Here is a 114,401-nt window from a genome sequence, read left to right as displayed (position 1 = left end):
AGGACTCGAAGAACTCGTGGAGACTCGAAGAACTCGTCGGGCGGGGGAAGGTGTGGTGGGTTGTGGGGGGAGGTGGGGGAGTAGAGGGGGGGAGGCCCACCACCCACCTCCCCGCCTACTCTCCGCCCTGACTCCACCCAGGACTCCGCCTTGGCTCCACCCATGTGGTGACATCAGAAACTACGATGTCAAAGGGACGACGAATTTATTTCTTTTTATCTGATCTGTAGCTCAGTGAGTTAAGGATTTGCCTATGGAGCTGCAGGTCGCTGGTTCAAGACCAGACCCTTCTTAAATTTTTATCAAAATCCTGACAAAAGACAAAGAAAGAAAAGTGCCGGTGGTGGGTCTTGAACCTGCGACCCTCCGCTCTGTAGTCTCTCCTCTTATCCCCCTGAGCTACTCGCTCAGATACTAATTCTTCTTTTTTTTACGCATTTATCATCTATTTTTTTTCGTTTTCGAGTTTTTTTTTTCCTCGAGTCTTGACTCGGACCGTTTTTTTCAGGAGGTTGGACTTCAGCCTTTGTGCTGGAGGGTTGAACCCTCAGTTCCAAGACTTTCCAAAGCCTCCACCCCCTCCCGAGTCCTCAGGACCTGTGCTTTCACACAGTCTGAGGGCTGAAATTTTCTAAGTCCCACAGTAGTTCTCTGTTAGATTGAACTTTCAGACAGTCCAAGGACTGATATCTTCTAAGTTCCTGAGTACTTCTCTGTTAGTTTGAACCTTCAGACAGTCTGAGGGCTGAAATTTTCTAAGTCCCACAGTAGTTCTCTGTTAGATTTAACTTTCAGACAGCCCAAGGGACTGATATCTTCTAAGTTCTTGAGTAGTTCTCTGTTAGTTTGAACCTTCAGACAGTCTGAGGACTGAAATTTTAAAAGTTTCTCAGTACTTCTCTGTTAGTTTGAACTTTCTGGTTAACAGAAGCCTTAAAACTTGTGACCATGAGTCTTGATTTCACATTTAGATCATCCATCTGAGTTCTTCTCAGACCTTCACCTGTAGGTTTTTTAGAAATCCTCAACAAACTTTGATTCTCTTCACTGAACAGTAAAGTTTGTGGAGATCAGAAGGTAACATTAGTTTGATCGATGCCTTCAACTACTAGTAGACTTTATCTGGAAAGTAGTTTTCTGAAATGAGTTCTTAGTAAATCTGTCCACAATCAAACCAAGAACATAGAAAGAGGAAATGTTTGAAGAAACAACTTGATGTTTTCGTTTCAGACTAGAAAACGCTTTAAGACTTCTTTATCTGTATTTGCTCTTTTTGATCGTTTTATTGTCTCTTCTGTTTAATTTGATCTTCTAAAGTCTAACTGGTGTCTTTTCAAATGTTTTGTCTTTAGTTTGATTCTTCTTAAACATTTAGTTTTGCTCTTTTCTCACCTTTTATTCTTTTCTAATGTCTGATTTGATTTCCAAATGTTTTGTCTTTTTAATGTTTAATTGTTTTTTCAAATGTTTTATCAGCTTGTTTGAGTTTTTTTTCCTTTCCCAATATTTAATGTTTTGATTAAATCTTTAAGGTTTTTCTTTTGAAATGTTTTACCACCTTTTAATGTTTAGTTTTCTTTTTAAATGCTTCATTGTATTTTCTGTTTAATTCCTATTTGAAGTTTTATTGTCTTTAAGATGTAATTTTCTAATTAAACATTAAATTTTTGAATTAAATGTTTTGTCTTTTTAAAGGTATGTATTGTATCTTGTTGAATTATCTAATTCAATATTTTGTCTGTTTAATATAATTTAATTGTATTTAATGTTTAACTCTATTAAACAGACAAAATATTGAATTAGATAATTCAACAAGATACAATACATGTCATTATGAAATTACACAAAATTTTTAAAATACAAATATTAAAAATTACAGATAAAATATTTTCCATAATTAAACATTTAAAAAATACAATTAAACAAGCAGACTATTAAACATTTTAAAAAATGCAAAGCATTTAATTAGATTATTAAACCTTTAAAAAGACAAAAAATGTAATTAAAAAATGTAATGTTTAATTATCTTTTTAATAAAACTTTTATTGTATTAAATTTTTTTCCTTTGATTTAATTGCTTTTTGTTATGTAGTTTATTTCTTTAATCTTCTTTTTCTGTCAAAATTTTAACCCCAACCTTAAAAATGAAATAAACCCTTAAATCACAATGAAAATACTTTTGTTGTCACAATCATGAGTTAGTCAATTATTCAGTTTATCAATTCAACTTTATTTGTTTAGCACCTTTTATACAGATGACAAAACTAAACAAGCAAAGAGGAAAAAAAACTATGCTAAAACTATGATTAAAACTCAAACATTTAAAAAAAAAAAAAAAAAAAGATTTAACATGGTAATAAAATATGTTGTGTCCAGGGGATGGAGGGAGTTTATTGAAGTCTTCTTGGGCTCACATGGGAAATCATTTAAAATATAAACTTGATATTCAGTCTAAGGAAACTGCAGAATGACAGAAGAACCAACAATATCTCCTGTTTTCTCCTTTAATGAGTCGATTCTTCTTGTGCTTTCAGACCAAAGAACTACAGACTCTTCACAACCTGCTCAAACTCTTGGTACAAGACCTCACCACACGGGTCAAGAAGGTTTCCGTCTCATTTCAACTCTGAAGCTCACCTTCTCCTGCTCAAACTGCTGACAAATGTTTCTGCTGCTCTAAAGTCTGCTCTCCAGAACTTCCTAAAAACTCTCAAAGTCTCTTCTGCTGCAGGTTGCTTTGTAGAACTGTTGCAGAAAACCTCACTAAACCACATGGAGGGGCCTCAAGATAGTCGTCCAAATGAAACCATACAAAAACCAAACTAGCACAACCCAAACGCTAAAGTCTCCTGCAGCCTACCAGAGAACCTCTGAGAACAGAGAACCAGGACAGGAACTCTTACCTTCTGGACAACCAGCGCTGGTTCTCAAACAAGAATACAGAATGTGTCTGACCAAAAACCTCTAAAGACTCACTACAGCCAAGATAAAGACACAACTCAGCTGCACCAAATCCACTAATCATTGCACACATTAGCACCATGTGCTAACTGTGGCTAAAGAACCACATTTACCAAGACAACTATCCAGTACAAAGCCCTAAAACACACCAAGAAACACATTAAAGACGATTTTACTGCAGGAAGCTGCAAGCTAATGCCTCAAGAACAAACTAAAGCAATGGAGCCAAACCCGGTTCAGTGGTGAAGGGAAGCAGAGGAAATGTTTGTCTGCAGTAAAATGAAGCAGGAAGACACTGAGCTGCTCAGGTGTTCCTGATAATACCAAGCAGCCACCTGGACAGCCAATAGGAACACAGCTTACTGGAAGTCCAGAGGGCGGGGTTAGTGAAGGAAATTTAATTTAAAGTTGAAGCAGAAAGTTAACAAAGAAAGTTGAAAACCACCTTCTGATACCTGAAATCTCAGTTTTCACACAAAGGACGCCTGAACATGTCAAACTGGTTCCATAGTAGAACCATCATTGTAAAAACGTCATAGTATGGTGTGTTGCTCAAAAAACATTACAACCCGGCTGTCTAGGGTCGCCGAGGAGCAACACAAAAACAGGACAAATGCTGGTTTCCAGGGGGTTAGGCGGCTATTTATTTGAAAGAGTAGGTTTACAACAACAAAACGTGAGCAGAAAAATCACAAAGTCTGTCTTTAGTTCAGCTGAAAATACTAGTTTTTGTCTTTTTTATTGACCAAACTTTTCAGGAAGTAGATGAAGAATAATTAAAGCTCTCATGTAGATGTCCAACTTATTTTGGATCCTTGTGGAGAATTTAATCTTAGAGTTTGTACAGCTGTTGAGTTTTTAGAGTCACATGGATTGTTTTGACATTTAATAACCGAGTCCTGAAATAAAATTACAGTTGTGGATTTCTGTCATTTAGTCTGGACTAAACAAATAACAGCAGCATAATTCTCAAACGTCATTATGAGGAGTCTGGATTGAGGTTTTTCACTTGATAATGATCAAAACATGAAATTTAGGTTGGTTTAAAGGAATATGCCACCTTAAATCTTTGAATGTTGACCTAAAAGGTTGGTTTCAGGAAGTATTCCACCTACAAGGTCCTCAAACATCCACCTTAAAGGAACATTCCACCAAAAATCCTTGGACATGCACCTAAAATGTTGGTTTAACCAAGTATTCCATCCAAAATCCTCAAAGAGACCTGAGGGGCTGGTTAAAAGGAATATTCCACCTAAAACCTCAAATATAGACCCGAAAGGGTGGTTTAGAAAAAATCCTTCAATGTAGACCAAAAAAGTTAGTATGGCGGAATATTCCACCTGAAATGTAGACCTGAGAAGTTGGTTTGGAAGAATATACATCCTAAACATCCTTAAATGTAGACTAAAAGATGGGTTGGAAGAAAATTCCACCTAAAATCCTCCAATGTAGACCTAAAAGATGAGTTTAATGGCATATTCCACCTAAAATTCACTACTGTAGACCTTGGAGGTTGGTCTGATGGTATATTCCACCCAACATCCTTTAACATAAACTTAGAAAGTTCGTTAAAAGGAATATTCCACCTAAAATCCTTCAATGTAGACCAAAAAAATCTTGGCGTAAAGGAGTATTCCACCTTAAATGTAGACCTAAAGGATGGTTTGGAGTAATATTCTACTCTAAAATCTTCCAATGTAGACCTAAAAGGTTTATCTGATGGTATATTCTACCCAACATCTTGGAACATTTACCTAAAAGGTTGGTTTAATGGTATATTCCCAGAAGAACCCTTGAACATTGGGCTTATTGGTATATTCCACCCAAAATACTTGTACATATACCAAGAAGTCAGTGTAAAGGAAATGTAGACCTAAAAGGATTGTTTAAAGGACTATTTAAACTATTATTTTCATTATTTAGTAATCTGTTATCAGCCAGAACCCTGGCAAACTTATTTTCATCAGTTTTTTAGTGGAAGTCACAGATAAAGGAGCTCTTGGTTTTTCCTGACGTTACTGAGTCAAAAGCTGCTGTTTCAACACAGACACATTCACATGCATCCACAAACCTCTCATGCATTCAAACACCCACAGACAGGAGGCCTGCTGGACCGAGGCTCGGCGGCGTCCTCAGACCCACGAGTCGGGGAGTCGCTGAACTTGTTGGTCCGGTTTAAAGGCCTCCATGTGGTCCAGTAGAAGTCCACGTAGTCGGTGTTGGCTTTGAACTGCAGCGACTGGCCGCCATCAGGTGGACCAGCTCCTCCTCATAGGGCTCCTCCTGTAGCCTTGAGGGAACCACAGGAACATTCAGTAGCTGTTGGAGTTCTTCCTGTCAGGCTCGTGGTAGAACGGCTCTGAAGAATCTTGTACTTGTCTTATCTGGAACAATCTAACAGCCTAAACTGTTAACAGTGGTGTAAAGAAGCAAACACACAGGAATAGATTAGGATTCAAACTGGATTTATTTTAGAAAACAAATCAGCTTAGAGGCATTTGTTCACACGTGGCTGAATAGGAGGCCGTCCAATCAGATTTGAGGTCTTCACTCTGTAGGTTGTTTGTTCGGTGAGACTCTTGGACCTCCATCAGCTGATGTGGATGTTTGATGGTCTTCCTCTCTAGCGCCAGATGATTCATCCATGAATTCAGCAGCTACAGACTGAAATGAAGCTCATGCTGCTGTTATTGAATTCCTGTTCCAGATCAAATGTTCAGAGCTCACCTTGAATGCAGCCGTCTGCTGTCTGATAGTTTTTCTCATTGTAGTCTTCAATAAAGTCTTTTTCCTCATGTCAGGATGTGGTGAGACTCTTTCTCAGTCTCTGCAGACGTCCCTCATTGTGCATCTCCAGAGAAGAAACAGAAAAACTGATCACTGCTTCAGCATCACAAACGCTCTCCAGCATTGAGAGTGTTTTAGGAATTCATTCATTGTGTTGTGAACTTTGAAGGAGCAGAAACTTTACAGCTGCCAAAGATATGAGCTCCAATTCTGGATGTTTTAGGAAATCAAGTTCATCAAATGAACACTTGATTATTGCTGATAACGCTCATTAAATTACTGAAGAAATCCAACATAAAAACCTGTAAACTCTCAGGCAGCTTTTGTTAAAGTTTGTCTATAATTCTATCATCATGTTCTGGAACCAGGACTCTACAGAAGTTCCTTCAATCAGATACTTGTGTGTTTCTATTTAAGGCCTCAGGTTTGAACGTACAGCAGAGGATTAGAAAGGAGTGATTTTAATATTTAAATCAGTCCAGTAAATGTTTGGAGTAAAAATGATTAAAATTTTGATTTAGATAGATTTGTGTCAAATAATATTGTAGAGTCTCACTTAAATATATCCAAATGAGTTCAGTGTATTTACATTTTATAGAATATTTGATTTCTTAATCTCAATACTGTAGGGTCTGACCCTAAATATTATAATAATGATGTCAATTTAAACAATATTTTAGTGCAGAGTCATAAACTTTAATCAGCTAAAATTGCATAATAAATATCACTGTACAATCTTAACCTGAACATTCATATCATTGAGGTAAATTTACATAAATCATGATATTCTAGAGTCTTAACTGGAATATTTCTAACATTAATCTTTTTGTATTGTGCTGATAAACAACAATAACCCGACTTTCAGATAATATTTGTTGTCTGTGATTGTGAGACTAAATTCCTCCACATTCTGGAACTGGACTGCATCCCAAAATGGAAACATGGACAGAATTTAACACTCATGTATCCATGGCAACGCTAACGTTTCTGCTTCTTACCAAAGTTCACAACACAAGTAAAGATTTTAATGTAAAACTTCAGGGATGACTGCTGACCATAAGTATTGTGATCAATACTTCATGATCAATATCAGGACAGATGTTACAATTCCAGCTGTTGCATTAGACTGCAGTTATTCACAGAGAAATTAAAACATCACATTCCTCATAAAAACTAGATGGGACTTTTATTAAATAAAGTGTTGGTGAATAAATAGTGTAAAAAGTGCAAAGCAGCTCCATTAAATCAGGAGATGTGAGACTTCCACAGCATGGATCACCATCTGCTGTGTTGATTCATAGCTGAATGTCAGAATGAACTGAGCTAGAAAAGCTGCTTTGAGCTGCAACATTACGGTCTGACAATCCAACACCATCACAGTTTTCATCTGGAAGGATTTACTTCTAAGTTCTAATTCAAGTTTCAGTTGGAGCACATTGCATTCACAAAGAAAAACAGCGATACCTTCACAGCAACATTTAATAAACCTAAAGCTTCCCTGTTGGCACATTAGTGGAGTTTGTTACTGAGCATCTGAACCTTAAATCCAGTGAGACGACCATCTTCAGTCGAGGCCAGTCAGAGAACTTCAAGACCTTCCATCAGCTGGACCAGATGTGGCATCATCTCCCTCTGAACATCTGGATGACAGGAGAAAAGACAGAAATCAAACACAGATCACAGAAATACAATTTATTCACTTTCATCATTTTATAAAAGTAGCATGAACTTTATTAAAACTTGACAACATCAGTAATGAAAGTAAATGTTTTTATCTCGTGTTGAAGCTAAATTTAAAGTCAATTTTAATGACAGTTTAACTGAGAGGAGTGAGAATGGAGCTTTTCTTTCCTTTTTAGAATATTCCCTCAAAATATTCTGTTTATTATTGGCTTTAGAAGCATTTTTCCTTATTTATTTTTAGATACCTCAGACTGATACACTTTGCTGGTTTGCAGATAATTTCATGTACAATGACAATAAAGATCTTCTATTATAACATATTTTGCTAAAACAAGAACTGCAAACCTTCTCAACCATCTCTCAGGCTACAAAATTCCAACTGTGACCAAGAATTATCTGATGTAGTTATTATTATAATCTTTACTGAACCAGGCCTGGAATTAATAAAAACCTGTATATGGATATGACAATTAATTAATAACAATTAACTATCCTTTGAAGGGAAAGATTAGGTCTTCTTCATGTGGATAAAAAAAATGCTCTCCCTTAAAAAAAAACTGCATACAATAAAGTAAATCTCTTCTGCACTGCACACATACTACACTTTTGTATAACTCTGGATGTCAGAGTAAAGGCAGACAGATCCACTGATCAGCCACAACATTCTGACCACTGACAGCTGAAAAGAACAACATCCATCATCTTGTTCTAATGCAACGTTCTGCTGGGAAACCTTGACATTCATGTGGATGTTTGACATGTACCACCACCTAAACACTGTAAGACAAACAACCCCCTAGTCTCCATAGCAACAGCAGTCCTTGATGCCAGCTGCCACCCTCAGCAGGACAAACTAAACAGCTCAGGAGTGGTCCGAGGAACACGACAGAGCTAAGCTGTTCACCTGGGTTCCACACTCCCCACATCCAGATCTGATGGAGCATCTGTGGGATGGTCCAGGATCAGCCTGGTCTAGGTAGGACCCACCCTGCAACCCACAGAATCCACAGAATCCACAGGACATCCCCAGAGGTTCTGATGAACCACTGGGTCAGAGGAGTTTTAGCAGCATAAAGGGACCAACACAGTATTAGTCAGGTGGTCAGAATGTTATACTGTTATATTGTCATGCTGATTATATGATCAGTAAATGTTACCATCAATTATAACGTCCACATTGATCAGGAAAAAAAACTAACTATCAGTTCATTCAGAAACTGTGGGGTTAAACCTAAAAACACAGACCTCAACAGCAGTTTGTTTCAAAGCAGAACACCAGCTGGTTTTCACTAAAGAAGCTTTCAGAGCAACAATTAAATGACAGTTTTGTTCTCATTAAGTTCAGAGTCAGCCAAAATAATGTATACACACATATCAGCAAAAGAAAAACTTTTATAAATATTTCATTTGTATAAGTTCTTCTATACATATAGATACCTCTAAGTTTGATCAAATCACGATAACTCTGTGTCCTGTTGTACGATGTTTTCCCAACAGATGGCGCTACCCTCATGAATGGAGCATCAACAAGTCATGTCTACAACACAACAGAAATGTCTGGAAGCCAGTGGCCACCACTTTGAGCACCTCTTGTAATTGTAGAGGCCAAAGATAACTTTTATTAATCTTGTGATGTCTGAATACATTTGGTATTGAAATATTTATGCAAGTTTTTCTTTTCCTTATGTGTGTAAACATTATTTTGGCTGACTCTGTATAATGGGTTTCTGACAGGTCACCAGGCAACATCTTTTTATAATAATGACAAACATACCTGCATTCTACAGGAGTGATTTTCCTCATGTGCAGGTAAAGATGTGTGAGGAGCTTAGAGATGACAGGAGCAGGAGTCATCCTCACTAATTCAGCTTCCACCTAGAAACAGAAAGACCACAAACAAACACACTGATATGCTCTCAAACGTTCAACCTCACAGCCTCAAAATATCTGTTTAGGAAGTGTTGTGTTTCTAAATTCTGCTGAAAGCATTGACAGACATTCTCTTACAAGGTTGTGTAAAAAGCAGCCTGTCCTCTGAGCTACTGAGAAATCTTCCTGAACAAAGTTTCTACATGTAAATCAGCTCAACAAAAACTAAAACCTCAGTCAGAGATAACAGGTATCGCAAATTATAAAGAACTTTCTTTGTTAACTCAGACTTTCTGCTTCAACCTCACATAAAAGGGGAGTTTAACTCGTCAGGTGACTGAAAATGAACGGCTTGTGCAGTTCTAGATCCAAAAATAGGATGTTTCAACTCATGTTTTACTACATATACATGCAGTAATAAATAAATACAATGGCTGGTTGTTAGTTTATTCAATATTAATGTCATTTTATATTCTGGATTGAACTTGAGCAGTGGAAGAGAGAAGGAATTTAATGAAATTATGGAGATTCAGAGAGGTAATGTTGCGCAATGTTAAGCGCAGTTTAATTCAAACCAGCTGAATGTTAAACTTCAGTGCAGCTGAACGGGTTTCAGTTAACCTTAAAGTAAAATAACTTTTTAAAAAGCTAAAATACACAGCAGAGAAATACAGGTTGAGAAGGTCATTCTAATAATGAGGACAGCTGCTGCAGCAACTAACACAGGTGTTCAGCGGTAAGTTAGCCACCTGTGTTAATTAGCCCGCTAGCTAACTTAGCCGCTTAGCTAGCTAACGCGTCCAGACCAACTGCTCAAACACGACAAAACACAACTCTTCACAAGTCGCTGACTTAACGTACAACAAAACAACGCTACTGGTTAGAAGTATTTATCTTCTTACCGTGTTTTACTCCAAAAACAAGGTCAACAGCAGTCAGAGATGCTACCAGACATGCCGACCATAGACAGACATAGACTACACACGTTAGCGCGCTGTCTTCTATATTATCTGTGGTCTGACCAATCGCTGCTCTCTGGCTCCGCCCTCTGAGAATCTTGTTGTCGTTTGGCTCCACACGTGCTGATGACCACTTCCGGTCTCAGAAAATGAAAAAAACGGACCTTTTTTCGTTTCTGTCTCTTGCTGATTTTACTTTCTTGTTATTCTAAATATAAAACGAAAATCAAAGCATTTTTTTAAAAAAATCGTATATCCCTTTTTGATCATGAAAAGGAAAAACGCCTTGTATTTCAATTTTAATTTTTGCATTTTAAAACGAAAATCAAATAATCACTCGTTTTTTGTTTTTCAATACCCGTTTCAGAAGGGAAAATCCAATTACCAGATCCGTACACGGACCCACCACACACACCTTTGACACACTTCCACACATTAGTTGAGGAGCCGCAAAAACCTAGTCGTGCCAAACTATTTTACATCTGGTGCGAAGCTCTCCAGCAAACTACAGCGTTGGATGAAGAGTCCAGCCACTCGTCTGGCCCGGATTCTGCCACCAGCGCGGATGAAGCCGATCTTATCGAAGGAATTGATCATTCCAGTGACATGTAAGTCTGTATTCATGAGAAGTTGTTTGTTTTGAGTTGGAGAAAGGTAAAGAAAGTATAATATACATGTAACGCCGCCGAAAGCATTCCGCGCAAAGTACGCATCATTTTTACAAGTCATGTGCTGCGCACAGCTAACGTACCACGTAACTTTTTCTGTGTGCAGCATTTACAATGTTGGGAAAGAGGAGGAGGAGGAAGAGGAGAGAATGGAGGTCTCCTGCTGTCCTGGTACCCAGCGAGATGTAGAGGGACAGACCGGCCTCCAGCCAGGAGACGCTGCAGCAGCCGCTCCACCAGCGAGCGCTCCGGGCCAGAGGCGCTCCCTACAGCTGGCTGGAAAACTGAGAAGGAACCTGACAGCTTACCTTCTCTGCCACATTTCCTGCCTGCCGAAAAGGAGGCCAGGTGTCCAGCCACCTCTGTCAGAATATGTGGACAGCCCTTCTCCATCAGACCTGTCCAAGTACTTGGACCAGGAGACCATCAAAATACTGTTTGATTCAACTCAGTAAAAACGATTTTCTTTTATTTTCAAATGCACTTTTTATGGTCTGACCATGGTTTTGTACATAAAATATGTGTGTTCATAAATATCTGGCACACTTAGAAATTTGATTGCACTATTGTAAATAATTTGTTTTGATGTTGTCTCTTTGCAAATTTTGCAGTTTTGTTTATTTTCTTTTTTTTTACAGGTTACAAAATTGAGCATATCTCAAAAAGCAAATTATGTACAGACTCCAAATAAATTTCCTGTGGTTCCAAAGGATATTGTGCAACTTTTTCACATTTACAAATTTGAGGGATACAGCTATGCAATTTCTGTATTTTGAAATATATGTGAAAAAAACAAAAACGATTTTCATTTTTTTAAGGTTTATTGCACTTTTAAGCAATTTTTTGTAGTAGTTAAGACATAAGTCAATACATATTATTAAAATTTGGGATATCAGGGTTATTTTGATGTAAAGCAAATAAAAATATTCCAAAAATGGCACTACAGCATGTAAAAATGTAAAAATATGTCCTGGCGGACTTGCACAATGGTGGGTCTTAAAGGGTTAACTGATAAGGCTTAAGACAAGACATATGCAGTTTCACTGTAAAAAAAATATAGATTGTAGACTTGCTGTAGTATCTGACTGGACCACCAGGTGGAACCTTGTGCTATTTCTTGAGAGGAGTTACAGGTGTGTTTGCTGAATATATACTAGCGCACCTCCCCACACTTCTGTTGCTAACTTTGGCAGTCGTGTTGAAGAACTCCGTGAAATGTGAAAAAGGTGTTATCTGTTCAGTTCAACTGCCTACCTGAGGCTCATGTTGTAGCTGTTGATGCTGTTTACATTCAGGAGAAATAGGACTCTGATTAGTGTATCAGCGACATTCTGCTCTAAGTATAAATGCATTTTGGAGGTGACAGTAAATACTGACAGATTTCATGGACCGATGAAGTTGGTGTGACAGTATTTATGGATATTAACTACTAACAAGTCACTCCATCATGTAGGTCAGGTATGAAAATTATTCTAATATTAAAATGCAGTGAAGAGATTAATAATGTTACAGCTTAGTTACTGTTGACATTTTATTTACTTGCTTATGTTATCTGGTGTTCACTTTATCTGTTCTTTAAATTCTTAATGTAACACAGCCAACTTTACTTCAAACCTTAAGTATCAGTGGTTAATGACAGTTTTACCACCATATGGTATAACATGCACTATATTAATTTTATTTAATGTGGCTGACTGCCATTTAAGAAAATTGTTTAAAATGTGTATCCCTAATCCTAGTCTTTATCAAACTTGGCTGGGGACAACAAGTATACTGTCTGTAGCTGATGTCTAGATAAAGTGCTCCAGGATGCTTTCACTTCAAGTGATCAAGCACAGTTGTACTGTTGTGATCAGCTATTTCCAGTCTACAGTCCTTACAGAGCACCACATTGTTGCTCTCTGTCTAAAATACTCCCACACTTAGTATGACTGTGGAAGAGTTGTTTTTGCTGCAGATTGTTCTCCGAGGAGTCTATGTTTTGATCAGACACTCGTTTTTGAAATAGGTTGTTTTCGTTATTAGTCCGCCAAGGACCACGGCGGAGTTATATGATGATCGCTGTTGGTTTATCTGTCTGTCTGTCTGTTAGCAACATTACTCAAAAATGGACTAACGGATTTGAATGAAATTTTCAGGGAGAACGGAAATGACACAAGGACCAAGTGATGGATTTGTTAAAGATTTCTGTGTCATTGCGAGATAGTGGCACGGCGTCACTGTAACTTTGACAACAAGTGGACACTGCGCCAGCTGCCTGTTGATGGTCACATGATTCCTACTACAAATCGACTGCTGCGAACCACAAATTTTTTAAAGATTTTATCTGTTGGAAATAATACAACGACCGAGCAGCCTTGGCGGAGTACTGCTCTCTCTGAGTGCTTTTCTTGTTGTTGATGTCACTGAGTTGCCCCAGCCCTACCTTAGTCAGCAGCTGTCGTTTAATGCTCATCTTTTCATGTTTCTTAAGAACCGCTCGTCCAAACAACTTCAAGCTCAACACTGCGCTTCCTTGGATCTCCAGCAGTAACATACGTGCCAAGTTTGAAGTAGATCAGATGGTTATTAGTGAAATATCTCCTCATGGTCTGCTAAAAAATCCTGTGTTCATACACTGCCCTGATTCTGTAAATGGGAAACAAACGAAGTGGCTCAGACTAATCCATGTAGCAATCTTCCACCGTGTCCTGTGCATGTTCAAGTATGTGTACAGGTCGACTTGAAAGCGAGGGAATGAAATGGTAAATCTGGTACATACTGAATATGTCAACTAGTTAAATATCATCAATCTTTCTCCAGAATCGCTGACTCCATTTCTAAGTTTAGGATTCTAACAGCTGTGGTAGGGACGCTACATGACAAGCCCTTCTTTCAACATGCTGGAGCCGACCAATAGGAACAGCTAAAACATTTCTGGGAAACTTATTTTCAGGAATTTCTGCTCTAGGAATGCAAGCATGTAGATAAAAAGACCATTTCTCAAAGTAAGTGCCTCATATGGTGTACCAAACAGAGGAAATTTCATATTGTACCTAACGGTTTTGGATGAATGCATGTCCCATTGCACCTCTAATAAGATCTGAGTGTGAAATTTCATCAGCACCTTTGCTCATGTGTTCACTAAGAAGCATGCTTCACTTCCACAGTCTTTTTTTATTTCCTCTCTCTCAATCGATGGCTCTGGCAAGCACCCAGCATAATCAGTGATCAATGGTGAACTGTCAGATCGAGGAAGGAAAGGCACATCACCGTTCCGCTCTTCATTCTGCATAGAGAAGTGAAGAAAACACCAGTTATAATGTTGCATAAAAAACAGTGCAAAAATAGAAGCAGTTGTTCTTTTTGTCAGCACACACAGTTCGGGGAATTGCTGAAAGGTGGATTTTCAGAGGAATGGAGGGAATTCTCTGGGGCCGCCAGCTGTGGGGAGTGCAGGAGTTTGATATACTGCTGTGAAAGTGAGGGTTTTCTTCCTGATGTTCACAAGCTTTAACAATAACCTGATTTCACAGTGAATGGAAATGGTCCCCAAAGAAAATGATCCTTCCGTTTTCTAAACTGCTGTTCTGGGAGGCAGGAGCCTATCCCAGCATGCATTGAACAAGAGGTTAGCGTACACCCTGGACAGACTGGCAGCAAGCCACAGGGATAACAAACATAGACAAACAAAATCACACTCATGCCGGTGCTTTAATGTTTCCCATTCACTTAAAATATCTAAAGTATTAACCTGAAGTACCTCAAGTATTAGTAATGTAGGAGAATGTCCATGGTTGTATGAGATTTACTGACTGCAAGACAGAGATAATTTAATATTAACTGACAAAGGTTTTTCTCCATCAGCCTTCAAACTTTATAAGCTTTACATTATTTAGTAACCCTTTTATTAGCTTCTCAGTTTCCTAAAACTAGTGATTGTCTAGTGATTATCCAATATGAACAAGTATAATTTTAATTTTTTACATTTTTTTATACATTATCCATCACTTTTCTGTTCACTTCTTGTGATATATCGCTGTAACTTATTTACTGATTTTGAATTATGAAGTTATCATTGTTACATATAGATGTGAAGTGCAGCCAAAACTGTCAATACATGCAGGTACTTAATGCAGAACTACAGGCCTTATTGTCACCAGTGATATTTTTAATTATTCATTTCATTAAGAATGCATTGTATTAGGGGCTGCACAGTGGCGTAGTGGTTAGCACTTTCGCCTTGCCATTAGTTTTAACCTAATAAAATGTTTCTGTTGTTGCCAAATTTTAAATAGGGATATTATTAAGAGCCGCATATTTGAGTGACAAGTCTGTCATATGCTCTACTTACATCATCAGCAGCTCTGTAATGAATTGAGAGGAAATTGCAGATAAGGTGATCCATTAAGGTGAAACTGTAAAATGTCTGGGGCCTGCAGATCTTCACGTCACTCCCTGTTGAATGATGGTTTGGAGGAGCACTGGAAATCAATGCCTCTGTCGATGCCTTGGTGCATTATGACTCGGTCGGATATGCACAGCAACTGTGGCATCAAACTGCCAGGTTAGCATACAGTAAAATCAGTAAGTTTGTCTTCCTCTGACACAAATGTCACCAGATAGGGGAAACTTGATAAAAATATCTATTGTCGTCAGTTGCAAAAATGATTCATACTCGGATTGTTGCTTGTAGAGCGGTATCTTAGATTGGACATACATGTATTATTGCTTGTCACAGAAATAATTTCACGGGTATTTATTCTGTTGACACATTTTTTCATGCATTCTTCCATTCCCCAGTGATTGTAAATAGGCTTATGAATGCAGTCCTACAGCTGCAGTCAGTATGGAACCTATAGCATAGCCATCTACAACATTAACAGAGCTAAAGGGTCACAGATTCCAAAGGCAACACTGCCATTTACAGTAGCATAGTTTTACAGAGCAGGGCTGATTCAAGCCCCATCTGTGTGTGAGTGAGAGAGGAAGAGACATAAAAAATTCATTAGAAGATGGAAGGAGATGTCACATCGAATATGTAACCAGCTGCACTGATGACCAGGGGTAGTGAGCTGTGTAAGGTTGGTGTGGTAACTGTGAACACAGCGCTGCACATCTGACCTGGGTGAATTCTAAATGATCACAGAGGTCTTGTCAGCAAGAAAATGTGAAAATAAAAGCATGGTGACCATAAACAGGTTTGATTATAGTGGTTAATTAGTAGTTTAGTATAAAATGGCTGAGAAACGCTTAGCATTTCCTGAACAAAAACAAAGAGTTTTGCTATTATTATCATTATCATATTGCTAACAAGCTGCTGCACTTTTGTTCAGAATTTTGGCAAGAGCTGAAGAATTATGTTTCCTTATTGCCACTGAGTCACATTTTCATCCAGAGGAGAAAAAAAAAGCATAAAAAATGCATTAAACCAAATGCACAGGCACAGATTGCATTAATTAAATAGCATGAACTCAGGAAAAAGCAGTCAGTAATAAAAAGTCAAGATTGGGCAGCATGGTAAGCCTTTTCACTTCTGTAGAAAAACACCCGGGCACTGAAGACTGTTTGATGGGCTTTACTTTGATGGCGAATCAGGCTTCCCAGTTACTTCTGAAATGTAAAAGTGACAAAAGGCATCAGAGCAACATACCTGGGTCAGTGCAAAAGAGAGCGCAGGTATGATGAAGTGGTCAAAGCATATCTTCACAATGCCAGGAATATCCACTCTAGATAACATCCTCCTCATCAAATATTTAAAGACAGGAGGGAAAAAAATAGACTTAAATGCCAGAAGATTCACAAGGGGGTTTAAAGACAGGGAGAGTGTTACTCATTATCTATCTAAATGTCAGTGAAATGTGAAAGCCTCGCATAAGGCCTTAAGTACTTCAGACACCACATAAATGTTGCTTTAGGACTCCTTATTACCCTTTAATTTAATGAGAAATAAGTTGATCTAGTCAGAGGCAGAATGCATTAAAATTTATACAATAAAAGTCACACTTGAATCCATTTACAAATGATTTATGGCGAGTAGTTTTTCTGTACTCACTTATTTTCCTGCATATGAGCTAATATTGGTGTCACGCTAAAGCAAGGCGCCTCTTCTCTCAGATACAAAACATTAGAAGATCGCAAAACACAGTGGCTGTGTAGCAACACTGGTAAGATATTGTTAGATTTGGGTTAAAGTGACTGTGAGTCACCACCAAATAAATAAACAGAGCCCAGAGATCTGACAACTGTGGCTGTTCGCTTCCGCCCCGAATGTAATTAAGTCCCCCAATATCTGGTTGTCACCTTGTTGTATCATTACTGTCGCTGGATCATTTCACTGTACTTAGTTATTACTTAGCACCCGCTAAATATAGCCATCCCCAGGCAGTTAGTGTGATAGCTCTTTGCAGCTGTGGGTTATCACATCCCAGCCACCACCACCCCCCACCCACTCCGACCTCACTCAGTCAAGAAGACTTAAATAGATAATATGCCACTCAGTGAGTTCTGTTTTTTCCTGACGATTTACGCCATCAAGGGCATTGAGGAATTGGTCAGGACTTATGATGTTAGTTTATTTTTCTTTCAATCAGGGACACTGCTGCTACGCTGAGCCCCCACCCCAGTCCATTAGTATAAGCTGCGTAGCTCTCGCAAGGCTGAGATGCTTAAGAGACAGATTTGATGAAATTGAGTGGGAAGCGACTGTATTTACTGATTATTTATAGGGTATCCCGCATTTTATTATTTGGTAGGCGAATGGATAAATTTAGGCCTTGATTCTTAAATGACATGCCACTAAAGATGATGCCTTCAGGCTCCAAGGATTTAATCCCAACTTCTGCATGAGTTTATTAAAATGTGAAACTTGAATGAAACTGACACCAAAGTTTTTACCCTGTACACCATCCTATGTATTAAAGTACTGGCTTATACACTAATACATAGAGTAAAAAAATACCAATAATAATGTGGAGACTGTGAGAACCTTATTGTAAATAATGTTTACTTTAGCGTTTTTGAAAAGTCGTCTTATGATAAATGGCAAATAATAAGCTGTACAGACAGAGCACCGAAAACATTGAAATGTTTGTTAAAATAGTTCTGTGAAGAGGATCTACAATTATACCGAGAGACACCTGTAGTAATGCAAAGAAATGTGTTTGATCAGGTGGTGTTTTTACAAGCGATGCTACTGTCAGTCTCTTGGTAGGCCCAGCGCTTCCAGACTGAAATAGCTAAACAACTGCAGGGTGGGTGGCAAGGACAAGTAAAACCATTCATAGTGTCCAGCAGAGGATCCCAGTGCTCCTGGTGATCCTCTGACTTTTCCTCTCATATGACTTAAATGAAACATTTTGAAAACTGGTGAAGGGTTTGTCCTGGTTCAATCTGGGCTATTGGTATCTAACTGCACACTACAGTAAGTATAATCGAGCAAAAAAAAAAAAAAAAAAAAAGCTGAGTCTGTTTTATCTTATTTTGACAGAAATCTGTGCAATCTCTGTAGTAGTTCTATGATATAATAAATATACCGTGGTCCCTTGCCATGTTGCAGTTCACTTTTTGCGATCTCACTGTACCGCAGATTTTTAAATTGCATTTGGTATCGTGGATTTTTCGCTGTATCGCAGGATTTTGAAGTATAGAGGAATTCTTATACATTTATTACTATGACAAGCTGTTGAAGAACAACACTCAATGGAGAGAACTTACTTTACATGCAATCTACAGCTAGCAGATGCTTTTATTTTGACACGCACAGAAGCCAGTAATATGGAAAATGTGGCAGGAAGTCATCAAACACTCTACACTTCACACTCACGGTCCTGACAATATAACACTTAACCAAACTAACTGGGCCGACTAAACCACAAAAACGCAATATAACACAAACACGAATAACACTGTAACACTAACATAAACCACAATAATGACATTCAAACCCCCAACACCCTGAACTCCCATGGTGCATTGCAGCACAACAGTTCAGTCATAGCGACCGGCTCTTGAAATTGCTACATTATTTTTTATTATTTTTGCGGTAAAATAAGCATTTTCTTGCCTACAAAACTGAAAGCAATATAAATATATAGAAAAAATAATAATTAAAAATATTAAAAGAATATTTAACCGAAATAAAATGCGAAACACAGCGCTGGGCGCCGATTCAGTTGTTATCTCACATACACTCTTAATAAGATGGTGATAACCATTGATAGATGTAATTTTTGATTGCGATTAGTAATTGAATTTAATTTTAAAAATATAGTATAATATAATAATTTGTGTTACAGTTTAAATAGGCCAGCACAACAGAGGCTGTGATGTGAAACCTCACACATTACATCCAATAAAGCTCTAAATAACACTTAATATAAATAACTGACAATCAGGTATACCTGCTGACTGTGTAGCTGAAAACTTCCTACTCTTTTCATTAGTTTATGGTACCCTAAAATATGTTTTCATTGTAATGAAATTATGCCATATTTTAGTTAGCATTTAGTGATTTCAGTCATTATTCATACACACAATAAAATCACTATTACAAATATCCTGCTGTGTGACTGAGAAACAGAAAAATCTGCCAAAAATATTTCAGCTCCGACTTTCACTGACAGAATAGAAATGTCCTGACAGCTGTGACGAAGTTCAGTCGAGGGCTGTGTACCAAACGATTTAACGGCAGCTGACAAACTGTGACTGTGTGTGACAGCTCACCTGTCTGAGGGGGACAAAAAGTCCACAGTGTCATTTACTGGTGGATGCTGATCGATGCTGTCTCCATGTCGGAGATAATTTATTTGAAGTAATTAATAAAGTTCGTGCTGGTGGCGCCAAGTGAGAAAATGTGTGCAACTGTTCGGCTTTAGATGAACTCGTATGGATCGTGCTGCTGTTCCATGCTGCAGGTTAGGTGGCAGCAGTGGTACTTCTGAGGCCTTTGTTACCATAGAAAATAAGCCCAGCCGTGCTTTTGGAATCATGTACTAAAGTATCCGTTCTTGTGACAACCATTAAAAGAAGAGGTGTGTGGTCATTTTAGACAGTTATTACAGGCAGTCAGCAAACACCCCTGTACCTCCATCTGATTAAACAGTAAACGCCTGGTGTCACAACCAGGTATTACAGCAAATGTACAATACGTTTTCTCACATGCATGTCGCTCGTCTTCTCCCTTCTCAGTTAATACATTTTCAATTTGTTAAGTTACTGATTAATTACTTCCATCTCTAGCGGAGACAAAAAGTAGACAGGATGTTGCTTCTCTTCCTGCAGTCTCGATGAAGTTCCCTACTGTCACCTCAAGAGCTTTTACAGCAGTGTGATCAGTTGCACTTTGTGCCCACAAACTCACTTGAAACTGATTTTCCTGTGCAGCAGCACAAGAGAACTATGCTGTGCAGCTGCTATAGCTCCTTTCTGTCAAAGCACACAAAATGAACACATTCTCCATATTCCCATAATGACCGTGCTGTAAGGAGAATGATTTAATTAACACACTAAATAATTGTTCTGTGGTTTTCTAGTTGCAAGCTGCTTCAATTTTCTCAATATATAAATGCAGGAACATTAGAACAAAATTGAATTACAGTATGAATATTGTTTGACCCACTGATAGCACGGCGTCTATTTCTTCCGTCAAGGAGGTCATGTTTTCATAACCAAACTACCAAGGCTGTTTATGAGAAACTTGCTAGAAAGGTAGAGCAGAAGAAAAAATGTTGCATTTTGTGTGCAGACCTGGTTTAGGTTTTCCACTGTAACTTATCATAAAAGAATGGATTACTGCTTTTGAAGGAGGCCTGCTCTCTTCTAGTGCCCTTCCAGTTATAAAAGCACTGCTGGTACAACATTGTGTTTTAATAATCTTCAGTATGTCTCATATAACAAGCCCCGCTAAGTTAATGTTACTGGTTGCAGGTGTACAGCAGTTTGGCTTCGACACCTCATTTTACGAGCCCCGGAAACAGTGCTCCGTTATTGGTTTCTAACATTACATGTAAATTTCACTGCACTGTTGTGAAGATGAGTGTTTAAACTCATAGATGTAAAGAAAGGGTGCATTTGATTGCTGTAGAAGCTGTTACTACATTTCAGATTATGCCTGTAAAGATGTAATTTATACCTAGATGTAGAAGAATGTGTTTCTTTTTATTGAAGCATGTCATTCTCCTGAATGCTGCAACTGTTCTTAATATTCAGTCATCTTTTGCTTTAGCTGTGTCACATGGTTCCAGCTCACCGGCATTACAGATAAGACACTGTCCACCATAACGACATCAAGGTAAGAAACTCTTTCATGGTAGGCTTATCATTTTAAAGTAACTACCAATTTAGGTCATCTTTGAGTAATTTGAATTAATCGTCTTAATCAAATATTATCTTGAACGCCTTCTAACTTTAAGGAAGAGATTTAAGGGGATTTTATAAGCCGCCATGAATGACTGGTGACCTAATTTAGTTCTCCTTTAAAATCCCCCTTACTTGTAGACCCACAGCCAATGTATCTATGATATCCTGGTAGTTTCATTTAGAAAAATGTCAATCTTTATGTGTTCAGGCAAGTTTGTACTAGTGTCATAAGTAGTTCTGAATAATCTGCTGATTTTCTATTGCACTCCTGGAACACTGTCAGAGTTACAGTGGACAAAGCTAATAGCACATCAGGCGTATTTTTTGTTTTTTACACACATTTTTCTTCCAATGCAGAACCTGGTGACTCAATTACCCACAATACAGCTTGACGACTGACAATCTGATCAGAGACACAAGCTGTTTGCCCTTATTTCTTAATGGAGGTTTTTAAGTTACTTAAATCCAGTATAGATGAGGGCGGGACAATATGAAGGAAAAATTATTGCTCCGAATAGTGATACCCTGTATATCTTGATGTTTTTTACAAACTGGGCTAAAGGTTACAAGTCAATTCCAAACATGACATGTCAGAATTACTTATTATATGATGAAAATAAAATCCAAAGAATGCATTTCATACAAAATATTTAAAAGTGGTTTCTCAGTCATCTTTAAGGTTCTATATACTGATGATTGTCTGAAGTGGGGCTGCAGAGTTTCCCGGTGGTAAGTGGTTTCGGGGTTCAGTATGTATGGCTGAATTTTTCCCACTGTGTCGTGTGAAGTAATTTTACATTGTTTGAGCAGCTTTGCATGTGTGCTGATGTCTTCAAGCTACACCGAGTGGGGAGGAGTGAGTGGACAGAAAGGCGAGGATTTTATAGCTCTGCACAGCTGTATGAGGGAATCATTTTTAATGGGAAGAACTTCTGAATATCCCTTTAACGTTCTGCTCAACCATTTGGTAGAGCACATTTTGACTCACTATATCTCACTGAAAAATATGTTTTACTTAATTCCACCTGTTTCAGCCATCTCTACCACTCAGTTGAGGTACATTATACTAAAAAAAGTCCAGTAGATGTCACTGTGTTTTGAAATAGCATGCAGAGCAAGTTAGTCTGCTCACAGGAAGTTAGTATGAGCAAAATCATTCCTCACATGAGGCCTCTGTTTGCTGTGGTTTTCAAAGATAAAGTAATACTTTTGGCATTTTATAGTGCCTGAGGAGTTGCTGAACACAACTGTGTCATTTGAAATGTTAAAAAAAAAGATTTAAAAGGGTCAAAAAAATTTTTCTCAACCATTGGTAGAGGTCAATATTTTAAAAACCGCTGAGTCTCTTCATAAAAAGAACATTGATTGTTGTTATAAGTTCCCCAAAGAGATAAGAAATATAAAGAAATAATTTTTTCATTGCCTTTTTCTTGGTGAGGATGTTAAAGGGATATGTAACTTTTGTACGCAAGTGAGTTTTTCAGGGTGCATATATCAACTAGAGGGACTTGAACAAGTTGATAAAGCACCCAATTCTAGTTTAAACCATGAAGGCTTCTTTAGAAATGGATATTGTTCTTCAAGACTGCCATTCATTTGATTTAAGTCATTAGTTATGAACGTTTTCTCTAGCTTCTGGTTTTGTATCCATGTTGTGTGGCACACTCGATATGTGCATTAGCATTGGGGCAGATCATGCTGTGGTAAGTTTGATTCTGTCCAAGTCATCATCTCCGATTTCTGTAGACAGACTCAACTTTTTTCACATATGTAGTCCTGAGTAAACAGACTGTGATGTGTTTAATCTGAGCACCCATCTAGCAATGTACCTCATCTCCCAGCAACATTTTAATTAACTCAAAATCAAGGCATACTGATGGATTCTGTAGTTGATGTTCCAATTTTTTTTAAACAATTCTCTTACAATAGAAGGCACCTCTATTGTGGTTGTTTTGTACAAGATTAACCAATTAACTCTCATGACCTTCAATATAATATATAACAAATATATTATCAATCCTATGATATGACCGTGATTTTATGTTGACTTACCTTACAGGGGACTGTGAAGGTCAGTAGATGATGTATGACCAAGGTGTCTTCAGCACCTCATTGCCACTGGAGAAACTGATTTGTGGTGGAGTCAATGCCACCAGCAACATGCCTTTGAATAGGCCATAAAACTGCTGGTCAGGGCTGCTGAGTGAAAGCTGTCAAGGTCACAGTGTCATCAGAAATCTTAATGGGATTGTTGATTTGGGCGAGTGATTAAGGATTTAACACACCGTACAGACCAGTTGTACAGTACTGGTTGAAAAAGACTTTAATTCAGTGCCTGGGAGAAACAGTACAATGCAATTTGTTATTTAAAAAATGGATTTCCACATGTTCAGTTAAGACATCAGTAGCACCAAGGCCAAGTTAGTCTCTGAAATTTCATGCAAGGCTACTGGAAAAACTTTCTCCTCAATATACTGGTCTTCCTGTCCCTAACAATCATGATAGCAATCACTGCGACAAAGATTAGCAGCAAACTAATCATCTCCAGCTTACTCACTGATAGCTTTTGATAATGTGGCAAAACGGGATGTAATCATTTTAGAATCATAAGTTTTAGCTAGAAAGGATCTTGCCCCCTGGATGTGGGATTATTCATAACAGGCACGTAACTACCGCAGCGTTTCTGTATCTGCAGAATAATGCATTTACAAGTAGTGTTTCACTATATGAGCTTATTGTGTAAAGCAGTCCATGTGTGATAAGGCACAGTTTCGGATCAGAGGGTCTTTTGATAAAAAAGGAGTAAATGTTCTGTGTGGTGTAAAATATAAATGAGGGTATTTAGCATTTTTTACATTTTCTATTTTTTTGTTCTTACATAACTTCATTTAAAAATAAATATCTATTATCTTTTTTTAACTTTAAAATAGTCCTCAAAAGTTTGCTGTACCCCATCATAACCCAAAATTCTACACTGAAATTGGAAAAAAATGTGGAAATGATCAATACCTAAAATAATTAAAAAAAAAAAAAACAATAACAGGATGGATATAACATTTTTAAAAACAGTTCAAAAGGTAAAACATTGATAACGTCAAAAAAAAGAACACAAATGACAAACATGTAATATACAGAATTTTTTTTTTTTTTTAAAAAGGGATACAATTTGAGAATGCTTTTAGCTTCTCTGCTGTTGTTCTGCCCCTTAAAGAAAATATGTGCCAATGCCCCCGAGAAAAAGGACCAACGCCCCTCTGTTTGAACCATCTCTTTGGCGTATATGGAGGGGAGGAGCTGGCGATGCAAAGCGTCCCTGCCAGGCAAAGTGCCACAGGGCCAGTTCACTGGACGCCGCATGTTCACAAGCTGCGTTGTCTGGGAATTAAAAAGACAAAAATCATGTCTGCTTGGACAAAAAAAAAAAAAAAAAAAAACAGAACACAAAAAAAGGACGGATGGGATTTATTTTTTGGAGGGTGATGTGAGTGCGTTCTCAATGCAGAGGACGATGTAGGAGCCGGAGCAGCTGCTGGAGCTTTGCTGCAGGAGGTGGCCGCTCTGTAGCGATGATGCCAGACCAGTTACAGCGCGGTCGCCTGCCCGCCATGTTTCACAGTAGCGGTCTGTTTGCCGGTGGCCTTTGTTGCTTGATCCATGCCAAACCATTTTCTCAGGCCTGGAGGTGAACAAAAACAGAGGTCACAATATACAGTATGTGCCCGCAAATACAAAAATAACCAAGGATACGAAATGTTAACTGTAAATCAGCAAAAGAAATGAAATATAGGATTTTCCTATTTAACAAACACTCACCATGCACTATCTCTGAGGATATCTCTGCCATCAAAGGAGTAGATAGGTGTATTCTCCCTCATTTTGCTGGCGTTGTCACCAAAGATAGACTCCCAACTGCTAAACAACACTTGGTCCTTGAAAGGAAAGAAAGAAAATGTTGTGGTATGTTTACTTTTTACTGTGTAATTGTTTTCTATACAGCAGCCAGACACATGGAATATATTAGTTGAGGGAACAGTGAAAACATACAAGAAACCACACCTCTAAAACGGAATTACATTATTCAGAACTTTCCAATAAAGTAGAGCTTGTCAGTCTCGAAACATGTATCTCCTAACCTGAGATTGTAAATTTTACCATATACTGTATTTTGAATATTCTTGCCTGAAAGAGACGTGTGTAACTTTATCAGACACCCCTAAAATGGACCATACCATTTCTTAACCTGGGCTTTAATCATTGCAGTAGCTTGCATCCCAACAGTCTATTCTTGCAACTAAGAAGTAAGAAACCAGTTTTTAGTATTAGTAAATCTTCCAGGCTTTGTGATGTCTGTGAGCAAAGTAATGCAATGTTTTGTTTTGTGCATCTGTATTGCCAATAGTCTGTGCCACAGTTGGAAATTTTGACTCCTGTTTTGTCACTATGAAAGCTGCGGTTTGCTTATGAGAAAAGGAAAAAAGTGGTCGTCACACTTTTCCGGCGGACAGTGGAAGCATAATGCTCCCTGAATATGAGAAGAGACCCAGGTTCCATTGAAACACTGCCATTCTTTACCAATACTAATAAAACGTGAAATATTGTTTTTAACAGCAAGGTACTGTGATATCTTTCTACTATCAGTATACCATTTCCTAGTGCTCTACAATACTTTATAGGTTGCTCCTGACTACAAAAGTTGTGTAGTATGTGCCTTATGGAACGGTATAATAGTGATGATTTATCATCATCTGTATAAAGTCTGCAATCACAATGCTGACTTCATGTTAAATCATCAAAATTCTATAGGGACTGAAAGAGTTCAGTTCACTGAAGCACACACCTGCACTGCACTTGGTTCCTTTATGTCTAGGACAAAAGGTTGACCCCTGATCGTGTCTGTATATTTCACACTCTGCTGGCAGTTCTGCAGGTGTACTTATTATACTTTGCCACTTCTCTAACAGCAGTATCTTACCTTGAGGTTCACGATGGGGAAGCTGTCCCTGTCCGACCTGCGGACAATGGTGTAGAGGTCTTGAAGCTTGGAGGACAGGAAGGCTCTGAAGGTTCCCTTCAGACCCACAGCACGAGCCTGCTGGAAGCACAGGAAGTCTGCACCACGAATTCCCCGCATGTTACCAGTTTGAGGGGCGTTCAAGGCGATGAGGTGTAGCTGATGAAGACAGTAAGATGACAGATTTCTGTTAAAATAGCAGCCTTATCTTTTATCTGGTTACAAGAAAACGTTGTTTTAGTTCACCTGTGGAAAAACATGGAGTTTACACCATGAATATGTTGAGAGAGCTTTTATCTATCAGAACTTTCATTCATTAAGTTCTGTTTGCTTCTTTACGGCAGCTACAGACTGATGTCTACCAATGTGTGATAAACCGGTGACTTGGTGGGTAAAAAAATTGCAGGCCAGCCTAAATTTGACAACATTAGCAAAACAACTGCAGTATCTCCTAGTTTTTTTTTTGCCTAAATTGTATCTTCCTTCTCACATTTTGAAGGAGGATTCAATTCAGTTCAATTTTATTTATATAATGCCAGTTCACAATATATATCATCTGATCGCGCTTCACATTTTTTAAACAAAGAACAGGGAACCTAACAAGCCCAAGTTGCCTTTGGATTCCCTATCTTGTGCTATTTTTTTGAAAACTTGATTAGAACCAGGGCTTCACATCTATTGTCATCTATTGTCTGTCTGTTGCCAGCATTACACCACATTCTGTGACTGTCATATTGAGTAACTTGTACCAGGAGAAGTTTTCCTTCTGGTATTGTCACACACATAGTGCATTGAAAGCATTAGTGTTTGACTTTATTGCAATTCATCCTATGAATAAGTGCAATTAATATTGTTTTCACTTATTTGCCTCCGTGGCTTCTGCAGCTGCAGCCTACAAGGAGGACCAAAGTGCTGTTTTTCTTTACAGCAACATGAATCAGGACAGGGCAAATGAATGTCACAGAGTAGTGATAAAATATCTGGTGAAAGCCCTAAAAACCCGCAGCTCAGTAGAATTACTGTGGTTTAGACAATTAGATAATTGATCCCTAGATCATTATTGAAACAACCATGTGTCATTAACATGATTAGATGAAGCTAAACTCTTAAATTTTTTTTTAACATAAAACATTCAAAATATTTTTGCTACTATACTGAGTGAATAAAATCATAAAAACAGCACTTTAAAAAAAAAAAAAGTGACGCAGTCTTCATTCACCCAGACCAAACAAAATATGTTAGGAGGAATTTGAAAGGATTCAAAATCCCATAAGCAAGACTGGAACTAAATTCAGAGGGCTGTTGAATCTCATTCCTAACATCAGTTTCTATAGTTTATAATGTCTTTGCGCTCAGCTGTTTGAGTGCATATGCCTATTTCCTGAACAATATGAAAACAAACTAGGAACGGAGAAAGCTATTACCATAGTTTATGTTTCAATTGAACTTCTTAGAAATCATTTAAAATTTATGCCAATTTGCACTACAACAAAGTGACACAATAACATTCACGATGAGGCAGGTTGACATTTATATTACTGAGCTATCCTGCTTCAATTCTACTCACTGCTGATCCTGATGCAGCAGGTCCTGGTACAGGTGGGCTGGGTCGTCGCGTTGGAGTCACAGGCTGTCTATTCTCAGTCTGCTGGGTGGCTAATCTTCCATCTGTCTGACCTGTGTGTCTCTGGTCTGGGAATCTGGGATCATACTGTGGAGGGTATCTGGGATCTACAGGTGGGTGTGGTGGAGGCTCAAGCGGTCGTATGGCAGAACCACCCTGAGAGTAATGGCCTGCTCCGTTGTTCTGTGACTGGTCCTGGGACTGGGGGTACAGAATCACAGGTGGAGGCTGGACTTCTGCCACCTCATTCTCCTTTAAAGAAAAAAAAAAGATTTAGAAATTATACAGCAGCCAATAAATGTCATATTATGTTCATTCTGTTTTATTTCTCTCTAGAACTTACCAAATCTCTGAAGAAGGGACTGTACTGTCCGAGCTGGGAGGAGGGGAAACAGCTGATTACTTTTTTTTAATGTAGCCTAATAGCCAAAAATAATTTTTAGAACAGCAACTTTAGGATCTAACTGTATTTAAGTGTTGTGGTGTGACCTATAGTTCCAATGCCTTTTTCATATATGTGCTAAAATTCACAGCATTGCATTTTCAGGAAGTAGATGACTGTACCATGACTTGTCGCAGTCCATCGCGTACTCTCAAATAAAGGTCTGCTCTGTCTATGATGTAGATGAGGCTGCCCTCTGCTTGACGTCTGGCAGTAGCAATCATTGTGTCATATGACCTCAAAACTGTAACCTGCAGAAAATAAATATACTGTGAACACCTGTATATATCAATAAACTGAAAAAATAAATGCCATAGTTTATCAAGTTTATAAATCTAAGACACAACACATTTAGTTGTATCACAGTTGAAATAGTCTGTATATTGATTGTATAAATTGTGGTTAATTTGATTGGACTTACCCCAGAAGAGAGACCAGGACTTCCAGGTGGGCCAGGGGGACCAGGAGGTCCAGGGACACTTACAGCTTTAAAATGAAATAAAAGCTTGTCAATGATTTATTTGTCAACAGATCAAGTGAATTTGTCTCAAGTGCAAACAGTGGCTTCATGCAAGACTATGGCTGCTAAATACCGAACTAGTGTTAAACAGTCGTGGAGTTCTTTGCTAAGATGCTGAGCTACAGCAGCAGAAACATATTGGAGAAGAGCCATGAAGCCAGCAGAGTTAATCTGTAATATATGTTACATACCACAACCTGACATCAGCTGACATTAGCAACAAGCTAATAGTCATACCAGACCAAGGCTGTGGCAACAAAGCAATGATGTATTTTATTACTTATAAATTCAGTTTTTCATTTGTAAGAGGAAGATGTGGTACTTCTTCTAAATTCTTCTCAAGTCTCAACTGAAGGTCTCTTCAATAGTTGTAAAAGAGGCATGAGTAATATCTGAACCCTTTAGGGATTGTTTAGTATTTCTAAGCAGAGAAAATGTCACTTACAGGGATTGGGTCTATATGGTCCTGGAAGTGATGGAGATGCTGGGGGTCCTGGAGGTCCAGGTGGTCCTGGAGGACCTGGACGCCCATCATATCCAACCCCTGGTGACCCTGGAGGTCCCTGTGGTCCAGGAGGGCCCACTATAGACTCTCCCTTTGGACCCTAACAGGAGTGAAAACTAAATTACTACAAGGTTAGGAGAAACAACTTTTGTTTATAATAACTGGTCTGCTGCTCAACATACAAGTAAACCAGAGATCTTCTCACAAACCAAGATCTGCAAACATACAAATAAGATACTGTACTCTGAGAACTCACTGGTAGACCTGGGTTGCCAGGTGGCCCTGGTGGGCCCTGTACTCCTCCAAAACGTGGGTCATAATATCCACCACCAGGCTCTCCCTTTTCTCCCTTGACACCTGAGTCTCCAGGCTCTCCTTTTAGTTCATTCTGTTGGAAACATTTAATGTTATGATGTTTTTTCCTCTGACAGTACATCTAGCATAGCAATAAAACTGATGGAGGTGCACTGTGGAGGTAGTTTACCTTAAATGTGTAAATATCGAAATTAGAGCCTGTTCCTGGAAGAAGGAAAAGTGCTTTAGAAAAACACAGTCCTGCAGGTAGATATACACGTGTAAGTGTTTTTATTCATGCAAACTCTAAGGTTTACCTGGGATTCCTGGAAGTCCACGATCACCACGCTCTCCTTTTTCTCCTTTGATTGCTACAACAAATTACAACATATTTAAAGGCAATGTAAAGTAAGAATTAATTTATGCTATAAGTTTGTCACACCTCAGAAAAATGTGTTTTGAACCACATGGCCAAATTTGAATGAAAAATTGCCAAGTATATAAAATTGGGTTTCAAGTTATAAAATAATGAGTAATGTTTTCTATTTGGAAACGCTGGGGACGTGCATGCTGAAAGTGCTGAAATTACACCCAAACATAGAGGAAAGCTGCAGTCTCTAAAGTGTCAAATACCACTACAACTGGTAAATTAGATCCTCTGTTGAGCAGCTTCTCTGGACTTGTACTGCCATAGATGTTTGAACCACAAAAGCCTGAATGCAATTCATATTGGAGCATTCTTGATTCTAATGTTACATGCTGAAAGAAAGCAAATTACCCACATTTAGTGGCTGTTCTCCTGCTCAATCACATCTTTACACCTACTACAGCATACAGTTTGCTAGCTAGCTGTGCAAATCCATCTTCCATAGATGTCAAAATTTGCAAAACAACTTGTCCTACATTTGCTACAGATGATGACATGAAAAAGAGGGGTTTGGTTTTTGAGGTTCACATCAAACATTAGAGAACAAGACCAATACAATATTATTTACACTAACGTTAGCTAACGTTTCATTAAAATAAACTTACACAGCACCACGTAAAATCAACTTTGGAGGGTTTCAGCTCCTACAAAATTTAGTTGAGATACTTTGGACCACTGATACTAACACCACTAGGGTAATGTGTGATGCAGAGTATGGCTCATGTGCAGCATTGATTTCTGCCTCCTTCACAGGTGTAACGGAGTTTAGCACTCCACAACGCTTAACACCATGCTTTACTGATAACAGTTTTCTTCTGCTTTATCTACTCATTCTTCAAATTCAGTCTTGACAGCTTAATCTCTTGACAGCAGAGTTTATATCCACTTCAGACTGAAGCAGCAGGACTGAACTGAAATTAAGATAGAACTGTTCATCTCTCCAGACACTTTAAACCGTTTATAAATCTCTCCTCCGTTGTCACATTTACTTAACTTCTCCATTCTGATCTCTCTCTTTGAGGAGTTCTATCCTGCTGTATTTTGTTTCGATGTTAAAACAATAAATATTGTTACCTGGGTAATTCCTTGAAGTGTCATCATAACGCTATGAAGATAAAACAACAATCAAAAATTCAGTCTAGGGTACATGAGCGATATCAACTGATACCTATAAATATCTATACTATAAATCTTGTGTACTCACATGGAATCGATCTATAGGAGTGGCTGGACCAGGGGGTCCAGGTGGTCCCGGTGGTCCTGGTGGCCCAGGGACTCCCTGATGAAAACAATATTGTTCAGTTGTTTTGTGTTTTTTTTTCTCTTTCAGATAGAGATTAATAGCCCCAGTTGTAAGTTGAGAAACAGTTTCAGGAAAATAAAATATAATAAAATATCCACATCAGTTATTGCTAGCAGTGAAGTAAACATGTACAGCTTTGGCTAGCATTAAAAATGCCTGTTCTGGAAAGAGCCATTCACTGTGGAAAGGTGTATCTACATCCATGTTAACTTCTATCAACATTTTAGCACAGAGTGGCATCAAAAAACAGTTTGAGGGGAACAGTAGCACTCATAGCAAGTTCTTCCTCCAAGACACAACATACAGAGTAGAATTATGTTGCATTAAACAAGGATTGGGTTATTGGTGCTACATGGGAACTTTTACAAAGGGAGATGTTCTGAAGAAAATATAAATAACTAGTGAGCTCAAACTTGAACAGAAATCGAAAAGAGATCTCAGCCAAGGTTGCCTAGGTAAATGAAGGTTTATTAAAATGAAATAAGCTAAATAAAAAGTCAAAGCAGAAGGGGAGGAGACAGCTGTGTGAAGTGTACAGTTGAAATGGTCGGCTTATGCCCAAAGTCTACATCTTGTGAGTCAGACTAGAAGTAATATTAATACTTACAGGGTAGCCATAGCCAGTACCACCTCCTGGCTCGCCTTTCTCACCCTTGTATCCATTCACACCAGGGCGACCCTGAACAGAGAAAGTCTTTGTTTTAATATCTGCACTGGAAAAACACAAAGGGGTAAAAACTGTACTAATGTAACCATATACAGTGAGTCAGCGACAATGTATATGGTGCTTTATATAAATACAGAATAGCAATACATGGTCATGTAAAAAAAATATCAATATTAGACAGGAAGAAAGACACTTACTGGTCTTCCAGGCATTCCTATTTCACCTTTGAATCCAGGAGGCCCATACTGGCCCTGCAACAATAAATCATGAACACTGTAAGCTTACTAGAATGTGAAATGGGGAAAATACATAATTGCTTTTCAACAGTTTAGGTACATTATCCTGGCAATTTTAGAAACTCAAACACTTACAGTTGGTCCAACAGGTCCTGGAAGCCCCCTGTCTCCCTACCACGCATGGGGAAAAAAAGAAAATGAGTTTAAAGAACAAATGTACCAACAAAACAAAACTCACACAATAGCTTGAATACATCAAAACAGACATCAACACTTACCACATGCTCAGACTGACACACAATCAGATGTAGTAATGCTCACCTTCGGACCACTCAGCCCGTCCAGATACAGAAGATTTCCATCTGGTCCGATTACTAAGCCAGGCTCACCTTTCTCACCCTGAACATGCAGCAGCAATGAGAAGACAACACAGACTCAGTGAAAGGGCTGTGTTCGTGTTAACATGGGACTAAATTAATTGTTGAACATTAAATTAGATTTTACCTTCACTGCGTAGCCTGGAGGACCAGGGTCTCCTCTGTCACCTTTCGGTCCAATAGGACCCTGTGAGATAGATTAAATATCAACATGGCACTTGTAAAGTAAGAAGAGGTCAGTTTAACAGTCGTGTGATGGTAAGAAACACGTCCCCATAGATCAATTCTAACCAGTATAATCAGCCATCGTATTAGTCTGTCTAGCACAGCTCATGAGTGGACTATTGTTTAGAAACACTGTAAAAACTAGATATTACCCACTTATTTAACTAAATGAAATGCAATATAGTATCACTATAGTATCTCAGAAAAGCAATGATACTGACCAAATGATAGTGATGGATATGGATGAAGAATAAGAACACAGTCTAGAATACAAATGTCAGCAGTAGGGCCGTGTCCCCACACACAAAGCTTCAGCATTGACAATCTAATCTTTTTTTCTTTTTTTTTTTTTTAAGTCTGAGTCTGCTGATATTCTATATTTTTGTTATTGTGAACAAATCTCATGAAAACCAACAATGATTTGAGCCAAAGTCAATGTCCCAGCCCTTTCATTTATGTGTTTGTTGCCCAAGAATGAATACAATAAAATACACCAGTCAGCTACAGAGTTACAGATCACTGAAAATGTCACAAAATGCCTTGAAGATAGTGGCTTGCATCTTAATGTGAAAACAACTGTCAACAGTGTTCAGTATGTGTATCAGGTGAAAAACAGCTCATGCTTTCAAGTTATAAATACCGTACAACCGACTGTTATATTACTCCCAATTCTCAGTAAATAAACAAAACAAAACAACAAAAGACAAGTCAAACAAGTATTACTAAACCAGAATTCTACTTAAACAAGATAAGATGTATGAAAGCGTTGAGTACTGACAATGATACTCAACACATGAAGCTGGAAAAACTTCATGTGTGATTCTGATGATAATTCTGATTATACTGTTGAACAAGTTGGTCTCTCACCTCTCATACAATAATATAGCCTTTACAATGTACCAACAAGCTCTGAAGGTCACTGAAGGGCAGTGGAAGTTTTATATAAAACTCTTAATAGCCTTGTACCTTTCCCATTTATCAGACTCATATTTCAGGAAAAGGTTACAGATAAATTAACACATTCCATAATAGGGGGCATTGTTTTCTAAGTGTTGAAACATCCTTTGGCTAGGCAGCTTTCACAACAACAACTTTCCATAATTCTCTTAAATATATAATTCTGTGAATCTTATCATTCCTTTGCATGTGATCTTTAAACTGCAACTGACCTGCTATTACACCCGTTGTACTGTTCCTTTGTCCCTTCTGGTGTTCCCTTTGCCATCTGTACTGTAGTAATTCAATCATGTTTGATATTAATTCTTTATATTATCTATGTTTAACCTTGCTACTTGCTTCTGCTTCAAAATTTTTTGCCCCGTGTTTGTTTACTTTCTTCAGTACTGGCTTTAAAATGTTCCTTATTTATGTTAATGGCTCAATGACCACAGCAGCTGAGAAAAGAAACTGGCAAAGTACTGGGAAGTGACATAGCAAATTCTTTGGTTATTTCTTGGGATTTTTTTTAAAGTAAGAGAACAATTAATAAATATAGAATGTAAACAGTGACATCATAATTTTTTTGCCATCATACTGAATGGGCAGCATCTCATTTTTGACTTTTTGGTGTTTTTGAAATACAAAGACAAACACTTTAATAATCCACACAGTAGACAAGATGCACTGTATAAATGATGTAAGACTGGGATACTCACAGGAAATCCAGCTTGACCAGGTAAACCAGGCCCACCCTGTACAAGAAAACATTATTCAGTGTCTCGGTTTTACTGATTTTATAAATAAAACCAAAGTGTGCACATCTGATCCTGTCCTTCACTGATCTGAGTTTAATGTCAGGTTATAGAGTAAGTGCTGCTTTTACTCAGTTTAGAAGTTTGGAAACAGATGCTATTATCTTGTTTGTCTGCAAATGCAAAAACTGTGTGTTCGCCTGTTCTACACACTTTATCAAATACAATGTGAAGCTGTAATATTTGGGTTGCAGTATTACTGTGTAAAATGATCACCTGACGCCCAGCTCTGCCAGCAACACCGTCAAACTGGAGAAAAAGGAGTTGAGATGGACATAGTTACTGATTTTAACTGTTTTATATTTCAGTGTAGAACAAACAGTCTGTTACAAAATCCTACTTCACAGTGTTGGTTATGTGCATGTCTGCAAGTGGTCGATCAATATGGCTAGTTCAGTGCTGATGTAGATTATTAGTAATCAAGGGGACCAATAACTGATATTTGGAAGTGATTTCGTATTGTGGTAAAAATGAAAATTTTGTGTCAAAATTCTGAATAACAAACTCCAATACAAATGTTGGCATGTAGCCAATCGGACAGATCTCTGGATGGGACACTGAGACCTCAGGGTGACTATAGATACAGAGCGGCGGCAGCATCAGAGCCAAAGTAGAACATTTTAAAAATAACCTTTTTTACGATTAATTTTTAAAAGAAAAAAAATCAATACAGATAATTGGAAAAAAAAAAACAACTTAATATTGGCAAGGACAAATGGCCAGGCTGATTGGCTGATCCCTGATTTTTCTGCTGTGTGTGTTTTTGACACTTACGTTGTCAGATGTCTGGTAGATGACTTGTCCTGGTGGTCCTGGTGGACCTGGTGGACCTGGGAGTCCAGTGCCATCTCGACCTGGTTCACCCTAAAACCACGAAAGGAAAAATAACTCTCCCATGTAACAGGACATCCTAAACTGAATGCTATTCAAACAAGAAATGACAATAGGACACAGTTTTAAGAAAGATAACTATAAAGGAACAAAAAAAAAAGCTAGATGGCATCTGTGTTTTAGGAAAATGTTTGATCAGCATCTTACAGATACTTGATTTGTAGTCAAATTAATGTTACTGTAAAGACAAAAATGTTATTTACCCTCTCTCCTTTGTCACCTTTTTCAGCCTTTGGTCCCTGTAAAATAAGAGCGACGCAAAAGATACTTTAAGAAAGGTGGAAGCACTGTACGTCCTGGTACATGCTTCATAAAGCTCTGAAAAAAGATAACCTTTTTTAAAATGAAACTTCAAGACAATAAAAGCACTGCTCCTCTTGTATTCTGTAACACAATAAACCTGTTAAATATGATCATGCATGTAGATCATTTGAAATATGTGAAACTGAATTCACCTTTACATTAATATCTAGCTTCAGTTGAAATGAGGTGTTTTTAAATGTCAAATTTATATATCACAGTTTTTTTTTTTGTTTTTTTTTACAATACTGGTTGACACATTCATTTATAAGGGATTGACGTTTTAAAACTTGGAACATACTAAATACAAAGGACTTTATGAATTACCTTTACTGAATGGCTATGGGGATAAATAGCATTATGACACTGCTGTGAACTCAGATGATACAAACAAAAGTAGGTGAAACATCTAGGAGTCAGACAGTCTCAGATAAAAAAAACAAAACATGAGTGCTTCCTTCTTTTGACGGTTTGCTCAGTCTGTAGTGTAACATGTCAAACTAAATCCTGAGTTGCGACACATCTAACTATGTGTCAACACTGTATGTCCTCTGATATGTGAAGTGTTCTTTGTCTAATCTGTCTCATTCTAAACCAGAAGGAATTCTTTTCTCTTCTCTTTTTTTACCGGAGGGCCAGGGAAGCCATCCAGGCCTGGCTGCCCGTCTCTTCCTGTAGGACCTTCACTGCCCTTCTGACCTTGGATGCCAGGCAACCCAGGTTTACCCTGCAAAGGTACATTCAAGTTAGACCAGTGAAAATCTAAATGTAGAAGAACACACAAATGAAGTGAATGCAAAACCAAATGCTGATTGCTGGTACAGCAGGAAGCCAATATACTTTGTACTACTTTGAGCTCTTAATACTTTATCTCCTTGTTTCTTCCTGTGCAGATCATTCATGTCGGACTGTGTATTGTTTCAAATCTGAATGTAGATGTTAAGATAATCTATATATATAGGTAAGCAGCTCTACCTAACACGACCTAACAACTATGTAACTACAGTAGCAGAATGTTAAAACAAATTTTTACTAGTTTAAAAACAATTATTTAGTTATAGCTCTTGGCTCATATTTCTGATCCCACTGAAAGTCAACACCCAGCTGTGCAGTTGTACACAGGCACAAAAACTTAACCACCAGTGAACCATTTGGAAAGCCATTTTAACTTTTACTGATTAGGGGCTGCTACTTTGTGAACATTTTGCAGACATCCATAGAAACATGAATCATGTGACTGTTTATGCTCAGTGTTTGCCAACATGCTCCATCTGAGATATGCTCTTGCTTCTTCATTTGCAGTTAATTACACCGCTTTTTGTATTAGTGCTTCCATTTATTTACTTTTTTTTTGGACTATTTCATTTCTCTTTGTGTGTTCAGTTTTCCTCCTGCTGAATTTCCATTTCTAGACAATGCAATGACCTTATTTCCACTTCAATCAATAAACAGTTAAAGAGCTTATTTTTTTCTACCAAAATTATTGTAAAAAGAAATGACAGATTAGAATGTAATATTTGGTGTCAAGGATGAGTCTACCATCAATAACCAAACCAGAATGTTAAATTAAATCATCAATAAACTTTGGGGAGCACAGGTTCAGTCCCAGGTACCTCAGGCCTGTTTATGAGTTCTTTTAATATTTCATATAGTCAAATAAATTCACCTTAAAAATAGAATGATTTTGTGAGTTGGTAAAGAGGCAGGAAGACTAGCTCATCATAAAAAATAATACTAATTTTAAAAAAAATCCTCATTTACTTACTGGCAGTCCAGGGAGGCCAGGAGGACCCTGAAAGCACACAACATTTGCCTAGGTTATTTGCAAGCTCATGCATGCCATCGTCATTCTTCATCATGTATTTACAATTTCCTGCTAAAAAGTGTTGGATTAGTTCAATTTAATATTTACATACATGTAAAAATGCATGTCATATTGTTTTAACAGAAGTAATTGTACTTTGCTGCTATACAGTCTGGAAGCCCGATTACAAACAGCCTGTATGATTTAACTTGAACCAAAATACATTAAAATAATGAAACAATTTTACCAAGCCTTGGTTTTGCTGTCCATCCAAAGAACACTGATATGCCATTTTCAACAGCTTTAGATGGTTACAAGTAATAGCTGCTGATCAGATCTGGGATCAGCCTCACTTTTTATTGAATTAATAAAAATTATAAAGACATATACATATATCCTCCAACCTAGACTCTCGAACTACAACAAACAATACCAAAATACACTAATAACATTACTTTTACAAATATGCACAAGCCAGTTCTTTGATTAGACAAAGTATCCTTTGTTGACCAGCTGCTTATTTACATTACTGCCCATAATGTTAAGTGAAATATATTATGTTCTGCGGGACCTGTAGTTAAAAGGAATGTATGTACCTGTACTCCTTCTGGTCCTCTGACACCAGGAAGCCCATTGGTGAAAACCCCACCAGATCCTTCCATGTCATCCTTCAAATACAACAAAGATGTTATCAAAGCTCTTTTGAAAAACTTTTAATTAGTTTTCTCTGTCCTGATACACATATTCTGAGATTAAATACTTTAGGAACAGTTTAAGATCATTCCCTTCACTGGTAAAGTATATACTGTATTTCAGAAGTTGATACTGAAAGTCTTTCACTATTCTATGTCTGTGACACAGATATACACTCCCCTCCAAAAGTTTTGGAACAGTAAGGGCAATTCCTTTATTTTTGCTGTAGACTGAAAACATTTGGGTTAGACATCAAACGATGAATATGAGACAAGAGAAGAACATTTCAGCTTTTATTTCCAGGTATTTACATCTGGATCTGATAGACAGCTTAGAGGATAGCATTATTTGTAATGGAACACCAATTTTTTAGGTGAGCAAAAGTACTGGAACAGACAGACTTAAAAAAGATTAAAGTGAACAAAAAAAGCACTCAGAAAGTGCTGTACTCCGCCAAGACTGCTAAATCCTTGTATGATTTCCAACAGAAAAGTCCCGGTAAGTCCACAGCGGTCGATTTGTAGTAGGATCGCAACCATGCGATCGTCAGCGTTCGCTTGTTGTCATAGTTACAGTGACACCATGATGCTATCTCGCAATGATACAAAAATCTTTAACAAATCCATCTATTCAGACTATAACCCGCATCATGGCCAAAATCTAATCAAGTGGTCCTTGTGTCATTTCTGACCTTCCCTGAAAATTTCAGCCAAATCCGTTAGGCCGTTTTTGAGTAATGTTGCATACAGATAAACAGATTAATAGACAGACAAACGTACGTTGATCATCACATAACTCGGCCGCATTCCTTGGCAGAATAACAAGACTTAATATTTAGTTGCAAATCCTTTGCTTACAGTAACTGCTTTAGGTCTGAATACCCACTTTCAAATCAAAGAAGGGTAGCTTCTGTTCTGGCTACTTCATTTCCGTATATTGTTGGGTTTTAGCACCAATTTTTAGACCATGGAAAACCTTTGCTACACACGAAGAGCTGTAAATAAGTACAGTTAGAATTTTGATAGTACCACAAAAGAGTAATGCACTGTATTGTACATTATAATTTAATATCTCTTCACAATTTAATTTACATCTTCATTAGCTTTCTCCCAATAAACTGTCCCCAATACCACTACATTATGGATCTATTAGTATGACATTTTGTCATTTATCAGAGAGCCAAGGAGAACTTACAAATCCAACACGATAACTTGGTCCAGGAGGTCCGGGAGGACCGGGGGGCCCAGCCGGTCCAATTGGTCCAGGCAGACCAGCCAGTCCAGGATCTCCTGCAGGTCCTGGTAAACCACGGTCTCCTGGAGCTCCCTGAAAGATGAAATAAAAGGAGAAAAGTCAGCGTTTGGGATGGATAAATAGAAACTAAGATAAAAGCAAATAAAAAATTTAAACTTGAGTGAAGTGCATGTGACCATGGTAATATGTTTGTTTTTACTAATACCATGCAGCATTTAGTTATCAGTACTAGTAAGTGTGGTTTTTAGAATGCAAACCATAACTTAACACACTGTTGTCCATAATGATCCATTCTCATTGTTTAAATCAGACATAACTCATGTTAAATAAAACCATAGCCAGTGCACAGATTAGACTTTGTGTCAAGACTGCAGCTGACAATATTTGACAAACATTTGCATATTCTTAGAAGACACAAATCCCCTTTGATGGCTGACTTGCTGAAGCCCAGTTACCTGCAGATGGGAAGGCTTATGAGGGTAGGAGGAGGATAAAGAGTGAGGCAGCAGATTGGTGAGAAAAGAAAAGTAGGAACTTGGCTGGAGAAATGAAAAGGATAGGAAAGTTTAAGAATTACTGAAAGTCATGACATGTCATGGGCTCTTCCAGGGTCATTTACATTTGGCTGTGTTTTGGAAAGTAGATCTCACAATAAAATGACTTTAAGGTAAAATGAATCAAAAAATGAAGGTAATGAATTCCCACCTTTGCTCCAACTACTCCTGGAAGACCCAGCTCACCTGAATCACCCTGATTTGGGAAACAGAGATCGACAAAATATTTACAAACAGCAATTAAAGTCAAAACAGCCATTAAAAAACTAAAACTTGAATTTTCCTCACTTTATTTCTTAGGAGAATAAATGATTATTTGTAATAATGAGACAAAACCAACTCTGGATTCATTTATGAGAAAAGTGTCTATGCTTCAGGCGTCTGGGTAGATGGTTCCAATGGCAGCACTTGACTGGCATCAGAGAGTTCTGTGCTGTGTAGCCTATGAACATTGATACAAGCTATCGTCCTCCTTTTCTGACTAGTTAAGTTTGTTTTATATTCTGAAAATGCACCCACCAGACACCAGGGTTTGTTCGTGTTATTTCAACACCTACTCTTTCGTCAGCGCCTCCTACACGTGGGTCTTGCTAACATAAGCGGTCACTCTTTTATGGTGAAGTTGTTATTATGGCAAACCACCAAACAAAATGCTAAGCAACAGATGGTCCCATGACCTCAAATCTCCTTCTGTTACCCAACAAGTTTAATTTCTACGAGTCATTATGCAGAGTAATGGGACAATGCCAAAGCTAACATTAACTGTTAACTACCTGTATCACCGTTGGAAATGAAATCGTAACTCCACCCCCAGATCTCAGCCTAACTCCAGCCATTATATATCACTGCAGATGTATGAGGTAGGTGGTGCCTGTGACATCCACAGGCCAGAGACAAATGGAGAGTGACACAGAATCGCAAGGCACCTGTGTGCCATAAAAGATTCTTTGCAGGTGGAGGACTTTTCTGCTCCAGAATCCTGAGAAGAGAACATCAGTGTGGTGGAGGATCATTGCAGTTCTGGGCTGTTGCAGTTTGAGGGGTTTGGCTCCAGCCTCTGTAATGCCCGAAACTCTTTGAGCCAAGGCAATGGAAGTGCACGTGAAAAATGGGGTCAATATCTGAGCGGCAGCATGATGTTAGTTAAAAGGAGTGTAGAGTGAAGGTCTGAGTGACACTTCTACAGTTGTAAAAAGCACAAGTCTGAGCCACATTGCCAGAACTGAAAAATACTAACTGGAGGGTCATTTTAAAAAAGTTAAACTCCTGTAAGTATAGAATTTTGAATAGCATGTATATAAAATTCCTCTGAGGGTGTGCCACCCACCTCTGATTACAGGGTGTTAACATTCATTTACAATGTCAATTTATTGATATAGATATGTCCTGAGCATTGGCCTTGCAAGATTCAAGATGATGTATTACAGTAAATGGTGTTATGATCAATGTTTAACCCATAAAGTAATATTGTTTTCTAAATTTTGTAAAAAATGTCACTTCTTACAGAATTGATGTGTTTCATCATAGTATAGCCATAAAATAAAAATTGTTTAAAGCCCAAAAAACTATGCAATGAAGTGAATATTAATAACCGTTTTTAAATCCTGTCCACATAATGGAGGTTTAGGTTCTACAGATGCTAAAAATCACCTTTTGTTAGTATTTACAGAAGGAAAAATCATTTCTACCTTTTCTCCCTTGGGACCAGGAGCTCCAGGGAGGCCATCAGTACCTGGTAAACCAGGCAAGCCCTAAAGCCCAAAAGATTTGGTTTAGGTATACAGTAGTATTTGATTCAGTTAGACTGTTAGGGTTTAGGAAAGATTCTGGTTGGTGGTGTTGAGAGACTACAAAAACTGACACCTACAGGTTGTCCAGGTGCTCCATCCCTTCCTGGTGGTCCAAATGCTCCAGAACTCCCTGCTGTGCCACCTGTAGAGGGACCGGGTGGACCAGGAGGACCAGGAGGCCCGGGTGGCCCAGGCAATCCCTACATACATACAAATATACAAATGTAACAGAGCTGGTTTTTACCTACATAGCAGAAATTCAGCAACAATTTAGCGCAACAAAGATGATGTTCTTGATGAGAGGAAGTTTTAAATCTTCTCACCCGAATAGATTCCAAATCTGGGAATCCTGAACCTTCCATGTCCACAAAGGTCTGAAACATATTAGTCAAAGTCGGTTGTTTTTAATGAGAGTAGACAGTCCTCTGCTTATGTCTAAACATTACGCTGTATGTGACTGGGGCCAAGATTAACTCACAGATCTGAATCCAGGTCCTGGGGGTCCTGGAGGTCCTGGGGGTCCCCTGGGGCCAGGTTGGCCTTCTCCACGGTCTCCCTGTATTTAGAAGTCTCATTAAGACATGGGAAGTCTGATGTGTTCTACTACACTGATTTGCTTCTTTGCAGTGTTTTTTGCTATTATTCTGTCGGTAGTTCTAACCTTCTCTCCTCTGGCTCCAGGGTCTCCTGGTGTTCCAGGGAAGCCTGGAGGTCCTTCAGGGCCCTGTGTTGAGGAAATCATAATCTTAGGGAACAGGACGCTGTTATGAGGCATAATAAACAACACAGACCACAGGATTAAGGTCTGTATTTCAATATGTAAGTGGCACCAAATGAAAAGATCCAAAGCCATTGATCAGTATTGTTGAGGTAACAAAAAAATGACAAAACAACTCACAGTTTTTCCGTCCTCACCAGGATCACCCTGCAAGATTGAAATAAAGGATGATACAAGTCATTGTGAAACATTTAGGTATATATAGTCAAAATTGCCAACATTTTTGGCGAATAGTATCAATTAAATGTAACTTTGTATTAGAGTCTTTAAAAGGAAATATTTGAAAACACGGTGTGTAGCTGATAGTTTCCATGGTTTTCACATATAAGCTGCTACTAATACAGCAAGTGTTATATATCAACAGCACATTTTTTTTTCAAATTGAATTTTAAGTAAACAATCTGCAATCTACTAACTGGCTCTCCATCCTCTCCAGGTGCTCCCTTGGGGCCTGGTGACCCAGGTGGTCCTCGGGGTCCAGGGACTCTTGAATCAACTGAGCCGTCACTGCCAACCGAATACTCGGTTGCAGATCCTGGAGGGCCAGGGGGACCAGGGGGGCCAGGTGGGCCTTGATCACCCTTTTTCCCTTGATAGCCAAAGCCTGCACTGCCCTGAAGATAAAGGAGCATCAGTGTTAAGTTAGGAGAACTAAAAAAATATCAATATCCGTCAACCGCACCCCCAAATCCCAAAACCTGCCAGCAGGTTTGAAAGGTATGTTACCCTCAAAAAAAACGACAAGTCAAAGAAAATCTAACTGGCTGAACTGAACTGCAGGCGGTGTTTAGACAGCAACAAACAGGACACAAGTATGGACACAAATTGAGGAGATTGAGAGGAAATTAAAACATACTTCAGCAATAAAACAAATGCAGCATGGCTCAAATATGATATACCAAATTTGTGAAAGACACATTTAGCAGGGTGAAACATTTTCCTAAAGTTCATGTGCAGACTAGTGTGAAAATGCCTTGTTTTCAAGAGGCTGTATAAATAAATATCTATAGTATGCAGACCAGCATTTTTCAGTACTGGTTACACATGTAGGCACTTGGAAGAATGTTTATTCTATTCCATTTATTTATTTTTTTTCCAATTTATTATACTATGGCATTATACCTTTATTATACTAAACCAATTCCATTTTTAAGTTCTCTCTGCCTCTAGACATGGATGTGCTGTTTGAGCCCACAGTGAGTCTTTCAATTTTACAAGAAATAAAAACTATGAGATTACCATTAGTTAATTTATTAGACGTTCCATCCTTTTAGGCAAATTAATGAAAATCTCACGTCCCCACGGACAAAATACTGAAAAGACTGTTTGTTCTGCTTTCAGGGCAGTTCTAAACCCTCCACTAAAAAGAATATTTGTTGGGAGGAATGTGGGATGTGATCTAGTTGTGAGGGAGCTTGGAGAATGCAAAGCAAATATCTTTATATCTTAACAGCCTTTAGTTTAAATCTCAAAGTTTACAACAGCCTAAAAAAAAGAATAAAAGTAGATTTTTAACATGTGGTGCCTTTAAAAGACATGTTCCAGTGAGGGACTCTGATGAAGAACCAAAAATCATTATCTAATTTTAGTAACAAAACATTAAGTGCGCCACAGAAACTCAAATCAAGGAGGAAAAAGGAAAAACAAAAATCAGTAGCTTACCTTTGCTCCCTTTTCTCCAGGTTCTCCCTAAAAATTAAAGAAGAAACCGTGCAGTCAGTGCCAACAGTATTCACAGGCTAATTATTTTGACTTGAACCACTAAAAAGGCATTGACATGCAGTTGAGTTCTACTTAAAGCACATCATGGAGTGTTTATGCTTTAATTGGGGGTTTACCAGTGAACATGAAATCTTGCAGAATTACAGAGCTACACATTCAAAAAAATTGTAAATTATATGAATTTATAACAATTTACTTTCTACTTACACTTTAACTGTATATTATCATGATTTATTTCGGGCCTTTGTATGTCTGTGTCCTGTGCTAAACTGAATCTGTTGTACGTATGTGCATGTTTCCTTTTTTTCTGGTTTTTGTCCATATTTGGATAAGTGTGTGTGTTTCTTGACGGAAGATGATCAAATCAATGTCATGAAGAACCCTCACTTCAGAGGAATCATTGTGATGACATTTGACTTACACAATCACAAATTTAACGAGAGTGCATCAACAAACATACAGTTTTCTATATGTGTAAAATGTACAGAACAAAATACATCAAATATACAATATAATAAATGAAAACTTCTTTATATATGAAACAGGACTTGCAGCTCCCTCTAGTGTTCCTTTAGGAGATATCCCCAAAGCTTTCATTACTGCTGCTCCCATGTTTTTACCAGTTGTCATTGTTCATTATTACAACCTTTAGAAGGGACAATCATAGGAAAATAAGGTTCAAGCCTCACCAGCGCATTCCAACTCTCCAGCTGTACACACAATGTGTACTTCACCCACTACCAAGGCAGAATTAAAAAATAAACAAAAATGTCCAAACCTTCTCTCCACGGGCTCCACCTCGTGAGCTGGAGCCAGAGCCTGCCTCTCCCTTCGGCCCAATTGGACCCCTATCTCCTTTCATTCCTCTGTCGCCCTTCTCTCCTTTAGACCCTACTGGCCCTGGAAAACAATGACAAAGGACAGAGTCATTAATAGCCTCATGAAAATGATTAACGAGTGTATCCCACATCCAGGACAATAAACAGGACATTTCCTGCTCCCAAAAGAAGAGGAGGAAAGACGAAAAGTAAATGGCTTTTTGCTCAGCGGAGCAACAATCTCAGAGTGCATAGCTGTAATTTACAGGCCATGTAGAGGGTTCAAGGAAGGTAGTAACTGAATACTCCTTCCCACACCTGCATGCACCACCATCCTGACATTTATTTACTGGTGTGACCCAGTTTGACCTTACATTCTCCTACAGAATGCAGTTTGTTGGGTAGAAGTTGCATTTTTTTCCAAACATCGCTGACATGCACAGCAAAATTATGCCCACTACAAGGACATCTTTTAATATTTCAGGTTAGTGGATAGAAGAAGGGGAGCTAGAGGAGAAAACGGATCCTATGTACCTGAGAGGATAAGTGAGGATGGAATAAACTAATGGCACATATCATTGCATTAGTAGCCGGAGCTGATACGCAACACTAGTCATACTTGTTCAATTCCATATTTTGTTTTGTTTCACCAGAATAGTGCTCCCCTTTTTCTATTTCGTTTTCTGTCTTTCTTGCTTATTCCCCTCTCTATAGACCTATTCTATTTTATATTCTCTTCTCTTGAAAGGGATTACAGCCAAAACTGCAGAGTGTTTAACCTCTGTGGCCTATACACAAACATGTCCACCACCCTGTGTGAATATGAAAAGCAATAAGTAGATACTGTCAATTCATGCATTCCTGCACTTGTGCTCTTTTTAAATCCATGTGAGATCCTGACATGAGGAGTGCACATGAAGTAAGCAGGACAGAGAATAGAAAAGACACCTGATTTGCTTTGTCTCTTTCCAACCCCCTTTGACCCACCTGGTGACCCAGGAAGTCCAGGTCTGGACTCCACAGCAACTGAAACATGCTGGGAGTCACTTGCTGAACACACACACACACACGCACGCACGCACGCACGCACGCACGCACGCACGCACGCACGCACGCACGCACGCACGCACACACACACACACACACAAAGCATTGTTGAGTCAAATCTCTTGGGAGGATAACAGGATTCTAAGTCATGGACATGAAATATGGATGGTTCAGGACATGAGGTCAGCCATTTTGGATCAGGATCTTGTAATGAGTGGACAACCTGCTCTACCATCTGAGCTACTCAAATGTTAGGATTTATCATGTTTTGCTTTTTCTTCACCGTAGTGAACCTGAAATACCAATAGAGGACACTTGGAATGTCACCAATGCACCAATAGGCCACAAACAGCTGGCATGCCACAGCTTTACTTGTAAATTTAATATCTGTGATGTCCACTGGCAGAGGGACACAAAACTGTGGTCCTCATTAACTAAGCTGGAGACCGAACTCAGAACCTCTTGTATCCTTAGGAGTCTTGATGGCAGATTTGCCCTCCACTGAGATACCAACACGAATCACTGTTTGACTTCATAGCTTCACATTTTGTTCACCTTTGCAATTTCAGCTGCGACATTGGTATTTTTAGTCAGTGCTAAAGTACCTGATCATGAGACTATATAGCATGAAGGAAGATGATGAGAACTGGGGAACTCAATAGGTTAAACATTAAGACTTAAATTTTAATGCAAGACCTCATTCGTGTTAGATGTTGGCATTGTGAGAAAGAAAATGGTTGTGGCTATTTTTCCATGTTTTTATATTCTTATGGAGATAAATCTGTTAGACTGAGTAATTTTTGGGACCTCCACAAACTGCTCCACACGAGAGGGTACCACATGGCACATTAATTACACCTCCAAAAAGCTGTTAAAACCCTCAGTTTGGAGGTAAAAAAAAATATCCAAAAAAGTTAACAAATGCACAGCAAAACACTTGAACACTCAAAGTCTGTAGAAAGGAGGAGTAAGTTTGAAGAAGTTCACTTTGTTCTCCCGCTAGATCCCATACATTTTTATAAACATGAAAATATTAATATAAAATTAACAATCACAGTTATCTGCATCAAAATGCATAGCAGGCATCTTCTAAACATGCTCAACATTAGAGCTCTGGAAACATGTTTTCTGGCTGCACACATGTAGGAGTAATTGTGCATCAAAAGCAGATGGATATAGTGGAGATACCAAATTTGTTTGTGTGACTGCTTTGACAAAACAGAAAACATGAAATGTAATTTATATGGGCAGAAATGTCTGTCAAAGAGCGCTCTTTTGGCTTCTATATTGCGTTAGTGAAGTTGTCCACTAGATGGAGACATATGTCTGCAAATCTGTGTATAACGAGCTTTGACCAGCTCAGCTTTGCATGTTAAAGGAATGTGAACTCAGCAACACCATGTGCCATCATAAAACACTTCCACGTATACCCAACAGGTGAGCTCAGTCATGTGTCGGCATGTGGAGGTACAACATCTAATTTCCTTCTCTGAAAGTAAAATTGGAAACTCCTGAGAGGCAGTGGCATTTGCTTCACAGCAAAGGGTCAATACAGAGGCATCTGTAAAAACACTCTGAAGAGGGTTTGCATGAAAAAAGATTTTAACTAATGGCATCCTGTCCTGTACAAAGAAAAAAAGTATATAAAAAAATAAAACAAAGTATGCATCCAGATAGACTCACCTGTTTCTCTTGCAATGGGTACGTCCTCTGTCCTTGTCAGGGGTGGCTGCTGAATGGGACGAGAAGATGGAGGGGTAGTCTGCAGGAAAACAGTCATACAACAGACAGGCATCTATATTAAATTTAAAAAGTGCATAGTGGATGACATTTGCTGTAATGAGCTTGCTCTACATTTTATGGCTCCATTTCATCCCTTTACCACTCTACACTGAAAAGCCTTGAGAATGTTGCTGTGTGGGAAAGAGTTTTACTTGTTAAAATTAACAATCCCAACTGAAATGACTCATGTTTCAGCACTGTTATACCATTAATCTGCATTAATGTTTACAGATTGTGAAGCCAAACCTCTCTTTCTAGCTAACAAAACTCTTTCCCAGATCAACAACAAGCCTTTTTCTAAAGCATGATTGAGTCAACATGTGGCAGTAAAACCCAGGAAAACTTTTTTTTTCTTTTTTTGTTGTTGGCAAACTCTTTTTGTTGTCAGTAATTTCATGCCTGGGCCCTATTGCAAAACTCTGCTTTATGTGAATTGTACTAAGGCTGTCAAAGATCACCCCCCGGTGTAACACACTGATCTAGCCTGCAGATGTAAAATGTCATCACAATAACTCCTGGAGTACATAAATTGAGTTTCATTACTCAGCAGCGATGTTAAAACCACTGACAGATGAAGTAAATGACAGCAATCATAACAGCTGCAGCCTCACCACTGCAACACATAAACTGCTCAAGAACGACTCGAGGAGCATGGCAAAGAGATCATGACATTAATCAGGCTTTCACACTCCTTAGATCAGAATACAGTTACCATCCACCAAAAAAAAAAAAAAAAAAAATCTGATCCTTAGGGGCCTCAGCCTTCAACCCACTGGACCCATTGCCAACATCCCAATGCTACCACATCACACCCCCAGATTTCCTGAGCCCATGCCCTGCTGGGTTATGGCTATTTTCACAGCACAAGGGAGACCTACACAGTATTAAGTAGGTGTTTTAACGTTGTGGTTAATTAATCAGCACTTGTGTAGATGTGTGTCATCATCCTATTGCTGCTGTATTTTTAATATCCACTGCTTCTCTCAAAGTTACAAGTGAAACCCCTGCACATCAAAATGACTTAAGTTGAATTCTCCTTGTTGAAGCAAAACAAACCAGAGGTGTTGGAACAGATGGTTGCTCCAGTAAAAGACATCAAAATCACTGCTTCTAAGACATGCCTTTGTTATCTGCAGGTCCTCAGTTGCCAGGGGAAGAATACTGGTTCTTAAATGAGCAGCCAGCAAGCACTGCCTTCGCTGTAAATGAAATGATGTACTATCTTTAATTTGAACATAATCTCTAAGCTTTGGCTAATTCCATTCTCCTGCTTCCACTGTCCCACTGTATCGTTCGTAGCTGTTGTTTGACAATATTTATACTGCAAATTATTCAAATGCAAGGGTAATTCTACCTTGTTTGCCCTCTGGTAATAATAAATGTGTGAATAGGTTTTTCGGACAAAGACGACGAGGCCGGTAAAGACAGGCCAACAATCCTCTGTCACCAAAAACACAGCAGTCTGATGGAAGCAACAGGACAGTTGGGGGTAAGGGGAGGTCACTCATGTTCCCAAAACTACCTCCGGGTAAAGAGAAAGGAAATAATGCAAATATTCCTCCTCTGCAACCCATTCTTCACCTGCACCACACCTCGATTGTCACCTGTGGAATTCAACAGGGCAGTGGGGTGAAGAATGTAGGAAAATGGGGGAGCAGCTGAGGTGAAGGAACCAAGTGATGCCACTGTTGATAATTAACCAGTTTCCTCTCTGGGAAACATTCTCCCCACTGTGTTGCACAGCGCTGACTATGCTAAGAATTTGGCCCGACCACTATTGACTTTTCTAAGTTGATATATGAATTAATGCGATAAAGAATACCCCGCTTGTTCACTCCTTTAACTATCCATCATAGGCGGGGATGATGGGTGGGAGGCTCATATCCTTAGAACATAGTGTTGATGGATCTGAACCACACAACCCCCTGAATCTAAGAGCAGGTATGCAGCTCCCTCGGCAATGAACATATTCCACCTCCGCAGCAGTGTAGCTGTTTTTTGTGGCCTTTTTTCCAGTGCATGCCCTTTCAAGTATCACAGAGGAAACTTCTTAAAATTTGTGCTTTTTTGTGGTTGCCGAAGTAAAGAGAAACAGTCCAGTTGTTTACAGACTCTTGTTGGTCTGTTGGCTCTTTTGTAACAGAGATGGAAAAAAAGAAATGATTTAAACAGAAACAATCACAGCTTTGCTACGTCTCATTAAGATCTGACTGCAAACAAAAGGCCAGACAGTCCATTTTTCTTAGTTCGATATCTGATATTTTTCTGCTGCCAAAAAAAAAAAAAGACTGGTTCGTTTTTGAAAGAATGACTGAGAGAATATTATAGTTAATGTAATTAGCATGTGATGCTAACAGTTATGTTGTGCTGTGGGGTTAACAGCCTCGCTGATGCAATGAATTCCTTGTCAAAATGTGTGTGTGTGTAATTTGGTGAGATTTGGCTGATTTAAAATAACTGCCGCAAGAAGAAGTGCAAACATGAGGTAGAATTTATGTTTCCTGTAATAAAACTGCTTCCAAGAAAACAGAACGTTCACCAGCATTTCCCCAGAACCACAGTGAGATTAATATAGTGGAGTAATAGATAATTACACAGCCCTGAGTTGTGCAGATTAGAATTTCTTTTGCTCCATCTAATCACAACAAACTGTATTCCATTTGGCTTATTCTGCTTAACAGATGCAAGACAAAGTTGAACAAATTGTAGTAAAGATCTAACGAGTGTCCTGTTTGATAATTTTACAGCGTCTGTCAGTGCTCAACAGTTAATCAGTTTCAAGTCAAAATTGCAATTTCAAACCTTGCGATTATAAAATGATAAAGGCAGCTTAGCATATGTTATGCCGCATGTCTGACCCAGTTATTAAACTGTGATGTCATATTTTACAAATTCATGCTGTCCTAATGCTTTAGATGGCATTTCATGGGGTAATGCTGCATCACATGCATTTTATTACACAGTGAATATTGAATGACACGCAAGGATTAGTACTGTAACTGTAAACGATTCATTTAGATTATGATTGGGTTTTCATTAGATTAGATTAGATTTACATTAAATACAGAATACAAACTTTGAATGCAGAATTCAGACTTTGGTCTCGCAAGTTTAAACTTGGAAATTCTGTTTTCAGATTTTTTATTTATTTATTTTTTTTAATCGGACTTCAGAGATTTATGTCAGAATTCTGTGAAAAAAGTCAGAAATCAAAGTATTTTTTACAGTGGCCCTAAAGCTCTTCCACAGACCTGAAGCTCAAAAACAAATCATATTGCAATTGAAATGGCGCTTTCCTTATCTGGCTGAAAAATTGCAATTACATATTTCCCCTAAAACTGTTTACCCTCAGACCGAAATATGTAAAAAAAATATCTCAAAGAAGTTAAACCTTGAAGCAGCCATAACACAAAATTCATTTAAATTGTTCACATCTAGAAATGATAAAATCTTTCATTTTATTGAATTGTTTCCGTTTCTCAGAGAAAATATCCTTTTAGGTGATATGTAGCCCTTTCCTAACAAGAAGAAATAAGTAGCTGTACTCTAAGTGAAACAATCGTTTGTTAGAATAATTACCCTCTGGAAACGTTTCATCTTTGGGCCTCTTGCTGAAGGGGACACTTAATTTCCAGCAGTGACACCGTTAAGGATGACTGACTAGGGCTGCCATCTATCACCATGAATTCCAGAATGACAAAATGGAAAGTCTTACTTGCAACTCTCCCTCTCTAGCTTGTCTTTGCCTCAACTTGCCTTAATTGCACTGGTTGGACAATTGTGTAGGGTGTAAGTTATACTTTGTGTGAACAGATCGTCATCAGATGGAAAAACATTGGCAGACATAGCATTAAATGCCAGCTGTTGTCTTTTACATTACATTGCATATTACATGATGCTAATGAATGCCTACTACTGAACAGATGGAAAAATCCCCTTGTAAAAGCAGCGTAGCATCGAGGCAGACTATGCAATGATGAAGACACTTCCGACTTGAAGTACCGACCCTGCCCTCCCGCCTTTCTCCAACTTTCTTTCCACCTCTGTCAGTTCCTGTACGTGCAGCTGATTGAGAAACCAGTCAGAAAAACAAAGCCTTAAGGCGAGGAGGGGGGCTCCGACTTGGATCAGACCGAGTCCAAATTGCCATCTGGTTTTTCTAACTCTCCACTATAATTGTGAGTGGGAGTGGATGCGTGGACGGCGCATGGTGCAGGGTGGAGGCTACTGCAGCCTGCGTGGCTATCAGAGGGTGGGAAGATGTGAGTGGGTGTCTGTGGAATCTGACTGAGTCAGTGTGAGAAAGACAGAAAGCAGACAGAAGAAGAAAGACAGACAAAAGGCTTAGAGATAGAGAGAGCAAGAAATAGAGAGATGAAGGAAGTCACCAAAAGATAGTAGCAGATGTAGCGAACTAGATGAGGAATAATTAGCATTAGAGTTTCACTGCACTGAATGATGCAAATGAGTGGAAATGTGAAAAGCAAAGAGATAAAACTAACTGGATTAGGTCTCTATCCTTTAGAAAAGGCCTGTTTTGACTCAGCAAGGCCATTTCCTTTCCAAGAGGAAACTCTTTATGTTCAAGTCTTTGTCTCCAAATGTATAAGACAGAAGCAGCTCAATTTCCAGACATCAACTCAGCAGTTTTTAATCCTTCTTGAGCCATAAGTGTTCACTCACTTATACCGAGTAACCTGAGACATCAGAGGTAAATCCAATGCTGGATGACTCTATTTGCAGAGGCACAGTCTGCTGTTAATAATCCTTGTCAGCCAATAATATACGCCTGACTTGATCAGCTGTGTGAATCCTCCTCAGCCAGCAAAGTGCTCCTCATTCACTCTACTTTTCAATGTCTTGTACGCCTTTTACCTATGATGTTCCAGCAGTCAATGTTCCAAGGCAGTTTCCAGAAGGAAAATAGCAGAGCAAGGCATTATGTGCACAACACAATATATCAAGAGGAGCAAATTAGCTGCTTGGAATAGTGCCATTATCAATGGTACATCATTTAACAAAGCTTAAATTAGGAGGATGAAGCTCAGTGGAAAACAAAAGAGCTCAATAATACACAAAAGTTGTTCCATACCGTCCATCTGTGTTTCTCCATGTCTGGTTTTCGTGGCCTGGTTTCCTCAAAGCCACTTCCGTCTCCTGAAGCCTGAGGAGACCAATCACACATGTTACATTTCCTTTTATGAGGAAACAAGATGTTAATCTTAGTTGTATTCATTGCTTTGACAATTGTAGACCTCACTTTTAAATGTGTATGTTGTCCTTACACCATGTGCCTGCAACCACTTTACTTGAATTGTTGGTTAAATTTCAGTCAGCTTCAGTGATTTAGGGCAGATTTTCATAGAGTATGTGTGTATACAAAAAATAAATCTGACCTCTATGCTATTTGTGCCCTGTCGAACAAAATCAGTGGTGTCTTTATATTGCCTGCATTGGCTTTATTACTGTAAATCTGTTTTTTAATGCTGTCTTCTTGGCTCCATCACTCATGAAACCTTGTTTTTGATCTCTTTGAGCCTTATTCCTGCTTCAATTAAGGTGAAACATAATGCTATATAAATTGTCAGAACTGTGCCTCTGCAGTAATGACATTAGGTCATATGTGTATATATTCGTTGTGTCAGTTTACTGTAAACAGACCTGGTACAGTAAACCCCTATGAAATTCCAATTTTTTGGTGCATCAGTATCTTTAATGCCATGCCTAAAGTGGAAAACAGCTGTTGGGTTGTTGTTTTAGATAAAAGCACATCCTGAAATGTGAAACCTGTGATTTTCCCATCTAATCCTAACAACATCTAAAGATTCGATGACACCAAGCTGTAAAGTCTAAACTTTATTCCGTCAGTAAGGACATGGTTTAAGTGATGTGAGTGAGCAGAACAGCTGTGAATGTTTTACTAAATAACAGCTAAGACTGCCGGTGGGCTGCAGTGACGCACCTGTGATTGTATGTGGGTGGTCAGGGTCAGCGGTGACAAGACTCGGACTCTTATCTGTTACAGATTTACTATTGGTTGTAAGTGATGTAACATAGTGGGCTAAAATAACATCCAATAAAATGTCATCATTTGTCATCACCTACTTTAGGGCAGTTCTGCCATAATATTACTATTCATTCCAGCTTTTGGAAACAAATTATTTTCTCTACCTTGAAAAGATGCAGGTAATTGATTCCAATTCAAGAATAAATTTGAACAGATCTGATGGTTCACTAAGCTACTCCTGTAAAGCTTTGTGTTCTCGCACACACACGTATTGCTTACAACAAGAACAGCAGCAAGTTCACCATCAGAATTCTTAATTATATTGGAAACTATTTCAGACGGTCGAAGACAAAAATGGGATTCCGACTTCTGGGATTCTCATGTCAAGCGGTGATTTTGTTAAATGAAATGCAAGTTTATCATCTGCGGTTGCAACCATAGATGTTTTAAATGATTATTTTGTAATAAGTGTAGCATGTTCTTGTAATATAGTGTTGAGCTAACTATTCCAAATATAGTATGATAAGATGATAGGGAAAGATATGTGAACAAATTGGTATTTCATTATATTTAATCGTAAAATAGCAGCTGCTTAGTTTCTGTTTACATCGTCTTTAAAAAGCAAAGAATGTTGTTTTGTAGCGTAACAGCCCAAAATTGCACAAAGATGTGGACTATCCAACACATCATGGAAGAAGCTTGTAAATTTCATCAGTATCTGCACCGCTCAAACTTTCATTTGAAGGTCTAAGAAACCATGTAATAGACCTTTGACATTAAGACTCATCATGGTAGAGAAAACACAGGTGGAATTAAAGATTGTTTATTTCCACCAGGTGTCCCAGTAAGTCAGGACAGTGAACCAGTACACACTAAAATAAGGACCTCCCCTAAGTGGAGTGCAGCCATCACTAACACACCTGTGTTTTTCTTACTGTGACAAATCAGAATGTCCAGCATAAAAAAGGTTGCTCCGGCATTCAGCACTCTTTAGTACACCCAGAGATACAGGGAGATGCAGCATGAATGTAAAAAAAAAAACACGTAGCAGAATCCGCTGCTTCTCTGCTTGAGAACAGCAGCAGTTTTTTAGTGGACAGAACAGAATTCAAGCAAACTGACCACTTCCCAACCTGTAATATGTAAACAGACTAATGTTTCAACACTACTGTGTCTTCATCAGAGACAAAGTGGACAAAGACATGATACAAATAGATGTATTCAGTCTAAACCAAGCAGGTAGCTGCCACTGGATGATTGGTTGAACAGTGTTTCAAAGCTATTGGATGATAAATCCAAGGGTGGGGGTTTCTAAAGTGAATGTCTAAGTGTCACACCCCCTACATCATGTCAGAAATAAAGTAACACAGACTTCTCTAGAAAAAGTACCACAGAATCTGTCAAATGTGACTGCAAAGTGTAACATGAAGTATGCAGTTGGCCAGCTTTATGTACAGACTAACCACAGCTCTGCAGCGTCGTTACAGTTCTGGGGTGTAGTAAACAGTATTCCTTCTCCTCAAGATGCTCACAGTGAGGCATAATGGGTCCACATTTAAAGCACAGTGAAGCACACTTATACATTTGGCATAAATGAAGAACTGAATTAGTCATATTTCTTCTAAGTTGTCACACACAGACACATACTCACACATGCATTATAGTACTTTTATCCCATTTTTATAGGTCATTGACCTTGTGGTTTGTCTCTGTCATGTTAGCCCTGTGACATAAATAGACTGGACTTCTAAAGTTTCCTTCAGGTTGTCATATTTACTGGTGCTTTAAGAGAACCGGCTACCGTGTCACCACTTGGACTTGCTGTCAAGTTTTCTCAGTGGATTCTGATGATATTGCAACAAAGCATCCATAGATGTGATACATCCATGATTACAAGACAATAGACATACTGTTTTGAAACAGGGCATACACGTTCCGAGACAAATAAACTGCATTCTGGTTCAAATCAACATATCTTTACCATTCATTTTACAGTTTTACTGTCACTTTTCAGGTGACCAATCAGATATTTGATGGGGTGGGACATATCACTTATAAATGGAGACGAAGCTTCAACCATGTTGTGAAAAGGTCGTACTTTAACGCAAACCATCACATTTTTTGGAGCTTAACCAAATCAGTTTGGTGCTTAAACTTAACCAGTGTTTGAAAATCAAAAGTAAACAACGTAAAACGAAATGAAAGTCAAGTTTAGTAAAAATAATAATCCAGTCTCCTAGGTCAGAGTTTTGTTGCTGACTTACACATGCTAGTGATGAAACTTACACACAGTTTAATCCCTACACTTTTACTCTAATTTTTATTAGACTTAGTAAGCCTACAGTGCTTCTTCAACACTGTGAAAAGACTGTTTGCTAATAATCAATTTGACTGAAGTATGCTCACAATCCTCTCATCAAATGCCCTTTGATGCTTTTGTAAAAAGGTATTTATATTTTTCTGCAGGGATATTCCAGCAATTCAGTCACACGCAGTCACTTATCTCCTAAATGGGATAAGTTGTCACTCACCATATCGGAGTCGTCTTCGTCCTCTTCACAGTGCCTCTCTGCAGCACGGGGGTCTCCCACCACCCTCAGCTCACCGATCACACCCTGGTGCAAACATGTACATGGTGTTTTGATGTTTGATGATACATATAATCATGACAGAACAGCACTTGTTTTCACACACCCACACACACACACACACACAAGATGTATCCAAGTGTAGATGCTTATCTCTGAACTCGGTGTTCGGGTTCTGGTAATATTTCTCAGGGAATTCCCCATTTCCACAAAATCAGAGGGGCTATTGATGTCTCCAGTTTTAGCCTCCGCCTGTGAAGTGCCACTATCTCTGCCTCTAATGCACGATCTGATACATGTTCCCACACAGGATACTCACGCAGATAGCATGAATGCTATCTTCCTGCCTATCAAAGGGCCATTAGCCGTATGTAGAGGTGGTCTCTGTGCTGCTGAGTTATTTGAAGTCGACTCTTCAGGACACATTTATGTCCTGAGAAAAGAGTCAAATGGGTTTTTTAAGAGGACTTTTGAAGATAAATAGCTCTTTGACATGTTAACCCTGTCTCTGAAGAGACTTTTAATTGGTGGGCTCAAGTTGCACAGGCCTTCTCACTAACTCCTCTGTACAATGTTTAGCTGACATGCTAAGGCCTTTTTATATAATGTGTTATGATCGTATTTTTCTTCCTTGAACTGCTTTAGATCTTCACAACAAATCTCAGATTGTATTCACAAGAAGGACTAAAGTGTCAGCACAGAATGTTTTTAGTGATGAATAATAAGAAAAAAACAAATGCCATTTCAGGCTGGAATGTCCATTTTTATAAATACATAATGTAAATATTTAGATGTTCAGAGAAGCTCGCCAAGTCTTGATTTGATTAGGAAGATTAAATTCACAAGACCCTGGGAGCTTAGGACCATGCTAGGGTCAACAAATAGCACACGGCCAACAAGTCCTGAAATAAGAAACATGGTTAGGACTCCTTTTGTATATGCAGTTTAGAAAACTTTGTGGTGGGATGTTTCTGACAAAATATCCAACCACAAGGAGATGTGCTAGTGCAGAGAAAAAGGAAAGCTTGTGATGAGCAGCAGGGTTACATAGTGGCTTTAAACAAAATAAGCAGCTGTCTTCAAACACAGTAATAAAAAAGATTAAGATAAGTGTTGCAGTGGAGAAAGGAAGTGAGAGATAATGTTTCAGCAGAATAAAAACTAAAGACTCCATTTCAAGGCTTGGAGTCAGATGGGACAGAGCTATTTGCAATCTCAATAAATGTAGTAGTATAAATGCCTATCTTCTGCTGTTATTCATGTAACAGTGTTAATAAAAGATGTTTTCAGGAGATGACTGTGGGAAGAGCTGCCTTTTTTCACAATCCTAAAGATTTAAAGTTAGTCAAAAACACCATCAGCTTTATGACTTCAGGGTCTTAATACCATCCTGTTAGCTGAATTCATATAGATTCGTGTTTATTTAAGCAACAAAACTCTAAAGATCACATTATAGTAAAGTTTAACTAGTTGTGGTGAAAGTTGTGTATGTCCATTGACATTATGGCCATTATCTGTCTGTAAAAACTACCATCTAACCAATGGTTGAATTCAGACAGAAAAAGCCTCTTCTGTGTCTTATTTTCAAAGAGAGAGAAATAAAAAAAAAATACTTCATCACTAAGAGGTGGTTCTCCACTTCAAAGATAAACTGAAGGTCTTTTAAAGTGTAATTTAGAAAGCAATTAATATTCTGTATTTTGTACCTAGAATTATAATTATAATGATTACTAAAGAGTCCAAAAAAGTGTTAAATAGCTGTCCATTCTTCATCTATTAAAATAATTGAATGCACAGAGGCAGAATGAACAATTACCGCTGACTGTACATTTTTGCTTGGATGTTTTGTCCTTATTCGTGGCCATGGTTGAACTGCTATAAACTTTAACAGCAGTTGTTGTAGTCAGCTGCTGAGATTTACTCCAGACAAATGACTGACATTAATTACACCACCACTGTGAGGTCTTCCACTTATTAGCAGACTTGCAGAAAGAGGATGGTGGGTGATTTAGACATTTATGTTATGGTTTCAAGCAGGCCAATTTGAGCAATTAGATCACACGAGAATTATCTAGCCAAAGTGTTTCACATGACGACTAGAGCAAATCAAAACACAAACTGTTCCAAAGCTTCATGAGGCAGGGATCTTGTCTCATCAAACTTGATGTTAGTTGAAGTAAGAAGTAGTTTGAGAATGTTGGAGGCCCATTCCTTTCTATGGCATAAGAATTAGCCTGATCTACGCAGTGCACAATCACCATGGAATGATTTCTTTATCTATTTTGTAAGCTTTTACAGTGAATACACTATAGGTTCCAGTGTTATATATGATATTTGATTTAAAAACAGTCAAAGCCTGTATACACACCAGGAACTTCTCAGGATCAGCTCCTCCAGCTTGTCCGACAAACACCCCAGCACCACCCTCCAGCTCCATGTCGTCTGGAGACCTCTCGATGCGCATCACCTGAGGGTCTGAGTCACAGTTGAGGTAGAACATCACCTTGTCATCCCTCACAGCAATAGCAAACCTGGTCCAGGTGTCCCTCAAGGAGGGCACAAGGAACCTAGCTGCCTCGTAGGACTTCTGTGAGTCGGGCTCCGTGTAGTATAAGATGACATTCTGGTTGCCGCCCTGCACGGGTGACAGTTTAACACCCACATACATGATCTGCTGTGAGGCATCTGTGACGGAGAAGATGACACCACCCCTGTCAGAGGTGGGCTTCAGGTTGAAGATGAGGGCAAAGTCCCGATAGAATGGGCTTGGGAGGTGGGCGCGTGCCAGCTGGCCCGTGTTAGCATTTGGGCCAAAGACGTAAGCAGGCATGTTGTCTGGTCCATAGACTCGGGTGATCTCACTTGGAGGAGGATCCCCAATCAGCTGCAGCAGGGAGACTCCACTGTCTTCTAGAGAGGGAGAGAAACAAGACGTCAGGATACAACATGCTTAAAACATCGTGGCGGTTAGAAGGGAGGGCAGCATGGCAGCATGTTAGACCAGGAGCTAGTAGGCTGTTGGTGGGTGACAAAATGTAAATGTTTGACATGGATACAGGAGCATCTGCTGTTACTTCTATAGGACACATTAGCATTATTGATCATGTGGTTATTTGTAAAGTATGTCATGGAAAATTACAACAACTTCTTCCACCAAACTGTAAGCTTTTTTTCAACAGCCTTGGGAAAAGTAATTTGCCTCAAGAGACTACAAACAAACAAGCAACTAAAATATGGGAAAGTTTATTAAAGCTATCCAAGACATCTGCAAAAAAGGCAAACCATTGGTGTATGAGAGTATGAAAAGCAGATCACTTTCACAGACATTGTCAGATCTGTATACCAAAGACCTGCTAACGCCAACCTTCAGTTCCTAAACTGAAGGGAGACCTACAGGCATAGTGTGACATGAGACTCTGATTGATTGATGTGGCTCTTATAATATCTGAGTACTGTTATTCTCACTATACTGATGTGCAATGTCATAATGTATACTTACTATAAGAAAAATAAAATTCATTTGCAAGAAAAAAAGCTCTTATATTTTGTTGTTTACTTGGTCATTTTTCATTTTCTATAGACCAGACAACATTTATTAACTGATAAAACAATAAACAGATTGATCGCTAATGAAAATAATCAATAAGTTCCAACCCTAATTCACAGCAATGACTCTTCAAAGCCTTGATGCTTTTGATAATCTAATCACAAGTATTTTCTTACTACTAAATCTGTTTGCAAAGTCCAATTTGATTACTGTAGGCATAATACACAGCAACCTACTATTTAAACTGGCAATACAATGGCACCAACATGCTATCGTAAATATAAGTCTGTATATATCTGTGGTAAATCTTTTTTAGTCTACTGTGTTCCATTTAACTGTTGTTTTGGCAGTTGGAGGCTAAATTAAGGTTTTCAAAATTAGTGAATCATTTTGCACTTAAAATGCAAAATGATTGACTAATTTTGAAAACCTTAATTTAGCTGCCAACTGGGGAACAGATGAATGTCTATGCATCACATTCCTGAGGACACTAAAAAAAAAAAGCAAAACTCTTCCAACTAGTGTGACATCTGCTAAATGTCACTGCTTGAGGGCACATAGGGACCAACAGCTGGGCTTCCAGCATATCTCTGCTCACTAATCCATCGCCCTGGGGGACTCTGGCAAAATCAGTGCATGATAATTGGATGTTTTCAGGAAATACAAGGAACACAGAGAGCAATGTGTATTCATTCACAATACCCAGTGGGCAGATTTTATGGTACCAAGATCAAACTTGAAACTAAACCTTTCTGCCTTGATCAAAAATAATGTTTCCTTGTGTTAGAAGAAGAACCACAAAGATTACTGTTTTTGGAGTACACGTGATATTTTTTGGTGCTTTGAAGAAATGCTTTGGTTTACCTCCTGGTGACTAATGAATGAGTTCTATTGCTCAGTTCAAAGCCTCCCCACTGCCTGAGTGCAGGAGATCATTGGGGTCGGCAGTTGGATTTGTTGAGAGCTTAAACACACAAGGTGTTTAGCTGAACCGGAGACCCTGCTATCTGCTGTACAACCATAAACACCAGTGTGAATATTCTGTGTGCTGTCTGAGGACTAAAGATGCTTTCATTTGGATCTGAGCTCACAGAGAGCCCAGTCAAGCTGTAACAGGACAGCAATAAAAATACATTCCATGATGCAGTTCCTCTGTGCACCACACAATTCTAAAAATATTTGTTCAGTGAGTGAATTGATATGCACTTATTTAATCATATACAGGTTAAATATTAGTCAAATCAAAGTCGTATAACTGCCAAAAATACCAACCAAATCTGGAAAATTAGTGGTAGAGATGCCAAAAAGTTTTTTGCTAGACATTCTCTTAGTTGGCTGCACACTCACCCTTGAGTCAGATTTAAAACATCGTCTTGGTAAAAAATCTAAGAACATACATATAATAGAGTCTATTTTAGGAAAAGCAAGGAAAAAGTCACATCAAAAGAGCACAGCTGTCTAATATCCAATCTTGCTAAACCTTTCTGAATTTTAAGATCCTGAGACAAGCAAGATCTGAGCATATAGCATCATCATCTACCTAAATAAGAAAAAAATCACCGTGAAATGGCACGAGTCCCAGGTTCACAACACTTCAGGTAGACTGCAGGTCCTTGAACTGCTGCATTGACGGCATTCAACAATAAACCGTCATTTGCACGAGGCCGTCCAGATGTTTGCTCTGATAAAGTCAGAATGAGAAACCTCGAGGGTCCCTTCGGTGGGCCTGTGCTCACATGTCTGAACCTGGCTACCTCTTATATGTGCACAATCTCTGTCAAAGGAAGGTTGAAAAAGGCAAAGCCTGTAGTAATTCAGTGGGGAAATCCATCATGTGGGAAATCACAACATTTCAATTTGTAAATCTTCACGCTACGGGTGCTGAAGTTGACATCAGCTGTATTTAAAGTAGAAACAACGTAACTACGCTTTTATTGTAACTCGTTGTGCATTTAAAGACACAGAGAAGGAATTTGTTCTGAATGACTGAAAAATGTTAACATTAGCTGTAGTTCCCTTGTTTCAATTTACATGAAACAGGTCATTTGTTTAGCATAACTTAGCAGCTGGTCATGAACAATGATTTGATTTATGTGCACATTAAACTCAAAGGTCTGCACTAAGTTGGAATGTGGGTCGTATCTGTCACACTGAGCCTGGCTGTCCCTCAGCATGCAGCATTCCTCTGCAGAACAAACTGAGGATTCAGCCTCTCTGTCCACTCCACAGTATCTCCTTCTCCTACAGTTAAAAAGTCTGATTTTCTAATGCTTTTGCCAAAAGAACAGCAGACATCCTTTTGGAATGCAAATGCACACAAGCTTTCCAAACCCCTCATTAGTGAACCATCTCACTCATTAGTCATCACTCACACCAAACAGATGTGTACTCTTTTGAGCTATGTTTAGAATAGACCAGAAATAAGAAACGTGCATGTTGACCAGATGATGATCACTCACTAAGTGCAAAAAAAAAAATCACTATTTACTGGAAATTTATTTTTTTCATAAAACAACCGAACAAAAAAAATAGTTCTCTTGATATACACCACTGTTCAAAAGTTTGGGGTCACCCAGGCGGTTTCATGTTTTCCATGAAAACTCACACTTCTATTCTTGTGCTAACAGGGTTTTCTAATCATGAATTAGCCTTTCAACACCATTAGCTAAGACAATGTAGCATCAGAACTAGGGCTGCAACTAATGATTATTTTAATAATCGGTCAATCGGTCGATTATTTTTTCGATTAATCAATGAATCGGATTAAAAAAAAACATATTTTGAATTTCCGCCTCTTTATTCAGAAATAGAAGATTTGGACTGACAGAGCAAATAAACTCATTGTAGTGAAGCCTTCGTCTTCAACCATCGAAAGAGGCCTCATGTCAGTGAGCATCATGTTGAGGATGCTCTCAGTCAAGACAGCTGCTTGCTGTGTTGGACATGATGTATTTCTCATCATGAAGCCTGTCAATGGAATGCATCCTGCCTCACTCCAACACAGACCATTGTCTTCACTCAGACCTTTTCAGAAATTTAAAACTTGAGGCTTAATCTTCAAATTATTACCACCATTGTGTGCAAATTACATTTATTTTTAATGCATATTCAAACCCTGCTTAAGCTGATTAAAATGAAATAAAAAGTATCTCTCACAACACAGGTGCCTTATTACTGTCATTAATCAGCTAACAAGCAAACGCTAGCATCAGGTGAGCTACCAGAGAGACTAACGTTACGTTTCCTCACTTTAACACGGAACAAATATAGGATATTGTAGTGACTTAAGGTGCGTGTCCACTGCTTTTCTTTCAAAAATACGGACATTTCCAAGTGACCCCAAACTTTTGAACGGTAATGTTGCCGGTCTGGGACTGTAAATAGATATTTTAATATCTAAAGCTGATTAAAAAGGTTTTACCTGCTTTAAGAAAAAGATTCCTTTTGCAGAAGCTGGTTCAATGTGCCTGCATAGTCAATAAAGGGAAGGGGCAGCTTGTCATTCTTTCACAGACATCAAAAATTGTTGGGTACACATAGAGTTCACCATTAGCATTTTAAGTGCAATCTCAATTCAGGTTTTCCAAATAGGCTTTGTTAAACACTGACAGCTTCAAGGTCGGTTGGGCATAGAAAAGAACCAGTGATGAATGGAGCTGTGCTGGGTTTATGGTGCTAGTTTGTCTTGTCAAGAAGACTGCTTGCTGACCAGGAACGCAGCTCTGTCTCATTTCCCAACATTCCAGGACGGGGTACCAGACTTTGTGATTCCCTGTTGATAAAGCTGTATATACAGTGTGAGGTTGTATACACAGCTTTTCGAAGTACATGATCCTGTATGAGCCACAGGAAAACATCTGAACATCTGGACAGTCAGAAAACTTTGCGGTTTCACCTGTCGACACTCCATCACCATTTAAAACATCCTTTGAGGCCCGCTGACAGGACAATGATCTCTTCTCTCACTCTGCAACAAGCTGGCCAGTGGTCTGACCCTGATGAAGTGTCACAGTTCAACTCTGAAAGCAAGAAAAATACCCTCCCATGACTGTTCAAAAAACGTCCTAAGGCATTTGCAGCACAAACTAGGACTGAACTATTTCTAGCTAATATCGAATTGTGATTTTTCTAACAGAATGGGATTTGAATTTGCAGCATCATTTTTTACAAGTTCAATAGTCACTGTTAAATAGACTTAAAACATGTGATGGAACATTACAACATACAACCCCCCTCAAAAGTGTAATTGTCACACAGACAACTTCATGAAGTGTCTATTAAAACACTGTTGAAGATGAATACTTAATATCTTTTAAAACCTGTTTTGCTGCTTGAGACAATGTAGCTGTTGATACAGACAGGCACACTTCACTCTTCACACAGCAGCACTTTAATGCTAAAGTTTAACACGCCATTTTATTACTTTCAGATCAGAAACAGCTCGAGGGCCACAACGAAGAGTTGAAAGTGTCGACCCAGCTCTAGGTACTAGTTCAAATGAGCATTCATGGGATGCCCTGAAACAAGTCAGATCCACGGCGACCCCACCCTACAACCCACAGGACCTAAAAGACACTGCCAGTGTCCCCATACCAGACACCACAGGACACCCCAAGAGGTCTCTTGTCCATATCCTAATGGTTCGGATGTTTTCTGCAGCATAAGGGAGACCCACACAATATTCGGCAGGTGGTTTTATTGTTATTTCAGAACAGGGTATAAGAAAAAAAATCTAGCTATACAGCCAAAACCTGATTCCGCAATAAAGTGTCTGATCTAATGCATTATCAAACTAATAACAAATAAAAAGTAACAGCTTGTTTTGAATATCAACATCTGCACAGTGTATTCTGCGAAGCATTGGTCCAAACTTGCAGTTTCTTTAACCTAATGCTAAGAAAATACCACATCACAGTCCAGGAAGCAGATTTCATGTTGACTCACTCTGAACACTAAACTGTAATTCTTAAACCACAAAAAGGAAGATGGTCTACCACAAGCTGTGCACTTGACTCTTTGGGGAAGGAACAACAGTGTGCTTTTCAGGTTGTCTACCAAGTTTTTTACCTGTAAGTAGAAAATTTTTGAGGCAGCCAACACTTTACCACATACTGCTATCTTCATGCATATGAATTTTGGAGCTTGGAAAAAAAACTGCCTTAGATATTCCAGTGGCACAGCGGAAATACTTCCAAATGAGTTTAACGCACATCCAAACTGCTGAGACAGGACCTATCCCTGCTAAACCGTTAAAAACTTTGGGCTGTTATCCAGCTTGAAACATCCCAGTGCTTTTGTCTAGTGTGTTCAGCAACACAGCCTCATCACTTCTCATTTTGTACTAGTGCAACACAAACCAGAGGGGGCAATGGGTTTCTGGCAGCAAAGAAGTCAGACCACACTGTGCCCATAATTGGAACCCTCCTGAGAGCCAAGTCAAAATGATTCCCTGGCAAGCAGGATGGCAGAGGACTGGAGCCAGCTCTGGGCCTTCCTGTCATGAGATACAATATCAATCTCGACTCAGTGGAACCACGGTGCTACAAATCTGTGTCAGACCTCCAAAAAGGGGAACAAATCACAAATCAGAGACTAAATATGCACTGGTACCACCAAAAGAGCATCATATATGTTACAAGGAAAGCAAACTTGCTCTTTAATAGAATCGCACAGATGTGGCTATGAACAGGATTACACTTTATTTTATTTTAACAGCCTGAACTAACAGAGAGTAATGGGGTTTCATATCCAGGATATAGTTTTACCGTCAGGAACTATCCAAAATAAATTGCAGTTGACCTCTCGACCCTGATATGAATGACTGCTCATCTTTCAAGCAGGAGGCTGGTAACCATGGAAAAACATCATTAAAAGGGCTATTGAGCCCTAACAATCCTGCCGCCCCACAGTGAGAGGATCACATCTGACTTATTTCTTACAAAGTTTCCATAATGCACACACTGACGTTTCTACAATCTTCCCATAGCGGTCCTCCACACAGACACATCTACAGGCAACCCTCAAAGATTTTTGGATATAAACTGTTGCTTTGTGTTTTTGCTGTAGCTGATGGTCCTTTCTTTAAATTCACCCAAGATATCCACTCACAAAGATGGCAGTATATCATGAAACATTCTTGTATGACAGGTCATAGTTAAATGATGTAGGAGTAGGGAGGTATTAAGGCCCTAAGCAAAAGGAGAGTCTGACTGCCCTCCTCCCACACATCAAGCCAACGGAGCTGCAGATAGTGAAAAGTGTCTGAAGCTTCTCAGACACTGCATGTAAGCGTTCCGATCAGAGGTCAAAGGACTTGTAAGTGGGTGGACAGAGCCCTAACTAAAGTTACTAGGTTAACAAACAGGGAATTATGCTGTTTCAGTTGTTGTTTTAAGACACACATTTACAGAGCGTTGTAACACATTACCTTGTCTGCCAATTACATGTGACCTTATTCAACTTAAAGCCAAAGTGCACCCAACCTGTCGGCCCACTTTTAAAAATTTACCACAGGATACTGCAGTCAGACACTAGCGTAGCGACATGCTGTGTTTTGTTAACAGGAAACTTATAATTGACTCTTAGGTTCATCAGTTCTCCTCAGGATTTATGGGCAAAGAGACCTTATAGGCTCAGTAGTGACTCAATAGTGAAGCAGTTTGTCTCATCAGGTATATTCATTCTCTGTCCCATCCTAACCATCTCGCTAACAAGCGGTGTCCATCAGTAGATTGCTGCGTCTGAATGAGTGCTACCAGATGGTCTTGACTGCTGTGGCTTTCTGTCTATTCCAGAATGATTTAGTGTAACTGAAAGCACTCCAATTATATCTTGAGGCTACTTTTACAGGCAACACTCAACACATATGCCTTGGTGGTGAGCCATGCAGCTTCTAGAGTACCAATAAAACCTGGAGAGTAAAGATGGCAACAAGATTGTTTAATATTCCTAAGGTCGAATTGCGGTGTAAGAAAGCCCCACCATATATCTTTTCGCTTTTTAGAGATTCTTGTCTTCCATACATCACATCCAAGCTCCTTACGCCCGTGTCAAACTATTTGAAAAATGTGAGGTTTGTAATGTGAAGCTATGCAATGAAGACCAGAAACACAAGACACCAACTTAACTCTAATCCCAACCTTATCCCTCTATCACTAACAAACACACAGTTAACCATCTGCACCCACAACCTGCCAGTGGGTTTGAGAGGCATTCAAAATTACACCATTTGTCAGAGCCAGAAATTGCAAAAAAAAAAAAGAGCAAAGAATCGTCAGATTTTCAAATTGCTGATGGTCCTTGAAATACTGAAATTCTGTCAGGAAAATGAACCAAATCTATGTTTAAAATCAAGATGTTTTATCAAACATATTTTATTCTTCATGTCTCTTTTTTTTTAAGCCTGCGCTCCTCTGCATAACGCAGAAGTCATGGCTGACTCAGCTGTGACCAACAATCACATGACAAATATTGAGAGGGAAGCAAAGCAGATTTGATCAATAAAATATGCAACATGGGTCAAAAATCATGCACAAAGGGGCAAGTTGTTGGAAGATACATTCAGTATGATCATTTTCTAGAGCTGATGTGCAGAGTAGAGTAAAAATGCCCACTTTGTAGCAGTGACAAAGAATGTAAATAAAATATCTACAACATGAGCCACAGTTCTGAAAATGTTCAATATGTTGATTGAAGTTTGGAAATTTGTTCAAGTTTTTTCCATTTTTGGAAATGATACTATACAAAACCCATTCTCAAGTTGTCTTTACTGCCATCTCTGATTGTTCTGTCGCCACAGAAGTGGAGGACTTTACACAGCAGTGAAAAATGAGGCCACAGTGAGCAAAAATGTCATAGAAGCAAAAAGACCCAAAAGCTGCCTTGGATTTAAACAGTTCAAAGACAAATATATTTGGGTCGAGATGTGTCACTTAGTCCTGGAACCTGAAACATCTTGTCCACTCATGTCTGTCAATGGAGCAAGCTGTCAGAAAGATAATGAAGCTGTAAAAAGACATAATCTTCAACTAGCAGTGATACAAACTGAGAGTGGGGGCAGGGCAGGGAACTAGCAAGAGAGAACAGGCTTAAAAGCAGAGCATGCTCACAGGAACAGATTTTCTCACCTAAGTTTTTGAGACATTCTCCCATGTATCAGAACTCACTACTCGCAATAAACAACTGAGTCATTTGTTCCATAATTTCTGAAGCCACCAGGGGCATGTGATGCACATATTAGTCTTAAAGAATGCTCTGCTGCACACTGGTCCTGGTAATCTTTAGGAATCTTTCAAACTATTTAGAGCTGCTGGTTGATTTTATTTTGTGTAATCTGACTGGAATATTCATAACCCTGCAACTAACATTACGGTTCAACAGAGCCAGTGACCTGTCCCACTGTCTCACACTCTAAAACACATTTTTAAACACAGCAATTACAAGAGATCAAAAAAGCACCTACTTTCAGTGTATTAAACAACAGCAACTATATTATGCACACCACTCCAGGAAAAATAGAGATAACTGCCTTGAATCGTGATTCATTTCTTCTGCTTTAAAATAATTCCACCTGCTACACCCAAGTCCAGCTGTCAGAAATATTTTGTCGAACATGGTTGTACAAATTGCCATCTCACTAAAAACCACTGAGGCAAACATAACTGCTTCCCATGCATGACACCTAATGTGTGCATTCCTGAACAGACAGATGCACATCAAACTGCCTGCAAGCCACTCACTGTCAAGAGACATGCTGAAGTATGGATTTCATGCACAAAATGTTTACTGTCTTATGCAGTTTCAGATGTATTAGCTGTTGGCTCGGCGACATTTCATCTTCCTCAGTCTTAGCAAGAAAAGTTAAAGAAATATGATGAAAGAATTAAGATTGAATTAGTATTCCTGATTTATGATAATGTGATAAATCATATGGCAAACAGAAAATACATTTTTGCAAAGTTATACTTTCTGATGTTAATAAAGTCTTTCTATTGAGTCACTTTATATCATGTGGAATCCATAGTAACACAACTGACTCTGACTGAGGATGCAATATATAGAAGAAACAAAACCAACAAATGATAAGCAGAGCAAAATATGAATGAAAAATTTACAGAGAGTATGTGCAAATTGGAGTAGTTGTGTCTGTGTGTGTCTGTGTGTGTGTGTGTGTGTGTGTGTGTGTGTGTGTGTGTGTGTGTGTGTGTGTGTGTGTGTGTGTGTGTGTGTGTTTGTGTGTGTTTAGTAAGTCACGTGCGATCCAGAGGACAAGGGAAACACACATGCAACAGGTTAAACACAACAAAGTGCTGCTACCATGCTTGTTATGCTGTAGCCAGAACTTCATTTTATCAATAAGACTAACAGGCTTCAAAAATAGGCATGCATAAATTATTTTACTGTGTGTAGGAACCAGCAAATTGTTAATCTCTTTGACTGTACTGACAGGGAAAAATACAAATTAATTGGGTACTGGGCATTGGGTGAAAACACCAGACAAACTGGGGAGTACGTATTTTTCAAACTGGTTCAAAATGAATCCCTAAATAGGCTTCATTTTGAACCAGTGATTACCTTTCTGGTTACTAATTGACAAGCACCGATACCCATCATCCTCCTCATCTGGTAGAGTATGGCACTCCACAGGGAGGCGTCCCTCGTCCAGGAGCGTCCAGCAACTGTCCCGCAAGACTTCGCAGAAACTCTGGCAAGGCAACAGTGGTAGCGGGACCAGAGAGCCACACTTTGGTACCAAGAGAAGACAGAAAAACCACTCCAGGCTATGGTGGCAATGTGACCTCAACAGCCATGCCCACTCATTCAGGAGTGCTCGGACTTCCTCCAAACTACTCTGGTTTAAGTAATTGGGCACAACAAACCTCTCTCCAACCATGTAGGAGCAGAAAGGAAGAGCACTATCTAGCAACAAGCATTGTGGGGATTCAGCATCAGGTGCTGATTTAGCTGCTTCTGTATGGTTTTCAGTTGCTGCCTGGCTATCTACAGCTGTCTGGTTAAATAAGGTTGCTTGACTCGGCTCTGGCTCACTTATTGACGGTTGAGTAGCATCTAAGATGTGACCAGTTTGGCTGATCACCTCTTTCTGACTTGTTACTAATGCTTGACTGGATACTTGAGGTTGGCCAGTGGTAGTGTCAGTTCTCTTGTCATCTATTTGTGCTAGAGTAATTAACATTTGGGGGGGTTTAGTTGGTGTATGTGGTGTAGAAAGTGCCTGGCTGTCAAATGAAGCTTGGTTGGTGAAAACTTGCTGGTTAGCACTAAATTCACTAGCTGGTAACTGAGTAACTTTCAAGTGTTGGCTGTTCTTAGATCCCTCAGTAATCTGTACAGAGTTGTTACCTGTAATTGGGGTTAGTAAATCTTCTGGATTTTCATGAGAATACTTTGTCAAATTAAAGCCAGTCACATTCCAAGTAGAGATACTGTTTGTGTTGTCTGTAATGCTGTTGGGGATTTCAAGAGATTTTGTTCTACTACGATTATGGTTCTCATCTGTTCTGTTAAGAATGATCCAGTCATTCTCTTGAAACTTCAGTTTTAATTCATCTGTTTGGGCTACTGCACTGTCTCCACTATATAACCCTGTATGATCAGTGAGTGATGCTGCTCCTTGTTGGAGCTTCTGTGTTTTAAATCCAGATCTCCAACTAGTTTCAGTTCCAGGTGGAAGTTCTGATTCAGACCCAAGTCCAGATCCAGGCAAATAACCAGATCCAGTGTCTGATACCAATTCAGACTCAAGCTCAGATCTAAGTCTTGATACATTTCCTATGAACCCTAAATGATCAGATTCTCCAGAACCCCTACCCTTTAGAGAAGATGTTCCATTACCAGGTTTAATTATGCGTGATGAAATCCCTGCAGTGCCCTTTTCTGATGCACGTTCATTCTCTGGTAGTGTTGGAGGTAGAGCAGTCAGTCGAGGAGCCTCAGTAGTCTCACCCCAAGTCTGCACATCATTATGGAGTCCATGTCCTTCATCAATGATCTCTGGTCCAACACTTGCAATATTCTCTGATGGCGCTTCTCCACTACCTGCTGGACTGCCAGACCCCTCAGGGTCCACTGTTGGGGCCAAAGTTGTAGTGCGAGACCAGGGCCAGAGCCAAGCATCAGAGTAGGCCACCCACTGGGCCAGCAAAAACAAAACTCCAAAGTGTGTCCTCGTCATAATGTCAAGTTTTAACCACGTCCACCAGCTTGATCAGGCTCCCAGAGTGAACTATGACATGTCCACACAGCCACTAATCCACACACTCTCCTCCAGCTCTGTCTCCACACACACTCCAGCAGGCAGAGAGGAGACGTGAAGAGGAGTGACCCATTCAAAAGAGTGAAGGGGGAGAGCAGGAGGAGGTGTGCTCCGTATTGGCTGCCCTGGCAATATTTATTCTCCTAACTCCTCCTTCCTCCTCCTTCTCCTTTTGTCACAGCAGTGAAAAGCGATCTCTCCTGCTGACTGATACCTTAGAATTACAGCAGCCCTGCTTTTCAGCGTACAATACTGACGCTTTCAGTGTTTTACAGAGAGGGGCAATTTGTTCCCCTTGACTTGTTCTCTTTGTTATTACTTGATAATGAGAAAACTATAGCGTTAGGCTAAAAAATGTCACGATTTACTGATTTCAGTTTTCAGCAAAATGAACTGAATCATATACTATGATGAAAGAGCTGTGCTGACGTCCCTCTAATGAATTAAATTAGTCCCATACCATGGTAATAATGCAACCAATTATTGAACAAAAGTTCCCATTATGATGTGTTGAAATAAAATCTGACAACACAAGATTGAAATGGGAAAATATGTGTTGACAATTTATTACCAAGTTTAAACCAAAGAAAGGCAATCTACTAAAGACAGTGAAATCTATTCAATTGTCTGTTAGATAAAGACAGTTCCTAATTTAGTGCATTTCTTTAAGGAATTTTGTAAGATTATTTTCTTCCAAAAGCTTGAACAGACCAACATAAGCCGTTGTTCCTCCAAAAAATGTCTTTACATGGTGCCACTTATTGTTCAGTCTAGTTTAGATGCATGTGTTCAGGGATCTGTGGTTACACAGTAATCCAGGCCCCACTTTCTTGCCCAGACTGGTTTCCCATATGGGATCAGTTGACAGAGACCCTCGACAACTGCTAATGGAAGCTTAGTGATAAAAGAAGCTGGAAGGTTTGTGCAATTGTCCAATCTTATAGTACTGGGATTTACGCTAAAGGCAGGTGTTTGCTGCTTGTAACCTCAGTTGCTGATAGAAAGGAACTCTATAGGGAACCTCTATAAAGCTTCCAGAAGCTTATGCAGAGATGCAGAAATGTCTTGACACAAGCTTGACAACTTTACCCTCTAAATACTCTCTAAGGGCCTGGGGTCACTAATGCGCAAACTGATTCCTGTCTGCAAGAATAACTTTGTCTGACCTATGAGAAAAGACACATACAGCTAAAAAAAAAAAAAGGAGAAAAACTACAGAAACCTGTTAACTTTTTAACTGTGACCTATTAGAACCGAATGTTTTGCATAAAATATGTAATTGTGATTTTTCAGACATTACTAATTCAATGCAAATTGTGATATATTTTTTTCTTAAAGTCAGCTGTCAGTCTTAATATTCACTATGTAATATAGAATATGTGATTGTGCAGTACCACATTTTAATGACTGTCAAGGAGGATGGAATGTATTCAAAAAACTTATAAAACTTTTTAAGATTGCTGTGGAAATCTGGATGAGCTTTAGCAATAACAGTCAAGATCCAACAGTAGTTGTATTTTGTATTTTTTTTTAGAATAAAAGGAGTAACAATGGACAATAAAGAAGAGACATGCAGAGTGAATATTCCAGCTGAAAGAGCAGAGCTCTGATACCAGGCTCGTCTGACCAAGACAACAACTGTCCTTCACACGGCACAGTTTTGCATTTCTCATGAAGACAACAAAGGCTCCTCAGCCAAGGAGTCTCAAGGTCTCGCTATTATCAGACCTCAGTGCTTGACACAGGTCACAACATTATCACACAGCATAACAAATAGTTGGAAACATATTCAGGGTCAGGTCAATTATGTGCTCTGATTAACAGTCATGCCCAGACTTGTTTGTAATTGTCACGTTACAAGAGCAAATTAAATTTTGATACAACACTGATTTACCAAATGCATTTTTTTTTTCAAATTGTCATTTCAACTTTAAATCAAGCAATTGTTCAGCCACAAAACCTATTAAAGTAAATATTATAAGGTAGGTCACTTTATTGCAAGGCCAAGGTTTTCTTACACTTTCCATGCTATTGAAAACTTGAATGAAAGGAAAATATTGTGTTTAGTCATATGAAAGCAGTGTCCTTTTGGGCAAACATGACGAAGGAACTTGTGATAGTCTTTAGCTGATGTTTGTCTGACTTATTGTTCCTTTAAGCAACAACAGAGAAAAAAACATTTGTTGTTAAAACTATTTCTAAAGAAAGCTCATTCAAGTATGGATGATCTTTATATTGTAACTTATGTAGCACAACTGTAAGAGGCTGACTGCAGCATGATCACAGTACTGGAACTGCACACTGGTTGAGCCTTTGGGCAAAGAGAAACTAAACTCTTAACAACTGCTCGCTACAAAACTGTTCACAATTAAGTACTGAATTACTCCACCAAGGAACGGTGGAGATATGTGACGATCAGCAAACGGATTTAGATGAAATTTTCAGGGAAGGTCAGAAATGACACAAGAACCAAGTGATTCGATTTTGGCAGTGATGCTGCTTACAGTCTGGATCCACAGATTTGCCAAAAATTTCAGTATCATTGCAAATAGTGGTACTGTAACTATGACAACAAGTGAACGCTACATCAGTTGCCTATTGATGATCACATAATTGCGATCATACTACAAATCCACCGCTGCGGACTTATCGGGACTTATCTGTCAGAAATGCTACAAGGAACAATTCCTGCCGCCTGCTACAGATTTAGGTCACGCAATTCAGTATCCGTACACAACGTACACATGCATAACACACGCCTGTGCTCAGTGCAAGGTCATTTTGTTTGTGGGTACATCTATATTAAATGGCCACATTCTATAGTGCCATGATTTCTACAAATTTTTCAAGATTTCATCCATCAGAAACAATACAACAACTGAGTAGCTTTTCTGAGTTGCTTTTCTTGTCATAATTGTGAAAAAACTAATGAGTTTCTTTTGGAAATTTGTTGTTTTAGGTTAGCTATCACAAATTATTTCAGGAAGAACTGAAAGTTCTCTCTTAATATAGTATCAGCTACAGTCCAACTTTTCTCAGTGATTTTTAGTCAGTCTGTTTATAGCAGGGACTTGGTTAATAAACTTTAGAGGTAATAGACTGTGTCTTGTGTTGGACAATGATTAGCCTTAACCATCAGAAAACCCCTTTCAGGCAATCTGGTGATGCAGAGCAACTGCAACATAACAAAAAAACAGATCACTGTAACATAAAAACAGCCGAGGTTCTGTGTCTGAAAAATACCTGAGTAAAAGTTCACTTGATGATCACCTACATGTAGCTTGATTTTATTTCTATAAATATTAAGAGGCACATTCACCCCCACTGGGCATCCTGTATATAAACAAAAGCTTAACTGTTCTGCACAGTGTGGGGAGTCCCATCAGCATGATTTGCTCTGTTAAATGGTCTCTTTCTGTTCTTTTTCTACCGAGATGCTAAACTCTAATGACTCTCAAATCCAGGCAAAAAGACTAAACTGTCTGAAAGAGAACATGTCAGGAGTGTTTTTCTCCAAAGATGACAGTGAATTAGCCTGAGGATGTCCTGATATATGACAGTCAAACATATGTGATTTTAAATTTCCTTGCAACTTGAAAGGTGGGAACCTTGCCAAGCAGTCATGGGTGGTCAGGTACATACCCTGTCACCTTGTCATGAGTGTCCTTAGAACTAGGAATTGGTTTGCCTGTCTTTGGAAAACCTGACAAGACAAAATTGCACATAATGACGGAAGTAGACTCGCAGCTTTTGGACTGACAGTTTTTTCAGCACAGGTAATCTCCTGAGATCATACTATGAACAAACCTTGAACATTGTCAAAACTACATGTCCTGCTTTTCAGCATCTCTTTCATGTCTGCTGCTGCCTGTATAGAGTTCAAATCACAAGACGAGAAGACGACACGGCTAGAAGACTTCCTGTTTTTAAGAGTGGAACAGGTAATTACAGTGAGAATGGTTGAAAAGTTTGCACTGTGTGTTTAAGACAGAAGGGAGACTGAAAAAAGGAATGCATCTCCTCTGCTTTTAATTAGTGACTCAAATTAAACAGTATCTTCCTTTGTCTGAGCCCTTAATACATGAGAACACAGGCTGTCATGAATTAGTATGCCTTGTGCTAGAGTGTGATTCTAGAGTATCATGTGCCACGATGAGTGGATAGTGAAGTACATTTGTTTTATTTAACAAAGGCAATGGTTCCCGCTATTAAGATGTCTCATGTTAAGTGAAAGCATTTCTATTTAGTCCATGGGCCAGACCAGATATTGGTACCACCTCAGGTGACCAAGCCTAAGTGGTGCTAAAATGTACATTGGGTTAATGTAAGTACATTAAGATGTGATAGCCTTTCCACATTGGCAGCTTTATCACTTATTAGTGAAACTGTCACATTCGCCATAAAAAAAAAATATATATATATATATACATATATATATATGTATATATATATATATATATATATATATATATATATTTTTTTTTTTTTTTTTTTTTTTTTTTTAAATAATAAATATATAAATAAATAAAAATAAATACTTTTTTTTTTTTTTTTTTTAATATAATATCATTAAACATCAGACCCAGATGAATGCATTTCTTGTTTGTACTTTCCTCTCATGTTTATTTGTTTTGGTCAATTTGAGTCTTATTTTGTTATTTTGTGTCTCGTTTCTGTCATTTTGTGTCTTGCTTTGTCATTTTGTGCCTTGTTTTTGTCATTTTGTGCCTTGCTTTGTCATTCTTGTGCTTCTTGTTTTTGTCACAGACAATCTTGTTACCATAGCAGCGAAATCTTTTTCAGACTCAAGTTTGTTGTGGTATTGTTCTGTGTTGTAAAGTTATTAATGCAGATGATGATGTGTGGCATGTGGCACTTGTTATTTTTTCATAATGAGGAATAATCCTATCGAATTCGAGTTTTGGCTCAGACCCTTTCATTGTGTCCATTAAACGAGTGACAACATATATTAATTTGTGAGTCTGCATCACATCAAAATGCAAACTAGAGACATATAGCTAGTTAAAAACACCCAAAAGAAATAGTCACCTTGAATGGTAACGATACTGGAGATTTTGGGTCTGGGCCCATGGACTAATTGTAAGAATTTAAGAACCTCCTTGAAAGCGATTCACAGGCTGTCAAACGTCTGCCCACTGACAGAGGACTGTAAACTCAGCAGGGATTGCTACTGATTTAAAGGGTCAGTTCACCCTTGTCACAAGTGCATATTATTACTTTGAACACTACAGGTGGAATTCCATTTTGGATGGTGGTAGAAACAGAAAAAAACCAGCAGATATATTAAAACCTTAGCAAATAAAACCAAAACTTTCTACATGGCTTTTCAGATTCCCTATAGAGTGGAAGTTCAGTTCATCAGACTGTAAAAGAGTCCGTTACATTTGTTTTTAATTTTGCATATGCATCCTTTCATAAAATTGCTGCATCTATTAGAGGACAGCAAAGTAATGCTGCACAATATTGGAAAAAAAACGGACAATGCAATATTAGTTTTTTTCTGCAAAACATATATTGCAATATGAAAAAATACATATCACCAGATGATTTGATTCACTATTTGGAAAGAATTCAGAATAATTTTGAAGGGAATAATCAAAATATATTTTTAAAAGCTACAAAAAGCCATTTGGAACATTTCTCATATAGCACAACACTGGCAAAGGCATCCAAAATAGTCTTTCGCTGCAGAAGTCATTCAGGTCAGGCTTTGCATTCGTCATACAGAGCTTTGCGAGGCTGATTTGAATGGTCACACAAATCAGTTGTGTTGTCTTTTTTGGTGGGAACAACTGCGAGATACCACTGACAGAATACCGGTTTTCAGTCAACATCATTCTTTCTGTAGTATTTTCATATATTAATTTTGCTGTGGACATGTGCAACCTGTATGTCAACAAACTGTGTGTCTTTTAAATGAAGCTCAAAAAATCTTACTTTATCCAAGAACCCTGAAATCAGAGTAAATGATGTTCTGACAGACTTCTCTTGTAAATCAATAATAGAAAATCAAGCAGCAAAAAAAAAAGCAGCATCAAGTTTTTCTGTTACTTTGTCTTATTTCACATTGCACTTCCTGCCATGTGACTATTGCATACATCAAAGTGTCGTTGGTATTTTGTGAAGCCCCACTGCAAAGAAATTGTGATATTCCTTTTACATTTCTGTAATGTCTACAACCTGTGAAATCTGGACATGGTTAAGCAGGAGATGAACTAAAATTCCAGGCCTCCTCTGCGTCTGTCCTCACAATAGACAGACAAAAGGATGAAACCTAATACCAGGAATGAGTCTGAAGGCTGAGACCATCAATGGGAGGTGAATGATCGACTAATTACAACACCAACAAAACCTCCTGAACATAATCCATGAGGGGCTGAAGGCGTCCAATTATCTGTCACTGCATGGTGGTATTTTATGCCATACTGACTGTCATTCAGATATCCTATTTCATTTGAAGAGTACCAATTCCATCTGCTCTAAATATAACATTTGTGAATAATTCAAGAATACAAGGGGATGCAACTTAATATTCTACACAACTACAAAGGGGTAAACTGCATCCCAAGTGCAATTTCTAAGTAGATCTTACCAATCAACTTTCCAGCAACCCCAATCATTGTGACTGTGCTGTTAGTAAGAGCTCTACTGCGAGGAAACACTAGAGCGGCTGTGATTTTTACCTGAAGTGTAACTGCTGTACAAACAGAAAGGCACCAAACGAGACGCACGTAACAACACAGGGCGACGACACAAAAACGTGAGGCCGACTCTTGGAGCACCTACAGGGCCTTTTGGCAGAACCTCCCCCTCACACACACACACACACACACACACACACACACACACACACACACACACACACACACACATTCGCTGATGTTATTTCAGTGAGTGGGGGTCGTTGACCCCTTGCTGTGAGTCACAGTTAAGTCACCGTCTCTGTGGTTATACAAGCATTAAGCTCCAAGGCACTGTGAGAGCTGGCAGTTTTAACTGACACACAAATTAAGACATTCACAGACAGTCATGAAGAAACCCACATATGGTTGAGATACATGTATAGACACAATCAGACAAACGCACACACAAACAAACACACTGTGCTGCAGCCGCACAGCATGTCACAGCTGAGCAGCAGAGTAAACAGCAAAACACAAACATACACAAACTCTAGTGAACATATGGCTGAAACACACACACACACACACGCGCACACACACACACACGCGCGCGCGCACACACACACACACACACCCTGGTCTGAGCCATGAGCGCATCAGTGCGAAGTGATGCAGCAGGTCTCAGCTGAGCAGCAAAGTGAAAACATATCAGACTGAATCAAGCACAGAAATTACAAATACAAGGGGATACCACCAGTAATACCATCATCTGATAATCTTCAATACCAAGTCTGCACTCTTCGCTACAAGCTGCATGTTGCTGTTAACAAAGAGGAAAGTTGAGCAACAGGTTGCAGCACAGTGGAGAACAGCTGTACAAGTCTATTTAATACAATTCAAGCCTTGTACGAATTCTTCACAAACAGAATGCATTTGAAATGAATTAAACAGTGAGCTATTTGTGATCGTGTGGGGGTTGTGTAATATATTTTATTATGAAGGAAAGTTAGCCAAGACACCGGGCATGGTAGCATACAACTGTCCAGAATGGAGGACAAACTTCATTTGTGTCAAGACACAGAAAATAAAACCTGAGCCCTACAGAGTGCTTCTATCCTGCCACACTACACTACACTTCTTGTCAGAGTAAAAGGCTCTAATTCAAGTGACATCTTCTCTTACATCTCTCAGATCTCCGACCAGTGAATGTGTGCCACTGAGTGTGTGAGACAGCCAGAGAATGAGAAGTGGGGGGTTGGTGAACAGAATGAAGGTCAGCAGGTCACAGCTATCACATTTGGAGGGAAAGGAGTCCTGTTTCCCACAAATACAGATTCATCACAGTTCTGGTGTGGCCTGCAGGAGCAGGATATGAGTCAGTGTCTGCAGGGAAAATACATTCAGGTATCATATAACTTTTGTAAACTGTTAACTGTTTAAGTTTGTCAAGAATTTATGAAATCTAAAGTTTGTAAGAATGTAATATAGCTTATCAAGAGTACATGGAAATTTTGAAGAGTGCAGCAAGAACAAGAGCTGCACCTTTGTGGAAACCAAAAGCCGAGAGTCCAGTTTTATGGCTCAACAAATGCAAAGATATGGCACATAGTTTTATACTACTTTGAGGCGTTCTGCAATATTTTTTTTTCATGTAGATTTCATGTTATTTATTTATTTTTGTTGGAGTCTAGTGCAGTGACACAACCACTAAACCACATTAATTAAGTGGTGTGTACTTGTCAAGGGATGCTAATCTGCAACTTTTCATTCATTCATTCTCAGTGATTAGCCTCCAGCACTTAGGGATGAATGATCTGGGGAAAATGTTGATTTCAATTGATTTGCGATAGACATTCACTGTGTGACAGATGTAAAACATGTGATGGAGCATTACAACATGAGATACCACCAAAAGTGTGACTGTCACACAAGGAGAACAGCGTGAATTTCTAACACCATTACCAGAACAGTTTGAACCCTGAGCCAAGTCAGTTTTTGTTTTTTGATAGTTGCATTGTTTCAAATCGCGATTTGAAATTGATTAACTGTTCAGTCCTACTATAAATTTTTTATAAAATTGCCAAGTAATGATATCATTGGGTTAAAAGGCTGCAAAATGTACTTATTGTTCCTTTAAAGACTGCGAGGCTGCATCTTCCCACTGAACAATCCAGTATCCTGCAGAAAGAGACAGACAGGCAGACTGGGCCCTGCGGGGTTCCTTAGAGTCCTGCTCAGGCAAGCAGAAACAACTTGGCTGTCACTCTGAATAAGACACATTCCATAACAACTAGAGAATATGTAGCCTGTGGTGCCTAAACAACAGTTACAGTAAAGGAAAGACATGGAGGGGTATATTGTATATGGGACAGAAGAAAGGCACCCATGCTTTACCGTATATTAAAGCATTAAAAAAAAAATCTCATTTTCTCAGTAAACACTCACTTATACAGGGGAGATCAAAGCTTGATAGTTGTTCCATACATAATTCTACCCTGAGAACATGTCAACTATATGTTCCTCTTAGTTTAAAATACCATGAAATTCCCTTGTGGTCATTAAGTGTTTGGTTCCTTTGTTGATCTCTTGGCTTGAGATTTAATCAAACTCCATGGTATGTTTTGGGAACTGCCACCCATGCACTAGCAATTCAAATTCTTTACATTGATTTAATGTAAATACACTACAAACTGTGCTACTGTAACATCCGTCCATTTAGTTAGTACTATGTGCACAATATCCAGTTTCACTCAGCTTAATCATCACTCTCAGGCAACTGATGAACGTAATTACAAAGAGGTGTGACGCAGGAAATTACCGAAGAGCCAGCTGCCTTGAAGTCATCTTTAAAAAATTCAAACTCCAAAAGCGACTACTTGAAAAGTTCTTGTAACTGTAATGATTCCACTAATTAGTGCACTGTCAAGTCAGGGCATCCGGAAACGTCTCAACTGAGGAATTATCTCCACCAGTAACAGACATAGCATTGATTCTTCTTTCTGAAACAAAAACCTGGAAGACTGGAGACAAGCTGAAACGTTACTCTAATGGTTGTTTACCATTTAACTGACTCAGAAAGAGTTACACTTTGACATTCAGAAGTGGTGCAGCAGGTTAATGGATGTTTTCCAGTAGATAATCATGGTATTATCACAGTGTATTTAAGGTGTTACTAAGTGTTTCTTTGCAATGGTAGAAAGACAGAATATTTTCACTGTTCTTTGCTACACATGCTAACCGGAGGAGTATAGAAGGATCAGACATGTGTCACTCCACATCCATGAGTAGTGAGGTTTAGTTGTTTGGAAATAGCTCCCTCTATTGTCAACAAGTTGAGCCACAACTAGATGTGGTAAAACAGAAAAAAAGTGCCTTCCATCAGTTTAATTAGAACTGGTTAATATTGAGCTATTATAAAAATGCAGTCACACCAGAATGAACTCAGTTCTTTCTATACATCAGAATTAAAAGCATTTCTGACATGAAGCGGCTTATTATAAGCAGTTTTCTGTTTCTGTAGATGACTGAATGAGGTGTTACAAGTTCACAGGAATCAGTAAGCTTAACTGCCCCAAATCCTTTGCTGCCTCAGACGCAACCCGATGATAGAAAGCAAACTGTGCACGACAGGTGCTGCTCCCCAAACAAAAACACACCTGTGGAAAATCAAACACGATATCCATACGGCCTGTCAGCAGCAAACAGCACCTCGTGGCAGATAAAGTACGAAGTAGCAAAACTCAGATTTTGTTGTAGACTTATTGAAAGTATGCGCGTAGCTGCAAGGTAAGGAGGATAATCATAGTACACACAATCCCTGTCTGAAATGATGCTCACTGAGATAATCAACTCATTACCAGGAGTTTGTTTTCATCTGCTACAGTAATGCGGCATCCAAGTCTTCAGCACAACTCTCAACACACCTGCCCTGTTGATGTGACAGCACAAAGGGAAACCACAGACGTGTTCACAGTTGTTATGCGATGGGACGTGATGATTAACTTCATAAATGTGTCGTCTCTTTGACGTTTAACAGCGTATGACATGACTTTCAAAGAGAAATATGAATAGAATAGAGACCCACTGCCAACATTTTCAGACAAGCAAATAATTTTAAGTCAGCTTTGAGCCAAAAATACATTGAATGTCTATGTATGTATGATGAGGGGAAGAGTTTGGCAATAAAACCACCCAAGCTGTTTCACTTGTGCTATTTCTTTTTTCCATCAGCAGAGGGAGACCAAATCACCCAACCCCGTTTTCAATAGAGCTGGTTCCAGTTCGAGTTCAGAGCCAGAGGTTTATTATGGGGTTCAATGAGACACTGACCTCATTACAGTCCAGAGCTATGAGGTCACAGGGTCATCATTAGTATGCACATTCAGGCACAACACACAAATATCAAACAAGAGATTGGCTGGGCAGACAAACAGGATGGCAAAGGCCATCCACACTGTCAAAGGAAACATCCATCCATTCTCCATACACCGCTTAATCCTCAATAGGGTCATGGGGGACTGGAGTCCATCCCAGCTGACTGAGGGTGAAGGCAGCGGACAACCTGGAAAGGTCACCAGTCTATCACAGGGCTACACATACAGACAATCACTCTCACATTCACCCCTACGGACAATTTTGAATCATCAGTTAACTTCAGCATGTTTTTGGACTGTGAGAGGAAGCCAGAGTACCCAGAGAAAACCCACACATGGACAGGGAGAACATACAAACTACACACAGAAAGCTGGGACACGAACCGGGGATCTTCTAGCTGTGAGGCAACAGTGCTAACCACAAGTCACTGTGCAGCCACAAAGGAAACAGATCTAATTATTTAATTAGGCTAACCTAATTAAATGGCACAGTGCCACACTGCATACACAGGTTTTGGATAAATACTTTCACCTGTGATTCCTTTTGAAATTTATTTAGCTTTTTTCAAATAAGAACGTAAACCTTTATCTTAGTTACTAACAAGGATCACTTGCGATTACAGCTAAGTTATAAGAATATACTTGGCTTTAAAAACAGCTGACTGAAGTAAAAAATATGTAAAATATGAACAAATATGGCCACAGCAGGTATTGAATTTGCTGCTTTCTTGCAAGACGTCCACTGTATGATGCACAAAAACTTGTAAAAATACAATAAAATGCTAAAAAATATTTGCACATATTGTATTTGGAAAGAGATAAAACATCCAGCAGTCAAATTCAATTCAGTTCTACCAAGACCTTTTATCAACCGCAGGACAAAATCTAAAGCTCATTTATTTTGTTGTTTGCACAAACATGAATTGATGTATCTGGATTTTGTCATCTTATTGTTACGTATGTGTACAAGTTAATTCCTTTTTCAAAGGGACAGCCCCAAGAGTAACCGGGTGAACTTGAAGTGAAGGGTCAACATGCTCTGACAAATCATTTACCTGCTTCCTAGACCTGAAAGAATGGAGAGGGACTCTCCCACACCTGGAATCCAGACACAGCTTGTCTAATCAGGGCAGGGTTTGAGGGTCAGAGAGTTGAAAATGTCCAATTCAGGTTAGCTACACATTTACTATGGAATATCTGGGTGTGATAATATGTGTGAAAAACAACAGTATTTTAATTACAAACATTTGGGTCAGTGAAAATGAAATCAGATATGCTATTTTTAATGATTTATGTATATTTATGTATAACAAACCACAAGATCATTGGCAGGTACCAGGTGGCTAAAGGTGAAAAAATGGATCCTTTTGATTTAAGGGTCACCAGTCTGTCTACAGAAATCAGGTGGGAAAATCAGTACTGGGGGAAATAAATGAGGAACAGTGTCATCTCCTTTGCTGAACTGGAATGAAAATGTCCTTAAGCAAGGCAGCAAAGCAGCACCCAGTTGGAGCTGCTGACTGGCTAATGATAAATGACTGTATGGGTCATTAGCAGTTTGCAATCATAGTTCAACAGCGTGACTCTAGCTTAGTTTTTAACTTTAATTCTATCTATGTACTGAATAACTGTCTTTGTAAATCCACAACCCTCCAGCAAATCACAGTTACATGCTGTACACACACTGACAGCAAATACAAAGTAGGTTCAATCTGATCAAGAACACTTGTAAAGTTTCTGTTTCAAAGCACTGCCAAATTGGCAGGCCACTGAAGGAATGAGACAGGAAAATAGATCATATCCCATTTTTTCCACTGGTAAACACCAGTTAAGGTGGGTGTGGAGGTGGAGAGGTTAGTAGAGGAATTGCACATACCAGCTGTTTTTCTATGACTGCCTAATAGGACTGTCCACAGCAAGTCTCAACTTTTCCTTCTTCAGACATCTGACTCACATGAAAGAGGCCAAGGGGTCCAATTTGGGGCCAAATACCGAGTCGTATTTTGTCACCTCATAAAAAACGTCAGATTCCAGCAAAAGCCATGTTTAGGAAAAACTACTAAACAAAAATGCTGCAACACTGAGCAACACATTTTTTGTGGCTGTCTGGTTTTTCAAAACGGACTCATCGGCAATCAAAGAAAAAGCCTGATGGTTGCTTCCTGATCAGCTACAGAGTTGCGTTTGAGAGGGTCGGCCAGCTGGTGATGACAACGCTGTCATTCTCACTTCCCACAAAGATGAAACAATGTGGAGATCGGAAGTCCGGAATTAGTAGTGCTGACTTTGGGGATTAGGATCCATAACCGGCTGGGCAGAAGAAGAGCAAATTATCCAGATACTTCTTTGAGAGTCATCTGTAAGTGACTGTGCAGGGTAATGGAAAACAGCACTGACATCTTTTAAATATTCACTTGACCTTTTAGTGTTCTCTGAAAAAGCCTCTGTCTGTTACTCTGTGACATGTCTGTGCCAATAAATACATAGTATTTGTCCCCTGAGGATTTAGTCTTGTACACATTTGTTTATGCGGGGTTAGCTGTTGTCCTTATTTCCCATATGAGAAGAGCCATGTCAAAAGTGGGTTCTGAGAGTTTCTGTTCTTTTTTTGTTTAATCACAGGGAAGTTGCGTGCAGGAAAATATCTGTTCTCAAAGAACAGTAAAACAAACAAACTAAAAATTTATCTAAGCAACATTCAGTTTATGTAACGTGATGGTTGCATCCTCAAGTATGAAGTATCTTTGCTCCAAGTTATTGCCTTTAACCTGTATAATTTAAGTTTAAAAGTAGTTTAAAAAAAAGGCGGTTGCCAGATTCTTTGAAGGTAAATTAAGTGAGATATGTCGTTAAAAACACCCTCCATGTTGAAAGAATAAACTGTAGTGTAAATAGAAGAAAGGCTGGCTGTTTGTTTGGTCTTGCTTTGTTTAATACAGCACAAAAGGCACCATTTACATGATAACTCAACAAAAACAAATGCCAGTATTGTGGCCAGGTTCTCTTTTGTGTGGGAATTCACTTCATGTTTACCTTCTGTAATGATTCTTCTTGAAATGGGCAATTTGCTGCCTATTCACATTATCTGAGTGTTTCCAGTCACACACTGACAGGGTTTGGTTGACTTTTAATGGCAACTTCTTAAACATCTCTCACCCATGTCATAAAAAAGGCACGGCAGACAGCCCGGTAGACTTGGCATCAGGACAAGCCAACCACCGTCATTTTGCCAGGAATGGACTGAGACGGTGATAAGCAGAGACATGAATTTACAAGAGTGTTTCTTTTTTTCATTCCCTACACAGATCTGAAGCATCCTTTGTGGCCATTTATATCTACTCCACATTTATGCACACTGCAACAATCCAAATTCTGTATTTTAATTTAGCTCCCTAATGCATAGCATACACAGACATGTCGTGAAAACATTACTACTATCTGTTCCACAGCCCAGAGTACAACAGGTTTAAATTAGAAGTCCATGCATGTGTCACGGATCCACAGAACACCCAAAACAAAGCATTCTGGATTCATTAAGATGATATCTCAGCCTCAAAGCCTCAGACAGTGTTTATTTCCGCTCACTGACTCATTCCAAAATGAGTGAAACTCAGCTGTGTGGTTAAAGCGCATGAGTCAGGATAAGCAGAGGTACAAAGGAAATTTCTCCTGCTTGCTAACAGATGGAGGGGAAATCCAGACAGCTCCGTTACCAGACGGTCAATAACACCAGGGACTGGCTATTCGTGCAAGAAAGATTTGCAAACATTTATGCTTTTACAAACATTTATGCTGTGTTCATGAACGTTCCTGCGCTAGACAAAGTGTTATTTGCGCAATCTGTTCAGTTTTGGATGGGTATGACTTGGAACAAGTTTTATCAAACAGTGTTATTTTGGGAGAGGCTCTCAATCTCTACATCTACTGCCATTTCACTGTAAATAGTTGCACAGTTGTTGTGCTGAGTGAGATCCACCCAGGTGATAATACCACCTTACAAAGACGAACAGTACAGAAGAATAACCTGAAAATTAACTAAATATCTAGTTTTGACACATTTTGGAACAGTGCTAGAGTATTTTGCTCTGTCCATGTCCATCTAACTACACAATCCAACAAATCAAGTTGATGCTAAAAGAGCAGGAATTAGGCTTTGGGCTTTACAAATCATCGGGTGATTCTGGCAATGTCAACCAGACCATTTCCTCAGCCTCTTAATCCCAACATGAGTGAAGCATGTGTTCGAACATCAAAAGGTCCTGGGACTGTGGCCGTTAGAGGAGCGTTCTTCTGTGACTATGCCAGTGAAAGGGAGTCATTTCCAGAAGCTTTACTCAACTAACCAAGCATTAAGAGCCCCCAATTTGTCTATTAGAGGGGAAAAAGAATAAAATAAAACATGCAAATGGAAATTTTTTGCATTTTGTGTTTTTTTGAATAAGCACTGCCATCTCTGTATTATGTAGAAACTGACATCAAATGAAAACTTATTTTACTAAAGTCTCACAAACACAAGATCTCAGTGAAGGTCTCTGTGAAGGCTGGAACATACTGAATTGACAGAAGTGAATTATGCTGCAAGAGAAGTTTGAAATGTGTTGCAGGATGCTATGACAGATTTTTTTTTCTCCACTCTGTTGTCACTATTGGAAACCACTCTTACTGCCGTGAATTCCAGCTGATCAGTCTCCATGAAGGAAGAAACGCTGAGAGACACACAAATGTGCAGTGGGTGAGTGTTTGGTGTTCAGCTAAACTTGAGGAGCACAAAACTGTCACCATAAATATTCATAAACATGTCAACGAATTATAACACGATATCCAAAAAAAAAGTACTTCAGAGGAAGTTGTTCTCTTAGTGCAACAGATCTGTTGTAAAAACCTAGTTGTGGAGGAAGAAGTGAGATAAAAAGAGGAAATTCTGCGGGCTTGAATTCTCATTGAAACTTCATCTGCATAATCCACTGTAAGCAAAGAAACTCTGGATCAAAGCGTTCATGCAAGACAAGACAATACAAGTCTGCCAAGCCAGCAGAAATAAAACCACGGAATACTGCTGAATCATTATCAGAATAAAACTCAATATCCTGAACTACAAAAGTCTGAGTAAAGGATGAGGGCAAGAATTAAATGTGCCATCAGGATCACTACTGGGGTGGTCGATCTGATGATATTATATAATGGATGACCTTTGTTTGGCATGTGATCTGCCTTAATCGAAATTGTAAAGACTGTGTCACTAAGGGTGTTATGTTTCATTATTTTATTTTAAAAGTCCAGCGGTTGCTGGCCAGCTAGCCCAACCCGTCCTGTGTTGAGTTTCCCACCCTTCAGGACCCTGTTGTGACAGTCTTTGTTGTCATTCAGCTGCCTCCACAGTGAGTCTCTGGTCCGTGGTCAGACTCCAACTCCACTGTCTTGGACTGAAGCTGGTGTCGACAGTCTTTGTTCAAGGAGACCATAAAGTCTATCTGTGATGAGATAGCAGACTATCCTCACCAGCTGAAGTCAAAGAGAGTGCAAGTGGAGTTTGTCGATGTCAGGACAAGAAGATCATTGAATGACTGACTTAATGACATCGAAAATGACCACGAATGCAACCCATCCAACCTTGAGGTAGAAACATAAGACAGGATAGGGCAGTAGGTTTGTGGGCTCTTTTTTAATATACCTGCTTAAATGTAAACAGGCCAAAAAAGGCTGCAAAAATGCATTTTGTGATAAAAGCAATTTATTTACTGAGACACCAGACAAATATTTCCTCATGGACTGCACATCAACATCAGCTTTTCCAGACAATATCAATTTCATATTAATTCAGACCCTTGGGAACACATCCAAAGAGCCCAGACAGACACTGATCCCTACTTCAATTCCTCTGATTTGAGTCTTTTATCTATGCAGTGGTTTTTCTTCCCTTTTGTCACATCAGGACTTGCCTTCCTTTATGTTGGAGCCAGCAGACAAAACAAAGCCACCACAAGATGCCAGTGTCAGCTTTAGCCCTCTTGATCTAACAGGCAATTATCACTGAATTTAAGTGGTTGACCATTTACGGCTTCTTTTGAGAAACAAACTATGAGGAAAAACCCACATCTTTTTCTAAAACTGTCTGTGTCTCCAGTTTTGAATACAGGGTTTCTGATGTAAAGGTCACATCATGAGAGTTGTTTTTCAGACTTAATGATTATTTCCAAGACACTGTTTACAAACCAAGACTATTAAACTGATATCTATTTTTAATATTGGAGCTGTTCTCCTTTAACTAGAAGTGTGGCCATTCTCATGTCATCCTAGAATGATTTGATACCCAGAGCAGTGTTGTTTAGACACTGTGTCTAAACATTCTAGACACAAATGGCCTAATTGCACAATTTGAATAAAATAAAGCACCATTTCAGCTGAAACAAACCAAGAGAGAGACACTGTCTCAGACCAACAAAACTCTTTCTGTAATGTCCATCTTTTCTTTTTTCACTCACAGCCCTAAACAGCCCCCATCCCCAGCTCAAAAGCCCAAAGTGAAAACATTCCGACTTAAATTATCCCATTAGAACAAAAGAGCCTCTTTACAAAAAAGGGGACAAAAGAGGGAAAAAACATTCCAATCATGTTGGTTCAGGCTTTGCAATACCAAAATACTGCATGTGAAAGAGGAACGGCAGGCAGGCGCACCAAAAGTATCGCCCCAGGGCTGAGGTTTTGTGTGGTCCGTTAGAGAGGGGGGAGCTTTCTACCACCTACAGCCGCCTGTAGGACAGTCTGACTCAGTTCAATTGTCTGAAATCTGCTATTACAACAAACAAAAAACCTTTACTTATTTGACATGACTGGCAATCTGAGGAAAAAGTGGCACATCAGCAGCATTAAGGCCATTTGTACCACACCACATCCTGTATAACGCATGTATAGATTGCAAAATCTCAGCCCTGAGTCATAAAATGAGAATATCAGAAAGCTACATTAGTCATTGAAGACTGAGAATAATAAATCTTTAGTCTATGCTGCACCCTTACATTATAAGCGGGGGAGTCACAAAATCAAGTGTCAGTATCTGGTTACGCATGTCTAAATGATTTCTAAGGGATTTGGTCTGGGGAAAACACGGAGGTGTTTTCAATCCACATGTGATTTACTTAACATCCGTAACCCATTCATGAAGCGCAACGAAAAATCCAGCGGACGGTGTAGGAGGAGAGAGAGAGGCAGAAAGAGGGAGGTTGTGGCAGAATTTGTCATCTTGCAGACACATAACACAGCAACTGGATTACTATGGGGCTCAATCTTTTAAACAGACGTACAGGGATTTCTTTCAGCATTGCTTTGCATTAGTCATGTCACTGAATGGCTACAGATGGCTGCAGAATCGTTTTTTGGTTTTTGTTTTTTTTACTGCAGGGGCTTAAGGAAGGGACATTACTGAGGTCTCAGTTCAAATGTAATTCCTAAACTTCCGGAAATGTGCCTGAAGTGATCATATGCATTAACATAGGAATTACGTATGAAATGAGCACAATTCCTAACACAGTTCATATGGATGTAGAAACACTAGGCCATGACCACTATGCTTTATTCAGAGCCATTATCGATTATTAGTAATCAAGTAGACTAATATTTGAAATTTGCAGAACCTTTTTTTACACTATTTATCCCACATTAAAAAAACAACTATACAGATAACTATGCTGAATACGGGATTTGTCAGGCCGATAACTGGTTGACCCCTAAGACACACTGAAAGTAACACAGTCAGTATTGTATTCAGTCACCATCTGGAGCACAAAGTGACCATAATGCAGCCCTGTGTCACTTTCAAACATCCGCATTTTAACTGCAGAGATACACATACAAGTTTTGTTAAGACGGTGCTGCACAAAATGTTACGGCAGTCAGTGGTTTCTATTCAAATTTACTAGCAAATGAACTACATTCAAATGGACAATGTGCACATAAACAGTTGGATGGAAACGCACTTGGTGAAAAACCTATAGCCTGCCTTATTTGACTCGTTTCACTGTTCCCAAAAAAAGAACATGTGAACGTGTTTTACACCCTTCCGTACTCTTAAAATGGAGATTTCTACCTTTAAAGACATGCTTCAAGGACACTGTACATACAGTAAACTTGCAAAAATAGAATGAACAAAAGAAATCAAACATCGCTAAAAACTTACAAGGCAGCACTGAATAAAAAAACAGAAAGAGTGCCAAAGGTTCGGGTCACCTAGACACAATGCTAGTTTTTAAAGTCTGGGTGGAGCATAAAAAGTCTGGCCATCTGAATACCAGCTCTCTTTACCTGTCCCTCTTACTGTCCCCTGCAAGTTAACTTTTATGACCTGGTCCAAGGAGAAAATGCAGAGGGTGTGGAGGACACTTACACAGGCTGCCCTTGTAGATGAAAGACAAGATTGGAAGGCTACATCCTTTCATCCACAGATGTCAAAGATCTGACAGAACTCAGAGGGCAAACCCAGGCACACAAGTATCGCCCTCACACACATTAGTGTGTCAATCAGCTGCTACAGGAGAAAAAAAGAAAACTGTATTTTTAAAGAGGGCCTGCTCCTTACTGTCCCTTTATATGGCACACAGTGACCTGTTTTCCTCATACTGTGGCTGACATCATGAACAGCAACTGTCAATATTTGTGTCTGTATGATCCCAGTTTGGAGTTCTACTGTTTCAGCTGTCTTTTTTGTAACTGCCAGTGTGAAATGTCTCCAGAACTACTGAATGGACTGTTCTAAAATTTACTGCAGATATCCATGGCGCTCAGAGGAAGAATTTTTTCGTGTTCCCCTGACTTAATTTGTCCCATTTCACCATAACGTTCGTATTTGAGGTTTTTCTCATAATATCTTAATTATTGGAGGGATTATGCTAAAATATTGCATAGATGATAATGTCCTCCATAGGATGATATGTTATCACTTTAGTGATCGATTTCAGGACATCAAGTCAAAATTCCAATCCACTTTGTCCAATCCATATCCAAATATCTTCAAAAAATATGCTCTTGACCTTTAGCTATTTTTTTTTTTTTTTTAATTTAGTTTTGTTTTATTCAGTTAAGGCAGACGGGACAAAAATCCAAGACTGACAAGGAAAGAGGCAGACAGCTTGGCACTTTCATTAATAACCAATGGCGCCATTGGTTATATTACTGTGTAGAAACAGTTTTGCAATCCAGATGTTGAACTGCGTGCTAAGGGTCCGTATCAATACCACATACCCCTAGTTTTAATGACTACTGCTGTCTCAAAATGATTCAACCCCTTCTTCGCAAGCATCTTTAATACTTAGCAGATCACCCTTTTCCTGCTATGACCTGCTATAAATGAGATGCATAGCCAGAGACGAGATTCTGACAGCATTCCTGAGGAATCTTAGCCCATTCCTCCAAGGCAATAGCCTCCAGCTCTCTAATATTCTTGGGTTTGCGTGCTGCAACCTCTTCCTTCAATTCCCACCAAAGATTTTCTATGGGATTCAAGTGAGGTGACTGTGATGGCCACTCTAGTATCTTTTCTGAATTCTTCTGAAACCAAGTCTTGGTGGACTTTGAGGTATGCTTGGGATCAATGTCCAGTTGGAAAGTCCAATGACGCCCAAACTTCAGCTTCCTCACAGACGGAATGACATTTTCTCCTAGGAGCTGCCGATACTGGACTGAATCCATCTTGCCTTCCATCTGCTGGCTTTCAGTGCCAGAAGATGCAAAGCAGCCCCAGACCATCCCCGAGCCACCACCATGCTTCAGTGTAGGCAAGGTGTTCTTTTCAGCTTATGCCTCATTCTTCCTCCTCCAGACATACCGCTGATCCATAGGGCCAAAAAGTTCAAGTTTTGTTTCAGCACCCAACAGAACAGATTCCCAAAACTTCTGTGGCTCATTTATATGGCTTTGAGAATACTGGAGATGACTTTTCTTGTGTTGTTGGGTCAGTAGTGGTGTATTTCTTGGAGTTTGAGCATGGAGACCTTCAGCGTTTAGTGTGTGCCTTACTACAGACACTGAAACCTCAGTCTATGCTGCCACCAAGTCTTGCTGCAGGTCTTGTGCAGTCACAGAGTGGGTTTTTGGCCACCTTCCTCCTCAGACATCTGGTGGCAGCTGTTGATAGCTTCCTCTGCCACATCCAGGTAGTGTAGTCACTGTTTCTTTAACTTTGAACTTGCAAACTATGCTTCCGAATGTATCTCTAGGAACATTCAGTGCCTTTACTATCTTTTTGTATCCTTCTCCCCGTTTGTGCAAGGTAATGATCTCTCTTTTGGGACAATTCTCTTGACATATAAACATATTTCTAACATGCAGTCAAACGTCACTATGAACGCTAGTCCAGGTATTTGTGTTCTATATCACGCACAACTAATGCCACTAATGAAGCCCTTGACTAGTGATGTCAGGTGTGCTTGAGAAAACTCTTAATTTGAAAATGAGTGCTCTTTTGTGGGATTGTACTCAGGGGGTTAAGTAATTTTGAGACAGCGGTAGTCATTAAAAGTGGCATTTTGTCTTGAATCTGGAGAAACCACCTGTAACACTGGTTGTGTTGAGCTATTTAAAATGTTCTTGTTTTAGTTGTTTATCAAAAATAGCTGTAAGTTTGTACATTTTGCCAATAAACCTGATTTGCAAAGGGGGCTTGAATAATTTTGAGTGCAACTGTAAGTGACATCATCCATATTTTAATATGATCTTACCCCAGCATTCCAAATTTTAGACAGGTCAATGATGCCAGTAGTAAGACTTTCATCCAAATTTAGCATGCAGTTAAATCCTCTGTCCAGGTTCAAAATGTTTCAATACACTACTGTTAATGCAAACAAACGTTGCTGGCAGACAAAATCATTAGATTTGTATCGACAGATGTAGAGACTGTAATGTCTCTCACAATATTATATGAAACAAAAATATTTCCACTTTGTTAGGTGAATAGTTTTCCACTGTTTGAGGTCTGACTGCGTTTCATGACTTATTGTGCAGTTTTCCTCTGAAATGCTCAATAGCACCTGACTGGAGAACTTCTAACGCTAGTCATCATTTTTATTTGCATATCTTTTGTGGCATTTTTTTTTATTGACTACTAATATATCTATGTATTCTACTTCATGCAAATGTATAGACTTTTTCTATAAAATTTCAAGTATTTTAACAACTGTTTTTATGTGCAAACTAAATATGGAAACACAAGACATTGTTAGGTTTCATGTCTAATTTACTTTGGTGCCACATATGCATTTGCTTTGCTGAATTGGAGTCTGAACATTTGTTCCCACTGATTAAAAATCTGCAATGTAAGTCACTCAGCTCTGTGAGGGAAAAAACTGAGACTGGAACACTGAGCTGAGGGGGAACACAGACAAGATCTCAGAGTCCTGTAGTGTTTCAGTTGGATGGTGGGAGAAGTCCAGGAAGGATACGTCGCTATTGTCTGCACTGAGACATTCCCAGCAAGTTGTGACTATTCACCAGGGAGACTTCGCTGTGTGTGTGTCTGTGTCAGTCAGACAGGGCACGCTGACCCCTCACTCTGACTTTAGCCACTGAGCTTATGGCTGTTTGGACTCACTGAGGGGGAGCAGAGACAAACTGAAGCCAGGACACAGAGTTAGGGTAAAGGACCATTTCATTGTGAATGACACAAAATCCTTAACCCATTTAACATGCGCACACACCAGAAGTTGGAGCTACACACACATGCAGCTTAACGGCGTGGCATTTCTGGCAGTGGAAGAAGGTGAACTCCAGTTAAGGAGGAGGAGGTGTGTATCTGTGTGTGTGTGTGGCCTCGTTTTCTTCTTTCTGACAAACAATGCACTATTCAAACTACAAAAGTATGTCGCAGCAGCTACAAATTGTTACAGGAAACAAAATTGTTGCAAAGGGTGAATTTCATGAAGCCATACACAAGAGATAAAGCAAGACAACATAAATGGCTTAACAGCTCTATAATGCTTTATCAAGCTGCACATTAAGTTGTACTTCTCTTTGAGTTATAAATATCTGTTACCAAGTGCTAGATGTGAATCATTTGCCAGGATTAAATGTTTTAAGAGCTTTGGATTAGGGGCAAAAAGAATTTCTTCCTCCTCTTCCTCCAAAAGAAAGAGAAAAGATCCCTCCTCCATAATAAAAGTTCAGGAAACTATCAGTCATGGCTTGTTAGTATGTGATGAGCGTTCATAAGCCTTTAACAACCCCTGGGAGGGCTCAGAGCTGATCCACAGCCACTGGATCAACTTTCATCATTTGGAAGGAAATCATACAGCTGGAAATCTAAGTATTTAATGTGTAGGTGCAGTAGGCGAGAGGTTTGGGCTCTTCTATCCTAAACCGCAAAAAGTAAGAGGTTCAGACTTTTCTGCCTCCTCCTCTTAATAAGGAAGCCAATCTTGCAACTATGCCGCACTTGAGCCCAGATCAGACCTATTAGGTAACTCAGCAGTAACTCAATAGGGCTGCTCGGCTGTATGGGCTGAGTGGTGGTATGCATGGCCGGAATGCGTCCAAATACCTGAGTGGTGGCAGAAGGAAAAAGACATATGCAAGGTAAGGGTTAGGAAGTGGACCACAAATACACACCTCATGTGAGCTAACACATCCTGAGGGCTTTACTCTCCTGACACACTGAAAACACTACTCACAATACACTAAATCTGTTCAACACCCCACATCCACCTTTCCACTCTTTTGAGAAATCGTCTGCCATTAGCTCAGCTCTCCACTGAGTTTATCAAGGTCTAATTTGTTGCCCGTGTACTTTTCACCCTATTGTGAATTCCCAGTGATGTACTAAACCCTTGGAAAGTGGCCAGCCTCTTAAAGCAAGACCCCTGCCCCCCACCCACTCACACAGACACACCTCACTGGCCCACTTTTTTTTTTCTCCTGGCCTGAGACACAGTCAGGAGCCTGAGGCAAGACTTTAGAGGGTGGGGAATTGGGAGGATTGACTTGCCCTCAGGGGAAGTGTGTTGGTACTGGGGGGCTAAAAACATTCATCCATCAATGTGCTGTTACACCAGGGTACTGCCTATCACATTCTGTAACTTTACAGTCAATAATGAGAAAACATGTCTGAGTGCTTGAAGGATGCTCCCATTTTAACTGCTCAATACATCGACTTCAACTCCTCTTCACTCTTAAACACAAACTCAGTCTGTTAATAAAACAGCTTTTACACACATTAACAATCATGAATGTGAGAAAACATGGATTACAATATTGGGGAAACTACATAATGTCAAGTCATCCCACAGCTGGAGGGAGACTTTAATAGCCTATAGTTGCAGACCACAAATAGCAAACAGCATGCAGAACTATTTCAGTGGCTTTGTGAACAAGTTAGAGCCTGTACAATGACTGTTCCTCTGAAGTGACACTGCAGCAGGAACTAATCCTGCTGTCCCCTGTAAAAGGTCCAAAACATAGGGATCTGATCTGGGTCAGTCCAATATCAAATCAGACAAGGAGCCTTTTCATCACATTGTTACATTTTGAGGTTTAACAACTAGTAATTATAAGACAATACAAGAGGTCTGAGGGCTGCCGTATTCACATCCATTACAAAGTTTCAAAAACAGTGATCAGAGATGCAATTAGAAGCCAATGAGCATGTTGCATTAATTCAGAAGGCTTGACCTTTGTTCTCAATCTATCATACTATTCATACATTCCTGGTCCACTTTTGCATAAATCATACATTTTTAAATCTAAAAATGAAAAAAGAAGCAATAAAATGTTAAAGCTTATTAATATGGCAACACTAAAATATCCTTTCAAACTTGAGCAAACAAAATGAGTGAAAATGCATAATCATATACAGCACATGCACTTGATTATCCAGATTTTATCCTTTAAATTTTTTCTTTACCTAAAGGCTATACCTAAAGCAGTACTAGGCTTCCATTGCTCAATTGCAACTGTCAGGCTGCTTTCAGTGAGACAAAACACTGATTACTCTCTTGACAGGAATACGTGAAAGTCCTAATCATCTGACAGTGAACTCGTAAGGGCATGCCAGATTTCATCAACTAAAACAACTCTCTTTGGAGGTGAGACAAAGAGCTGCTGGCAGCTTTCTAAGACCAGCATGGATTTAAGAGAGGCATGTAACTTTTCCTACACAAATGGAGAGAAACTGTACACAGCATGAACAGAAATTGCTGCTGTAAGATAAATCCCTACACAATATCGGGGATAACCCACAGACCAGAGGGTTCACACATTGTGTGCTTGGATCTCTAATCTTCCCACTTGACCCATTTTCACAGCAGAGAACCACCAAGAACCTACAAACAGGGGAGTGGTGTACGAACAATTCCAATTTAATTTAGGTTTTAGTAAAAGCAGAGTAAAAGTCAAACCCTGGCAAATATAATCTTTCCAGATGTACCTGAGCATCACAACAGCACCTTTTGGCAGTTTTCCATGAACAGAGAAAGTTCAAAAATTGTGGAAGAACTCCCGATGTCTAACATTAAGTGTGCCAATGTGTTTCTATAGAGCTTAGTTAGATTACAAGACTATCCAGCAATAGCAATAAATATGATTTGGATCACTTTGAAACCTCAGACTCACTGATGTTTTGTTAGAATACACGTTGACCGTAGGCACACTGAAGTTAGATTACATTGGCTTACAATATGCTTCTGCGTCATAGTACAGGATTTTTATTTGCTTGAGGGCTTTTGTTGTGTAGCAGCTGTCCAAAGTGTTGACTGAATAGTTAATGCACCTGTTTTCTGACAAAGTGTTACCTGCTGAAGTGCCAAAAAAAGTATTTTGTGGGTAAGCGCTGCAAATGGAATTAAATGGTGGTTAGAGTTACTTTTTTTTTACAATATATATTACTTTGTGAGTTCAAGAGTATTTCAATAATTATCCATTCTGAAGAGGAATATTCAAACCAGTTAAAATATGATAAAGAAACCATGAATGGCTGTTAACAGTAAGGGACTCAAAGGACTTGAGGCTCTATGAGTCAAAAGGTACATTATGGTCACATTCCGAGACATGCTCATATCTAATAAAATAGAGGCCCACCTCTTTAGCGTGCAGACTGTCCACTGACAAATTTCCCAGGCTATCAGCATTCTTAAGATTCTCCTGCCAGTCACACAGGACAATTTATTGACTTTATAACAACCTTGATGCAATGCTTAAAGACAAAAAAATCTAAATCTGTTGCTCCTTGCATACACTATAAAAGTCTGGTCATTAAGGTGGGTTGCACATCAACAATACTTAAAAAACTGATCAAAAATGCGTTGGTTCAAAAGCAGCTACTCAACAACACAGACGCTTTGCAGGTTTGGCTGGAAGAAGTTGGTTTTCATCACCCATGACAGACTTAAGACAAGGACTCAAAGATCAAACATCCAAGAAAGAAGTCTGGATCATTAGCTACAATCTGTAAAGCCCATGTCGAGGCATGTGCCGAGGAAATGATTGCTCAAACAATTTCCAAATGTTGGACTCGAAAATAAAAGAAAGCAGACAGTGTTTGTTTGCAGGATTTTTATCTGGTATAATGTTTAGGGTTTTTTTCGAACAGTCTGGCCTGAGAGATCATGTATACTCACCAGTAACGCTGAAAACTAACTAACAGTTGAGTGAAAATAAAACATTAGAAAACACACTACACAAATGAATGTAATGAATTTCATATGCATGTGTGGCATATTAGGGAAAACTTGCAAATATGTGTCATGTGTTAAAGGCTGGCAGTTATAGGTTATATGTATTCGGCATATGGCACAGTGGTAAGTTAAATTACATACATTATGGATTTTAGTTTATGTCTAAAGAAACTACAGTATGTTAAGACAGCTGTATGATGTCTTAATGCAACAAGTTGTCATTTTGAAGCTACCAACTGCAATTTTAATTTAAACCTCTGATTTGTCTCTTTTTCATCATCACCAGATTACAACCATTTCTGTGTAGCCTCCTCTACTTATGTTTCAAATCTAAAATTAGATTCCACCACTATAAGTTTTTAAGATCTAACAAGCTTTGAAACCTTTATTTATGAGGAAACTTCTTTTGTGAGCTTCAACTCTTGGTTGTTGTTGGGTTTTTTTGCATGCAAACAAGACACTTTGACTGTCTTGTTCCTTTCCAACAGCCCTCTAAAGCAAATGGTATGTTTTCATGGTCCATCCTATCCTCTCATTCATCATGAATACACAATTTCTACCTGCCCACACAGGCCTACGATTTACCAAGCAGCTGAAAATGCTGGCAAAGGTGCAGATGCATATGTATATCTTCTCAGCCTTCAGCATAGGCCAAGAATAAATTTCCTTTCATTCCTGTTGTCATAGCTGATTGCATAAGTAAATGACATCATCCACTGAAGATGCAGCCTTCGTCTAGAAAGAAGGTGCATACAGTTCATATCTGCACTAGTTTGGTTGCAAAAGGAGCAGATTATTAGATCATTCTGTTGGCCAGTGCCGTCTCTTTGTCCTTTTTCTGGCTCTTTGAAGCCGCTAAGCCTCACTCAAGTGTTAAGTTTCAGCTTTGCACTGCACTTCAAGAACATGTCAATGCAGATCAACACTTTGACAGTAAATCCAACCATGAAAGAGGGTAAAACACTTCTTTTTGTCACAAACCTTCCGTTTTGTGCGGGAGGGAATCATAGGCCCAAAACCTTGACATTTACTGCAGACTAATACAAATACCACAGTGAAGAACCATCTAAAACAAATGAGATAAAATCAGAGTAGGATTCCCCGTTTTTCTACCTCACAATTAATGCAGGGGACAAAACACTGAGTTGGTAGAATTGGTGATGAATGTTGACACCATATTCAAAAGAGGCTCATAGTGGAGAGCCACGACCCATTCTTCAATCCTAATCCTTGTTGCTTGGCTACCGAGCACCTATCACATTTATTTCACAGATTAATGAAAAGCATAGACTTTGACCTTTCACTCAGATGATCCGCTTCAGTCCCCAAAATCCAAAGTCTCAGTCTCTTGAAAGGGTGTTGACGGGGGCACAAACCTTTAGCTTATAGGGTACAACACCTTCAAATACTCCCCAGTGAATAATGTGGCTAGTTCATACTTCACCTTCAACTGACACTTTAATCCCCTGTAATGAATGGAGACAATGGCTGGAAGGGAATGACGTTATGCCTATGGCTATATCAGAGGCCCAGGGGATACAGTAGATGAAGAGAAGTAAGTGGGACAAAGAGGGCTTTCATCAACAAGACAATATCAGGGCCCTCAATTAGTACAGGCCAGACTAGGGTCTAGGGTGCCAGCGTTCATTGTTGCCCCCACAGGCCACTTTAGCACAAAAAGCCCACAGGTCATGGTCTTCCTCTGTTTCAGCTTAAGCCATGCAAAGGCATGTTATAATCCACGTGATGGGGATTTGGTGAGCTAGTGCACCAACCTGATCTGAAACCAGTGAACTTAGTGAACCGGCAGAGCACCGATGAATAATTTTACCCCAAAGTGAAGATATATGACTTGTAAATTGGCTATAGGGATCACTGCTATTTCAAAAATGACACCCACATAAGAGGGAAGACATATCATAACTGTGGCAGTATTATGTCAGTGGTCCTAAGTAAACATTGTTCTGCAACCTCTTTGGGCAAGGAACATCTCGTTTCAGGACTGAGTGCAGCCACGCGAATGACACAGACAGAGATCTAAATATAAACAAAAGTTAGAAAAGTTTCCTCAAAGAGAGCCTCTTCCAGTGGTTTGATTTATGTATAGTGTGCCAAAACAAAAATCTACAGTTATCAATACCTGAATGCATTCATAGAGCAATGATCTTATCATGCTTCCAAAGTTTCACAAAGAGAAACAAAAGAAGAGTGGGAATAATAGACTGGAAACAAGCACAAAACCAGCCAAACCCAAGGCAAGCGTGTGCCTGTTTCAGGGTCTACACACACCAACCAAACAGCGAACTGCCAGGTATTGTCACGTACTGAAGTACAAACTCCTAATAAATTATTTCCTTTCACTCAGACGGAGAGTTTATTTGCATTTCTGCAGCTTACAAGTCTTATGTTGCAGTCTTCTTCTTTATGCAGTTTTACTCTTGTTTGTTTGTTTTGTATGTTGCTTTTCGGTGAAGAAATGATGGGAAAGTTGGTGAGCCGAGGCAACATGAGGTGAAATTAGGCTACATAATGGGACGTGAGAGAACATGAGATAATCTTTGATGGGTTGAGGTCACCCAGCTATTTGTTTTGGTTGATAAAAGTTCTTTGGAAGCTGAGATTATTGTCAAGCTGTGTAGTGACCGAAACTGTTAGGTTTCGGTCACTACACAATAAAACTGTAACTTACTACACAGTGTGTACACAGACTGCATGGTACATTAGCACAGCTACAGCAGCTACTCAGACACAATACTGAAGGTAGTCAGTTATGAGTTTGGCAACATTAACAGGCAATCACTGTAGTATCGAACATAAAATGAAACAAAATACTCTCATAGGTAAGTCATGAGTAAAATCAGAGGTATTGTGTAGCCTGTATCAACAGGTGGACTGATACAAATAGAAATGCATCCATTAGACACTACAGATGACTAAATGCCTCCTGCACAGATGAACTGTTGAAAACAAACTAAACTGTGACCATATGAGAGGAAATCATTCGACTGTAGTTTATAATGCATCTGAATGAATCCTATATTTTTAAAATAAGTGTAAGTTTCCTCTTGCATTCTTACCTTTTATTCCCACTTGGAAGGACACAATCAAAACAGGAAACTGTTACAAAGACTTTACCCAGCCAAAACTATTACCGAGCCAAGATAATAAGGTTATAGACTGGACTTGTGAAACAACTGGGTTTTGTTGAACATGACAGTAACTGAACTTCATGGGATGCTTCAGGCAGTGAAATGGCCAATGAGGAAGGGAATTTGACTGCAGACCTTCCAAGTTGTCTCTTTAACCGATAATGCCACTGTCTCAGCAGACAAATAGCCCTGCAAATCTTTCACTGGACCTCTAAATATTTAACATCCCCATGGTTGGCCTATGTCCCTCTTCTCAATAGATGGCACTGTGCCACCTGGCCCGTAACAACCATTGAGTGAATAGAGGGCACCCTTTATTGTCTACGAGCTCATGATTCACACAACAATTAGCAGCTTCCAAGCTATGAGCGACTGAGGCATTTGCTTTGTAAAAATCCAAGCTCAGCACATGATCAAACAAGGGTCTAGGTCTTTTGTCTCAGTATACCATCAAGCAATGATGTAAATACAAAAGTGGAAAAAGGGATGCCTTCACTAATTCCCTCTAGTTTGTGGAAGTTGGTGTTGAGAGGCACTTAGCTTCAGTGCAGACACATTTATAAGGTTGGGTGGTCCATAAAATTGTAGCAAACTTCAATTTTTCTTTTTTCCTTTTTTACATCTCTTCATTTTACTACCCAATATCAAGTGCATCTGGAAAGTCGACCTCTCGGATTCTGACAGGTACAGAGTGGACAGGTCATGTCATCGAATCCCATACCTCACCCAAATTCCTACTTCCGGCAAACCCATACGAAAGTAAAGGACAGAGGTACAGGACTCAGCAAATCCCTCTTTTGTCACAGGAGCTCTAGTCTTGATGGTAATCTCCCTGTCCCATGGGATTCTCCTCAGTTCACACCCCCATGGTGTGAGATTTGTGAGAGGGTAAAAAGAGAAGTGCCTACAGACATGGCAGCTCTTGAAGGACGGGTGAATGAGTGGAATTCAAGGATGCCTTGAAAAGCAGTCTACACATCATGAGAGTCAATCAGAAGATAAGAAGACGTGGAGAGCAAAAAGAGGGATATAACGGCAAAGTGGGGTTCAAAACACACAATGGCATTCCCGAGAGGGGCCTCATGAAATCCTGAATGGTCTATTCATTCATTAAAAAAAACACATTGGGTGGTAGCTGGTGCTTGCGTTAACAGTGTTCACATCTGACAGTTAAAATATGCTTATTTCAGATTCGAATCTGCAAAGTACCTTTAAAATACTGTAAGAGGATCACCTCATTAATGTAGCCATAAAGCCGTCTATATTGTTCTGGTCACTCAGTCCCAGATCATGGAGAGTGAAAAGCCAATGGTATAGATTTCTTAGGACAAGAGAATGTAAATGGGTGGAGGGGGGGTCTCTAGTTTCATGCCTCTCTATGTTCAGCAGGCTGTCAGTGAGGACAAGTGAACACTACCTAAAGCTGGTGACTAGGACAAAGTGCCAGGTAGATAGATCCGGTTTCCTTTGCTACAGCCAAATACAGCTTTGTGGTGGAAAAATCTGCACCTGGTGGCCATGGAAACCAGTTTTCATCCAGCAGTGCTGACAAACTGACCATACAGAGTAAAGGAAAACCTTGCATGAAATGCAGGGACTTCTAAAGATGCCAAATGGTTTTTGTCAGTATAGTTTGGGTGGTCAACAGTACACTACTGCAACTGTTTGCTGTGTTCACCCCTGGCAATTTGCTTGCATTTTTTTGCTTCTTTAAGTTCCTTGGCAACTTCTATCATTCTATCTATCCTCCACCCAGGTAAACAAAGTTACTGGAATCATAATCTGCATAATAGTGGAACAATACTTTTCTTCTTGCAACACGTATCTCCCACTTGTGTTGTCATTACACTGAGTTAATCTACATGTGCAATGTAAGTAGAAGTATTCTGCTGTGAATTATTCTAATGTGAACAAAGATTTTTCTGGAGGAAATTTCAAAATTACTTTCAAATGCGCATAACTAGGTGGACAGGGTTTAGTATTATGATAATTAAGTGTTTGTAATACTTTTCTAATTTTGCTCGATGTTCAGATCTTTAATAAAAACCTGAATATACTGTAGAGTCCTGTAATTTGCAGACCTTCACACCTTCCGTTAACTGTTACCTGGATTTTCTCTGGGAAAGACAAGCAAATAAGTGAGGGTTTCACCGCGAACAGGAAAGAGGTGCTGAGAGGTAAGAGGGCACTCAGTGTGCCATTAGTGCTGGAGATAGTTGGGTGTACAGAGCAAGTGGCCCTACAAATCCTTTTCTGTTGGAACATAAGCAGTAATTATGGTGTCTCTCTGTATTTTGCTACTGTCAACCCAGCATTTTGACATCAGGGACAACATGAGAGAACAGCTGAGTGCACCTGCAATGCTGAGTGGTTTAAGCACATAAAAATACAAATAACAGCTGTCAGTTGCATTCAAAAGGATACCCTGCCCTCAAAAGCAAGATCATAGGGGATCGCAAATACAAAACCAACACCAAATCATCACCAAGTGCATTTCTTTATGAGTGGCAATGCAGTGTTTACATAATCAATATCAGATTTACATTCATTGCAATATTACATTTAGTGTCAAGAGTTTTGCTAGAAAATAAACAACGCAATCGCTCCTGTATAATCAGATCCATTCAGTCAGTAAACAATCAGGGTGTTCGTGGAACATGACACAAAAAAACTGCACTACTTAGAATGACATGAATCACTATGAAATAAGCCAAATCATGATAAAATATACTTTTTACCAGGTTGTGTGATGCTAACGTACAGAAATAATCATCCTTTTCCAACTCTCACATTCTGATACACAGACATGATGATAGATCTGCCTTTAGTCCCGTTGCCTCTCCCCACCCACTTTTTGACACATAATGAAACAACCATGAACTCGGTAGGCTATGTACCAAATGGGTGTGGCTCAGGTAGCTGTTTTACAAAGGTCATATTGCATTCTAGCACTGCAATTTTTGTGCGTCTTTATGTGGTGGGAAATGGTAAGAAATTGTCGCCAACTGTATTAAAAAGTGACAGTAAGAGTGAAGCAAACATATATTTGGTTGAAATTGCTTAAAGGCATCAGAAGTGCAGAAAATACTAAATATTTACTCGACAGATGTAGATCATGACAAGCACTATGAAAAACAAAGCAAGACAGTTCAATTTGCTTTATGTTTCCCAAGCGTACATACTGTAGACTGTAATTCAAACAGTGTTTCTTGTGACACAAGAGTCATTTCAAACCAACCGGGCCGTGTTTTTCAAAGTATATGGTAGATGTGGATATACAACTCTTCAGATTCACGACAGGATCCAGATGGGCTGAATTAAGTACTCAAGGCAGGATGTGACCACCGTGGTTTTCTTACAAAAACACACTGACTTGAAAGTAAACGACACCAAATCTAGGTTTCCTTTTCTGTCTCCTTAGGAAATGTATTTCTCATACAGAAAAATGTCTTTGTGCTGGCCTTTGACAGTTATGCCGTGTTAAAAAAAAAAGGTCTACGAGATAAACAAGTCCCTTTGAAGTCATCGTGTAAACAGCATTTCGAAAGATTTATGAAAGAAACAGCTACATGTGGCAACTGAAACTTCTGACTCAGTATCAGCAGTGAATTTGAACCTGATTTGAATCTTGATGATGGACAGACGCACTAACACACAGTGGCATGTGCAAGCACAGAGCGTAAATGCATAAAGGAAGTGTCAATTACATGTGTCCCATTTTCTAAAATGCAGAAAAACACTACGCTGAGGAAGCAATCCAGATATCCACTTGACATTTTTAATGACCCCCACCCACAAACTTACACACAAATGTATGCTTATGCTGAGTCAAAGCCACACAAATTCCACAGTCAAAGACATAAACCATCTACTTAGCAGAGGTTTCAGTAACTTCCCATATGCCAGTAACTGACACAATACACCAAAACAAATGCTAGATGGAACTTCCCAGCCTTATGGCTATGAGACACTTGCAGAGATGTCGATTATGCATAAGTAGGTTTCCTGACTAGAAAATCCAGGGATTAGACATCACAAGGTTGACTGAGTCAACAGAATCTGTGCACAGTCGGCCCATTTATTTCATTTAAGGGTTACAATGATCCTAACAGAGGCACCACTCTAATAGCCACTCACCACACACAACCTGACTTTTACTCTTGAAGGCGTGGCTGTCTTCAATTTGAATACATTCGGTGTGATGTTTTACAAAAACTGAATCTTTCCAGGGGATCAGTGTTGCTCCATGTCCTACACTATAACCCTGTGTTTCTATCAGCGTTCAATTACAAAGTGTAGAATCACATCTGTTATAGGAATTGCTATATTTGTGGTGAATCAGTACATATACATTTGCTATTTTTATTTATCTGTTTTTGTATATTGGTCCTAAATGTTCTTTCTTTTGTATATATGCATACTATTTGATTTATAGAGGGATGTCAGTGCATATAGAAGGTAATCTCTGACAGACATTTATTATCTGTAACAAAAACAAATTAATTAGAAACTACTAACTTTAATTTTCTTCCAGCTCTTTTCTACACTCCTGAACAAGCTCATCCAATGTGGACTTGCAATAGCTGTGAGGTTATTAAAAACAGTCTGCCATGCCTATTTTAAATGCAGATATGTCCCCCCCAAAAAAAAAATACATTATCGTTCAAAAGTTTGGATCACTTAGAAATGTTCTTATTTTTGAAAAAAAAGCATGTTTTTCAATGAAGATAACATTAAATTAATCAGAAATACAGTGTAGACATTGTTAATGTGGTAAATGACTATTCTAGGTGGAAACAACTGATTTTTAATGGAATATCTACATAGTGGTACAGAGGAACATTTCCAGCAACCATCACTCCTGTGTTCTAATGCTACATTGTGTTAGCTAATGGTGTTGAAAGGCTAATTGATGATTAGAAAACCCTTGTGCAATTGTGTTAGCACATGAATAAAAGTGTGAGTTTTCATGGAAAACATGGAATTGCCTGGGTGACCCCAAACTTTTGAACAGTAGTGTATGCAAACAAAGAAACTGAACTTCAAAAATGAGTCTAGTGTGACAAAAACTGCAAAGTTCAGATTTTCTATTTCGGTACACATATCCAGAATGGAAGCAGATGTTTTCCTGCAAATACTGCAACTGCAAACTACATGACTCATCAACGGATGTTTGTCAAAGGGTGTTTGGCTTCAGACATACTACTCCATTATACACGTTACTATAACAGGAGTATCGACTGCCAAGGGTCAAGATCAAGAAGACGTGGGAATTCTGAACAAAAGATGATCCATAATTAAATATATCTCCTAGATCTGTTCTGGAATTAATGCAGCAATGTAAGTTTTTTTTGTTTTTTTGTTTTTTTTTTTTTTAAAGTTTAGTTTTGTTATCCCTGCTTAGCACATAAAGCCTCTTTCGTTTACCACTTTTTATAAATGGCTTTCATGTCTCCCTGGCCATCATGCATCTGCACTAAAAAGGAGAAAACCAAGCCAGCTGTGATTTTTAATGTGGCATCTAATTCAGCCATTAAATGGCACAGTGGGGTGTTCCCTTACAGCCCCTTCCCCTCCCCCGGCCTCGTCCTGCTCCCTTCAGGCAAAACCACGCTGGGTGCATGTCAAAGATCACATGACAATAGGGATTCCTGACCCAGCCAGGGAATGGGAGTGAATCAGACCTAATTCAACCATGTCGCCGGCTGAAACATTGCTCTTGAGACAGAGTGGCAGGCCTTTTCAACCTAGACCCACACAGACAGGACAGCATTCCTGTGAAAATGTCACTTTGTTTCAGAGTTATTTACAATATGTTGTATCCTTTTGAAGTATTATTCTGATGGTACAGTGAATGGAAAATTGAGTATTCTGAGATTTGGCATGTTAATACCAAAGAGAACAAAAAGGATCAACACAGGCGGGATAAATGGCAAAGTGCAGTCAATGTTTGATCAGATATGGGATGCATTCATTTCTAAAGACAGTACTAGAAGTGTTACTGTCAGTTTGACATTCAAAATCTTCCACCCAGAGCTACCAAAAAGCTGCATCTAGTCATTAGCGATCATAGTCAATCAAATATTAATCATCATCCTCTCAGTTTCCTCTCCCTATCATCTGACAGCTACACAGTTCCCCAACTGAACGTTTACTAAATTAAAAGTACGACATTAGTCAGGTTCAAAGATAAATTATTCAGGAAGAGAAGAGAGTTCCTTCATTTGGTAGATCTTGTAGCCCTTTAACACCATTAGCAGAAAAAAAATGCTCTTTTTCAATTGCACTGAAGTTATAACAGCTGCAAAGATACATGTTCAAAATTCTGCTCATTCTAACTGGACTAACAGGTCATTACACAGCAGGGAAAGAAAAAAAGCCTGTTTCAGAAGTGAGATGCAACCACGACAAGAAAACCTCTCTTGTCACATACAGAGCAAGAGTCAAGACAAACAAAAAAGGAATGCAAGTGTGCTCAGAAAATACTGTAGACTTTGGACTTGAGAAAAACCTGTAAACCGTCCCACTTTCGAGGAACAGACAAACTGCTGTGTTTTATCACTGAATCATAACAATGTGTCAATTCAGCTTTGCAGCAGAAAAGCTGAGGTGAGTTAGTGGTGCATAAAAGGTTGCTGTGGAGGCTTGTTAACAGAGCACACAACAATGCCACCCAAGCCAGAGAAGACAACAGTGAGCAAACATCACGCTCAGCATACAGAAGCAGCTGTATGAACTGACACACATGCATAAGTGTCCCTGCAGCTTTCTGATGGTTAGTTCAGTAAAATAGCCAAGGAAATATTCATTCATATTTATAAACAAACAAATTTTCACTTATTCCTGAAGGCTGCACAACAAATAAAACTGGTCATCTGCATCCATGACTACACTATCCCCCAAGATTTGTGCTAAAAATAAAGTCCTTAAAAAGTACATTTGTCAGTGTAAGCCAGTTTTTCACAATCTCAGGCATTTACTGTGAAGACAATCACAAGATTTATGTACTGCAGGTTAAATGTTAATAATGCCCTGGAGTGACTAGATACGTCCTGAATGTAGCAGAAGTCTTCAGAGTAAATGATCTTCAAGTCTAATCATGCTGCCAGAGTCGCTAGACTAATGTTTTCTGCATTATTTCCTACCTGGCCATTGCGATGCAGCTGGGCTGACGAGAATAAGGACGCAGCAGACGAGGCGCTCCAGCCATGAAGAACACCTGCGGAGGTAGCAAAGCAGTCACATTCACAACTTCACCGCTTTACAGAGAGCTACGTGAAAAGGTGGAATTAAAAAAAACGCAAAGCAGTACCTCATCTTCATCTCTTCTTCAGCTGGGATCGAAAGCTACATGGACTAGTCGGGGGAGAGGGCGCGTAAAAAGTGTTCCCAGCCTTCTTGGTCCAGCACCGCTGCTGCACGATGCCGGAACAGCTGATGAGGACGCAGCGCTTTGCTGGAAGCGGAGAACAAGTGTGGAGAGAGAAGTGACCTGCAGGGCTTCACATCAGGGACTCCGCCAGGTCCTAAAAGGGAACCTTTCCACTCACACCCCAGTTTGCAGGTTACAGAAAATAATAATAATAATCATAATAATAATCATAATAATAATCATAATAATAATCATCATCATAATAATAATAATTTTAATAGAATCATAAATCTGTACTTTAAAATGTATTGTTATTATTATTATTATTATTATTATTATTAGTAGTAGTAGTAGTAGTAGTAGTAGTAGTAGTAGTAGTAGTAGTAGTAGTAGTAGTAGTAGTAGTAGTAGTAGTATTGGCATTATTACTATTTCTTGCTCATTATAAAACAACTTGAACTTTTCCTTTTTTCATACTTTTCACATTTGAACAATGCAGAGCAAACAGGCAGCACAGAGCAGCTTGTTTCTCTTGTGACAGTGTGACAAACCTGTCAAGCCCAAAGCTGTGCCCGTCTATTGACACTACCTGGAGTGGATGTGAAAAGGCCAAAAGTCTCTGCACGAGCTGTGTAAACCGGAGATTTCCACCGGAAAATCTTCTGTCATTCATGCAAAGTTTACATTGTCACTATACCTTCTCCAGCTATAGTGGACTCACAAGAACAGACTTGACTGGATAATGAGCATATGTTGCTTCAGTGAAGGCCTATTTGCTTTAGTTTATCTTGTTTAAAGGTAAAGGAAAGGTGAGACCTACCTGAGGAAGATGGGGGGTTTGGGTGGAAAAGTGATGAGTGATTCAATTTCATTCCTAGAAGACAAAAATCTGAGTCATTGCATGTGATAACTTCAAAAACTGATCTTCTACATTATTAGACTATTGGATCCCAGCCAAGCTTCACATCAAACATCTGTTTAGCCTCAAACCTACAAGATCACAGTTTTATAAATCAGTGAGCCATTGGTGTGCCCAAAATTAAGAATTTCTGTTACATTTTTTTTAAACCTCCTGAAGCTAAATTTTGAAAGCTTGAGACGCTTAACAGATTAAATGCCAAAATAATACTCTATGAAGGAGTGATGTGAATATGCACAAAATACATAGTGTAGCTTGAATACATGAAGTGGAACCATTAAAGATCCCTTTAAGACAGACATGTTTAGTAATTTATAAATTACTGTGCTGTAAAAAAAAAAGAGAGAGAAACTTTTGTCCGATATGTTCTTTTCCAATGAAAAAGAAAGAAGAAATTCCTAATTCCAAAGTTTTTCTACTGGATACCTGTTCATATCTCAAAGATCATTTTCCATGTATGACTTCAAGTTCTACATTACATTAAGAGTAAGCTGCCTGTTGATCGGCAAACAAAGCACTTGTGATATCACAAATCATGCTCACATCATGAGCTCAGACAAACTTTGAGCAGATGAACTGTGAACATACATTCAGTACAGTGAAGGTCCAACATCCAAGAGAAGTAACAATGACTAAAACACTCATACTACACATTTTCAACACTACAAGCCACACAGTAAATCGATAAGAACTTGCATTAAGTCCATTAAAAATATCTCAATGAAATCATGTTAAAGTCACATTTACCCTGAAGAGCATGTGCAGTACTCGATGAACTGAGTTGTGGCATGTTGCGCTTACACAAGATGACCACTAGAGGATGAAGTTGGTTTTCTTTTCAAGACCTGCAAAGGCAACATTTGATCCTGTTCAAGTACCATTCATTAGAGCACTGCTGACAGTCTACAGTATACACCACTGATTATGTTTGGCTGAGCATTTTAATGTGACACATACTTTCCTTTTATTTTTTGCACCTCTGTGTTAGATGGAACTCAGCCTTGACTTCATCAGTGTGTGGCTTTCTGTCCTACAGGAACTAAAGAAATAGTGATATAAAAGTATTCATTGTGATATTCTTTAAATAATCTTGTATGATTGTTCTGAAAATGTAACTTGCTTTTTGTCTAAATACACACAAAACAAAAAGAAGATGCAGTTAAATATAAATACTCAAACATAATGTCAGATTTCATTCCATCTCCACCCTCCACAAAATATTAATAACACTCCATTAATTGATGCACATTAATGCTGCAGCTCTAGCTAGATGGACCAACTCCTGTAGCTGCATGCCTTGTTTTTTAATTTGTGATTTCATAGGTTTAGAATATTTTAAAATGAAAATTCATGACTTCAATGGTATTTCTGTTAGGTCTTTCTTCATGATTTTACTGAGCATATGATGAATGTGATATAAGAAAAGGCATTGGGTTCTGTCCTCAAGCCCTATGTATTAGAACCTGCTGTGTTAGTGGCTCTGTGTGTAGTCCTCCAGGCTACTGTTTGAACACGTCCACAGTTTTGTGAATGTCTGCACTGCTCACATTCCAATGTCAGGGAAAAGAAAGACAAAATTGTCTGTTAAACACTATGCTGCAGTGTAACCTTACTGAGAGCAGGGTGGGACTCTTTCCACAAAGACTAATATATGGTGCTGCAGCTCTATAATGAAAACATGACGTCACTGCCGTAGAGGTTTGTGCTGCATGAGCTCAAGGACAGTCAAAATAAGGGTTTATTTATCTAAATGTAAATAAAATGCTCTCTCTGTGGCATTACATTTCAAGTCCCACAGCACCCCAAGTGGTTTTAGTACTAGTAACAGGTTGGATGTACACTTTTAAAGTAAATGGAGGGATAAATGTGTTTTACCTTAAAGAGTTAAATACCAAGATTTTGAAGAAAGATGATATCCTTCCAAGCATTAATTTCATCTTTCAGACAGATGCCTAGTAATCTTACCTAACCTATCATTTGACAGGTTGTCCAATACATAATTTACACTGCTCCATGTGCAGAGAAGTTTACAAAAGTCCTTAACTCTTCACATGTCCAAGAACACGTCATGCATGTTGTTTTTTTCAAAAACGACTTTCCCCCCAACATTTTAGTTCTACTAACCGCCCTAAACACTGCACAAAGACTGACGCAAATAAACCAAATCAAATGAAACAGGGGTGGTCTCACTCAGCAATCAAAATATAAAACAGACACCACATTTATTGTAAATGGTAAATGTTCTGCAATGACATAGTACCTTTTAACTTTAGTTTAGTTATAGTGCCATTGCAATATTTGCAAAGGTTATATCAAGAAATAAGAGAGTTACCTGAGACAGAATATCATTTGGCAGTTTTTCTTGATGCAGTAAACCCCACCCCTTTGTGCTCTAAGTAGCTTATGATACCCCAAATGCTCTTTAATTCTACAGCATAACAACTCTTTAAGCTGTTTCTCAGTCTTAGGCATAAAACGTTTCATAACCAGCTACAGGGGTCTCAGTTATATCAGATTACTTCCAACAGCTGAAATCAGGGAGGAGGGAGTGTGGGCTATGGAGCCACTAAACAGCTGAAGGGACACCGCAGTCCACATTGAGGACAGGTCTCACAATCACACAACAGCCTCACACAGTGAAAAACCCAGGCCCACGTGCTGTACAATCCTCTCATTACCACAAGGCATAGGATCAAATACAGCCCACTGGCTACTGTAAAGAAAAAAAGATAAAGTCAAACTGTGCTAACTGGATATAGAAACTGATACAGGAGTATAAAAGTATATACATACATACATACACTACACACACAGTGTGTGTGTGTGTGTGTGGGGGGGGGGGTTTCTGTGTTTGAGTGTGCATGTGTTACATGGTATATATGTGTTTGTTATTTTGTATATATCTGCTTGTTATAGGGTTTATACAGTTGACCTGGAAGACGAGATGCTTTCCATATTGTGCCATTGGCAAATATTAAATGTAGGTTTCAACACCCAGTTGTCCTGGTGATCAGTGCTGAAAAACTAAATAATATATTGTGCTCCAGCTACCTAGTTGGATTGTGACACTTCTAGTCTAGTTTACATATATCTCTATGGCTAGATTTCTATTCACCAAAAAACATAAAAGCAACCAGTCAAACCTCTGCTTGGACTGGGTGAGCAGCTATTTTCCAGATAACATAACAAGTTAAATATACATTTTACTTAAATCAACAATGCTATTAGCAAATGCTCGATAGTCCAGTGAGTTGCAGCAGGAAACATGGTGAGTGTGAAGGTTTTTTTGCACATAGCTATATGTAAATATATTCCCAACTGTGAACATATGCAAAATAAATTAAAATCATGAATTTGTATTTGCATAATAAGGTATAATAAGGTGGGAGTCACTAAAAGTTTCTCCTTAAACTGTCCCTTGTATTTAGTAAACTGTCACAGCTTGACTGTTTTAGAATTCCACTTGCTGGTAAGTATCTGTATGTTGAAGTTAACATGTTTAAGGACCATATAACAACATTATATTTTAATTTTGTTATTTTATCATTACATTGCATTCTTAGTTATTCAGTATTTAGCAAACACCAGCAAGACAAGGGAGCTGGTGATAGACTTCTGTCGGAAATGATCCCAGATTACATCCAGGGACTGGACATTGAGATAGTGGAGGAGTACAAGTACCTGGGTGTTCATCTCAAGCATAAACTGGACAGATCAAACAACACAGATGTCCTGTATAAGAAAGGCCAACGCTGTCTCCACCTGCTGAGAAGACTGAGGTCTTTTGGAGTTTGCATGATACTGTTAAAGACCGTCTATGACACTGTGGCTGCTTCCGCAATATTCTATGCAGTGATCTGCTGAGCATGTCGAAGCACAGACAAGGATAGAAGAAGACTCAACAAACTGATCAGGAGGGCCAGTTCTGTCTTGAACTGTCCTCTGGACTCCATCCAGGAGGTGGGTGAGAGGAGGATGTTAGCCAAGCTGACATCCATCATGGACAACACCTCTCACCCCTTGCATGAGACTGTGGGGACCTTAAGCTGTTACTTCAGCAAGAGGCTGCTACATCCACAATGCAAGAAGGAACGTTCCCACAGGTCCTTTGTTCCTTCTGCTCTGTGACTTTTCACTTTTCTCATGTCCATGTCACAGCTCTTCCAATTTGCAACAGCATCATCTAACGCTTTTTTCTTCTCTCGCTCTTCCAGTGCCACTTCATCCCTTAACATTTTTTTCTCTCTACAACTCTTCATAAACAATCACAGTTTCCTCCCATTCAACCCAACAACAATAAATAAAACTGTGTTCTCTCTCTGTAGATCTTCTAGATCAGTCAACAAGATATAACAGTGTTCTCTTATAGCTTTTCATGTGTAATAACGTCATGTTTAACACTGGTCTTTCCCCAGATAACGTTTCTGACTGCAATAACAGAATTGTGGATACATTATCCTCTGTGCCAAACGTGTATATATGTGAATTCATCAAGTTATATCTGTACAAATCCATACGTAAACTCAAAATGTCACAGCTGTATTTATCCATATGTAAATTCACTATGTCAGATATGTACATATCCAAATGTATATTCATCACGCCTGGTATATTGTCTCCATTGACGTTTATTATTATATCTTTATTTTTTAGCCTTATTTTGTAATTTCTTTTCCTGCTTCTTTCGTGCCTCATCTGAACCCAGCTGCTGTAACATGTGAATTCCCCCAGTGCGGGATCAGTAAAGTTTATCTCATCTTACCTGATCTTATCTTATCTGCTAATATTATCTGCTAA

At 39.0% G+C, this 114,401-nt stretch overlaps 1 protein-coding gene and 1 long non-coding RNA gene across 6 annotated transcripts; both read right to left on the bottom strand.

Annotated features, from left to right (window-relative positions):
• Positions 1–5,259: 5,259 nt before the first annotated feature.
• Positions 5,260–10,263, bottom strand: LOC129349983 (uncharacterized). Of its 2 annotated transcripts, XR_008603164.1 has the most exons (4): positions 10,203–10,263; positions 9,206–9,306; positions 7,288–7,388; positions 5,260–5,812 (listed from the first exon to the last, which is right to left on the bottom strand). It is a non-coding gene; the product is annotated as an uncharacterized LOC129349983 (long non-coding RNA). The 2 variants fall into 2 exon arrangements; XR_008603165.1 differs by lacking the exon at positions 7,288–7,388.
• A 13,299-nt stretch (positions 10,264–23,562) lies between these two features.
• Positions 23,563–109,521, bottom strand: col18a1a (collagen type XVIII alpha 1 chain a). Of its 4 annotated transcripts, XM_023285187.3 has the most exons (43): positions 109,506–109,521; positions 108,626–108,769; positions 108,459–108,532; positions 59,044–59,585; positions 56,619–56,702; positions 53,173–53,244; positions 47,982–48,060; positions 45,212–45,333; positions 44,374–44,400; positions 43,128–43,325; positions 42,832–42,858; positions 42,595–42,657; positions 42,412–42,489; positions 42,257–42,307; positions 42,011–42,133; positions 41,832–41,894; positions 40,295–40,339; positions 39,530–39,661; positions 38,239–38,310; positions 37,604–37,630; positions 36,467–36,565; positions 35,742–35,777; positions 35,422–35,511; positions 34,864–34,896; positions 34,552–34,587; positions 32,799–32,858; positions 32,616–32,693; positions 32,430–32,465; positions 32,256–32,309; positions 31,999–32,070; positions 31,293–31,367; positions 31,163–31,193; positions 29,979–30,032; positions 29,852–29,886; positions 29,624–29,755; positions 29,308–29,467; positions 28,764–28,828; positions 28,465–28,593; positions 28,244–28,276; positions 27,844–28,152; positions 26,238–26,435; positions 25,079–25,194; positions 23,563–24,941 (listed from the first exon to the last, which is right to left on the bottom strand). In XM_023285187.3, exons 2-43 carry the CDS (start codon positions 108,634–108,636, stop codon positions 24,728–24,730), a joined length of 4,035 nt encoding a protein of 1,344 aa, XP_023140955.2. In that variant the 5' UTR covers positions 108,637–108,769; positions 109,506–109,521; the 3' UTR covers positions 23,563–24,727. The 4 variants fall into 4 exon arrangements, with proteins under 4 accessions (XP_023140955.2, XP_023140952.2, XP_023140953.2 ...); XM_023285184.3 differs by lacking the exons at positions 108,459–108,532; positions 108,626–108,769; positions 109,506–109,521 and adding an exon at positions 71,053–71,570; XM_023285185.3 differs by lacking the exons at positions 108,459–108,532; positions 108,626–108,769; positions 109,506–109,521 and adding an exon at positions 71,077–71,569.
• Positions 109,522–114,401: the final 4,880 nt, after the last annotated feature.

This window comes from Amphiprion ocellaris, chromosome 11 (assembly GCF_022539595.1).
Source record: "Amphiprion ocellaris isolate individual 3 ecotype Okinawa chromosome 11, ASM2253959v1, whole genome shotgun sequence".
In the NCBI taxonomy this organism is placed as follows: domain Eukaryota; kingdom Metazoa; phylum Chordata; class Actinopteri; family Pomacentridae; genus Amphiprion; species Amphiprion ocellaris.
Note: the sequence above shows the minus strand (reverse complement) of the source record. Positions and strands in the feature narration are given on the sequence as shown.

Coding starts and splice junctions, on each gene's coding strand:
- col18a1a (XM_035955051.2), bottom strand. CDS start 70,417: ATGTTAATTACTCTAGCACAAATAGATGACAAGAGAACTGACACTACC. Junction 43,326..44,373: donor CTGGAGAAAAGGGAGCAAAG/GTAAGCTACTGA, acceptor CTTTATCTTCAG/GGCAGTGCAGGCTTTGGCTA. Junction 25,195..26,237: donor TCCCCATCGTGAACCTCAAG/GTAAGATACTGC, acceptor TTTCCTTTCAAG/GACCAAGTGTTGTTTAGCAG.